A 132,624-nucleotide genomic window follows, 5' to 3' on the forward strand; every position below is an offset into this window, starting at 1 on the left:
CTCAGGGGCTGGAGAGATGGCATTTAGGCACTTGCCTGTGAAGCCTAAGGACCCAGGTTCAGTTGTTCTCCAGCACCCGTGTAAGCCAGATGCGCAAGGTGGTACCATGCATCTGGAGTTCGTTTGCAGTGGCTGGGACCCTCGCATGCCCATTCTCTTCCTCCTCTCTCTGTCTGCTTCTTTCTCTACTGCTCAAATAAATAAATATATTTTTTAAAAAAAATCTAGGGGGCTGGAGAGATGGCTTAGTGGCTAAGGTGCTTGCCTGCAAAGCCAGAGAACCCAGGTTCGATTCTCTAGGACCTACGTAAGCCAGATTCACAAGGTGGCACATGCGTCTGAATTCATTTATGCACCCATTCTCTCTGTCTCTCCCTCTTCCCCCCTCTCTCTCAAGTAAATTGATAAAAATAAAAGAAGATAAATAAAGAAAAAAAAAGATCTAGGGCCAGAGAGCTGGCTTAGCCGTTAAGGCGCTTGCCTGCAAAACCAAAGGCATGTATCAGGGCGCCTGGCAGAAGTCCACCCTTGACGGGTGTGTACACACAGAGGACGCGGGCTGTATGTCGGCATAGAGCATGAACTATGTACAGGCATAGGAAATGGATCTTGTTCTCGTGACAGACACTTTGTTCTCTTCATTTAACAGGAGAACGGTAAACTAGATGGCTGTTCCTAAGTCCTTTTGTCGCCCTAGCCTGTATTCTGACCAGCTCCATGTTAAACCTTGTCCCTTGGGCCAGTGCTCTCCCTCTCCCGGGCACGGGCGTTGAACCCGGGGAGGCCACCAGCCTGTTCCGTATGCTGTGCACTGGCTGAGCCGCCTGCGCTCCTCGCGCTCACCCCGCGCTGGGGCGGCGGGCTCCGCTCATTTCTACTCCCAAGCTCGCCGCTGCGCTGCTGCTGCCCCCGTCAGGTGGCCCCCGGTACTGCGCCGCGCTGCTCACGGTCAGAGACCCAGACCTGTGGAATTCTAGAGAGAAAATCCTTTCGCATTTGGTTGCTGAATATAGAACTTAAGTTAAACCATTTTTTTTTTTTAATTTGGCATTCTAAACCACGTTAAACGAATGTGTGTCTATCATTTTACTTTATATGCTAAGAACTTGATTTGGTGAGATGCTCTCTTCTGTGGTCAGCAAATTTCAAAGTATAGTCTGAGAATCCCTGTGAGCCCATGGGACCTTTTTTTTTTTTCTTAAGTTCAAAATTTTTTAATTTTTTAAATTTATTTGAGAGAGAGGAAGAGAGAGAGAGAGAGAATATGGGCAGTGGGCAAGCCGGGGACTTCAGCCCCTGCAGATGAACTTCAGAGGCATGTGACATCTTGTGCATCTGGCGTGATGTCGGTGCTGGGGAACTGAATTCAGTTTGTTAGGTTTTGCAAGCAAGTGTCTTAACTGCTGAGCCATCTCTCCAGCCTGCTGTGGGGCCTTTTAGGGGTCAATGAAGTCCTTCTTCCTCCAAGTACACACTTGTGTGAGGTCATATTTTCTTCATTTAAGACAATGTATCACAGTAGTTTGAGTGTAGAGACAGATATAAGAATGTATTTCTGGGGCTGAGGAAATGGTTTAGTGGTTAAGGCATTTGCCTGTGAAGCCCAAGGACCCCAGTTCAAATTCCCCAGGACCCACGTAAGTCATAGGCACAAGAGGCACATGTGTGTGGAGTTAGTTTGCACGGAGGCATGCCCATTCTCTCTTTCTCTTTGCCTCTTCCTCTCTCTCAAATAAATAAACAAATAATTTTTAAGAACTTTTAGAAAAGAATGTATTCCTGCTAGGCGTGTTCGTCTTTCATTCCAGCACTCGGGAGGCAGAGGTAGGAGGATCACTGAGAGTTCGAGGCCACCCTGAGACTACATAGTGAATTCCAGGTCAGCCTGAGCTAGTGTGAGACCCTACCTTGAAAAAGCAAACAAACAAATAAAAATTCTTACATTGTACTCAGTATGCAACTTATGCAACTTTTCATTAGTTTACTAACAGGTTTTCTTGTTTCTTGTGGTTAAGCCTTTCCAAGAGAGAACACGAAGTGTAATTCTGAATAGGCAGGAGGACAGACTCCATACAGTGTGGTGGGCTGGGGCGGCTGGGGTAGGATTTCAGGCATCTATATAGATGGTATTCTGGAAGAAAACGGAACAGCTAGGCTGCTGGTCATTGACGCTCATTGTTGGTTATGGATGTGTGGGTGGTTAAATAGTGCAACGAGCGGGTAAGCTGCCATTGTCGAAGCTAATCATTAGTTATGGATTATGGGCAGTTCCAAACAGTGGTCTCTGGAAATTTACATGTTTATTTTTTCTTTGGCCTGGACATTTCCAAATAAAACAGTGAAGAAGACAGACTAGACTGATATCTAAGATGTTTAACAACATACTTTTAAAATTTATATCAGATACACCTAGAAGTCTAAGTGCATTTAAAAAGCATGTTAATGGCTAGAGAGATGGCTCAGCGGTTAAGGCACTTGCCTGCAAAGCCTAACGACCAAGGTTTGACTCCTCAGAACCCACATAAGCCAGGCGCACAAGGGGATGCAGTTGCACGTGCCTGGAGTTCGATTGCAGTGGCTGGAGGCCCTGGCATGGGTCATGCCAGCTTTCACGCTCTCTCTTGTTCTCCAGCCCTGCACAGTTTCACTCTAGTCCAGGCTGACCTGGAATTCACTCTGTATTCTCAGGCTTCGAACTCACGGCAATCCTTCTACCTCTGCCTCCCAAGTGCTGGGATTAAAGGCGTAGGCCACCATGCCCAGCTTTTGTTTACATTTTTGAGGGGAAATGAACATGTTATTTTTTTTTTAATTTATTTTTGTGTATTGATTAGAGAGTGACAGAGAGAGAGAGAAAGAGGCAGAGAGAGAGAATGGGTGAGCCAGGCCTCCAGCCCCTGCAAACGAACTCCAGACACGCGCGCCCCCTTGTGCATCTGGCTAACGTGGGTCCTGGGGAATCTAGCCTCAAACCGGGGTCCTTAGGCTTCACAGGCAAGTGCTTAACCACTAGGCCATCTCTCCAGCCCAAACATGTTAGCTAGATGCACAAGGGGACACATGCATCTGCAGTTCATTTGCAGGGGCTGGAGGCCCTGGTATGCCCATTCTCTCTCTCTCTGCCACTCTCAAAATAAATAAATAAATAACAATTAAAAAACAATATTGGGCAGGAGAAGTTGCTTAGTGGTTAAAGCACTTGACTGCAAAGCCAAAAGACCAAGGTTTGATTGCCCAATACCCACTTAAAGCTAGATGAACAAGGTGGCACATGAGTCTGGAGTTCATTTGCAGTGACTGAAGGCCCTAGTGCACCCATCCATTCCCTCTCTTTCTCTCTATCTCTTTCTCCCTCTCAAAATAAAAATAAAAAAAAGTTTAAGAATAAGCAATGTATCAAAGGTTCATTACAATTCTTACACAATGTTAATATTTTTTTACAGGTGCAAAAGTATACAAAGCTTCACCAGCCCCAAACCACGCAGAGCAAACATGAGTGACATTTCACAGAAGACGGAGGTAGGTCTCCAAGCTGGGGGCTGGGGTGGGGGAGGGAGAGGGGCTTATAGACTTGTTGAAGGGATCATTTGATTGAAAATCATGTTTGGGCTGGTCTTCGTCATTTTTCATTGGGATCCTGGAAGGCGTGTGTAAATTTGTGAATGGTAGTGACATGGATATGAAGTAACCCTAGCATCTTGAGTAGAATTTTAAATATCTTGGTAACTCTTCAAAATTACCCTTTCAGTATTTTTTTTTTTTTTTAGTTAAAAAATGAGGTTTCACCTAGCTGCAGAGGAGGAAGCGCTAGTTCGCCCCAGGTGAGGGTTCTTTTGCAGCTGCGGTGACATCTCTGTAAGCGTTACATTGTCTCCAGGTTCTTGGCTTTAGTTACTGAGCCTTATGCAACCTCATTTGCTGCCACTGCAAAATGACAACTGTGACAAAACCTTAGGTGGCCCGTAACACATGGCAGATTGTAAAATACCGGCCCGAGCGCCACAGATTACCACGCCCGTGTGGTTATCACTGGGAGAAAGGGTGTGCTGTCCTGGCACTAAGGTTTTATTTCCTAAAACTTTGAGATACCAACTTCTGAAAAAGATGAAAATAATTGCATTACTGGTTTTAGGAGAGGGGAAAATCTTTTCTCCAGTCCTCTTCCAGATGAATTCCCCTGCTGTAGGGAGCTCATTGCTGGCGGGAAGTTCCTCTCGAAGTCTGTCCGGCGTGAGGAGTCAGTCTCGTACAAGGTCATCGGTGGGAAGAACATTCACCCCGTGCACCTACCTCAGCCTCGCAGGGGAGGAAATGGGCCTTCGCTTGGCTCAGACTAGGCGTGGAAAACAGCCAGATATGTTTAAAGTCTAATCTCCCACTTTGTTTCCAACGTCATATAATTCCTGAAATCAATAAATAGCATTTAAGCAAGAGAGGTTAATTTGAATCTTTAGTAACAGAATGAGAACATCCAATAAGAAGCTTATTTTTCAAATATATAATATTTATTTTATTAATAATTATTTAAAATATATCATTTTTGCTAGGCATGGTGGTGCATGCCTTTAATCCCAAGCATTTGGAAGGCAGAGGTAGGAGGATTGCTGTGAGTTTGAGGTCACCCTGAGACTAGAGTGAATTCCAGGTCAGCCATCAGACTGAGTTAGAGCAAGACCCCACCTTGAAAAACAAAAACCAAAACACAAATTTTGCCGGGCATGGTGGTTCATGCCTTTATTCCCAGCACTTGGGAGACAGAGGCAGAAGGGTCACCATGAGTTTGAGGCCAGCCTGGGCTACTGAGAGAGTTCCAGGTCTGTCAGGACACTAGAATGAGACCCTATCTCAAAATCCCAATATATCTATCTTTTCCTTTATCTCCTAGAACAAAGAACTTTGGAGATGGGTTGTTTTGCTTAGAGCTCAGTATTTGACTTTTCTCTTTCACTGCCCCACAGCTTTAGTGGATGGCTACTAACAAAATGGGACTTCTCTTTTAAAGAATTTTACTAGTAAAGGTTCTACTCTCAGTTTCTGTAATTTCATGTTCTAATTCTTTTAGAGTATGTCTACTCAGGTTGTGATGGTCCAGATAGAGGTTTCAAAGTTATTTCTATTTTCTGTTTCAGTAAGTATTTCTATGTGTCATATTCTTATCTTTGCCTAATTTCTTCCCTCCATTTCCTTCTGTTTTCGTCTAATGAAGATTCTGCTTTCTTCATCTAAACCTGTCCCCAAGTCCTATGTGCCCAGACTTGGCAAGGGCGATGTGAAGGATAAGTTTGAAGCCATGCAGAAGGCCAGGGAAGAGAGGAATCAAAGGAGAACTAGAGACGAAAAGCAACGAAGAAAAGAACAATTTATTAGAGAGAGAGAATGGAACAGGAGAAAGCAGGAGGTTGTTTATTTTATTTCATTCCTGTGCAAATGTCTTGTTTCTATGTTTTTAACTCAATCTTCACACTAACCTCTCATGTAAACTGTAATTACAACACCTCTGCATTTTTTTTGTTTATTTTATTTATTTATTTGAGAGCAACAGACAGAGAGAGAAAGAGACAGAAGGAGAGAGAGAGAGAGAAAGAATGGGCGCGCCAGGGCCTCCAACCACTGCAAACAAACTCCAGACACGTACGCACCCTTGTGCATCTGACTAACGTGGGACCTGGGGAACCGAGCCTCGAACCGGGGTCCTTAGGCTTCACAGGCAAGCGCTTAACCACTAAGCCATCTCTCCAGCCCCACCTCTGCATTTGTAAGTGCATTTCAACTTGGCACAGACAACACTCTCCCGGGCCTGCACTTTTACTTCCACTGTTTCAGTTATCTGCAGTGAGCCGTGGTCCAAATATAGTAGACAGAAAATTCCTGAGCTGGAGAGATGGCTTAGCAGTGAAGGCGCTTACCTGTGAAGCCTAAGGACCCATGCTTTCGTCTCCAGATCCCATGTAAGCCAGATGCACAAAGGTGAGGCAAGCACAAGGTTTCACATGCCAACGAGGTGGTGCAAGCATCTGGAGTTTGATGTCAGTGGCTAAGTCCCTGGCACACCAATTCCCTCTCTCTCTAAATTAAAAAAAGAAGAGAAAGAGAAGAAAAGAAAAAAAGAACCCAAGTTCAATTTCTCAGAACCCATGTAAGCCACATGGTCATGGAGACATATGTGTCTGGAGTTCATTTGCAGTGGCTAGAGGCCCTGGTGCACCCATTTTCTTTTTCTCTATCTCTCAAATAGAAAATTCCTGAAATAAACAGTTCATACATTTTAAATAAATGTTATTAATATATGTATATATGTTTGCTTGTTTTTGTTTTTCTGAGGTGGGGCCTCACTCTAGCCCAGGCTGACCTGGAACTCACTCTGTAGCTCTAGGCTGGCCTCAAACTCACAGCAATTCTCCTACCTCTGCTCCAGAGTGCTGAGATTAAAGGTGTGAACCACCATGCCTGGCCATTTTAAAAAATATTTTATTCATTTATTTGAGAGAGAGAGATAACGACGCAGACAGAAAGAGAGAATGGGCATTCCAGGGCCTCTATCCACTGCAAACAAACTCCAGACACATGTATCACCTTGTGCAGCTAGCTTATATGGGTACTGGGGAATTGAACCTGGGTCCTTAGGTTTCATAGGCAAGCACCTTAACCACTAAGCCATCTCTCAAACCTTACAATATACTTTTATAACTGCTCTATTTTCTATTCATATTTATTGTTCTTAGTCTCTTTCTGTGCTTAATTATTAGAGGTTTATTAACGGGTGACAAAAGATGTTGCTGGGTGTGGTGGTGCACGCCTTCAGTCCCAGCACTTGGGGGGCAGAAGCAGGAGGATCATTGTGAGTTCCAGGCTAGTCTAGGACTACATAGCAGATTCAGGTCAGCCTGGGCTAGAGCAAGATCCTACCTCAAACAAACAAACAAACAAGCAGCATCTGCAGGGCTTGGCACCATCTGTGGCCTTAGTGGTACCACCTGAGGCTAAGGGGAACTGTTGTAATATGGTTTAGTCTAACTGGGTGACATGAGCTCATGCTAATTTATCTAACCACCTAGATTAAAGAAATGCTTGCTTCTGATGAGGAGGATGAGCAATCTTCTGCAGTAGAAAAGGCCTATGTCCCAAAGCTGACAGGTAAGACGCTTGAGGATGGATAGTGAATGAAATTCCCAGAGAAAGAAACATAACAAACTAGCACATATTTTTCTTCTGTATATTTTATTTAATTTATTATTATTTATTTATTTGAGAGAGAGAAAGGGGAGAAGAGAATGGGTGCGCCAGGGCATCCATCCACTGCAAACAAACTCCAGACACGTGTGTATCTGTGTATCTTGTGCATCTGGCTTACGTGGGTCCTGGGGAATCAAACTGGGATCCTGTGGTTTTGCAGGCATAGGCCTTAACCACTAAGCCATCGTTCCTGCCCCGTATTTTTCATCTTTAGGGACTGTTAAAGGTAAATTTGCTGAAATGGAGAAACAAAGACAAGAAGAGCAAAGGAAGAGAACAGAGGAGGAACGAAAACGCAGAATTGAGCAGGATTTGTTAGAAAAGAGGAAAATACAGCGTGAATTAGCAAAAAGAGCTGAGCAGGTACACACTAAATATTAACTTGGTGTTTGCTTCTGAAACTAAATGTACAAATGAAAACTAATCAATATGTTGCTTAATTAAAATATTTAATGAAATGTAAACCTATTAATAAACGCTAACCTAAAAAAATTAAATAGAAAAAAATATTTTAAGGAAAAAAAAACAAAAACATTTGGGCTGGAGAGACGGCTTGACGAACTTGCCTGTGAAGCCTAAGAACCCATGTCTGAGTCTCCAGGTTCCATGTAAGCCAGACTCCGTGTCACACATGTGCACAAGGAGGCAAACTGGAGTTCATTTGCAGCAGCTGAAGGCCCTCATGTACCCATTCTTTTTTTCTCTGCCTCTTTTTCTCTCTCTCAAATAATTTATTTATTTATTATTATTTTATTTTATTTTATTTTATTTTATTTTATTTTATTTTTGGTTTTCCAAGGTAGGGTCTCACTGTAGCCCAGGCTGACCTGGAATTCACTGTGTAGTCTCAGGGTGGTTTTGAACTCACGACAGTCCTCCTACCTCTGCCTCCTGAGTGCTGGGATTAAAGGCGTGCGCCACCACGCCTGGCTTTATTTATTATTTTTTTAATAACATCTTCCATGATTGTAAACAATATCCCATGGTAATACCCTCCCTCCCCCAACTTTCTCCTTTGAAACTCCATTCTCCATCATACCCCCTCCCCATCTCAATCAGTCTCTCTTTTAATTTTGATGTCATGATCTTTTCCTCCTCTTGTGATGGTCTTGTGCAGGTAGTGTCAGGCACTGTGAGGTCATGGATATCCAGGCCTTTTTGTGTCTTGAGGGAGCATGTTGTATGGAGTCCTACTCTTCCTTTGGCTCTTACATTCTTTCCACCACCTCTTCCGCATTAGACTCTGAGCCTTGGAAGGTGTGATACAGATATTGCAGTACTGAGCACTGCGGTCATTTCTTTCATCACCATGATACCTTCTGAGTCATCCCAAGGTCACTGTCAACTGAAAAGAAGAATCTCTACCAAAAGTGAGAATAGCATTAATATAAGGGTATGAACATTAAGAGAAGTGCTTACTGGGCAGTTTGATAAACATAGTATATACATTTAGCCAGACAGCAACAAATGTTATACCCTTAGGGCTCATGACTACCCCTGTTTTAAATTTTCAGTATCAGGGAAATATTCCCTCCCATGGAGCAGGCCTACAGTCCAATTAGAGGGCATTTGATTTTCCCCACAACAGACGTGCCACTATTGCACCTGTTGGCTCATTTGGCCTGGCTGGCCAAATATAAGGCTTGCAGTGTCCACTGTTGAGGATCTTCACTGGTGATTTTTCTCTCTCCCATTGAACTGCATGCAGAATGGCTTCTTCCAGCTTTCTGTCAGCTGGCCTACATGGAGGAGGTTATCAGCTCAGTTCTAGCAGGATTTCTCAGTGGCCTTGCAGCCCAAGTATGTGGAGTCTTCAGCAATAGGGTCTTACCATCTATTCCTGGTGGGAAACCAAGGGCCTCGGCAGTGGCCTATAATGTTTTGAGGGCATCAGAGGCCTCCCTGGCCAACAACTTCCCAAATGGAAGGTATCCCATCCCTAGCACTGAAAATTTTCTAGTAACAATCTATAGCTCCTGAATGTTCCATTGTCCAAAAAAGTAGGTTTCCATATGATTTATTTATATCCTCTTAGATTTTTTCTAATTAATTAATTTATTTATTTGAGAGTGACAGACAGAGAAAGAGGCAGAGAGAGAGAGATAGAGAATGGGTGCGCTAGGGCCTCCAGCCACTGCAAACGAACTCTAAACGCATGCGCCCCTTTGAGCATCTGGCTAACGTGGGTCCTGAGGAGTCGAGCCTCAAACCAGGGTCCTTAGGCTTCATAGGCAAGCACTTAACCGCTAAGCCATCTCTCCAGCCCTCCTCTTAGATTTTGATTAGCCCTCCCTCCACCTTTCTTTTACTCAATCTCTTACCCTGACCTCACTTGGGCCTTTTCACCCCCATTAATCTATTCTTCTACTTACATATATACAATACCATCGTATTAAGTACCCTCCTCCCTTCCTTTCTCTTCCTTTTATATCTCTTTTCTATCTTACTGGCCTTTGCTAATGAGTTTTCTTCCTACTAACACAGAAGTCCAATCATCTATAGCTAGGATCCACATATGAGAGAGAACATGCAACATTTGGTTTTTTGGGCTTGGGTTACCTCACTTAGTGTAATCCTTTCCAGATCCACCCATTTTTCTGCAAATTTCGTAACTTCATTTTTCTTTACCACTGAATAGAACTCCATTGGATAAATGTGCCACATCTTCATTATCCACTCATCAGTTGAGGGACATCTAGGCTGGTTCCATTTCCCAGCTATTGTGAATTGAGCAGCAGTAAATGTGGTCGAGCAAGTATCTCTAAGGTAGTGAGATGAGTCCTTAGGATATATTCCTAGGAGTGGTATAGTTGGGTCATATGGTAGATCTATTTTTAGCTGTCTCAGGAACCTCCACACTGATTTCCACAATGGCTGGACCAGATTGCATTCCCATCAACAGTGTAGAAGGGTTCCTCTTTTTCCACATCCTCGCCAGCATTTATGATCATTTGTTTTCATGATGGTGGCCAATCTGACAGGAGTGAGATGCATTAGTCTGCATTTCCCTGATGACTAGGGATACAGAACAATGTTTTAGATGCTTACATGCCCTCTGTATTTCTTCTTTTGAGAATTCTCCATTTAGTTCCATAGCCCATTTTTTAATTGGGTTGTTTAATTTCTTATTATTTAATTTTTCGAGTTCTTTGTATATCCCAGATATTAATCCTCCATCAGATGTATAGCTGGCAAAGATTTTCTCCCATTCTGTAGGTTGCCTTTTTGCTCTATTCACAGTGTCCTTTGCCATGCAAAAGCTTTGTAATTTCATGACGTGCCAGCAGTTAATCTGTGGATTTTTGCCTGAGTAATTGGGGTTATATTCAGAAAGTCTTTGCCAAGACCAATATTGTTGCAGTCTGGTTCGCATTGCTGGTAGAAATCACCCAACCAAGAGCAGCTTCTGGGAAAAAGAGGTTTATTTGGCTTACAGGCTCGAGGGGAAGCTCCACGATGGCAGGGGAAAACGATGGCATGAGCAGAGGGTGGACATCACCCGCTGGCCAACATAAGATGGACCACAGCAACAGGAGGGTGTGCCAAACACTGGCATGGGGAAACTGGCTATAAAGCCCATAAGCCCGCCCCCAACAATACACTCCCTCCAGGAGGCATTAATTCCCAAATCTCCATCAGCTGGGGAGCTAGCATTCAGAACACCTAAGTTTATGGGGGACACCTGAATCAAACCACCACAAATATGTTGAAGGGTTTCCCCTACTTTTTCCTCTAGCAGCTTCAGAGTTTCAGGTCTGATGTTAAGGTCTTTAATCCATTTGGACTTAATTCTTTTTTTTTAATTTTTATTAGCATTTTCCATGATTATAAAAAAAATCCCATGGTAATTCCCTCCCTCCCCCTGGACTTAATTCTTGTGCATGGAGAGATAGAAGGAATTGGAATTGCCATTGGAATTTTGATGGGGATTGCATTAAATGTGTAGATTGGTAATTTTGGTAAGATTGCCATTTCACAATATTGATGATTCTGATCGAAGAACAAGGGATGTCTTTGCATATCCTAGTGTCTTCTGCAATTTCTTGCTTGAGTGCTTTAAAGTTTTCATTGTAGAGATCCTTTACTTCCTTGGTTAGGTTTATTCCAAGGTATTTTATTATTATTTTTTTTTTGATGCATCTGTGAGTAGGAATAATTCTCTGATTTCATCCTCTATGTGTTTGTTGTTAGCATAGAGGAAGGCTACTGATTTCTGTGTGTTTATTTTATATCCTGCTACATGGCTATAGGTGTTTATCAGCTCTAGCAGTTTGCTGGTAGAGTCTTTAGGGTCCTTTATGGATAGAGTCATATGCAAATAATGATAACTTGATCTCTTCCTTTCCAATTTGTATCCCTTTTCGAACTCAGAGTGATCCTCCTACCTCTGCCTCCCAAGTGCTGGGATTAAAGGTGCGCGCCACCACACCTGGCTCTCTCAAATAAATTTTAAAAATACTTAAAAATATTCAATGTCAGAGCCAGGCAGAGGTAGGAGGGTCACCATGAGTGTGAGGCCACCCTGAGACTCCATAGTGAATTCTAGGTCAGCCTGGGCTAGAACGAGACCCCTACCTTGAAAAACAAAACAAACAAACAAAAAAACATACATACACACACACACACACACACACACACACACACACACATATATACTATAAATGAACTACAAATGAACTACAAATGAACTCCAGATGCATGCATCACCTTGTGCCTCCGATTTTCATGGGTACTGAGGAATTGAACCTGGGTCCTTAGGCTTTGCAGGCAAGCTCCTTAACTGCTAAGCCATCTTTCCAACCCTGTGACATGATTTTTGTTATATGTGATCTTGTCATTTTGTCCATATTATCTATACTGTCCGTCCACACGTCAACTTTTTCTTGGCATGGTTGAGAAGTGCCCGCTTAGCAGGTAAGCACTTTAATCACTGAGCCATCTTCCCAGCCCAGGAATTCTGTGGAGCCACCCTGGAGTGATGCTCTGCTAAGGTCATGCAAAGTGCCTTGCGTCTGCTGTGGGTGTACAGTGCTAACGAGGAGAAAGCATGCTCCTTATGTGCATGCCCAGCAACACATTAACTGAGTCTGCAGATAACCTCTCCCATGACACAGGCGATATGCCAAGCTGACTATTACAAAAAATGAGGCCGGGCATGGTGGTGCACGCCTTGAGTCCCAGCACTCGAGAGGCAGAGATAGGAGGATTGCTGTGAGTTCAAGGCCACCCTGAGACTCCATAGTGAAACCCAGGACAGCCTGAGCTAGCATGAGACCCTATCTCAAAAAACCAAAGAAAAAAGAAAGAATGAGAATTTTCTATATCTTGTTACTCTCCATCCCCTTACCTGAAGAAAGGTTCATTGTACTTCACCATGCTTTTGTAAGTCAGGAAAGACAACTGCTCATTTCAGTGAAATTTTTAAAAATTTATTTCTAAGCCGGGCGTGGTGGCACACGCCTTTAATCCCAGAACTTGGGATGCAGAGGTAGGCGGATCGCTATGAGTTCAAGGCCACCCAGAGACTACATAGTTAATTCCAGGTCAGCCTGGACCAGAGTGAGACCCTACCTCGAAAAACCAAAATTAAAAAGTTATTTTTTTTATTGACAACTTCTATAATTGTAGACAATAACCCATGGTAATTCCCTCCCTCCCCCCATTTTCCCCTTTGCAACTCTGCTCTCCATCATACCCTTTCCCCCTCTCAATCAGTCTCTTTTATTTTGATGTCATGATATTTTCTTCCTATTATGATGGTCTTGTGTAGGAAATGTCAGGCACTTGCAGTGAAATTTTTATAAGGAAACAAAACTATAAAGTGAGAATTACTATAAATGGTCAAATCTATAATGATGCACTTATAAATACCTAAGCTTGTAGACACATCAGCAACATAATAATGTTATAAATTATAAAGTAAGGGGCCGGGCGTGGTGGTGCACGCCTTTAATCCCAGCACTCGGAAGGCAGAGGTAGGAGGATCGCCGTGAGTTCAAGGCCACCCTGAGACTCCATAGTGAATTCCAGGTCAGCCTGAGCTAGAGTGAGACCCTACCTCGAAAAACCAAATAAACAAGTAATAAAGTAGGGGAATAAACCACTTCACGTCGAGAGGATCATGGAGTATGGACACAGGCTGAAGTCTCTTGTAGCAGTGACTGTTTCCTAGACTGACTGGATATGTTAGGCAGTGCTTTCTCATAGGAAACTACGTGAGTGTTGAAGCAGTAAGTGTGAGTATAATCAAAACAGGATTCTCAGAGACAAATGGAAATAAAATATAGCCATAAAAAAGAACCAGTCTTGGGCTGGAGAGATTATTTAGCGGTTAAGCACTTGCCTGTCAAGCCTAAGGACCCCGGTTGGAGGCTCGATTCCCCAGGACCCACATTAGCCAGATGCACAAGGGGCACACGCATCTGGAGGTCCTTTGCAGTGGCTAGAGGCCCTGGTGTGCCCATTCTGTATCTATCTCTCTGTCTCTTTCTCTCTCTGCCTGTCACTCTCAAATAAATAAAATTAAAAAAAAAAAAAAAAAAAGAACCAGTCTTAATAGCCAGGTGTGGTGGTGCACACTTTCATCCCAGCACTTGGGAGGCAGAGGTAGGGGGATCACTGTGACTTCGAGGCCACCCTGCGACTACGCAGTGAATTCCTGGTCAGCCTGAGCTAGAGTGAAACCCTGAGACCCAACCTTGAAAAACTAAAAATAACAACAACAAAAAATAACCAGTCTTTTACATATTTCAAATACTTGCTACGTGTCAGGGTGCCGCAGGTTCCTGGTTTATGAAGTTCTAGGCTATTAAAGTGAGAATATGTAGGCAGGGCAATGTATTCACAGTAATTTCATCTTGTAAATATGTAAAGCCTAATTGAAATTCAAGTTGAATATAATGTAATCTATCCTTGAATATAAGGAATACATAAATACGTGTTTTTTGCTTTTTTTTTTTTTTTTTTTGAGGGTAGGGTCTCACTCTAGCCCAGGCTGACCTGGAATTCATTATGTATTCTCAGGGTGGCCTTGAACTCATGGGGATCATCCTACCTCTGCCTTCGAAGTGCTGGGATTAAAGGCGTGCACCACCACACCCAGGCTTTTTATCACATTTTTTTGGAAGAAATTTTAATGTATGTCTACACAACCCATTTATACAAATACATATGTGTAATGCTGTGGAAGGCATTTCTGAGTTGGGATTGGTTGAAGTGAACATTAAGACAAGTACCAGTGCTGAAATTCTAGGATATTATAAAGAATTTAAAAATGGGTATAGCAGCTGGCCGTGGTGGTACACACCTTTAATTCCAGCACTTGGGAGACAGAAGTGGGAGGGTCACTGTGAGTTCGAGGCCACCTTGAGAGTACATAGGGGATTCCAGGTCAGCCTGGACTAGAGTGAGAACCTACCTCAAAAAACCTAAAAAACAAAAACAAAAACAAATCCAATACAGCCTGTGGGGAAATCTTTTTGGGTTTTGTTTTTGAGGCAGAGTATCACTGTAGTCCCAAGCTGGCCTTGAACTCATGCTGATCCTGCTACTTCAGCCTCTAAGGTACTGGAATTAAAGACATGTGTCACCATGCCTGGCTTCTGTGGGAAATCTTGCTGTGGTATTATCTGGTCATCTTGGAGGATACACTGATGAGCAAAATTCATATTCATCAACTTAGGAAAAGAGAACCTAATGGTGGAAGAAAGGTATCTTTAAAAGAGAGGGAGTGCAGAAGACATTTTTTTAAAAAGGAAGTTTCCTGGCATGGTGGCACAACTTAATCCCAGCACTCAGGAGGCAGAGCTAGAGTGAGACCAGACCTTGAAAAAACAATTGTTTCATGAGAACTCACAGGTCAAGTTCCTGATTGACTAAGGTGGGCTTCATCTTAACTTGTCCTTATTTTAAGGTTTTTTTTTTTGTTGTTCATTTATTTATTTATTTATTTGAGAGCAACAGACACAGAGAAAGAGGCAGATAGAGAGAGAGAGAGAGAGAATGGGCGCGCCAGGGCTTCCAGCCACTGCAAAGGAACTCCAGATGCGTGTGTCCTCTTGTGCATCTGGCTAACGTGGGTCCTGGGGAATTGAGCCTCGGCACTTAACTGCTAAGCCATCTCTCCAGCCTATTTTAAGTTAATTTTAAAATTTATTTATTTGAGAGAGAATGGGCATGCCAGGGCCTCTAGCCACTGCAAACAAACTCCAGACACTTGCACCACCTTGTGCATTTGGTTTTATGTGGGTTCCCGGGAATCAAACTAGTGTCCTCATGCTTTGCAGGCAAGTGCCTTAACCACTGAATCATCTCTATAGCCCTTAAGATTTTTTAATATGCTGTTCCCTAGATATTTATGTTGGTATTAAAATGCAAAACAATATAAAATTTGATCTCCATTTCAAAGGTCATTTGAGCTGGGTGTGGTGGCACACGCCTTTAATCCCAGGACTCGGAAGGCAGAGGTAGGAGGAGTGCCATGAGTTTGAGCCCACCCTGAGACTCCACAGTGAATTCCAGGTCAGCCTGGGCTGCAGTGAGATCCTACCTTGAAAAATAATAATAACAATAATAATAATAATAATAAATGAAAGGTCATTTGGCTAATTTATAGCATTTTAAAATATCTCAAAATTACAAGGTTAGAATCTTACCAGAAGTACAACTAAATTACTTTTCAGTTGTTTGTTTAAAAGCACCAAAATAGAAATCCAATGTAATGTAATGTTATGAAATTCTCATTCAATAGATTGAGGACATAAACAATACGGGAACTGAATCCACATCAGAGGTAAACAGACATTTCCTGTAATGAAATAGTCACTCAAAATTATTTGATTCACAAGTTATCTTATCTATGAAAACATTAAAAGGTCTTTATTTCACTTTATAAATATAACAGTAACCAAAAGACAAGAACATTTTTGTAAAAGCAAGATCATACTTTTGTACTTTCAAACACTATTGCTTAGTGTTTTAAAATCAAAGTATGTTTTTGTTTTTAACGTCAGATTAGGATATAGGCCTCACTGCTGTCGGCTTGGGAGATTCCACTAAGACTCATTCTTGAACTAACACTTGAGGCTGCTGAGTGCTAACATCTTAATTCACTTTCCTTTTCATTATTTATCTCCTCAGAGTTCTGGAGAGCTTGTGTTTTAGCTTTTACATTCTAGTGTAGAGAAGAAATACCAAACAGCAATAAAAATTTAGCCTTGCGTGGTGGCGCACACCTTTAATCCCAGCACTTGGGAGGCAGAGATAGGAGGATCGCTGAGAGTTCGAGGCCACCCTGAGACTCTATAGTGAAGTCCAGGTTAGCCTGGTCTAGAGTGAGACCCTACCTCGGAAAACAAGAAACAAAACAACAACAACATTAGCCTTTTTTAAATATAACAAAGGAAAACCATTTAAGCAATTTGATGGTGTACCTAAAACTACAACTTCATAAACTGAAAATACAATTATTTTAGAGGCATGTGTTAAATTTTGTAATTTCTTTTCATATGACAATAAATTGTGTAGTAAAACTAATTAAAAATCAATTGATAATGTTTTTCTTAATAAATATTAGTTTTATTAAGAAGTGCTGAAAACCTTGGACAGGAAAATGAAATCACAGAAAAACTGTACTTTCAAGTTGAAGCTATCCACCATCAAATTGATTTAGAGTGCACTCATGCACATTGCCCTTTGGGGAATTAGTGTACAGGTAGCTAAATTCAATCAATGTTCGTGTAGTTTTGTTACGTAGTCAGTAACATTGCCTCCATCTTCCAAATCAAATACTTCTCAAACCTGTCACCAATGGACTTCAGTAAATTAACTAACGAAGCACAGTGAATTCAGAGAGATATGGAACAGTGAAGTGATTCATTAAAAAGCACAAGTTCTCTGCTCTTTACCAATTATGGAGGTCAAGCACCCTAAACGTAACTCTGTTAAGAAGGTATATGCTAATTACCTATCTTATTAAACAGGAAGGAGATGATTCATTACTGATAACAGTAGTACCTGTCAAATCATACAAAGCATCTGGAAAGATGAAAAAGAATGTTGAGGATCTAGAGAAAAAACGAGAAGAAAATGAAAATGAAAGGATTAACTGTGAAGGAGACAAAAGGGTAAGATATGATGAACCATGAGGACCCCTCAAGGAAGCAGAGTGCCTTTCCCTGGTCATGGTAACTGTCTTTCAAAGAACAAATCTAAACAGTTTAGCGGGGCATGGTGGCGCATGTCTTTAGTCCCAGCAGTCGGGAGGCAGAGGTAGGAGCATCGCCATCACCGTGAGTTCGGGGCCAGCCTGAGACTGCCTAGTGACTTCCAGGTCAGCCTGGACTAGAGTGCGACCCTACCTCGAAAAACCCATCCACCAACCAGACGAACAACAACAGCCAAAACCAGTTTGGTCAACGCTGTTTCACTTTGTGACTGGCAGGCTTGTTTTCGTAGGATGATGACATGGAAAGTGAAGCCAAAGGAGAATCCTTCTTTCCTGGGAAGCTGAGGTTAACCTTTGAAGAGCTGGACCGGCGGAGGCTGGCGGAGCGCGAGCGGCTCGCTCGCGAGGAGGCGCGGCGGCGGCTGCAGGCGGAGAAGCGCGCTTTCGAGGCGGCGCGCGGGCGGGCGGTAAGCGCGGGCTGCGGCGGGCTGCGCAGGCAAGCGCCTTAACCGCGGGGGTTACCATCACTCGTTCAAGGTGATCTTTCTGTAAATGTACCTGACTTTTTTTTTTTTTTTTTTTCCCCTGAGGTAGGATCTCGCTGTAGCCTGGGCTGACCTGAAATTCACTGTGTGGTTTCAGGGTGCCCTCGAGCTCCCAGTGATCCTCCTACCTGTGCTGAGATGAAAAGCGTGAGGATTGCGTGAGTTCGAGGCCACCCCGAGGCCACATAGTTCATTCCAGGTCAGTAAGCCAAAAAACAAAAAAATAAAAAAATAAAAGCATGTGCCACCACGCCCACCTCTCTTTTGTGTTTTGAGTTGAACTCTAATGTAGCCTAGGCAAATGGTTGACCACTGAGGCACACTCTAACCCCAAAAGGTCTGGTTTTGAAACCATACGTTATTCCGTACATCCAATTTACCTGTATAGTAACGGTGGCACATGGTTTTTTTTTTTTTAATATTTTATTTATTTATTTGAGAGCGACAGACACAGAGAGAAAGACAGATAGAGGGAGAGAGAGAGAATGGGCGCGCCAGGGCTTCCAGCCTCTGCAAACGAACTCCAGACGCGTGCGCCCCCTTGTGCATCTGGCTAACGTGGGACCTGGGGAACTGAGCCTCGAACCAGGTCCTTAGGCTTCACAGGCAAGCGCTTAACCGCTAAGCCATCTCTCCAGTCCGGCACATGGTTTTGAGGGGAAGTTTCATCATGGAAGGAGAGGAATGAGAGGCAGCTGGGCGTTAGCAGGGAGGAAGCAGCCGCAGCGAGCTAGCTATGAGCGCACAAGGGGCTGGGTTCGTAAACCTCAAGGCCCGCTCTCAGTGACACACCTCCCCCATCAAGGTCCCACCGTAGTCACAAACAAACACATGAAGCTGTGCGTCCCATTGGCGTTTAAACCACCACATGCATTGTCTTCAAATTTTCATGTTGGGGCACTATATCCAATATGCTTTAATTGTTTTCAGTATTTTATTTATTTTATTTTCTAAAATGTATTTATTTGAGAGCGACAGACACAGAAAGACAGTTAGAGGGAGAGAGAGAGAATGGGCGCGCCAGGGCTTCCAGCCTCTGCAAACGAACTCCAGACGTGTGCACCCCCTTGTGCATCTGGCTAACGTGGGACCAGGGGAACCGAGCCTCGAACCGGGGTCCTTAGGCTTCACAGGCAAGCGCTTAACCGCTAAGCCATCTCTCCAGCCCTTGTTTTATTTTTTTTGAGGCAGGGTCTCACTCTAGTCCAGGCTGACCTGGAATTCACTATGTAGTCTCAGGGTGGCCTCAAATTTACTGAGATCCTCCCACCTCTGCCTCCCAAGTGCTGGGATTAAAGGCGTGTGCCACCGCACCCGGCACAGTATTTTATTTTTATGTATTTGTCAGAGAAAGAGTCAGGGAGAGAGAATATGGGCGTGCCAGGGTCTCCAGCCACTGCAAATGAACTCCAGATACGTGCACCCCCTTGTGCGTCTGGCTAATGTGGGTCCTGGGAAATCGAACCTGGGTCCTTTGGCTTTGCATGCAAATGCCTTAACTGCTAAGCCATGCCTCCAGCCCTAAATTTTTTATTTATACATAAACATGCAAAAATTACTTAGTGAATTTAGTTTCCCTGAATATTAGTTCAGCAGTGTATTATTTTATTTTATTTTGGTTTTTCAACGTATAAGAATTTAAAAACAGTTTTTTAAAATTTATTTATTTGCACATATGTGTGTGCATGTATGGGTGCAGCAGAGTCTCTCTGTTGCTGCTGAAAATAAATGCCCATCCAGGTTTAGGTGGATGGCTGGGGAACTGACCCATGGCCAGCATGCTTTGTAAGTAGAGCCTTTACACACTGAGCAATCTCCCCAGACCTCTTAACAAAAGAATATGGGGCTGGAGGGATGGATTAGCAGTTAAGGCGTTTGTCTGCAAAACCAAAGGACCCAGGTTCAATTCCCCAGGACCCATCTTAGCAGATGCACAATGGGCGCAAGCATCTGGAGTTTGTTTGCAAAAGGCTGGCACACCCATTCTCTCTCTCTCTCTCCCTGTCTGTCAAATAAATACATTTAAAAAAAAAAGAAGAAGAAGAAGGGATTTTGCCAGGCGTGGTGGCATACACCTTCAATCCCAGAACTTGGGAGTCAGAAGTAGGAGCGTCATGACTTCGAGGCCACCCTGACACTGCATAGTGAATTGCAGGTCAGCCTGGGCTAGAGTGAGACCCTACCTCGAAAAACCAAAACAGAAAGAAATGAAAGTAAGGGATTTTGAGTAAGCATACAGAGCGCTCGTGTGTTCGGAGAGCAGCCAGCTCTGCCCCGGTCGCGGAGCCCTTCGAGGCCCGGTGCTCGGAGCTCGCAGAGCGTCTCTTTGACCAGGTCGGCGGCGAACGCGCGGAGCCCGGCGCCGAGAGCGTTGGTCGCGAGCACCGCCCTGGGAAGCTGAAGCTCAGTTTTGAGGAGATGGAACGGCAGAGAAGAGAGGAGGAGAAAAGGAGAGCAGAAGAGGAGGCCAGACGGAGAATCGAAGACGAGAAGAAGGCGTTTGCCGAGGCGAGGCGAAGCATGGTGAGGGGCCCCGCCTGGGCGAGCCCCCTGCTGCGCTGGTGGAGGCCTGCGGGACGCCCCGTTGGCCCAGGCGGCCTCAAGCTCAGGGTCCCCGAGGCTGACCTGGGGCTCGGGGTCTTCTGCCTCCAGCCCGCGGTGGGCGCCGCCGCCGCAGGTCCCGGGTTGCTGGGCACGCCCTCTACCAGCTGAGCCAAACCCTCAGCCCGGGTCCCCCGTGGCATCGCAGTTGTAGAAATGTGCTTCAAGCTAGCGTGGAGGTTTCCATTAAAATGTGCACGTCTTTAATCCCAGCACTCGGGAGGCGGAGGTAGGAGGATCGCCGTGAGTTCAAGCACACCCTGAGACTACAGAGTGAATTCCAGGCCAGCCTGAGCTAGAGCAAACACAAAACGAAACAAAACAACAAAAATAATAATCGTAAAAATAAATAAATAAACAAATAATCAAAAATGCCATGCCTGGTATAGGGAACTGAATATTGTCTTTCTCCTGTGGGATTTTTCCAGAACTGACAGTCTAAGAAATGGATTTTTTTTTTCTTTTTTCTTTTTCTTTATTTTTCGAGGTAGGGTCTTACTCTGGCCCAGGCTGACCTGGGATTAACCATGTAGTTTCAAGGTGGCCTTGAACTCACAGCAATCCTCCTACCTCTGCCTCCCGAGTGCTGGGATTAAAGGTGTGCACCACCATGCCTGGCTAAAAAATGGAATTTTATCCACATACTCTCCCCTACTTTCTGTTCTCTCTTCTCTTTCCCTGCCTTCTATTTCATCTCACTTCACTTTCTTTCATTCAGTAATTTTCAGTTTTCATCCCCACCAGTGTGTGTGTGTGTGTGTGTGTGTGTGTATGTATGTATGTACGTATGTATGTATGTATGTATATTTTTTTTTGAGGGGGAGGGTTTCGAGGTAGGGTCTCACTCTGGTCCAGGCTGACCTGGAATTAACTCTGTAGTGTATTTATTTATTTGACAGAGAAAAGGGGGGAGAGAATGGGCACACCAGTGCTTCCAGCCACTGCAAACAAACGCCAGATGTGTGCATCTCCTTATGCATCTGGCTAATGTGGGTCCTGGGGAATCGAACTGGGTCCTTCACCTTAACTGCTAAGCCATCCCTCCAGCCCAACATGTAGTTATTTGATAAACTATTTTCAAACACACACACACACAGCATCCCCTTCTTGCAGCATTGTAATTGGCTTTAGTGATACAATAGCCTAGCTTTTAAATTTTTTATTAGTTTTCTTTTTTGAGGTAGGGTCTCACTTTATCCCAGGCTGACTATGAAGTCTCATGGTGGTTTTGAACTCATGAGTATCCACCTACCTCTGCATGGCTTTAATATTTATTTATTTGAGAGAAAGGGAGAATGACAGGCTGGAGATATGGCTTAGCTTAGGTGTTTGCCTGCTAAGCCAAAGGATCCTGGTTCGATTCTCTAGGACCCATGTAAGCCAGATGTACAAGGGGGCACATAGTCTGGAGTTCGTTTGCGCTGACTGGAGGCCCTGACGAGCCCATTCTCTCTCTCTCCCCCTTTCTCAAATAAGAATAAATAAATAAATAAATAAATAAATAAATAAAAATATTATCTTAAAAGAAAGAGAAGAGGCAGATAGATAGAGAGACTGGGCATGCTATGGCCTCTAGCCACTGCTAGTAAACTCCAGATGCATGTGCTGCCTTGTGCATCTGGCTTTTTGTGGGTGCTGGGGAATTAACTCTGGTCCTGAGGCTTTGCAGATACATCCCTCAACAGCTGAGCCGTCTCCCAGCCCCCTCCCACCCTCGTTGAGATTAGAGTTAGATCTTGTCGAGGGTGACCTGGCATTCACTGTGCAGTCTTTGGCTGGCCCAGTGCATTCTCAAATAAATAAATAATAAATAAATATTTTGTTTACTTATTTGAAAGAGAATGGGTGTGCCAGAGCCTCCAGCCACCGGAAATGAACTCAAGACACATGCACCACTTGGTGCATCTGGTTTTATGTGGGTACTGGGGTATTGAATGCAGGCTGGCTGACTTTGCAAGCAAGTGCCCCTAACCACTGAGCAATTTCTCCAGCCCCATACTTTTGTTGTAATTTTTTTTTTTTTTATGAGTGAAGTGACAGCAAGAGGAGGTCGGGGGATTAGCACACCAGGGCCTCCAGCCACTGCAACCAAACTCCAGATGCGTGCATTGTCTTGTGTGCACGGGTGACCTTATGCATTTTTGTCACCTTGTGTATCTGGCTTATGTGGGACCTGGAAAGTCTAACATGGGTCCTTAGTCTTTGCAGACAAATGCCCTAACTACTAAGCAATCTCTCCAGCCCTTTTATTTAAAATTTTTTAATCATTTTATTTATTTACTAGATACAGAGGGACAGAGGGAGAGAGAATGGATATGCATGGGCCTTTCTAGCCACTGCAAACAAACTCCAGATGCATGTGCCATGATGTGCATCTGGCTAACTTGGGACCTGGAGAATCAAATCTGGGTCCTTACTTAGGCTTCACAGGCAAGTGCTTTAACCACTAAGTCATCTCTCTAGCCCCCTTTAATTTTTTTGATTTTTCCTGGTAGGGTCTAATTCTAGCCCAGGCTGACTGGAATTCACTAGTCTCAGTGTGGCCTTAAACTCATGGCGATCCTCCTACCTCTGCCTCACTAGTGCTGGGATTAAAGACGTGTGCCACCACACCGGCTTTTGTTTGCTTTTGAGGTAGGATCTCACTTTAGCTCAGGCCCATCTGGAACTCACTCTGTAGTCCCAAGCTGTTATCAAAGGGGTGGGCTGATACCTGGCTCACCCCTTGATTTTTAGTTTCATGTGAAACTGTTAAAGAAATCCTAGTTTCCCCTCTAACCCCTGAAATATTACTTTTTTCTTTAAAATTATTTTTATTATTGACAACTTCCATAATTATAGACAATAAACCATGATAATTACACCCTCCCCAATTTTCCCTTCACAACTCCATTCTCCATCATAGCCCCTTTTTGGTTTTTTTGAGGTAGGGTTTCACTCTAGATCAGGCTGACCTGAAATTCACTATGTCATCTCAGGCTGGCCTTGAACTCATGTTGACCCATCCTCTTACCTCTGCCTCCCAAGTGCTGGGATTAAAGTCATATGCCACCATGCCCAGCAAAATATGACCTTTTTAGTGTATAACTCGATGTGTAATTCTGTGTAATTATTTTAAATAGGCATTAGATGATGACTCCCCAGAAATTTACAAAACCATCTCTCAAGAATCTCTTACACCTGGAAAACTGGAAATTAATTTTGAAGAGTTATTAAAACAAAAAATGGAAGAAGAAAGACGACGAACAGAGGAGGAACGGAAGCATAAACTGGAAATGGAGAAGCAAGAATTTGAACAACTGAGACAAGAAATGGGAGAGGTAAGGGTTCAAAGATACCCATGTGTAGACCATTCTACTTTGTAGTAACCTTATAAACATTACTAGCTACAAAAAGGATATTCAACATATGAGGCATGTACTTAATATAGACTTCCAGGTGTGTCCAACCCTGGCCCAGAATAGCTATGAGTACAATCCAACACAAAATCGTAAATTTAAAACATTGAGCTTTGGGGAAGGGGGTTAGTGACTCAACTGCACAGATGATATAGTTTTCCAGTGTCAAAAGGTTAGCCAGGCGTGGTGGTGCACACCTTTTATCCCAGCGCTTGGGAGGCGGAGGTAGGAGGATCCGCTGTGAGTTTGAGGCCACCTTGAGACTTCATAGTGGATTCCAGGTCAGCCGGGGTTAGTGTGAGACCCTACCTCAAAAAACCAAACCAAACCAAACCAAACCAAACCAAACAAAAGGCTATACACGCTTGGAGGCTTTAGCAGTTCTGTGTACTTGAGTATAATTTTTTGTTTGTTTGTTAGTTTTCAAGGTAGTCTCACTCCAGCCCAGGCAAGTGGAGGCACTCTCAAATTCACAGCGATCCTACCTCTACCTCCCGAGTGCCGGGATTAGAAGCATGTGCCACCATGCTGGGCATTGACTAAGTTTTTTAAAATTTTATTACTTTATTTGCAAGGGGAGAGAGAGGGAGAGAGAGAGGGAAAGAGAAGACAGAGAATGGGCACTCTAGGGCCTCCAGAAAACAAAGATGCATGTGCCCCTTGTGCATCTGGCTTATGTGGGTCCTGGGGAATCAAATCTGGGTCCTTTGGCTTCGCAGGCAAATGCCTTAACCACTAAGCTATTTCTCCAGCCTTAAATCTTTTTTCTTTCTTTCTTTTTCAAGGTAGGGTCTCACTCTGGCACAGGCTGACTTGGAATTCACTATGGAGCCTCAGGCTGGCCTAGAACTCACAGTGGTCCTCCTACCTCTGCCTCCCGACTGCTGGGATTAGTGTGTGTACCACCACGCCCAGCTTAAACCTTTTTTTGTTGGTTTATTTTTATTTATTTATTTGAGAGTGACAGAGAGAGAAAGAAAGAGAGAAAGAGACAGAGAGGGAGGAAGAGAGAGAATGGGAGCACCAGGGCCTCCAGCCACTGCAAACTCCAGATGCATGTGCCACCTTGTGCATCTGAGTTACGTGGGTCCTGGGCAATCAAGCCTTGAACCGGGGTCCTTAGGCTTCACAGGCAAGCACTAAACCACTAAGCCATTTCTCCAGTCCCTCAAACCTTCTTTTTGGATAGCTTAAAAATTATCTGTAACTTCAGAAGTGACTATTACCATAGTTCCTCAACACTGCATGTGATACATAATTGTAACTGCTGTCCTGCGGTTTATGTACTTAACATTCATTCATCCATTCACACCAGTTTGGTAGGGTGTTATTTGGGTGCTAAGCCCACAGCACTACACAACACCCCTGACCTCCTCGGCAGAGATTTTAGTCAGTCATGCAGTTTTGATGCTGTGACGTATCTTAGCGTGTCTCTGTTGTGTTAAATTAGCTCAGATACGTTGAAAGGCTGTCCAGACCCACTCGTGGGCCGCTGGTGCACCCGCAGGCCGCCGTGTTCGGAAGAGTGGGGCTACGTGACCCTGCGGTCGCCGTCCTGTGTCCCCAGTCACAGCGGGTGCAGCAGGGAGGGCCGTGGACCGCAGCCCCGGCCCGGCCACCCGCGTCTTGAAGGCCTGCAGATCTACGGTGTAGCGCGGACAGGGCTGGGGCGGCTCTGTAACCAGGGCAGTGGTGACCGCAGCTCTGGGCCAACAGAGCCTTCGCCAGTTTGCTGGGGACCTAGTGGGGTCCTCTGAACTCACTGAACACTACATTCGCCATAGACGGAGATGGTAGGTTACCAAGTTTTACATCCTTGCGCCGGGCTGTGGCTCAGCTGGTCCTGAGAATGGGGCGAGTGTGCACATTTGTATCTGAATATTCCAAATCTAGCCTTCCCTCTCTCATCCCCAAATACTAACATTTATTTAATGAGGATAGCTTGTCCATAACAACTCATCTCTATGGGAACAAGTCCATACAGGATGGTTTTATTTGTGGCTTCAGGCTGGGTATCCTGGAGGATACCTCCAAAGATGAGAGAATGACTGTAACTTGCTGGAGATTATATATATATATTTTAGGTTTTTTTTTGGGGGGGGGGTTGAGGGTCTCACTCTAGCCCAGGCTGACTGGAATTCACTATGTACTCTTAGGGTGGCCTTGAACTCACAGCAGTCCTCCTACCTCTGCCTCCGGAGTGCTGGGATTAAAGGCGTGAACCACCATGCCTAGCTTTTTTTTTTTTTTTTTTTAAAGGAAGAGGAAGAAAGTGAAACCTTTGGATTGAGCAGAGAATATGAAGAATTAATAAAGCTTAAAAGGAGTGGCTCTATTCAAGCTAAACATCTAAAGAGCAAGTTTGAAAAAATTGGACAGTTGTCTGAACAAGAAATACAGAAAAAGATAGAAGAGGAGCGAGCAAAAAGGAGAGCAACTGACCTTGAACTTAAAGAGCGAGAAGCAGAACACTTCCATGAGGTACAGCTTCTGTTTGTGTTTGTTTACTGCACACGTAGAGTACAACAGAAACCACAATGCATGCTTACAGGGCATATGCCAATCTGGAAACTAAATAGCAAGACTAAGGTTCTTAAATAGTTCAATGAAACCTCTTCACTCAGGCTGTTTCAAAATGACCTTCACCGGTGTTAGAGCCTGTAGGAACCAGATGATTCCATCTAAGCACAAACTTCAAAATGCCAGCATGCTTTAATCAGCAGAACCAGTGTGGTTGATGAGAACTGAGCTGACATCACCCATCCTTTACTAGTTTATAATCTGCTTGGCCATAGCAGTGCTTTGGAGCAAGAGCATTTGACAGAATCTGGCATGAATCGGACACACTTTCTATGCACAATGAGATCACCGTGGGCCTTGGCTGTCCCTTCAGAACAGTTTCTCTATCCATGCATGAATAGTTTAATTGGCATCTGAGGTTCCCCCACCCCTGCTAGAACTGGCATTCTTCTAAAAACATATTATCAAATATCCAGCTAGCACATAGGTATGGGAGCATAGGATGAGGACAAACGACGCAGCGCAGGCAGCCGTGACTGCAGTGCAGCACAGGCAAGGTGAAGATGGTGACCTGAGGGATTGACACATGGGCCCATCACACATCTTTACGGCAGACAGCGCTGAAACTACATGGCATATGTACATTAAAATTTCACTCCAGGGGGTGGGGCGATGGCTCAGTGGCTAACGGCAGCTGCTTGCAAGGCCTGCCGGCCAGGGCCTTAATTCTCCAGTACTCACATTAACCCACATGCAGTTGGCACAAGCACCTGGTGTTCATTTGACCTGGTGTCACAAGCACACGAGAAGTACGTAAGCTTCTTGTACTCCAGGAGCTCCTCTGCATACGGGGACCAGGTAAGCTTCCACCCTTGCTCCTACGGCCCTGAGCCTCCATCGAAGGGAAGGCTTGGAACAGAGTGAGGAGTGAGATCAGATCTAGACATCGGTAAGAAGGTTGTTGGCTGAGTTGCTCTGAGGACACCCACGTGAGCGGGCCAGAGATGACTGTTACAGTATTAGGTCCAGAAGACTCGGCACGTGAGACCAGGAAAGGGTCCAGCGGGTTGAGGAGGCTGCACGTTAACTTGCAGGTTCAGCATCCAGTTTACTGTCCCTTGACACCGCCACCTGCTAACCTTGACATACAGAGCCTTCTTTCAAGTCCTCAACGTCTTCACTTAGCATGCTATTTACACCCTCTCCCACACAGCCTGCCTCCTTCCGCCAGCCCAGACCCGGCATGCTGAAGCAGGCCAGCTGTGGTTGCACATGCGTATAATCCCAGGATTTGGGAGGCAGAGGTAGGAGGATCACTGTGAGTTTGAGGCCACCCTGAGGCTATATAGCTTTAGCTAGAGTGAGACCCTACCTTGGAAAAAAAAAAAGTTTAGCTAACAGAGAATGCACATCTTTAGTCCCAGCATTTAGGAGGCCACCCAGAGATTAAATAGTGAATTCCAGGTCAGCCTGTGCTACAGCGACGCCCTCCCTGAAAAACAAAAGCAAGGTTTACCTCTATTGGCCTGTGGAAATAACTTTCAACATTCATGGTCACAATAAATACTTTTCCTTTGTATAATACGCCTAGATGTAAAGTGAGTAAGGTAAGAGGCATTCTAGATAGAGCAGACAACAGAAATCACACTAACTCGTGGTAAAGATTCGTAGAAAGGCTAGGCTCACAAAATGGGAGATAGGTTGCAAAGTGGTGGCTGGTTGTCAAAGGGACTTCTTAACCTTACATGGAGAGTAACATCAGTAAAACATTGTTCAAAGTTCTAGGATAGAGAAACCCTGTTTATTAGAGCATTCTGGGACCATGACAGGAAGTGGAAGACAGGAATAAAGGTGGGGCAAGGGCTAGGTGGTAGAGGATGTCCTGCTTCTCCTGGTTCCACCCTCTGGGGCGGCATTACAGGAATGCACAACCACATTTGGGAAGACCTCTTAGCAAAACCAGGTAAAAAAGTTTTTTTTTTTTTTTTGAGGTAGGGTCTCATTCTGGCTAAGGCTGACCTGGAATTCACTATGTAGTCTCAGGGTGGCCTAGAACTCTCTGTGTACCTCCCAAGTGCTGGGATTAAAGGTGTGCGCCACCACGGCCAGCTTTAAAAAGGTTGTTTTTGAGTTTACAATATTACAATAGGTGTGCACCCATGTGGTTGACGTGATGGGTCTTGCTCAAGTCACTATCCTTAAAATTTTTTTAAAATCTTTTAAGATAGAGGGAATTGGCACACCAGGGCCTTAGCCACTGCAATTGAACCTGACACTTGCGGGCATGTGGGACCTTGCACTTGACTTACCTGTGTACCTCTCTGGCTTACATGGGACCTGTAGAGATTGAACCCGGGTTCTTAGGCTCTGCAGGCAAGCGTTTTAGCCACTGAGCCTTCTCTCCACCCTACTTTTGAGTTACTAAGCCTGGACCTCACCAATTTGGCTAGACTGGTTGGCCAACAAGCAGCAATTCTTACCCACTTTTTTTTTAAGGCAGTGTCTTACTCTAGCTCAGGCTGACCTGGGATTCATTATGTAGTCTCAGAGTGGCCTCAAACTCACAGCAATCCTACCTCTGCTTCCTGAGAGCTGGGATTAAAGGCATGCCTTTAATCTGTAGCCACTGCAAACGAACTCCATCAGATGTATGTGCATCTGGCATATGAGTCCTGGGGAATTGAACCTGGGTTATGCCTGTGCATTAACTGCATAAGCCATCTCTCCAGCACATGAACAGTATTTTTTGATACCACAAACTGCCACTGCAAATGAACTACCCCTTGTGCATCTGGCTAATGTGGGATCTGGGGAATCGAGCCTCGAACCAGGGTCCTTAGGCTTCACAGGTAAGCACTTAACCGGCAAGCCATCTCTCCAGCCCTCCTGTAATTATTTCCATGACTACCAATTCTTAGCTTTACATTAGGCACACCCCCATATTCCAGATCTCTCTCCATTTCATGCTCTTTCCTGCCATTTTGATCAAACTTTGGATGGTTTTACAGGTGAACAAGGAAAATTACGGAGGGAGAAATAAGAGACTAGGTATTACATCTCTCACATAGCAGGGTGTGTGGATTCTAGTGACATGGTGAACCTTGTTCTCATGAGGGAGCCTCCTTATAGATAACTTTCTGAGCTAGGGGACAGCAGACACCTGCGTGGTTACAGGATGGCTCAAACATGCAAATTGGGCCGGAGAGATGGCTTAGTGGCTAAGTCCTTGCTTGTGAAGCCTAAGGACCCCGGTTCGAGGTTTGATTTCCCAGGTCCCACGTTAGCCAGATGCACAAGGGGGCACAAGCATCTGGAGTTCCTTTGCAGTGGCTGGAGGCCCTGGCGCGTCCATTCTCTCTCTGTTGCACTCAAATAAATAAAAATATTTTTAAAAAATTAAAAAAACAAAAACATGCAAACCAAGCATGTTAGCTCTTTGTGCCTGAAAATAACTGAATCAATCATGCGTGTAAGTTCTTGATTTTTATAAAGCAAGCAACTATTATTGTTCACTTTCTGGAAGGAGGATGACGTTGACGTGAAGCCTGCACAGAAAAGCGAAGCCCCATTCACTCGAAAAGCGAACATGAAAGCCAGGTTTGAGCAGATGGCCAAGGCAAGGGAGGAGGAAGAGCAAAGAAGAATTGAGGAACAGAAGCTACTAAGAATGCAATTTGAACAAAAAGAAATTGATGCAGCACTCCAAAAGGTACCAGGGCTTATAGTCTTCTAAAGACCTATATTCTTATTTTTACCCACTATTAGTGCAACAGTGCTGCATGCTATTATAAATGCTCACCTGCATGCACTTATTTTAATACAGAAGAGAGAAGAGGAGGAAGAGGAGGAGGAAGGCAGCACCATGAATGGTTCCAGTATTGATGATGAAGAGCAGAGCAGATCGGGAGCTCCATGGTTCAGAAAACCTCTGAAAAACACCTCCGTGGTAGACAGCGAGCCCGTCAGATTCACCGTCAGAGTCACAGGAGAACCCAAACCAGAAGTCACATGGTGGTTTGAAGGAGAGCGACTTCAGGATGGGGAGGACTACCAGTACATTGAGCGAGGAGAAACCTACTGCCTGTACTTACCAGAAACATTCCCGGAAGATGGAGGCGAGTACATGTGCAAAGCCGTCAACAGTAAGGGCTCCGCGGCCAGCACCTGCATTCTTACCATTGAAAGTAAGAACCAGTTGGCTTAAATCTTTTTACTAAAATGCTTTTTCCTTAGGAGGAAAAAAAAAACCTTCTTCTTCTTCTCTTTTTTAGCTGATGACTACTAGGCTCTCTACTCCTCCCTCGGAACTTTCTCTCTGCAGCTTTCTGACTGCAGCCATCTCTTCTGTGGTGGTTCCAAGCAGGAGACGGGAGGTGCTGCCATGCTGACCGCTTGATTCCTTTCCCTGAGTCTCCAGCATACAAGCTCACCTCGGAAAGCCTGCTTTCCAAACGACCACCATGTTTGTCACCACTTTGTGCAAAAGCAGTCAAAGCATATTCAACAGGGATGGGAAATTTCATTATTCTATCAGAACCTAAAACACGGGGTGTAGTTCCTATGTTTATAGCAATTATGCTTAAAGCCTATTATTATTTTGCATGAAAGTAACTTAGGAGCTTTCACATCTGAATTAATTGTGACAACAAAATTGGAACCACTTTAGAGGCCATTCCCTTTATTTGCACAGAAGGGTGGCTGTCAGTGTGAGCTTTCTGAAGCAGACACACGGACGGGAAGAGGACCACCTTCCACAGGAAAGGAGATGCACAGAAAACCACAAAAACCAAAGCAGGCCTTTTTTGAAACTGCCAGGCAAATTCTGATAGAACCCAGCTTGCACAGTGTTCTGAGTGTGATGAATAGTTAATGTTATTTTTCAAATGTAAGTAGTGTAGAATCAGATTTACAGAGCAATTTTATGCTGTAACCCTGCCTGAACAAATTATATTTTAATGAGAAAATTGTGTTAATATTTCAGTCAGGAAAAAATGTTTTGAATACAACTGAAGGTTGAGCTCTAAGGAAAAACCGACAAGACCTTCCTTCAACTGAAAAGTCTAGCTTTTAAAAGTTTGTAAATAATTAGCTATCATGTTCTGTTATTGAGTTGTTTTATACTTAATTTCCTGGAAGACAAATTTATTTTACAATGTAAACCCATAATAAAGTTACTTATGTATCAAAGAAAAAAAATGTAGTCAAATGTTTACCCTTATTAGAATAAAAAGACAAAAAGACACAAAGCACTCTTCTAATGTTCATCAGTGTACATTTATTTTTTTATTAAGACCATAATAAATACAAAATTACAGCAATCATGTACCCTTTTACATACAATGTGAATAAAACAAACTCTAAACCACAGTTTGTAAAGTATTCAATTTACCTCAAGTCCAAGCTGCATCTCCCTAAGACACTGTTCCCATCACAGTAGCCATTTTAAGCCAATCTTCTGTTTACACACGGGTAGTTTCTGTAGAGAACACTTTTCTCAGGACGAAAATGCATCGAGCATGCATAAGAAAATATATTTATATATCTGCATATACATTTAAGAGTTTCTTTAGGGGTATTAATGAAGAAAATAAAGCCCTGGAACTTATTTGCTTCTTTAAGAAAAACACCAATTAAAAAAATTCCTCAAAGATTATATTGTAAAAGTCAAGCGACTGATTAAACAAAAAAGTAGGGTTATTTTCAGTCAAAATTATCTGTTAAGTATTATTAAATGCATCTTAAAAGTGAGGCAGAATTTGCAGAAAAATAAGCATGAGACATCCTCAATGATTAAACTCAGTGCTACAGTATTATTCTAGACAACACATAACTACTTCTAGGAACAACTGACTCTACCGACAAACTTCTCAAACAAATGAAATTTTACCGTTTTAATATATTTCTACTTCCTTCAGAAGTTACTTGGCTACTCCTATCCAAACCCATTCTAGGGAATTAACTACCAAGACATTTGTTTAAGAATGTATACTTTACAATGTTAATAAACAACTAATATCAAACCACTACTTTTAGTATTAAAATAATTTTCATTAAAAAAAACTTTACTCATTTCTGAAACATCAACTCAAAGAATTCTAAATACCACCACTATGAGGTCCTCTCTCTCTCTCTTTCACACACACACACACACACACACATTCACACTACCCTATACATTTCTGTTTAAGTGTTAAGTCAGTTCAAGTCCAAACTGAACTATGCAGTTTTTCTACCAGTCCTAACATCCACCACATTCAAATCATCTGGCTCACCTTCTCTGCTTTCCATTTACTTCAAGTTAAAGGACTAGTGCCATTTAAAAAAATGCTTCAAACAAACAAGCAAACAAAAAAACTGGTGAAGACTTACAATAATGAATTAAGTTCTCCTGAGATAAACATTGCCCCAAAATCTATTAGCATTCATCTCTATTTTCTTTTACAAAAATGCAAACTACAGCTAACCAAAACTTGACAGGCTCTAGAAGTTGAAAGAGCCCCTTAATATCATTAATTTTAACATACCTATCTATCAACACATACACATAAATGTGGTGCAGTAACTGTAAAACGTAAGAGATTTAACAGTTCATGGAACATTTAAGATAACTGAATAGCAATTTAAAATGAAAATTGATCAAAAGCAGGTACATTACACCCTACATCATATATGTATGGGAATACATTTCATATTTCTCAATTATGATTTGCCAATTTTACCTTCTACATTGAGCCCTTCTACGGTCCATGCTCATCGGCTCACCAATGGCATACACTCAAAGCACTCCTCTTTATGGGTAACTACCTCAGGACCTGATCTTATGAGCTAGGATTTGGTGCTTGCAGCATCTTCAGCACTGTGTGTGAAAATGAAGGCAGTATTTTTGAATGTTTATTTTTGTTGCAGAGATAAGCAGGAGTTTCAAAAAGGATCAGCACATTTCAGAAACTGAATAAGCAAAACTGATATGATGCTGCTTTCAGACATCCATCTCAACTCAGGATATGTACCAGTTAAAACCATCTACATAAGAACACACAAACATCTTAAACTGGCAAAACTAAAATCAAATGCAGCGTCAGTTATTAAAATATTAAAAATCAGAAATTCTTGGTTGCTACAGGTTATGAAAGGTTACTTGCTATATACAGTTAACATTTCACTGATGTACATGCCTCTTATCAATACATACTGCCATTATTCCTTGTTTTTCCTTGTTCAGCATTTAACAGTAATGAAAACAGAACTGTCTAAGAAAAAAAAAATAATAAAACTGACTCACTGTTCTTGCTGAAGTACTACAGTTAAATAAGAAAGAAATAAAGGGGAAAAAAACCCACAGGCCTGGAGGGTAAAGAAAATGTTGTCAATTACATAAACAGACTATGAAGGCTGTTGAAGGTTCTGATCAAATGATTTCCTTAATCTACAAACTATGTAACTGTTCTTTCTTAACTGCAACACTTCTGTATATTAGGGAAAAATATGAAAAGATTTGGATTTTTTTTCAGTTACAGCAGCAATCTATTCATTATTTTGATTTACTAAAAATAAATAAATAAAAATTAAAATGAAAACCATTACCCAGAAATTTAACAGCTGCTTGAACAACTTAACAGCCTTTCCACTAAATGATAGCATAAATAACAAAGTACATTTTGGGAAAGCAGTAGCAGATTGCTTTTGAGTACACAACCACAGAAACCTCACAGGGACAACATTAATGTACTGAAATATGTATTTATATATATGTCCTTAGGCTGTGCTTACCTGTTGCTTTTTGCAGCAGAACCTAAGGTGGAAGGTCTGGGAAGGCACTGTGAAGTATAAATAATTGCACTGTTTGCAATTAATAAAGATTTTAAACTTTAAATGAATCAAAATCAACAGCCTCCAATTTGTGAGTTATGATACTGATTCCAACTGAACTATTTCTTCAGTTTAATTAATAAATGTACCACTTTCCTAAAAGGTCATCCAACTCTAACAGTATCATGCAAAATACTGAAAACTGAAACTGTTCATGTCAATATCCTACTCTTAAAGATAATAGGCAACTAACTAACTCCTAACTATTAAAGTTCAAAGTAGAACTACATATCCAGATCTAATAAGGGAAAGGGAGTCACTCTAAGTTACATAAAACAATCAAAAAACATTTCAAAACATCTACAATGAACTGTACTGCTATTTTCTGGCCTCAACATTTATTTCCTTTAAATATAGTCAGAACAAATGGTGCTCCCCACCGATGACAGAACTATCATTTATGATATGGCGTTGTTTTACATTGCTTATAATTTGCAAACTGAAAACCACTTGTCTTAACTCATTTCAATTTTTATATGAGATATGCATATTTCACACTGAAAACAGTATTTTAGGAGCACCAGTGAGAAGTAAAACTATTATATTTGCTTAGTGACTTTCTTTAGCTATAGCTAAAGCACAGCAAAAATACTTACCCATCAAGCCCACTTAAAAAAATACAGAACTATGTATTATTCTATGTTAAGAAGCAGTTATGGTTTCCAAGATATTAGCACTGTATTCCAACATAATATTCACACAAAATATGGCATTTACATTATGTGGAACATTGACAAAAAGATACTGTTGCAGTTCATCAATTTGTCACTGTGATGTACTTACAGTGCAATGCTCCTTGAAGGAACACAATCAAGGGTGACACACAGCACAGTCCTCCTCACCCCTACAGAGCTAGTTCTATACTGGCTGGATCAAACCTGCACTTCAACAGACAATGGCAAGACAGACTGTATTTGCATGTAGTCTAAGATATTAATATGCAAAGAGCCAACAAATATGCAGAGTCAAACAATGGATTTCAACAAAATATCAGAATTTCAGCATGAGTGTTAAAGAGTAATAAAATGATTTCAAGTACACAAAATTAACTTGATTCAATGACTGGACTTGTGCATTTACAAAACAAACTTATCTATACTGCAAAAAGGAAAAAAAAAAGAAAGAAAGAAAGAAAAAGAAAAAGGCTTGAACATTTCCATACCCCAAATGTTTCAATGGCAGATGCAATGTAGCTATACTTTTTGCAAACTATTTACTTTTCTATCCTAGATTTAGAAAGAAACATACTAATGTTATATACATTGAAAGAGTTGCTTTACATGAAAAATATTTTTCTTATTAAACTACTCAAAGTCACTGTTTGCAAACTGTTTAAAATTAGTTATGCTGAAACAGTCTTGGAAATCAAGAATTATCATATTAAGAACAGAAAGGTTAACTGTTATAGCAGCAATACAGGTCTGAAATAGTGGTCATGTATAAAAGGAAATTTCACTGTTAATGCAATGGAAGTATGCTAAAAAAATCACTGTAAACACATGCAGCTTCTAATTAGACAGAAGGGGGAAAAATGAAGATATCAGGATTACTTGTGCTGAAATAGCCAAATACAATAAATGGAAAAGATCCTCCAATCTACCACTATACTGCAAGGGGAAAACATGCCAGTGTTTAAATGCTCCACTCATGGGGAAAGCTTAGATACTTGTGTATATGTATATCAATTAATCACTGCTAAGAAATTACAAAACCTTTACCCACATATCCACTTACCGACACAGGAGGTTTCATATCATTTATTGTAAAGCACAAAACAGGCATTTTAAAAGTGAAAGTATACATTGAAAAAGTACATTTATATCACAAAGCATTGACCACATAATAGTTGCAAATACATTTGCTGGAATGTGTACATCTACACTAAATACTAAAAACAAACCAATTTTCATTTCTACACAGAAATATTAACCTCCTATCAGTAGTGATAGATATTTTGTACATTTTCAAAAAAAAAGAAAAAAAAAAGAAAAAAACACTACTTTAAACCAAAAACAAAATTAAGATCTTCATCAAGTCGTCTGCATCCATATATTTAACAAAGGTTTTTTCCCCCACACAATGAAGCAAATACTGTATTGTCCACTTCTTATTATTGGCCCTGTGCAGAAGAAATACATAAGAGATACACAAAAAGTTAAAGAAAATCCTTGCAATGAAGCTAATTCAGGAGTGAATCCCTTAAGAAAGAAAAACTGGTTAATATAAATGGTGGTGGCTTCTTGCATGATTTGCAAATCCCTGGGGGGAAGAAAATTTATTTTAAAATCAACGGCATTGTAGAAATACTCAGCACTCAGATGCCAGAAAGCAGTAATGAGAAACAAGACAACCCGAACACACCACAGTATTTCTTTTAGTTATACTTTGGCAAATAAAAACTAAAAAGGTAAGCATACTCCCATAAAGACAAATAACCATGCAGAAAACATGACTGGAATGAAAACTAACAAATTAGCAAAGGTATTCTACCTGAGGTGCTGGAGGGTGCTGTGGCATTCCCTGGGGACTTGTCTGGGCATAGTAGGCGGCTTGTTGTCTATAGTACTCAGCCCAGGCTGCGCTATAATCCGGCTGGCCACCTGGGGGAGCCCCAGCAGGAGCAGGAACAGCTTGACCTGTGAGGAAACAGAATTCTGTTCATATGGAGCCACAAACAAAAGCCGAGGAAGAAGCTGGGCATGGTGGCTCACACTTTTTTAAGTCCAACTCTCAGGAAGCTAGGTAAAAGGATCACTGTGAGTTCAAGGATAGCCTAAGACTACATAGTGAATTCCAGGTCAGCCTGGACTAGACTTAGCTCAACAACCAACAGCCCCCCACCCCCGAACCCCACAAAAATAAATAAAATAAAAATCCTGCAGAACTTCACGTCTAGAGTTAGGAGAGGTGGTTTAAGTTCAGGATCTATCTCAGTACCACACAAAGGCAGAGGCAGGAGGGCGCATCCACGCTTACTCTGCCTGCCTCCTTCTCTCTCCAACAAATCTAAAAAAACTAATGGAGCAGACATATAGGAAGTGTTTTTTTTTTAGTTTTTCTGAAAGTAGTTCATCATAGCTTAAAAGTGGTCACATGATAAAAGCAACTGAGTGAATAAAATGTTAAAAACTTAAGATTTATGGCTAATAATCTTAGAAAGGCATGAAAAAAGTTTTGTGAAAATCACAAAAATTTAAAATAGAAAATCCTAATATTTTATACTTGCCCAAATATAAGTATTTACCCAAGTACTAGGGCATTAAATCAGTCTTATAAACTGAAAGCAAATGTGGTTAAAAGAACTTTTCTCTTCAAGTATACACTTATTCCAGAGACAAATAATGCGACAAGCTAGAGTCAGGCACACATATACTAATTAGACTCTGTGTTCCCTAAGAAGACCCAAATCTCGAATCTCAGTTGTTAGTGTTTTAACTTTCAGTATCTAAGAGACCTGTTTCACCCTTCCAATGTAATGGACAAGTGAGATTAGTTTTGTCCACTTTTGGCCCACATCTGTCTCTTTCCATTTTTTGCCCTTTAATGACTTTTTTTTTTATGACTTATTTTCTTGCTTATTTTAAAATATCTCCTTTAAAAAAATTTTCTTTTTCCCTTGCACGAGAGCGAGGGAGAGAATGACCAGAGCATGCCAGGGGCTCTTGATGCAACAAACAGAACTCCAAATTCATATGCCACTCTTTGCATCTGGACTTATGTGGGTACTGAGGAACGGAGCCCAGACTGTCAGGCTTTGTATACAAGCAACTTTAACCACTGAGCCATCTCTCCAGCCTGTTTTATTTTTTTAATATTTTATTTATTTATTTGAGAGACGGAAAGTGGCAGAGTGAGAGAGAATGGGCTCGCCAGGGCTTCCAGCCACTGCAAACGAACTCCAGATGCATGTGCCACCTTGTGCATCTGGCTTACGTGGGTCCTGGGGACCCAAACTGAGGTCCTTTAGCTTTGCAGGCTCTAGCACCTTAACCGCTAAGCCATCTCTCCCGCCACAGCCTGTTTTTCTAACCTGCTTATTTTGTAGCAAAACCTGGAACACAACCCAATTTTTGTTCAGTGCCCTAAAATTTAACCATATCCCACTTAGGTTATGTGGTAGTTTGAATAGATGGCCCTCAATATATTCAGTGTTTTTTATTACTTTGTATTTTGCATCTGCAGCTACCTGGCTGGAGGCGGTGTTACTGAGCAGATCTTAAAGTGTGGTGGTGGGTATGAGATTCTAATCTAAAAATATGCAAGTGTGCCTAGCTGGAGTTTCTGAACCTGAAGCTGTTTGCTGCTACAGGTTAGTAATATATGACAAAAAATGCCATGCCAATGAGAATATTCCTAGCTTTAATTAATAACACAGACATAACGTACATTTGTTTTATGACCCCAACTTTAAGCATTACTTGGAGTTACAAGGCTTTAGCATATCTGAAAGTCCAGTGGTTTTAAAATACATTCTTGGGCTGGAGAGATGGTTCAGTGGTTAAGGCACTTGCCTGTGAAGCCAGACGCACAAAATGGCACATGCATCCGCAGTTCATTTGCGGTGGCTGGAGGCCGTGGTGTGCCCAATCTCTATCTGCATCTTCCTCACTCTCTCAAAATAAGTAAATAAACAAAAATAAAACGCACTCTCCAATATTTACAAAGTATTTTGGTTTCAGCATAACCCTATTTAAAATCTGCAGCATACCCATTTTTTTGTAGTACTCTTCCCAAGCCTTTGTGTAGTCCACCTGTCCAGCTGGAGCTGCGTTCGGCTGATCTCCTGGTTCAAAAACAAAGCAACAAAGTCAGGCCTTAAACAAGGCAATTTGACCTTTAGCTTCCGTCCCTCAAGTGTGTGCTGACTCAGCAATGGCTTTCCTAGTGCCAGACACAGGATGATGGGGACACAGAGGTAGTGGACAAAAAAATTAGTTATGAAGAACATGCAAGTAAATGCACATGGGGGGGGGGGGTCCTCACAATTTCTGTAAAGTTTTGAAGTCATGACTAACTTTGAGGCAATATGGAATTGCAGAGTCACGTGTAGGGGCACACAGTGTTAATCCCAGCACCCAGGAGGTACAATAATCTGTATAGACACAACAAACTAAACAGGATGCGGTAAAAAAAAAAAATACCCAAAACAAACAAACAAAAAAAGCTGTTTCTTAAGACACGTGTGGTACAGCACACCTTTAATCCCAGCAATTGGGAGGAGGCAGATGTAGAAGGATCACTGGATTAGAGGCCAACCTGAGAGTAAAAAGTGAATTCTAGGTCAGCCTGGGCTAGAGTGAGACCCCACCCTACCTCCAAAAAAAAAGGGGGGAGGGCAATAATAGCTTGATGAAGAACAAAACAGTGGCACAGTCTCAGTTTAATGTCCCAGAGAAAAATGGTGACATCACAGATACCAGAATGACCAAGTGATCAGGATTAATATTGCATTGGCATAGCATCACTTCTACTAGGTGGCCCATATCAGCACCCCCAGCTTGTCAGCAGGGTAAGGGAGAAATGCTTGAACCTGGTGTCTGAGACTAAACTGAGAGGCTTAGCAAAATACCAAAAACAGGCCATGCCAGGCATGGTAGTGCACGTCCTTAACCTCAACACCCGGGAGGCACAGACCAGAAGATCGCGGAGTTTGAGGTCACCCTGACAAGGACAGGCCAACCTGGGCTAGAAGGAGACCCTACCTCAAAATAAACAAACTAAATTAATAAAAATATTGGACAGAAGGCTAGAGGGATGGTTTACCAGTTAAGGCGTTTGCCTGCAAAGCCAAGGATCCAAGTTCTATTCACCAGGACCCACATTAGCCAGATGCACAAGATGCCACATATGTCTGGAGTTTGTGTGCAGTGGCTGGAGGCCCTGGTGTGCCCCTTCTCTCCCTCCCTCCTTCATTCTGTTAAACAAACAAACAAACAAACAAATAAATAAATAAAGATAGAAGCCCACAACCATGTTTGGGATGTCTCATTCCAGGTTAGCCTGAGCTAGAGTGAGACCTTACCTGGAAAAACCAACAAGAAAGGAAAAGAGAGTAAAAGGTACGAGTATGGGTGTCCCAAGCCTGCTGCTGTTGCAAACGTCATACACACACATCACTTTGAACATCTGCCTTTATATGGGTGTTGGGGACTCAAACTCAAGCTCTCAGGCTTTGTAAGGAAGTACTTTTAGCTGCTGGGCCACCTTATTAGCCCAAACATCATCATCATTTTTTTTAAAAATTTATTTATTTATTTGAGAGCGACAGACACAGAGAGAAAGACAGATAGAGGGAGAGAGAGAATGGGCGCGCCAGGGCTTCCAGCCTCTGCAAACGAATTCCAGACACGTGCGCCCCTTGTGCATCTGGCTAACGTGGGACCTGGGGAACTGAGCCTCGAACCGGCTCCTTAGGCTTCACAGGCAAGCACTTAACCGCTAAGCCATCTCTCCAGCCCAATCATCATCATTTTTTTTTAATTTCTCTGTTTGTTTATTTATTTATTTACTTATTTATTTATTTGAGAGTGACAGACACAGAGAGAAAGACAGATGGAGAGAGAGAATGGGCGCGCCAGGGCTTCCAGCCTCTGCAAACGAACTCCAGACGCGTGCGTCCCCTTGTGCATCTGGCTAACGTGGGACCTGGGGAACTGAGCCTCGAACCAGGGTCCATAGGCTTCACAGGTGAGCGCTTAACCGTTAAGCCATCTCTCCAGCCCATCATCATCATTTTTTAGAAAGAGAGAGAGAACAGACATTCCAGGGCCTTCAGCCACTGTGAAACAAATTACAAATGTGTGTACAACCTTGTGCATCTGGCTTACGTGGGTCCTTTGGCTTTGTAGGCAAATGCCTCAACCATTAAGCCATCTCTCTAGCCCCCAGACATCATCATCATCATCATTATTATTTTGGGTTTTAGAGGTAGGGTCTTGCTCTAGCTCAGGCTGACCGGGAATTCACTATGTAATCTCAGGGTGGCCTTGAACTCATGGCAATTCTCCTACCTCTGCCTCCCGAGTGCTGGGATTAAAGGTGTGCCATCATGCCTGGCTGCTTTTTTGATTTTATTTCATTTTTGAGGTAGGGTTTTCACTCTAGCCCAGGCTGACCTGGAATTCACTATGTTGTCTCACAGTGGCCTCAAACTCAGTGATCCTCCTTCCTCTGCCGTCAAGTGCTGGGATTAAATGCATAAGCCACTATGCCTGACCCCAGACATTATTATAATTATTATTTTTTTCTCAAGGCAGGGTCTCACATTAGTCCAGGCTGACCTGTGATTCACTATGTAGTCTCAGGGTGGCCTTGAACTCACAAGCAAATCCTCCTACCTCTGCTTCCCGAGTGCTGGGATTAAAGGCATGCGCCACGCTGACATTAGTTTTAAGTAGAATTTGTTTTCTGTAGTTGTAGCTGGATGTTACAAATCTGTGCCTGGGGATCTAGAGCTCAATGGGATGCTTGCCTAGTGTGTACAATCCACAGTTCAGTCCCCAGGATTAAAAAAGAAATTTCAACGATTATACAGCAATATACTTCATATATAATTTCAAATACCAAAGAAAGGGTAGTTACCGTAGTTACCTTGTCCATTTGTTTGGGTTGTCGCTGGTGCCCCTGAGGGAGCTGCAGGTGGGGGCTGTGCTTGCTGTTGGTAATAGTGAGCATAATAAGCAGCCCAGGCTGCTGAATTTGGATCTGTTCCTGCCTTAGCTACAAGGAAAAAACACAAGTTCAAAACTGTACACCCCCTACTGGCTCCAATACACACTTAAAAAAAATAGAGAAAGATACCAACAATGAATAGTAAACAAAAGGCTTCAAATTTTCCTAATACTTTGATTCTTATCCCTTGTCTTTTAATACAGAAATCAGTATTTCCTAGAATAGAAAAGTATGTAGTGAAACTATATGAATACTCTTTTAGCTTCAAATTCAATGCTGTATCTGAAAACCCTACAGTGCTTTTTCCTGTTTTTATTTATTTGCAAGCAGAGATAGAAGAGGGGCAGAGGAAGAGAAAATATGGGCGTGCCAGGGCCTTGAGGTGCTGCCAACTAACTCAAGATGCACAAGCCACTATGCTTTTCACTTCACATGGACACTGGGGAATTGAACCCAGGTCGTCAGTCTTTGCAGGGAAGCGTCTCAACTGCTGATGCATCTCTCCAGCCCCCTTTGTGTTCTCTAAAGCTGTTTAGCTGTACAAACAATAGTTTCATATCAGCTATGGGCAAATTTGTACAAGAAACAGGATTTGTGATGCTGGGCATGGTGGCGCACGCCTTTAATCCCAGCACTCGGGAGGCAGAGGTAGGAGGATCGTTGTGAGTTCGAGGTCAGTCTGAGACTCCATAGTGAATTCCAGGTCAGCCTGGGCTAGAGTGAGACCCTACCTCAGAAACAACCACCATCCAAAAAACAAAACATACAAACAAAAAACAGAAATGAGATTTGGCATATCACATTTCACAGTAGTCACATTTAAAAATGTTTTTACTTTGCCGGGCGTGGTGGCGCATGCCTTTAATCCCAGCACACAGGAGGCAGAGGTAGGATTGCCATGAGTTCAAGGCCACCCTGAGATGACAGAGTTAATTCCAGGTCAGCCTGGACCAGAGTGAGACTCTACCTCGAAAAACCAAAACAAAAAAAAAGTTTTTACTTTGGAAGGGAGGCAGGAAGGGGATGATAAAAGGCAGGTCTCTTGTCACTGCAAAAAATTCCAGATACATGCACTACTTTGTGCACCTGGCTTTATATGGCTGCTGGGGAACTGAATTTGGACCAGAAGTCCTGGCAAACAAGCACTCTCCTGGCGTACCGCCAACGTGCTAGATTACAGGTATGCACCACAATCCCCTCTTGCCAACACCTTCAATGGTATTTTATTTATTTATTTATTCATTTGAGAGCAACAGACACAGAGACATAGAGAGAAAGATAGAGGGAGAGAGAGAGAATGGGCGCGCCAGGACTTCCAGCCTCTGCAAACGAACTCCAGACGTGTGCGCCCCCTTGTGCATCTGGCTAACGTGGGACCTGGGGAACCGAGCCTCGAACCGGGGTCCTTAGGCTTCACAGGCAAGCGCTTAACCGCTAAGCCATCTCTCCAGCCCTCAATGGTATTTTTTATAGTCCAGCCTCATTTCTTCCTGTGAGTCATCTCTTTGCACTCAAGGACCACAACAAGCTGCTGTTCAGAACATGCTGATTCGCTTCCTCTAAATCAGTCCATCTTCAAATCATTCCTTTTGTATGTGTAAGTAGCTTCAGATCTTTGTCAGAAACCAAGTCTGTTCTCTTATTGATTCTGTCCTTTTATGATCTGTTCAGAAGATCACTATGGAATCTTCATTCCAAAAAGAAATTCTCAGAAGCTTGTAAGTCAGTGACTTATTTTTTGGGGGGGGGGGGAGAGGTGATACAATTTAAGGTGGAATTAGGCTATTCCCCAAACTAACTTTTCTCAATTGTTCAAGGCATTATTTTTTTACATTGCTTTTTTTTTTTGTTATTTTATTGTTTTTGAGATAGGGTCTTGATCTAGTCCAGGCTGACCTAGAATTCACTATGGAGTCCCAGGGCAGCCTTGAACTCACTCAGGGTGATTCTTCTACCACTGCCTAGCTTTTTATTTTTAAAGTTTAAACAGACTGTTCAATTAAGAGAAAAAAGCACAGAGCACTCCCACTGTGTGCAGGTGGTAGAGAGCCCACATGGGAGTAGAATTCCCCACGTCTTAGTGCAGATGGCCGATGAAGCAGGTTTACCAGAGAGGGAGATAAATCCAGATTATGCATCTGCCTTAGGCTTTATAGGCCATACCTGCTAAGCCATGACTCTAGCCCTAAACTGTTTATTTTTATGCCTGAACATCATCTGTTTATTAGTGTCACGAGGCTCAGCAGATAAAATATTAGAAATACTTTATAACACACATACCTCTCACAGGTATAGGTATCAAGTATTTACTGATAACCTAGTATTAACACAGTATCAATTTGTTTTTAGTTGTTTTTAAGATAACAGACTCAGGGGATTAAAAAACTTGACATTCAGCCAGGCATGGTGGTGCACACCTTTAATCCCAGTACTCAGGAGGCAGAGGTAGGAGGATCGCCATGAATTCAATGCCATCGTGGGACTACAGAGTTAATTCCAGTTAATTCCAGCCTGGACCAGAGAGAGACCCAATCTTGGAAAACCAAAACAAACAACAAACTTGACAATCTACAAATGTTAGAGGACCAAGCTACTGAGTTTTGAAGTGTATTTTTTTTTCAAGGCAAGGCTTTGCTCTAGCCTAGGCTAACCTGGAATTCACTATGAACTCTCAGGTTAGCCTCTAACTCATGGTGATCCTCCTAACTCTGCCTGGGATTAAAGGCATGCACCACCATACCTGGCTGAAGTGCATTTTTAAAAAATGTAATTTAATTAATTAATTTATTTGACACACACAGAGAGAGAGAGAGAGAGAGTGTGTGTGTGGGGCCGCACACCAGGGCCTCCTACCATTGCAAATGAACTCCAGATGAATGCACCCCCGTGTGCATCTGATTAATGTGGGTCCTGGGGAATTGAACCTGGGTCCTTTGGCTTTGCAGGCAAGTGCTTTAAGGGCTAAGCCATCTCCCAACCCCTGTGAAGCCCATTTTTTGACAAAAACATAAATCTTAAAAAAAAGAAAAAAAAATCAAAGAGAGGGGCTGGAGGGACGGCCCAATGCACTTGCTTGTGAAGCCTAAGGACCCTGGTTTGAGGCTCAATTCCCCAGGACCCTCATGTGCACAAGGTGGCACATGTATCCAGAATTTGTTTGCAGTGGTTGGAGGCCCCGGTGCTCCCATTCTTTCACTCTTTTCTGTCTGTTGCTCTCAAATAAATAACTAAAGGAAAAAAAATTGAAGAGAACGGAGACTATTATATCTAGTCCTCAAGAGTCATTACTCTTTTAGTCCATCTGAGCTGGGCCACCTAACTGTCACCTTTCAGCCAAATGGGTCATTTACTGCTAAAAGCAATGCTGTACACCATGTCCACTGAACAGGTCTTGTAGTGGTGACTCAGTATTTCAAGTGGGAAAGCATTAGAACACAAATACCATCCTCACATCCATCCCCACAGCTCCTTGTCACCGAGGTGACCATTAGCCTACTCACACCTTTCATTCCCCTTTTAATGGCGTCACCCCACTCAGCTGGCATGAGGGAGGCAGCCTCTCGTTCCTCCATAAACACTGGGCGCTAACTGCGTGCTGCGGCTTCTGTACCACACTGCACTACAGCCCTACGCTGCGGAGCGCGCTCTGCTACGAGACAGCCGCCCACAAGACCACTCAAGTCACTCTGCAGTGAGGACATCTGGAGTCACCTGGTGACTGAACAAGGTTCCCATGAAACTGACATGTTTGATATTACAGGGCCATATTAAAACACCAAAAATATTTAATAAAACATATGCATTTAAACTCATTACTCTGGCTTTTGACAAAAAGAAATACACATCAGTTGGGCATGGTGGCACATACCTTTGATCCCAGCATTTGGGTGGCAGAGGCAGAAAGACTGTTGAGTTCGAGGCCAATGAGACTACCACGGTGAATTCCAGGTCAGCCTGAGCTAAGGCAAAACCCTAACTTGGGGAAAAAAAAAAAAAAGTACACCTTTAATCCCACCACTCAGGAGGCAGAGATAGGAGGATTGCCATGAGTTCAAGGCTCACCTGAGACTATATAGTGTGAATTTCAAGTCAGCGTGAGCCAGAGTGAGATCGTACCTCAAAATAAAAAAAAATCCAAACTTGCTGGGCATGGTGTGGCACATACCTTTAACCCAAGCATTCAGGAGGCTAAGGCATGAGAATCTCCTGTGAATCTGAGGCCAGCCCAGAGCTACAAAGTGAGTTACTGGTCAACATTGGCTCAAATATCTTAAAATAAGCCCCCCCCGCACATACCTAAATGGAGAGTTACAGTATGTACCTATTAATATTAACACCTGAGTTTTACTAACATCAAGTTGTGTTTTCCAGGAATAAAAGACTAATTTGTATCATATTTGAGAGCTTGCAAATAAAACATAAAAAAACCATTCCTTTTGGTTGTTTTGGGTTTTTCGAGGTAGAGTCTTGCTCTAGCTCAGGTTGTCCTGGAATTCAAATTCAATTCAGTCTCAGGGTGATCGCAAACTATCCTCCCACCTCTGCTTACCATGTGCTGGGATTAAAGAAGTGTGCCTTCACACCAGGCTAATATTTTTATTTATTTGAAAGAGAGAGAATGTGTGTGACCGTTTACAGTCATTCTTTTTATAGGCAGTCACAACACCATGTACATGTCACAGCACTGGTATCTAAAGCCCAAGACACTGGGCTTCCGGGAGTGCTTGGCTTTTAGCACTCTGCTGCGTCAATGGAAAAGCAGCGAAGCCAGGCAGGGTGGTACACTCCAAAGGGAGACAGGAGAAAAGCACACTTTCAATTTAATTAGTACATTTTGTTTGTTTTGAGAGAACGAGACTCAAAAGCAAAGAGAGCACCAGGCCTCATATTGGCACATTTTCACTTCTCTAATTGGATTGTAACTACTGCCAAGTCTACTAAGAATGAAAAATCTCCTGCATCTCCTGAGAATGAGATTTTTTTTTTTTTTTTACAGGTAGTTTCACGCTAGCCCAGGCTGGCCTCAGGTTCATGGTGCTCCTCTAACCTCTGCCTCTCAAGTGCTAGGATTGAAGGTATGTACCACCATGCATGCCTAAGAGTAAATTTTCAAATAAGAGGCCAGCTGAGCTACAGGCTAAAACCCTGCCTTGAAATTGTACAAAACAGAGAAAAAAGGTTCCTAAGAGCAGACTTCTTCAGCTTTATAGTGGGTGGAAAAGAGCTGGAAGCAAGTACACAGACCAGGGTGCCGGGAAAGAACAGGACCAGCAGTGATGCACGTCTCACCTGGGTCGGGAGGAGCCTGCTGCTGCCAGTGCGGGTACGCGTTGCCCCAGCCCTGGGGGGCGTATGGAGCTGGTGGACCACTGGAAAGCAAGCCGACAAATGCCGTCACCAAAAGAAAAAGCCGGGATCTTCAAAAAAGCCCAAAACCAAATGTAGTACTTACTGAGGAGCTGGGCCAGGGGGTCCTGGATTATAAGGTGCAGGATTATATGGTCCCATTGGAGTTCCAGGCCCAGGAGGCCCAGGAGGCCCATGGGGGCCTGGGACACCATGGGGCCCATGGGGTACAGGTGGCCCTAAAGGATTTACTGGGCCCTGCAAAAACCAAGAGAACATACCAAAATCAGAGAGAAACCTAAAGTATGTGATGCATTAGCGACTCAAAAGGTTAAATCTCCCATTTCTGCTTTTATGTCTGAAGTATCAATTCTTAACTTGCTTTCATTAACTGGCAATGATTACTTTAAGTCTGTCCTACTGAGATATGTCAAATAATCTCCCATTTCTGATCTTATGTCGGAAGCATAATATTTTTTTCTCTTGGTTTTTCAAGACAGTCTCATTCCAGCCCAGGTGGATCTGGAATTCATGACGTAGTCTCAGGGTGGCCTCATGGTGATCTTCCCTCTGACCCCTGAGTGCAGGGATTAAAGGAGCGCCACCACGCCGGCTCTGGACTTATTTTCTTTAGGTTCCACCCTAGCCAGACAGTATTCTTACTCCGTTTATAATTCTTACATTTGGTATCCTTTGTTACCTTGCTGAAAGCTATCAGGTCCTTCCCTTTAGTTATCTCTGCATACACTCTGTATCTCTACCCTCCTAACATTAGACCATAATCTCAATATATTCCCCAATGCTGTAAACTATCTGGAAGACAAACCTGCCATTTAACATTTGATTCTCTCTCAACTACAAAGTCTGCTTCATACCCTTTCTACATCTGTCCTAGGAACCTCATTTAACCCACCATCTCTTTTATTGATGCTTTTCTCCTTTCACCTGTCATAGTAACTTTCTAATCAGCATGAACATTACCCTTGCAGTCAATCCTACGCATCACAGAAATTCATTATCCTTTTGACGCATCATAACCAATGTTTAGGTCATTTTGTTTGCCATCCCATCTTGCATAGACCACTACATGTTAACTCACCTAAAACATTCCTTTCTGACAGATAACACCAAGTAATGTAACATTTTGGATAAAATTCTTACAGTATATACTTGATGTCCACTTTTTCTCACGACACAGGAAACTAAGTGTCGTAACCTTTCAAATTCCTTCCATTCATTAACCCATCCGGACGTCTACAATTGCTGTCATCCCTCACTTTATTATCTATGATCCATCCTTTACACATAAACCAGAAAGAAAATTCTATAGGGCTATATGCCAGGAACTCTGAAATAAAACAAATAAAAAACATCCTCTTTAATCCCCCAAATTCTACAAAGCAGGCAGCTTAACATTCCTCTTACAGGAGGAAAGTGAGGTACTGAAGAAAACCATTTCTCCAAGGCCAATCCCAGCAAGTGTCAGTCCTAATGCGGTGCCTACCCTCCTCTCCAGTATGTCATGTAGCCCGGCTGGCCTTCAACTCAGAGTATTATCTTGAGCTTCTAATTCTCCTGCCTTCGTCACCGCCAGAGCAATGGGATTAGAGGCTCCTACCCTGATGCTCTCATTTATGTGGTGTGGGGCTTTTCATTTTTTGCTTTGCTAACAATTTGTCATTATTGCGATAATAAACTTTCTATGAAAATTACACTTGTATACACTACAGAACTTACAGTGTCTGTGTACATTACTACATGTCTTTTTAAATAGTCTCAAACGTTTCATCAACCCTCAAAACATGAAAGATAATCTTCCTAAGAACATCTGATTATAATTTAAGATGCGCCTTCACATTACAGTCCATGTTAACTTTTCATTGCAAAGAAAACCCAGCAATGGGCTGCAGAGAGAGATGGCTTATTGGTTAAGGCATCTGCCTACAAAGCCTAAGGACCCAGAGGTTTGATTCCCCAGAACCCACGTAAGCCAGCTGCACAAAGTGGCACATGTGCCTGGAGGCCCTGGTATGCCCAACTCTCTTTCTCCTTCTACCTGCCTCTCCCCTCTCCCTAAATAAATAAAATAATTTTAAAAAGAATCCAGCAAAACACTACTATTGTTGTGTGGTATGTGTAGACATAGTCTGCATTTTATTTTTATTTTATTTTCTTTGGTTTTTCGAGTTAGGGTCTCACTCTGGCTCAGGCTGACCTGGAATTCACTATGTAGTCTCAGGGTGGACTCGAGCTCTCGGCGATCCTCCTACCTCTGCCTCCCGAGTGCTGGGATTAAAGGTGTGCGCCACCACGCCCGGCTTTAGTCTGCATTTTAAATCCCTGGTGACTGGGAACTAGTCCAAAAGCTAGAACATGACTCACCAGGTTGAGTATATAGGCACAGTTAAGACCTTGATAAATACCGAATTCCTGTAATTTCTTTCTCCAACTGGCTAGGTTCCACAACCTTCCACTTTCTCTTATCTATGCACACCTAAATCTAAGGTTGTTCTTCTAAAGACCTGTAACTGCAGTTACACATATTACTGGACATCTTTATTATGTATTTTGTATGTGTTGGGAGCTCAAAACCAGTAATTTCAAACTAGAAATTCTAATTATACATTTTTTCTTTCTTTTTTTTTTTTGGGGGGGGGGGTTCAAGGTAGGGTTTCACTCTAGTCCAGGCTGACCTGGAATGAACTATGTAGCCTCAGAGTGGCCTCAAACTCAGGTGGATCCTCCTACCTCTGCCTCTGGAATACTGGGCGTGCGCCACCATGCTCAGCTTCTTTCTTTCATTTTAAAATTTTATTTATTTACTTCTTTGAGATAGGGGGGGGGACAGAGAGACAAAGACAGAATAGGTGCACAAGGGCCTCTAGCCCCTGAAAATGAACTCCAGATGCATGCACCACCCTATGCATCACACTTACGTGAGTACTAGGTAACTGAACCTGGGTCTTTAGGCTTTGCTGGCACATGGCTTAACCACTAAGCCATCTCTCCGGCCCAATTATACATCTTCTTATGGTTCATTTGAATACCTTCTATAATAGGGTGCATCTTACAAATTAGAAGTTTAAAGCACACTGATGAGGTGGGGAGATGACCCACCAGTTAAAAGCACTTGCTTGCAAAACCTGTCAGCCTGGATTCGGGTTTGATTCCCCAGTACTCCTATGAAGCCAGATGCACAAATTGGTGTATGCATCTGGAATTTGTTTGCAGTGGCAAGAGGCACTGGTATGCCCATTTTTTCTTGCAAATAAGTAAATAAAATTATAAAAAAGGCTTAAAATAGACTTACCCCTATTTTTTCTTCTATGAGTTGCCGAGCATAGTCTATTTGCTGTGGAGTGCCACGGATTGTAAATAACTTCATATTCGGGTCTGCATTGGGGGGAGGGTTCCTCTGAAGTTCTATTCTCGCACCAGATTGCTGACTTATGCTTTTAATGGTCTCACCTCCTGAGATAAAAAGATATTAATTTCCCTGATGGCTCCAAGGATATAAGAGGTGCAATTCAAAAGAAAATGATCACAATTCAAGTTGGCCATTACAATCAAGTGTGAGCCAGGCACGGTAGTGCACACCTTTAATCCCAGCTCTCGGGAGACATAGGTAGGAGGACTGCTGAGAGTTCCTAGCTGCCATGAGACTACATAGTAAATTCCAGGTCAGCCTAAGGGTAGACTGAGACCCTACCTTGAAAAAACAAACAAACAAATCAAGTTTGACCAGCATCTTGATTGACAACCAGTGACTTGTTTGGCTAATCCACCTATTATCTTTTAGAATCAAACTGAGTAAGCCATGCAAAACACCATTAAAATTTACTTAAATTTATATATCTTAAAATTTTTGCTTGACCATGTGTGTAATGTGGTGCATGCCCCTGTGGGTGCCAAGCTCCATTGTTCTTCCATATGGTCCTATCCAGGGTCTCCTTTTACTAATTGTGGAGTTTGGCCCCTGGGATTCTCACTGCCCTTGGGAACTAGGTTGAAAGTTGTGAGAGTGCCCATGTGTAGCTGTCTTACATGGGATCTGGAGTCAAGGCTCGCAAGCTTGCTCAGGAAGAACATTAACTACTTTGCCATCCATCTCTCTAGCCTAAATTTATGAACACATCTTATATGGATTACATTACAACTTAGAAAACCATCTGGTTTAAATTGTTTTGATAAGCAACATTAAAAATGTCATGGGCTGGAGTGATGGCTTAGCGGTTAAGTGCTTGTCTTTGAAGCCTAAGGACCTTGGTTCGAGGCTCTATTCCCCAGGACCCACATTAGCCAGATGCACAAGGGGGCGCACACATCTGGAGTTTATTAGCAGTGGCTGGAAGCCCTGGCGTGCCCATTCTCTCTCTCTCACCCTCAAATTAATAAAAATCAACAGCAAAAAAATTTAAACATTAATACCAGGAAAAAGTAAAACTATGAAGTAACACCTAAACCATCATTTTGAATCAAAAGGCTTTTTTGTTTTTTCAGGTAGAGTCTCACTCTAGGCTTAGGCAGATCTGGAATTCACTATTGAGTCTCAGGGTGGCCTTGAAATCAGGGTGATCCTCCTACCTCTGCCTCCCAAGTGGTGGGATTAAAGGTGTCGCGGCTCAAAAAAGTTTTTATACTTTATCAGTGAAGGAGAGAGGGGGAATTCCAGGGTCTTTAGCTGCTGCAAATCAACTCCAGACACATGCACCAACTTGAGCATCTGGTTTATATGGGGGTTCTGGGGAGTCAAACCTGGGTCCTAGGCTGCGCATGCAAATGTCTTAACCACTAAGCCATCTCTCTAGCCCCAATGCACTTAAAAAAATAGTAAATTGCAAGGAGAGAAAGAATATGGCTGCAACAGGGCCCTGAGCCACTGCAAACTCCAGATGCATGTGCAACCTTGTACATCTGGCTTTATGTGGGTACTGGAGAAATCAAACCCAGGTCATCAGGTTTTATAGGCAAGTGCCTTAGCCACTTTTCAGTTACCTAGGTCCTTAATGCACTCTTGACTACTTTTCTTTAGAAGCCAAAAAAATTCAAATCCCTATTTAAGTATACATGAATACAACTTTTTATTTTTTATTTTTATTTTATTTTAATTTTTTTGTGTTTTCAACATAGGGTTTCACTCTAGCCAAGGCTGACCTGGAACACACTATGGAGTCTCAGGGTGGCCTTGAACTCACGACAATCCTCTTACCTCTGCCTCCCGAGTGCTGGGATTAAAAGCATGTGCCACTATGCCAGCCTATTTTTTATTTTTTGAGGTAGGGTCTCGCTCTAGTCCAAGCTGACCTGGAATTCACTATGCAGTCTCAGGGTGGCCTCGAACTGTTGGCGATCTCCCTACCTCTGCCTCCCAAGTGCTGGGATTAAAGGCACACACCACATACCCTTGACTTAAAAATACTTTTTAAAAAAATAAGTGAAGTGGGCAGAAGAGATGGCTTAGTGGTTGAGGTGCTTCCTTGCAAAGCCAAAAGACCTCGGTTCAATTCCCCAGAACCCATGTAAGCCAGATGCACTGGGTGGTGCATGCATCTCGAGCTTTTTTGCAGTGGTTGGAGGCCGTTGGTGCACCTATTCTCTCTCTCTCTCTGCCTCATTCTGTGGGATTAAAGGTGTGAGCTAACACACCCGACTAATACAACTTATTTTAGTTGCCACAGAAGAACTCTTACTTCCATAGGGAATTGCAGGTAAGCCTGGGCTAGAGTGAAACCCTACTTCAAAAAAGCCAAAAAACAAACAAAGAACTCATACTTAAATATAACCAATGAAAAATCACTACTACTGTTCACAGCAGAGTATCTAGAATAGTTAAGTAATATGTTAAAGAACTTAAAATGTATTGCCTTTTCCTATTATTAATCCAGTTTTCCCAGTTGGCACAATGAAATTAAACTCCTGTAGTCCACCAGGTGGTCCCATGTTCCAGTTGCCTTGCCCTCTACCTCTTCCTCTACCACCAGGTCCAGGACCACCAGGATTACCAGCCTAAGGAGGGAATAAACAAGGGGAAAAAAATGAGCATGAAAATACATGCATTTTTCCTGCCACAAAATGCTTACATTAAAGCAACTTAAACTTTCTGGCCAATAATTACTATAAAGTAGACCCTAACAAGTTGGGGGGGGGGGATTCAGATCTGATGAAATAAAACGCTTCTCTAATGAAAAAGAAATGAAATGTTCATGCTGTCGCGAACCTGCACACTGCGGAGAAGGTCTGTTATGATCTCTGCGGCGTGCTGGCACCTGTCTGGAGGCCCCGTCACTTGCGCTATTCTATCAGGTGTTGTTCCATCATCTTCGAAACACAGAGCAAAGCACAAGTAGTTACTAAGCACATAAAAACTAATAACTACCCGTGCTTAAACCAAACTTATGCTTACCTGGCTTAAACTGAATTCGAACACCAGCATCATTTTGTATTTTTTTAATCATCTCTCCATTTCTTCCTATTACAATGCCCACAGCAAATCTTGGAATTGGGACCTTATGCAAATATAAGACAAAGTATTAAAAAGGCCTTTCTCAAAAATTAATCCATATAAAAAATCAGTGCAGCAAATACAGCACTATGTTTAGTGAGATAGAAGATATTCCATGCTATAGAGAATAAGAAAAACAGGGACACGGGCTGAAGAAGGCCCTCCACCGGGCAACACGGCAAACCCTACTCATTAGCGTGCAGGCACCTCTGCCCAGTGTCTCACTTACATCTATGCCTTCATTTCCTCCTATTCTTGAACCATATTCATTTCGAACTTCTCTGAAACCTCCTTGATCTCGAATTAACTCCAAAACCATCTCCTTGGCTTGCTAAAGTAGAAAGAGTTATCCAATTTAGAAAGCATGCCTCAAAACATCTTAAATATTTATACATATTTGACCAAATCCACCCAAACCTTTTACAAAGGATAAAGTAAAATTTACTTGAACTTTGTACGGGTCGCCTGTAATCCTAAGAGGTTTATCAGCACCAGTGTTCTGTGGGCCATCTTGAATCATAACCATTTTAACCCCGGCTCGTTCCTGTAAAATCATACAAGCACACATATCAGCAAAAGTAGGAAAAGTAGCTTCTGAAGACTTAGAATCATTTTATAATACAACAATACCTGAAGTTGTTTGATAGTCTCTCCCCCCTTTCCAATAACTAATCCTGCCTTGCTGGCTGGAATCATGATTTCTTGAACGGCATTTCCGGGTCCATCACCGTGATGGAAGCCAGGCGCTGGTCTTCCCTTTTCCACAATCTGGTCCAATAACCGTTTTGCTGATCTGTTAACAAATACGTCTTCCAATAAAATGTGTACCATAGCCAATTACACAAATATAGAAATAAAAAATATCTAAGTAATTTTATCCTAATTCAGAATTAGGTACCTTAAACTTTATTTGAGAAAGAGGCAGATAGAGAATGGGCATGCCAGGGCCTCCAGCCATTGCCAACAAACTCCAGATGCGTGCATCACCTTGTTCATTTGGGTTGTATGGGTCCTAGGGAAGTAATGCTGGATCCTGTGGCTTGGCAGGCAAATGCCTTAACTGCTGAGCCATGTTGCCAGCCCACAAATTTTTGACCTATACAATTTTTTTGTTGTTTTGAAGTACAGTCTCACTATAGTCAAGGCTGACCTTGAACTCAGGACAATCCTCCTACCTCTGCCTCCTGAGTGCTGGGATTACCTAAAGGAGGTGTGTGCCACCACGCTCGGCTACCTATACAGTTTAATTTTGGGGGAGAGCCCAACACTTCACAAGAACCTCTAATGTTTATGTTACCCCAGAATTGATGTGATTCCTCTATGATCCTCCTACCTCTCTGCCTCCTGAGTGCTGGGATTATAAGCGTGCACCACTATGCATGGCTTAGTTACTTTTCTTTATTGTTGGTGATGGAACCCAAGGCACTGGACATGCAGGGCACATGGTCTATCACTGGCCTATGCTTTCAACCCTATTTATATAGAGAGACAATTCCTCTTGAACATGCTTCCTATGTTCTTGCTTCTACCACCCAAGAGCTGAGATTTCTGGCTTGTTTCCATGTCCAAGTCCAACTTACATTTCTAAACATCTTGCTCATTCATGTGTAGCGTATTTTCATTAAACTATAACATATGTCAAACAATAAATAGATCACTTAAGTGCTTTCAAAGCAAGGGATGAATGAATATGCATGTAAAAGAGATTATTATACTATATAAAATAGATGTGGAGATGTAGATGTACACACACCTGTAATGCCAGCAACTGCAGGGAGGAGGCAAGAGAATCAAGAATTTGAGACCAGCCTAAGATAAGCAGTAGAGACTAAACAAAACACAAATTCAAGCTGGGCATGTTTCATAACTTTAATTGCAGTACTGGCTGTGGTAGGAGTATTGGTGTGAGTTAAAGATCAGCATGGGCTAGAGTAAGACTGCTTAAAACAACCAACCTGGGCTAGAGAGATGGCTTAGTATTTAAGGCATTCTGCCTGCAAAGCCAAAGGACCCAGATTTGAACCCCCAGGACCCATGTAAGGCAGAGGCACAAGGAGCACATGCCTCTGGAGTTCGTTTGCAGTGGTTACAGGTCCTGGTGTGCCCACTCTCTATTTGTCTGTCTCTCTCTCTGTCTGCTTGCAAATAAATAAAAATTAAAAACCAATGTACCACCCCCAAAACACATTGCAAAAATCTATACAACAAAACAGATATGCAGAGTCACACTAGTGCAGAACATGTGAACTAGGGCCTCATGTGGAGGGCTTGTAAAAGTATCTTGGGAAATGCTACTGAGAAACAGGAAGTGCACAGGATTTGATTTAAGTACATACTTGACTGGAATGCTCGAAGACTAGAATGAAGGCCTATGGGACTAGAACAGTTAAAACTGATGGAAAATGCACACGATTTGGAAAGATGACTTGAGCCACAAGGGATTGATTTGTATTTTAAAATACTAAGGATACACTATTAGAAGAATAGATTTTCCTGACATGAGGGTAATAAAATGAAGAATAAAATGAAGATATGAGCTGGGCATGCCTTTAACCCCAGCACTCAGGAGGCAGAGGTAGGAGGATTACTATGAGTTTGAGGCCATTCCGAGACTACACAGTGAATTCCAGGTAAGCTAGACTAAAGGGAGAACCTACTTTGAAAAACCAAGATAAATAAAAACAGTGAATATAAACAAAACTCATGACAGAAAAATCTATTAAGTTAACATTTAACAGACTAAGCCATCCATCAAGCATGAATAGGAACAGTAAGTGAGAATACAAATTCAGAATATTTATACCGTAAGAGGTCAGGATAGGAAGATGTAACAACCTACCCTTTGAAAGCGGCATTATAGTATGCATCTTCAAACTAATAAGGCTGGAATCTTCTAGGGGTGAAGTCTAGTGTGACAGCAGAAGAAAGAACTGCAACACAACACTGACAATGAAGCTTGACTGGTACAAGTTTGAGAGAAAAAGCAGACAATGTGGCAAGTACAGACATCATTTTGAAGCCATTTTGTTGGACAGATAAACGTTTGGTTAAAAGGTTTTTTTTTTTTTTTTTAAAAAAGACAGGGAGATTTCTATACGCTTTGAAATTTCATCAAGAAAAAAAAACAACATCAATACTCAGAAAAGTCAAATTAGTTATAAGGCTAATGTCCTAACCAAAGAGGAAGGGCAGGCCACAGGCAGACACACACAAAGCACAGGAAGATAAAAAAGTTCAAGTTCTCAGTAAACAAGCTCCAGTGCGAAGAAGGGGCTACTCGCTGATGATTTTTGAGTTGCACATATGACACAGTACCCAAGAGCCTTAGAGAGAAGAGAATGGAGGAAATAGAAAAATCCTTAACCCTAACGCTGAGTTTTGGGTGATACCATTCAACATAGTTGTGCATTTCTCGAGTTGTTTAAAAAATATTTGACAGAGAATGAGAGAGGGAGGGAGAGAGAGACAATAGGCGGGCCAGGGCCTCCAGCCACTGCAGACAAACTCCAGATGCATGTACCCCCTTGTGCTAATGTGGGAATTGAACCTGGGTCCTTTTGGCTTTGCAGACAACCACCTTAACAGCTAAGCCATCCCTCCAGGTCAGGTGCAATAGGAATAGGTACAAATTAGTTTTCCAAGGTAGGGTATCAGTCTAGTCCAGGCTAACCTGGAATTTACTCTGTATACTCAGGGTGGCCCCGAATTCACATCAATTCTCCTACCTCTCCCTCCCTAGTGTTGGGATTAAAGGCGTGCGCCACCACACCTGGCTCAAAGTTTTTTCTGTTGATGGGAGAAAAGGATTAATTTTGGATTACAGTCTCAAGGGTTGTTTCATGATGGAAGGGAAATCATGTCATGAGCAGAGAGTGGACATAACTTCTGGCATAGATGGAAAACAGCAACAAGGGACTGAGCCTCCAGGCACTGCAAACGAATTCCAGATGTATAACGCCCCCTTGTACATCTGGTTTGCATGGCTTCTGGGGAACTGAACCAAGGTCCTTTGGCTTTGCAGGCAAGTGCCTTAACCACTATGACATATCTCCAGCCCATAAACAGCATTTTAAAATGTCCATTTTCTACTTTTATGGTTCAGGAGCCCCATGAAGACCTCTGATCAAGATAGAGCTTTAAGGGTTATAAAGAGGACTGCTCCACTCTTGAGTCCTGGCAGCTCATGCCCCCCCACCATAAAAACTTCCATCTTTGCCTCAGAGTGGTCTCCACGATCCTTGGTCACTCCTCAACCTTCCATCTGGTGCTCGTGACTTGGAGAAGGCTCCCGCTTGTTCTCTTGGGTGGCCAGACATCCTTTTTCCCAGACCGGACCACCGAGCTGCCATTCGACCCTCTGAAGGCTTCGTACCATCTCTCTGATGTAGGATCTCACACTCACCACAATTTGGCCTCACTGTTCTTCCCTTCCCAGTAAGTGTCCCTCTCTCAGGTTGGCCTGTCTCAGGGCTCACCTCTCCTTGTAGAAGCCGTGCCAGCACACCAGGCTACACCCCTTGGCCACTAGCCCCCAGCCCCAGGTCTCCAGAATCATGCACTCTAGTCACCCACCTGGGGTCCTGCTCTCTGGTCTACCGCAACCCAAGGGTCACCTTTTGGTTTGGTTGCACCATCTCAGGGCACACCCTCCCTCCCGAGCTCTCACCTTCCACTGCCAGCAGTTTTTGCCATTGGGGGCAGAGGTGCCCTCCTTGCCCACTAACAGGATAAAAAGCTGACAGTTGTGACCTGTATGGCCTCTGCTCAAGTGGGAGATGCTGGCCCCTTCCCCCTAAGGGGCCAGGGGGTCATACTGGTATTCCGTGTAAACCCAGTTTAAACTCTGGTTTATTTTTCTCTCATCCTTGTTTTGCTTTTTCCCTGTCTCCTCAAGAACTTAAAAGCCTCTATGACTCGTGGAGGACATCTTTCTCTGCAACTCTGCTTGGCCACCACATCCATAAGCTGGTCAATGGGTCCAAATGACCTGAAAATGATGCTTTTGATTTCCAAATTCTCACTGATTTAAAAAGAAATTTGCCAATGTACAGGCAAATGGTCTGAAATACCCTATTTCTCCCTCGGTATGCAAGGCCTTCTCTCTGCTCTACCTGCCATTCTCACGAGGCCCTTCTAGCCAAGGTCTCAGGAATATGGGCTCACTCAACCCCTCCCCCATACTCATCCTCACCCTCTGCTTTCCACCCTGAGCCAGAGAGGACATCACCCCAACAACTCCCCCGGCTCCTCCAGTTCCCTCAGCCTCTTCTGACACTCCACCTGGTAACAAGGTTAGATTTTAATCTCTGGAGTTGCAAATAGAATAGGTATTTAAAATGGCATGCACCACTTCTGAATAAATGCAATATACAAAGGGAAAAGGTTGTTTAGAGGCCATATGAAAAGAGCGCTTGAAATATTTGTGTATGTGAATATGTACGTGGCTCACAGTCCTAACGTTGAAGAATTGTTTCTGCTCTGAGCAGTGCCATTTCATTGTGGAGATGTTTTCCAACAAGCCCACTATACTAGGTGGGATAGCCAATTCTTACTGTTAAGTGTGCCCCCCAGAAAGAACACTAAAAGTAATTAAGATCATAGACCAAAACAAACAAACAAACAAACAAACAAACAAACAAAAAAAAAAAAACCCGCAAGATTCTCCTACTCTTCTTTCTTTCAAGGTAGGGTCTCACTCTAGCCCAGGCTGACCTGGAATTCACTATGTAGTCTCAGGAAGGCCTCAAACTCACTGTGATCCTCCTACCTCTGCCTCCCGAGTGCTGGGATTTGAGGTGTGCCCCACCATGCCCAGCTCTTTTCATTTAAATTTTTTTTGGGATCTCCTACTCTTTTTATTTATTTATTTATTTGAGAGCAACAGACACAGAGAGAAAGACAGAGGGAGAGAGAGAGAGAATGGGTGCGCCAGGGCTTCCAGCCTCTGCAAACGAACTCCAGATGTGTGCGACCCCTTGTGCATCTGGCTAACGTGGGACCTGGGGAACCGAGCCTCGAACTGGGGTCCTTAGGCTTCACAGGCAAGCGCTTAACCGCTAAGCCATCTCTCCAGCCCAAGGGATCTCCTAATCTTAAAGAGCTGTAAAATGGCAGTATGGGAAAGCAGTCATTATTATAAACATGAGCGAAGATCAAAACTCTCCCTGGAATTTAGGAGGAAAGGCTCTTTCTTAGCTTCCCTGCCTTGCAGAGCCAGGGAACTGCAAGCACAGGGAATCTCGGGATCCTGGCCCCAGCATGATGATGAATGAATGCCAACTCGCTATGGGGACTTCTTATTAGAAATTGTGTAACTGTTTTCATTTACTTATCTTTCTATGCTTCTATGGAACTAACAGACAGCAGCCTCAAGATTTAAGTTTAAATTTGATACTAAATGTCAAACCTGATCTACTCTTTCTTTAAAAAAGTTCTTTTCTGGTTTTTCAATGAAGGGTCTCACTCTGGCCCAGGCTGACCTGGAATTCACTGTGGAGTCTCAGGGCAGCCTCAAACTCAAGGCAGTCCTCCTACCTCTGCCTCCCAAGGGCTGGGATCAAAGGCGTGCGCCACCACTGGCCTATAAAAAAAGTTCTTTCAAAAGACCTTTTGAGGGAATAAAAAGGTCATATTATGAGTGTCATGGTAACAATATAAAAGTTTTTTTTTTTGTTGTTTGTTTTCCAAGGTAGGGTCTCACTCTAGCTCAGGCTGACCTGGAATTCACTATGTAGTCTTAGGGTGGCCTCGAACTCACGGCGATCCTCCTACCTCTGCCTCCCGAGTGCTGGGATTAAAGGCGTGCGCCACCACGCCCGGCTAATATAAAAGTTTTTGTTGGGAGCCAGGCGTGGTGGCGCACGCCTTTGATCCCAGCCTTTGGGAGGCAGAGGTAGGAAGACTGCCTTGAGCTCGAGGGCCGCCTGAGACTCCACAGTGAATTCCAGGTCAGCCTGGGTTACAGTGAGACTCTACCTCCAAAAACCAAAAACTTTTTGTTGGTAGTTATGATAAAACTTTAAAATTCACTCATTAATATATATTCCCTCCTAAGGTTATCATTCCTAAAACCCCGAAAAATAACTATTTCATGGTGAACCATAAGCAAAATTCTAAGCAAAGTTATGCTGTGATTTAAGAAGTAATTTCTCAATTCCTCCAATAATCCGTCTCAGTATGTTAAATTTATGTCATTACTGAACAATTTTACCACAGTACTACAGGCAGAATTACAGAGCTGGTGCTCGTTTACGAAGCCGCCGTCGGGCAGACATTGGAAGCTGCAGTAACAAGCGGCTCTGGGCCGCGCCCTCTTTCCACGAGACTGCCTCCTGTCTTACCAGATCATGAAAGTTTAACCCAGCTCCTCTATTCTTTGCGTATGTATATAACTAAAGTAATTTCAAAAACTGATTTAGAGATTAATGGACATCATATTTAGCTTTTAAAAGTGCTAAATCTTCTCAAAATGTATGTATTGTAGGAGGATCACTGTGACTTCGAGACCTCCCTGAGACTCCACAGTGAATTCCAGGTCAGCCTGAGCTAGAGTGAGACCCTACCTTGAAAAACCAAAAAATTCCTACAAATTTAAAATTCTGTCAGCAGCTAACTCTTTTGATCAGTTTGCTCTCTGAAGCCTCATGTGTCTTAAATATGCAAACTTTACTTTTGGTTAATACCAGATTTTTCTAGTTATCAGAATACTATAGATTTGTTTTATACAAAGTCTATGATGTTTGCTATCAATAAACAGGTATCAACATGCCTGGCTAAAATTCTGTAATTGTAAGATGGTTCTTGTCTTGTTCATGCTGGTTTTGCTAGATGAATATTAGATGTTATAATCTAAGTCTTATAAAATCCACTGTATACAAACAATGTTAATATAGTTTGTCTAAGCCTCATGTAGTAGTCATAAATAACTATAAATAATTGTTTAGTTGAGCCTTAAAATTGTTCAATGGTAAAAAGTACTTATTTAAGAAATTACTTTGTGGGCAGGAGAGATGGCTTAGCAGTTAAGAGTTTGCCTGTGAAGCCTAAGGACCCTAGTTCGAGGCTCGATTCCCCAGGACCCATGTTAGTCAGATGCACAAGGGGGCGCATGCATCTGGAGTTCGTCTGCAGTGGCTGGAGGCCCTGGCGCGCCCATTCTCTCTCTCTCTATCTGCCTTTCTCACTGTCTGTCGCTCTCAAGTAAATAAATGAAAAATGAACAAAAAAATTACTTTGTCTGTCATATTGCCTCTAATGTAACTCAACAATAACCAAGTTTCATTCTTTTTTTGTTTGTTTGTTTTTTTGTTTTTTGAGGTAGGGTCTCACTCAAGCCCAGGCTGACCTGGAACTCCCTATGGAGTTTCAGGGTGGCCTCAAACTCACAGCAATCCTTCTACCTCTGCCTCCTGAATGCTGGGATTAAAGGCGTGCACCACCATGCCCAGCCAAGTTTCATGCTTGAGCTATGTATAACCAGTCTCAGTCAAGGTTTCACTTAATTGTCTCATTTCTGGTATCGTATGTTCATTGCTTAAAGAGATAGTGATACTTAAAACATGTTTCCTGCCCTAAAAAAATAATCTTGAATTGCTGTTCTGCTTCCAGTGTGAGGATAGCTGGTACTTACATTGGTATACAGACTAACCAAAGTTGTTTTCAAACACAGATGTTAAGTTTTGATACTGTTTTGGTTTTCTTCCTGGCATACAATTTCTAGATGAAATCAACTGACTTGAAGTTACTGATAAAAATAATCAGTAAAAATATTGTTTTCAGGGCTGGGGAGATGGCTTAGCGGTGAAGCACTTGCCTATGAAGCCTAAGGACCCGGTTCAAGGCATGATTCCCCAACACCCACGTTAGCCAGATGCACAAGGGGGCGCACGCATCTGGAGTACATTTGCAGTGGCTGGAAGCCCTGGTGTACCCTCTCTCTCCCCCCTCTGCCTCTTTCTCTGTCTGTCACTCTTAAATAAAGAAAGAAAAAAACACCCCAATGGGTGCTCTCAAACTCTCTTGTGTTCCTACTCTCCCCAAATAACCCTCTGCTCTTCTCTCTTGCCCTAAACCCTTTATCTCTCGCCTCTAAATACTCATCCTCCCTTTATGCCTGATATTTTGACAAGAGTAACAAGCTTCTTTATTCTCCCTTCTGTCTTCTCATGGGGTGCATAGAGCCCATCTCCCTCACCTCTGTAACAGGTGTCTGCCCAAAAGGCCAGTTTTTGACAGTTATGGACATCAAATAGGCTCACGGCAAGCTCCAGGCAGATCTGCGTGACCTAACCTTCTCCACCACCCCCGGATGTCCATCTGTAATTCTTCTTTTGCCCTCCTCAATCAACTCAATCTTACCAATCACACTGCCTGCTTCCTGGGCACTTCCCTTGAGCGACCCTCTTTCCTGTAGTCCCGGTTTAGTGTCACCTCTGCTTCAGACACACACTGCTTCTGGGGTCCTCTCTCCAAGATTCCCAGCCCACTCTCTCTTCCGAACCACCTTGAATGCTGACATAAGGACATCTCTCAGTGCTGGTTGGGAGCTCTCAGGAATAACTATTGTGACAAACCACATCTTACCTAAGGGAATTTATTTCTGGTGTGACTCCATGCTGCATACTTTCATCTCTTCGAGAACACACTCAGACCCTGCACCCCAGTCACTTTGGTTCCTCACCTCACCACGTACACAGAGGGAGAGCAGGCAGTCCTTCTTCCTAAGCAGGCTCATCATTTCAAAACAGCTGTCTACTTGCCTGTGATGGTAGGAGTAAGCCTGGCAGCCTCTACAGCTGCCACAGGAGGCCTGAGCCACAGCTTAGTCTCCTATGAAGGCTATCTACAGAACTAAGTACTACAATTTGGGGATCCACTGAGAGCAACTTACTTTTCTGGCCTCAGTCGTGCTATAGAACCACTGAGCCCTCGACCTCTTGACAGCAGGCAAAGGAGGGGTCTGCCTTTTTGTGACTGAGGAATGCTGTATCTAGACTATTCTTGCTACTTGCTCTGGCTCCTTGCCTTCTAAGGTGCATCCAAAATCAGGTGAACTAATTCACCAAAAATTCAACCAAATTTACTGACCTGTCCCTCCTCTATCTACCAGCCTTTAGCCATGGAGTAACCATCTTCTCATCACCTGCCCAGAAGGGACACCCACGGACCACATTATCCAGCCTCCCCTGTAAGAGCTCGTCACCCCCTATGGTCAGCATGAAGACACTACAGAAGAAAAACCAAGGTCCCCTGTCATTAACAAAAGGCTGGAATGTTAGGTCAAGATGGGCTTCCCCAAATTGAGTCACCAAAGACATACCAGGAAGTGTATCATCCACATTCTTCAAGGAACCACCTAGCCATCCATTATTGCTTCCTTGCCAAATAATGGCCCCAGGTCTAGGTCCCCCCCCCCCATCTCCCAGGTCACCTCGTTACTGGTCTGGTGTCACACCCTGGCTATCTTAGATCTCCCCTAAAGAAACCTTTATTTATTTATTTATTTATTTGAGAACGACAGACACAGAGAGAAAGACAGATAGAGGGAGGGAGAGAGAGAGAATGGGCGCGCCAGGGCCTCCAGCCTCTGCAAACGAACTCCAGACGCGTGTGCCCCCTTGTGCATCTGGCTAACGTGGGACCTGGGGAACGGAGCCTCGAACCGGGGTCCTTAGGCTTCACAGGCAAGCACTTAACTGCTAAGCCATCTCTCCAGCCCAAGAAACCTTTCTTTTACCTCCCCCTTTCTCACCTTCCCCAAGTGAAGAGCTCCATTAAAGCCCACAATCTGTAATCCCAAATGGACTACTCCGCTAGAGTCAGTCCTGGCTGCTCATGCCCCCCCCCATAAAACCTTCCATCTTTGCCTCAAAAAAGGGGGGGGGGACTGTAGAGATGGCTTAGAGGTTAAGAGCTTGCCTGTGAAGCCTAAGGACCCCAGTTCAAGGCTCCATTCCCCAGGACCCATGTTAGCCAGATGCATAAGGGAGCACAGGCATTTGGAAGACAATGGTATAGAATTAAAGAAAAAAGTTCAGAGCCTTCCCACTATCAGTCTCAGTGGATTTAAGATTTTCATACTTACTGGACAGATTCAGGAGTTCCCGTTAACATACAAGACCTTTCTGGAAGGCCACCACTATCTACAATTAAGTAAAAAAAAAAAAAAAAAATTGAAGTCAAGAAAAGATTCAAATTTAAAAAAAAAAAAAAACACAAGAAAAGAAGCTACCAAGACACTATCATTACCAGGAGCTATCTGTATCTTGCAGCCAGACTCCTGTTGTATGCGTGAGATCTGCTCTCCGCCTCTGCCAATTACTAGGTAAAGAAACAAAAAAAAAATTATTTGCCAAAGGTTTCTTTTAAATATGCATGGATTGAGTTTTAAAAACTTTAAATAATCCAGTTACTTACTAAATCCAACCATTCCATCTGGGACTTTGTATTCTTCTGTCATTACAGATCTGCTAAGAAGTAACAGAAACTTCAAAAAAAGTAGTTTGTGCATACATGAAAGTTTTTGCCTTAGTTTCTTTAAAATGTGACAAATTCTCCACCTTTCAAAATACAAATTGACCCCCGCGCACAGAAAATAATCATTATGTCATCTTGGCAGGAGGAAAATAATCCACATGTACAAGAACACATGCAGACATGCGTATACCATACTCCACAATCACATGGTTGGTTATACACCCAGCTCAATTGCAAAGTACTTAAAAAGAAAAGTTTTGGGCTGGAGACAAGCCTTAGCAGTTAAGGAGCTCGCCAGCAAAAACAAAGGACCTTAATCTCATTCCCCAGTACCCACGTAAGCCAGGTGCACAAGGTGGCGCATGCATCTCGAGTTAATTTGTATGCAGTGGCTGGAAGCCCTGGTGCACCCATTCCCTCTCTCTCTCTTTCTCTCCCTCAAATAAATAAACATTTTTAAAAAGTAGTTTTGACAATACCTTTGCTGCTGATGCATTGGTGGCAACTGAGATCCAAAAGCTACCAAAAAAAAAAAAAAAATTCACAGTTTGCTTAACAGCACAATCACATCACATACATTTTAAGCAGACTCTGAAATCAGCACTGGCAGTAGTATTAAAAAAAAGTCAAGGGGCAAATATGCTAGTAGCAACGGCATGCAACAGTAATGTTTTCTGCATGAGATACAGCGCATAGAGTAGCTAGCACTGGGAAGATGTCTCTGCAGTGAAAGGCACTTGCTTACAACACCTTCAGGCTTGAGTTCAATTATTCCCAAGCCACCTACATAAACCAGATGAAAACAAAACAAAAGACACATGCATATGGCATTCTTTTACAATGGCAAGAGGCCCTACCACCTCACACACACACATTAAGTAATATAAAAAGTAACTGTCACTAAGCTGTGTGAGGTGGCGCATGCCTTTAATCCCAGCACTAGGGAGGCAGTTAGAGGGATTGCCATGAGTTCAAGGTCACTCTGAGACTATATAGTAAATTCTAGGTCAGCCTGGGCTACAGCAAGACCCTACCTCGAAAAACCAAAAAAAAAAAAAAAAAAAACTGAGGTAGGGACTCCTAGCCCAGGTGAACCAGGAATTCACTATCTGCTGGGCACACAACACGCCTGGTTGAGAAATATTATTTAAAAAGAAAAAAAGGGTTGGAGAAATGTCTTAGCAGTTAAGGTATTTGCCTGAGAAGCCAAAGGATCCCAGTTTGATTCTCCAGAACCCATTTAATTCAGATGTACAAGGGGGCACATGCATCTGGAGTTCATTTGCAGGGCTGGAGGCCCTGGCATGCCCATTTTTTCTCTCTCTCTCTACTGCCTTCTCTCTTAAATAAATAAATTATATGTGTGTGTGTGTGTGTGTGTGTGTGTGTTTTAAAAAGCATGTTTTCACAAGGAAATTCAGGCTAGACATCCTAGAACATCAACTAATTTCCAAAACGGAATCAAAAACCTTAGTTTGGGTTGGGCAGATGATTTAATGGTTAAGGTATTTGCCTGCAAAGCCAAAGGACCCAGTTTTGATTCCCCAAGACCCACGTAAGCCAGATGCACAAGGTGGCACATGCTTCTAGAGTTAAATTTACAATGGCTAGAGGCCCTAACATGCCCATTCTATCTCTCAAAACAAAACAAAACAAAAACAAACTCAGCTCAAGATACTTACAGTCATTTTGAGGAGCAACTTTCTTAGCATCTGGTTGATCTGCAAAATTAAGTGCCATTTAATTTTTTTTTTTTGCCAGTAAAGTTCAAAGCTCCCCTTCCGTAAGCAAGAATACCAATATGAATTTTTAATCATTTGAACCAAAACTTCCCAGAACTCAACCTAGACCCAATAGTCTAAAGAGAAAACTATTCTTTCATTCTCTTCATGTTCAAACTATGAAGACATCAACAAACCTTTTTGGTTTTATCAAAATCACAGCACACAACTTTAGTTCATGTTAAACATTTCAGAATGATCTAAGGCAAAGTATTTAGGTTCATTAAAGACAAGATATCACATGCTAAAAGCTAATGATGCTTCCATTGTAAAGCAAAGGTTGGAAAAGTAGTATCAAAAATCTAAAAATCTGACATCAAAAGGTTAAGCGTATCTGACAGTGACCACAGACATACCAAAAAAGGGGAGGTGGTACATTACAAGGCAGTCTCAATGTAAACTACTTAATTATTCCCAAACAAAACATTTCACCATATAAAACTTCAGCGAAAACCTGAGAGCAACACGCCGACCTCAGTAAGTCCATTTTGTTACCCAGATGACTACCTCAGAACAAACAAGGATAGCTAGAAGCGCTTTATCCCCCCCTTTCAAAGTGAAATGATTGAACAGACTTTTGTGCAGCAAAAATTCAGACACACAATCCAGAGTTGTGTCCATTTAAGAATGCACTGGTTTATTTCACGTTTACATACTAACACAGGTAATAAATAAAAACTCCTGCCTTTAAAAGGAGAGGGCATTCCCTCCCAGTGTGTTGTACTGCTCGGATTTGTCCAAGAGCCATCTACATATAAAATAAAAAGAATACATTACATATGACATCTGAAGCATCATTAGCTCATGTTTTTTTTTGTATATTAAAAACCTCACTATAAATATGAAGATACATATAAAAGGAAACCAAGTAGTCGTGGTCAAGGATACAAGTACATTCTATATGTTCTATGAGGATCTTCCTGTTTAAAAAAAAAAAAAAAGATCAGGGCTGAAGAGATGGCTTAGTGGTTAAGGCACATGCCTGCAAAGCCAAGGGACCCAGGTTCAATTCCCCAGAACCCACATAAGCCAGATGCACAAGGTGATGTATGCATCTGGAGTTCATATGCATTGGCCGAAGGCCCGTGCGTGCCCATTCCCCCCCCAAATAAGTAAAAACAAAGAAAAAAAAACAGAGCACTATAAATCCACATTTTAGATTAAAACCTTAAATACAAAATAATAAACATAAAAATGAGACAACCTGCAACAAAACAAACCTTAATCTTAAAAATAAATCTGAAATATAGTAGAGCACATAGATTCATTCACGTATGAGAAAAACCAGTAGTGTTTCCTAAACTTATTTCAGTATTAAAACAAGTCTGTTCAAACTCAAATATGGCACAATCCTAAAACGGGCCAGAAAGATGGCTTAGCAGTTTAAACTGCTTGCTTTTAAGACAAAACTTTTGGGCCACAGAGATGGCTTAGTGGTTAAGGCATTTGCCTGTGAAGCCAAGGAGCCAGGTTCAATTTTCCAGGATCCACATAAGGCAGATGCACAAGGGGCACATGTGTCTGAAGTTCGTTTGCAGAGACTAGAGGCCTTGGTGTGTCCATTCTCTCTCTCTCTCTTTTATCTCTCTCTGCTTACAAATAAAAAAATAAAATTTATCAAATAAAAAAGAATGTTTAAAAACAGGACTTTCTGCTGACTCAAGTTTTACCTACCTTATCTGGCAAGAGACTAATATAAAACCTTATAAAAGTAGCATTTCAGCAAATAACTCTGAACAACTCTGAACATCACTTAAAGCAAATGCTGTAAAAGTTAAATTTCTAGTCAGAACTTACCTCCATCTTCTAAAGGTCTTTTCTGTCCCCCATAACCATAGTCATTTGAGTTCAAGGAGGTACCAGCATCACCCCCAATCTTTGCTGCAATCTTAAAAAGAAAACTAACATCAACTTTTACATACTATCAATACTAAGTTCCCTCATTTACTTCCTAATAGACATGCAAATGACACTTTTTTTGGTTTTTCAAGGCAGGGTATCACTCTGACCCAGGCTGAACTAACTCATAGTGATCCTCCTCCCTCTGCCTCCTGAGTGCTAGGAATAAAGGCGTGCCTCCACCACCACCACCACCTATAAATTAAAAAGAAAAGCAGCAGCAGCAGCTGGGCGTGGTGGGTGGTGCACATTCCGGGAGGCAGAGGGAGTTAGATTATCATGAGTTCAAGACAACCCTGGGACTAGTAAATTCCAGGTCAGCCTGAGCTAGAGTGAAACCCTACCTCAAAAAACAAAACAAAAAAATTTGAGGGCACAGATAGAATGGGCCCGGAACCCAAGTCCTTAGGCTTTGCAAGCAAATGTGTAACACTAGACCAATTTCTCCGGCCCAATATTTTAAAAGTGTCACTTGAGCTGCGCACACATGCAGTGGTCAGTGGTACGTGGCTTTAGGGAGGCAGAGGTAGAAGGATTGCACTGAGTTTGAGGCTAGCCTTGTGCTACAGGGAAACCTTACCTCAGAAAAATATATTTTTTTTGGAGGGCTGGAAAGATTACTTAATGGTTAAGCCACTTGCCTGTGAAGCCTAAGAGGCCAGGTTCAATTCTCCAGTACCTACAGTCAGATGCACAAGGTGGCACATGTGGTTGGAGTTCATTTGTGGTGTCTAGAAGCCCTGGCATGCCCTATGTGCCTCCTCTTCTCTCTCTCAAATAAATAAAATGTATATATTTTTAAAAATTTGGAAGCTGGGTGAATTTAAAAGGAAATATAAAGGGGCTGGAGAGAAGGCTTAGCGGTTAAGCGCTTGCCTATGAAGCCTAAGGACCCCGGTTCGAGGCTCGGTTCCCCAGGTCCCACGTTAGCCAGATGCACAAGGGGGCGCACCGCGTCTGGAGTTCGTTTGCAGAGGCTGGAAGCCCTGGCGCGCCCATTCTCTCTCTCTCCCTCTATCTGTCTTTCTCTCTGTGTCTGTCGCTCTCAAATAAATAAATAAATATTTTAAAAAAAAAAAAAAGGAAATATAAAAGGTTAATTAGCAATTGTTCATCATTCATTCATATATATATATATATATATATATATATATATAGGCTTAAGGTAGGGTCTCACTCTAGCCCAGGCTGGCCTGTTCCCCCATGTCCCGCTTGATTTTATGTATTTTATTTTTTGGGTTTTCAAGTTAGGGTCTCACTCTAATTAAGGCTAACCTGGAATTCACTATGGAGTCTCAGGGTGGCCTCAAACTCATGGCAATCGTCCTACCTCTGCTTCCCAAGTACTGGCAAAGGCATGCACTACCACTACAGAATATTTTGGAAAAAAAAATATATATATATAAATTGTTTTTGCAAGGTTAAGGTCTCGCTCTAGCCTAGGCTGATCTGGAATTTACTATGTAGTCTCAGGATGGCCTTGAACTCACAGCGGGTGCGGGTGATCCTCCTACCTCTGCCTCCCAAGTGCTGGGAATAAAGGCATGTGTGCCACCATGCCCAGCTCTTGATTTTATATTTTTTCATTAGGTGACTCTCAAAAGACAAATACCTAGGTGCCAAAAAATGTCTATTTATTTCCTCATCTTCAGTCAACCTATGTTTCTTTTAGTTTTTAGGGTAGTGCTGTAAAATCTAATTCTACTGCTTTCTAGAACTGTGTCCTTGGCAAATTTTCTTAAGCATTCTGAACCTCAATTACCAGAGGTGCACAATACGAATATACTTTCTATATCTACCTAGTAAAATGGCTGTAAAAAATCAATGAATTAACAAAATATATGCCTAATATGTACTACAACCTCAGAAGACTGCTAATTATGATCAGATCAGCACATTACATTTAATGTAATTCTAAAGCAAAGTCCACAGCACGGCAAATTAAACAGATTTTTATTCAGCTCCATCAAAGATAGTTGCATTCTATTCATGAAAAATGTGCCTGGCACCCGGCTTGGTGAAGCCTGTAATCCCAGCAAGTGGAAGATGCAGTGTCAAAACCAAGGGTTTACGTTCATCCTTAGGCTGTAATATATAATGTATTTTATACTGAAAACATTACTACTGAAGTCGTTTCAGATACCTGTTAATGAATACAAAATATCTACTATGGGGCAAGGCCCTGATGTAGTCAACTGCCATCAACAATGAAGGCTTGTTACCTACCCAAGGCTTGTTAGTATTCAAATCTAGCTATATCTTTTCTCATCTCATTTCCCACTCAATACTATGTTCTGACTGACTTTATTGAGTTCTTTTAACGAAAAAGAACTTGGGCTAGAGGGATGGCTTAGCGGCTAAGACACTTGCCTGCAAAGCCAAAGGACCCAGGTTCGATTCCCCAGAACCCACGTAAGCTAGATGCACAAGCAGGCCCACTCATCTGGAGTTCGTTTGCAGTGGCTGGAGGCCCTGGCGAGCCCATTCTCTCCTCTCCCTCTCTGTCATATAAATAAACTTCAAACTTTGATATTTGACTATTTCTTTCCTGCAGTGTACTAATTTTCACTCTTCATTGCCTTGCAAGAAAGAGAAAGGTACAGGTTAGGCATCCTTCCTGGTATATGCACAGTACCCAGTTCACAGAAATGATGTGATTGTTTGTACATGTGGACAGGTGTCCATATTCTCTTCTTAATCAAAGCATTAACCTGGGTATCTGTTTATTTGCATTTGAGTCCATGACTAACTCATACCTTCTTAGAGAAAAAGCACACACACACACACACAAGAATACAAATCACATATTTTCGTAAGTTTTTGTCAATGACATAAATGATTTTTCAACTGCTATAATGTGTATGTTCAGAAGTTTTGTGGGGAAATAATACAGCGGTATTACGAAGTTGTAAGCTTTTGTTAACTACCCTCCTAACACTATGGGTTATAACTAAGTCCATGGACATTTTTCTAACTACACTAGCAAGGTAAGGGTGGTGATTCATTACTACAGAACTGGTAAATTTTACTTTAATTTTCTTGGATATTTTCGAGGTAGGGTCTCACTCCGGCCCTGGCTGACCAGGAACTCACAGTGATCTTCCTTCCTCAGCCTCCCGCACACTGGGATTAAAGGCGTGCGCCACCACACCCGGCTTGACTATTTATTTGGTTAGTAATCCTTCAGTCATGGAGAGGTTAACGGGGCAGACTCCTAAAAGACAGCCCAAACTTCTAATTGCCATTCACTGGAAACTAGAATGCCTGCTTTACTCCAACAGCGTGTCCGAGAGAGAGTTCACGTTAGCTTCCACACAAGCCTCCATTTCTGAGTGGCAAGCAGACCGAGGGGTATTTCACGTGAACAGCAGCCCTCAGGAGGACGCAGGCCGGCGGGGCCCTACCACGCACCGCCCAAGTGACACAAAGGGGTCGGGCCGGCTCACGTCTGCGATCGGAGGGCCCGGTTCAAAGCCAAGCCCCGGGCATCATGGGCCCGAGGCCATTTTGGAGGGGAGACAGAGACACACACACACACACACACACGCCTGAAGAACTGGAGGACGGACACTCAACTCCCTCCCGGGAGCGGCTGCTCTGTCCACGACCCTGCCGGTGGCGCGGAAGGAGCGCACGCGCGCGGCCATCTCCCATGATGGAGCCCGCCTGCGGCCGCACGGTCCCCGCACGCGCGCAGGCCACGGCGGAGCAGCTGCGCGCGTGGGCGCTCCTGCCGGGCCCCACGCGGGGATGCCGCGTCTCCTCACGCACTCGCTCACGCACACTCACACGCTCACGCACACACTCACGCAGGGCTTCCTCGGGCGGCGCACACACACGCCCGGGGGCTCGCGGGGAAGCGGCCGCGCGCTCCACGCTTACCTGCCGGGCTCTCTGCAGCGCGTCTTTGAAAGCATCGTTCACTCCGCCGCCGCCGCCACCGCCGCCACCACCACCAGCCGAGCCAGAGGAAGGCGGAGGCACCGTCGAGTAGTCGGCCATGGCCACGCTACAGTCACCGCTAGCGCTTCTTCCCCGAGACCTCCTCCCAGCTAACCGCTAAGAAAGGAAGAAGATGGCGGCCGTCGGGGTTCTATCACATTCTTGCGCGACTATCGTGCCGTAAAGGGGCGGAGACTGACACCGGGAAGTCTCGCGAGGGTTCCGAGGGTAACGGGCCACCGAGTAAGCTGCCGGCGCCGGGGAGGAGGGGGGGGGGGGCAGTATCGCGAGACCTGGCGGGGATCCCGCGAGAGTGCGGTTTGTCTCGGCGCCTCCCGTCCGCCGCGCTCGTGCGCGCGTGCGTTGTCAAGGGGTGAGGTCGGGGTATTGTTCCTTTCGCGCCTGCTGGTCGGCGCCTGCGGGCTTGGGCTGCGGGCAGAGCAGGAGAGAAAGAAAGTCATTTCCTTACCCGTCCCCGCCTCGTGGAGCTGGCCCGGGCCGAGCGGGTCTTGAGTGTCCGTGGGGAAGGGCTTGACCCGGACGCGCGTGACCGCCACGCAGCCGTGTGCGAGCTGCGCGGCGACGCTCGGGAAACGTCGGCCTCGCGGAGCCGCGTGCGGGCCTGGCTGCGCGGCGGCGCGGGCCGGGGTGAGTCGGGCGGCCCGGCCCGGCGTGCGCACCCTGAGTGCTCGCAGAACCCCAGGCCGCCCGGCGAGGGGACCCCGCCTGTCCCCCCCCAGGGGCGGGGTGTGGGAGCCAGGCTTGCGGTCCTTGGGGTGCTGCTCTCCTCCGCCCGGTGCTCCGTCCTCGGGTCACACAGCTCACACTTCAGTATATCAGTGTTAACAAAGAGGGAGGCGAAATGGACGTAGGACATGCTTTTCTCGCTCTTTCTTTCCTTTTTTATTTTTTTGGGTTTTCGAGGTAGGGTCTCACTCTAGCTCAGGCTGACCTGGAATTCACAATGTTGTCTCAGGGTGGCCTCGAACTCACGGCTATCCTCCTACCTCTGCCTCCCGAGTGCTGGGGTGAAAGGCGTGCGCCACCACGCCGGGTAAGGCATGCTTTTCTTAATGTTAGTGTTGCAGGGTTTGAGAGAAATGTACGCTGTCGGCGCCCTGAAAGAACTGCACTTGCTCAACACCAAAGGCCAGCCAGTTAGTGCGCTTTTCTTCCGGGCAGCTTTCACCATCTTGCCCACGATCTCTGAATTTCTATGGAAATTGTAGGATGTATTAGACTACAGACTTAATCATAGCAGTTTGTAAGAAAACTGTAAAACCCGTGTTGCTTTTTTTTTGGAGGAGTGGGGGTAGAGAATGGCATGCCAAAGCCTCCAGCAGCTTGCACCACCTCGTGCATCTGGCTTATGTGGGTTCTGGGAAATTGAACGTGGGTCCTTAACCACTAAGCCATCTCTCCAGTCCCTGCTTTGCGTTGCTAAAAATTTTCAGATGTGTTTTGAGAAAGCCTGTCCAGCAAATAGCACTTACTAGTCAGTATTTTATTTTATTAGTTAGACTCGTGTACCAGTTAAATCTTAGTAATTTACCCAAGTATTACTTACCATGCCCCATGTTTTATTTCATATATGCCATAGTTGGGGTTTTCTCCAAATAACTGAAAATAAAGACTTCCCCTCTAGTTTTTTTTTTTTTTTTGGTGGTGATTTTTTTAGGTAAGGTCTCCAGCCAGGCTGTGTAGCCAGGACTGGTTTTGAATTTATGACAATCCTACTTCAGCCTCCTGAATACTCCTGAGTACTGGAATGAAAGGCTTGAGTCACCATGCCTAACTTCAAATTTGGGTATTCCAAATGAGAACCAGTGAAGTCAGTCTAGACTGGGACTTCCCGCATCAGTACTAGTGGCACATTGGACCACTAATAATCGCTCGGTTTACTGCACTCCATGCGTCCCGGTATATGCAGCCTTGACTTTGGCTTCCAGCCGCACATGCCAGTCGCACCTCTCCCACCTGTCACCTGTTGTGATAAACAGAAAATACCTTCAGATAGTGCACGCACTCCTTGAAGGACAGAGTGACTCTTCATTGAGAGTCGTTGGGTAGTCTGGGTCAGGAAGACCTTGTTGCCCGTGTATGTTCTCATTTCTCTTCACTCCCACTACCCTAGTCTGTTACTATCTCTTCACTTCTGCCAGTTTCTCTCTACAGTTGACTGAAAAAAAAGGAAGAAGTTTTATACAGACATATAAGTTAGATGCATATTGTATTATATATACACGCATACATTATATAGAGTTTAAAAGTAACAAGCACCAATGTATCCACGCTACAGGAACATCCTTCCAAGGAATGGGCCATTATCACGCTACTCCCCACCCCACACATAAAAAAGGTTGGCCTCAGACAGAGTGGGGAGTAGTTGTGTACTGGGGAGGCAGAGGTAGGATTGCGTTGAGTTTGAGGCTACCCTGAGACTACATAGTGAATTCTGTCAGACTGGGCCAGACAGAGACCCTGCCTTGAAAAACAAAACAAACAACAAAAAAAATTTTCAGTTCGGGTCTCAACTCTATGCCAGGATGACCTGGAATTCACTATTCACTCTGTAGTCTCCTACCTCTGCCTCCCAAGTGCTGGGATTAAAGGTGTGTACCACCACACCTGGCTTCAAATTCCTTTTGTAGTTGAAGATTACCTTGAACTCCTGATCTTGCTTCTTCCCAAGTGTTGGGATTTCAAGCAGTTTAGGTGTTTGTTGAGTGAGTAAATACTGGGGGCAGGAATGGAACAAACCTTTACAAGTTAGTTAGTTAGTTAGTTTGTTTTTCTCACTCTGATCCAGGCTGACCTGGAATTAACTATGTAGCCTCTCCCTCCAGACATAAAATGCCCTGGATATCCATGACCTCATAGTGCCTGACACTACCTACTCAAGACCATCATAAGAGGAGGAAAAGAGCATGACATCAAAATAAAAGAGAGACTGATTGAGATGGGGAGGGGTTATGATGGAGAATGGAATTTCAAAGGGAAAGTGGGGGGAGGGAGGGTATTACCATGGGATATTTTTTATAATCATGGAAAATGTTAATAAAAATCGAGAAAAAAAAAAACTAAGTATTTTCAGGGTGGCCTTGAACTCAGGGCAATCCTACCTCTCAACCACACAGTGTTCATATATGCCCTGTCTTGTCATTTTCTTTCTTTTCTTGTTTGTATATATATATTTTTGAGATAGGGTATCACTCTAGCCCAGGCTGACCTGTAATTCACTATGTAGTCTCAGGCTGGCCTCAAACTCACAGTAATCCTCCTACCTCTGCCCTCCTAGTGCTAGTTATTTATTTATTTTTAGTATTTATTTCAGAGAGAGGGCATGCCAAGGCCTCCAGCCACTGCAAACGAATTCCAGATGCGTGTGCCACGATGTGCATTTGGCTTACGTGGGTCCTGGGGGATTGAACCTGGATCATTTGGCTTTGCAGGCGAGTGCCTTAACCGCTAAGCCATCCAGCCCATATTTACTTATATTGTTTTTTCTTAGTCAGGGTCTGACTGTAGTCCCAGATTGGCCCTGAACTCACTGTGATCCTATCTGTTTCCTGAGTCCTGGAACTAAAGCCCTGTGCCACCACTCCAGCTTCAAGTAGTTTTGATTAAAATATATATATATACATCAACTGAATTGTGGAGAAATGATAGCCAGTTACTTTGTAAAGCTAGATACCTGTGAGATCTATGTTCACATGCCTTTTGTTTTTTTAATGAGGTAGGGTCTTACACTAGCTCAGGCTGACCTGGAATTCACTATGTGGTCTCAGGGTGGCCTCAAACTCTCAGGGATCCTCCTACCTCAGTTTCCCAAGTGCTGGGATTAAAGGTGTGAACCACCATGCCTGGCCAAATTGTGTTTTATAGTCCACTCTTGATAACTATTGGAAGACAAAATATTTTCCAGAGAACTCATTAATTAAAGATGGGTGGGTATGAGATATAAGACTCACTTAGGGCTAACAGTTGCTTTTAGTAGAATTGTCTTCTCTGCTGAGGTTTCCATGTCTGTTTACAGCAGTGATCTCTTGGGAATTTACCTTCTGATTATGTTCTGTTTTGTTGCTTCAAATCATTTGTCTTGTTTCATTTATTTTAATTTTTATTTATTTATTTATTTGACAGAGAAAGGGAGGGGGAGAGAGAAAGAATGGGTGGGTCAGGGCCTCCAGTCACTGCAAATGGACTCTAGACACATGTGCCCCCCCATTGTGCAGCTGGCCATCAAGGATCCTGGAGTATTGAACCGGGGTCCTTTGGCTTGGCAAGCAAATGCCTTTTTAAAAATGAAGTTGAGCTGGGTGTGGTGGCCTGCACCTTTAATCCCAGGGCCTGGGAGGCAGAGATAGGAGGAATGCTTTGTGTTCGAGGCCAGCCTGAGACTGCAAAGTGAATTCCAGGTCAGTCTGGGCTTGGGTAAAACCGTACCTCAAAAAAAGAGGGCGGGAGGACTAGAGAGATGGCTTAGTGGTGGTTAAGGCGCTTGCCTGCAAAGCTTAAGGACCCAGGTCTAATTCCCCAGTATCCACATAAGCTAGATGCACAAGAGGAGTTTGCAGTGGCTTAAGGCCCTGGTGCACCCATTCTCTCTATCTGCCTTGCTCTCTCAACTAACTAAACAAAATGAAATAAAGAACCCCCCCCCAAAAAAAATGTTTGAAAAGGCATGTACTTGGGAAGAACAAGGAGTAGAACTTTTTACACAAAGTATCTGAAACTTACTTTTTTTAATTGTTTTTTTGAGGTAGGGTCTCACTCTAGCCCAGCCTGATTAAGGCTGGCCTCGAACTCACGGCAATCCTCCTGTCTCTGCTTCCCAAGTGCTGGGATTAAAGACATGTGCCACCACGCCTGCCTAAAGTTAACTATATATATTTTGAGACAGGGTCTCATTGGAACTTTCAACAATCCTGCTGGGCTATAGAGTGAGAACCTGTTTCCAAGCACACAAAACGCCTTTGCTGCTTAACTATGTCCTTTAATATGACTAATGATTAAAAGACCATAATTGCAATCTTTAAATGGTCCAGTCTTAAGGACAGGCACTCTCTAACATGATGTCTGCCATGTAGCAGGTTTCATTCATTTGTTCAATACCATAAAAATTGTGCTAGGTGGGGCTGGAGAGATGGCTTAGCGGTTAAGCGCTTGCCTGTGAAGCCTAAGGACCCCGGTTCAAGGCTTGATTCCCCAGGACCCACGTTAGCCAGATGCACAAAGGGGCACACACATCTGGAGTTCGTTTGCAGTGGCTGGAGGCCCTGGCGCGCCTATTCTCTGCCGCCTCATAACCCTAGCCTGTATCTGGCCTTCGTCTAGGTTATTCAAACTAGAAGTCTTGACATCTTAACATTCTGTCCCAAATACCTCTTGTTGGGTTAACTTGCTCACCATGTGTTCCATTTGGATCTCTTTGAGACCTTCCTTTTCTTTACTCTTTGAGTCACTTCACTCATTCTCAACTTCTGTTTTATTTTCTCCACTCCAATATATAGCTATTAGTCAGTTCAACTAGACTTTTCCATGTAATTGACGTTGTTAGTTATTTTGACTATTTTGTGGGGAGTGGTTTCGAGAGGTAGGGTCTTGCTCTAGCCCAGGCTGACCTGGAATTCACTGTATAGTCTCAGGCTGCCGTGAACTTGCAGCAGTCCTCCTACCTCAGCCTCCCAAGTGCTGGGATTAAAAACCTGGCAAAGAGAGAAAGAAAGAATGAGCCTACAGGACCTCTAGCCACTGCAAACAAACTCCAGGTGTGTGGTGGTTTGATTCAGGTTTCCCCCCATAAACTTAGGTGTTCTCAATGGTAGGTTCCCAGCTGATGGGGATTTGGGAAGTAACACCTCTTGGAGGTAGTGTATTTTAGGGGGGAGGCTTGTGGTTATTATAGCCAGTTTCCCCTTGCCAGAGCTTGGCACACACTCTTGTCCACCTGATGCTTTTGTCCACCCGATGTTGGCAAGGAGGTGGTGTCCACCCTCTGCTTATGCTGTTGTTTTTCCTGCCACCATGGAGCTTCTTGAGTCTATAAGCCAAAATAAACCCTTTTTTTCCACAAGCTGCTCTTGGTCAGGTGATTTTTGCCAGCAACGCGAACATGACTGCAATAAGTTGTATGTGCCACCTTGTGCATCTGGCTTTAAGTGGGTACTGGGGAATCAAACTCGGGTCATTAGGCTTTACAGGCAGCAACTTAACCACTGACGATCTTTCCATCTCCAACCCTTTTTTGGGTTCTGTTCTTTGGTAACCTAAACCTTATTATCAAAGGAGATGGTGGTATTCACTGCATACATTTTGGCCAGAAGTAGTAAAAGGCCTTTTTAGTGGTTCACATATAGAATATTCAAGTTCAGAGCTGCCCTAAGGCCAGTTTAGTAGCTCAGCATTTCATCTCCTCTCTAGTTTAGTGTGTTGGCTTAGCTCCTTTGTAACTACTTAATAGTTGCCACAGTTCCAGATGTTACGCACTGTTAAGTGAAAGAAGAAGCTCTTTAATCCCTGCCCATCAGATAGCCTTATAGCAAAGCTGAGCTGAGTCCCAGGCTTTTTTTTTTTTTTTTAATAAGGATAATAATGCTTTGCAATAATTAAGATTCCTCTGCTAGGGTAAGAGAGTCTAGTCATAGTTACTATTTCTGCAACATCTGTGAATTGTCACATTCCATCCTTGAAATCATTTTAAATAATCTTCATTCTGTTACTTTCCTTTAATCATATATATATATATATATATATATATATATATATATCTTTTTTTTTTTTTTTTTTCCAAGGTAAGTTTTCACTCTAGCTCAGGCTGATCTGGAATTCACTATATTGTCTCAGGGCAGCCTTGAACTTATGGCGATCCTCCTACCTCTTAACTCCCAAGTGCTGGGATTAAAGGCCTGTGCCACCCAGCCAAGCTAATTCTGTGATTTTATATTTTTATTTATTTATTTATTTGACACAGAAAGAGGGTGAGAGAGAGAGAGATTGAGAAAATGGGCAGGTCAGGGCCTTCAGACATTGCAAACAAACTTCAGACACATGCACCCCCTTGTGCATCTGGCTAACGTGGGTCCTGGGAAATTGAACAAGGGTCTTTTGACTTTACAGGCCAATGCCTTAACCGCTAAACCATCCCTCCAGCCCCTAATCCTATGATTTTAAAGAGCACTTCTATTTCCAGTTCTAGTCTTCTGTCTGAATTACTTTTATAAATACCTGCTTGCTAGACATTATCATACCCCCCTCACTGTATGTGTGTATGTAGCCCTAAGTATAAAACCCAGTGTGGTGTGCATGGTACATAAGCGCTGTATCGCTGAGCTATACACACAGCCCCTCTATGTATTTTGGGGGTCCTTTTAATTTTTACTTATTTGAGAGAGAGAAATAAGCAGGGGCAGGGGAAGATAGAGAACGGACATGTCAGACCCTTCAGCCACTGCCAACGAACTCCAGACACATGCACCACCTTGTGCATCTGGCTTACCTGGGTCCTGGGGAGTTGAACCTAGGTTAGATTTGGCTTTGCGGGCAAGTGTCTTAACCACTGAGCCACCTCTCCAGTCCCCCCCCCATGTATTTTAAAAAAATGTTTATTTGCCCATATGTGTATGTGTATAGGTAAGTTCACCAGGGTCTAACGCCACAGCAAACAAATGCCTGTCTGGCTTTTTGCATAGGTGGCTAGAGAATTGAACCCAGGCTAGCAGGCTTTGCAAGCCAGCGCCTTTAACTGCTAAGTGGTCTCCTCAGACCCCTCTTTATGTATCTTAAAACATAATATTTCCTGTAAAAATTCCCTAACCTGCACACTTGTACTTCTCTTTCTAGTTGAATAAATAGCAGTTATTTTCTGAGTTTGCTAAAGATGAAAATTCTTGGTGTCATTGACTTCTCTTATGTTCCGTATCTGACTCAACAGGAAAATTTTATTGATTTTATCTTTAAAGCGTATACAGAAATTGATCACTTCCTCCGTCTCCATTGCTGCATCATGGTCCCAATCACCTGAACTTATTATAGTGCTTTTTTTGCTGCTGCTGTTTTAATTTAATTTATTTTTGTTGATAACGTCCATAATTACAGGCAAAAAAAATCATGGTAATTCCCTCCTCTCCCACATTACCCTTCACAACTCCACTCTCCATCATATCCCCTCTCCTCTCAGTCTCTCTTTTATTTTGATTTCATGATCTTTTCCTCCTATTATGATGGTCTTGTGTAGGTAGTGTCAGGCACTGTGAGGTCATGGATATCCAGGCCATTTTGTGTCTTGAGGAATATATTGTTAGGAGTCCTGCCCTTCCTTTGGCTCTTTCTTTCTGCCATCTCTTCCGCAATGGACCCTGAGCCTTGGAAGGTGAGATATAGATATTGCAGTGCTGAGCACTCCTCTGTCTACCATGATGCTTTCTGGGTCATCCCAAGGTCACTGCCATCTGAAAAGAGAAGGTTCTCTAACCAAAGGTGAGAGTAGCATTAATATATGGGTATGAAAATTAAGAGAAGTGCATACTGGACAGTTTGGTGAGCGTAGTATATACATTTAGCCAGACACCAGCAGATGTTATACCCCTAGGGCTCATGACTACCCCTGTTGTAGTCTTTCATTATTAGGGATGTATTCCCTTCCATGGAGTGGGCCTCAAGTCCAATTAAAGGGTGGTTGGTTTCCCCCATAACAGATGTGCCACTATTGCACCTATTGGCTCATGTGGCCTGGCCAGCCAAATTTAAGGCTTGCAGTGTCCACTATTGAGTATCTCCACTGGTGATTTCTCTGTCTCCCATTGAACTTCATGCAGTATAGCTTTTTCCAGCTTTCTGTCAGCTGGTCTACATGGAGGAAGTTTTCAGCTCAGCTCCAGCAAGATTTCTCAGTGAATTTGCAGTTCAAGTATGTGGAGTCTTCAGCAATAGGGTCTTACCGTCTATTCCTGGTGGGAAACAAAGGACCTCAGCAATGGCTTGTAATGTTTTGAAGGCATCAGAGGCCTCCCTGGCCAACAACTTCCCAACTGGAAGGTATCCCATCCCTGGCACTGAAAATTTTCTAGTAACAATCTATGGCTTCTGAGTATTCCATTGTCCAAAAAATTAGGATTCCATATGATTTATTTATATCCTCTTAGATCTTGATTAGCCCTCCCTCCACATTTTCTTTACTCAATCTCTTGCCCTGACCTCACTTAGGCCTTTTCACCCTCATTAATCTGTCCTACTTACATATATACAATAGCATCCTATTAAGTCTTCCTTCCTCCTCTCCTCCTTCTCTTTCCCCCTCTCTCTTTCCTTCTCTCTCTCTCTCTCTTTTTTTTTTTTTTTTTTTTTAGGTAGGTTTCACTCTAACCCAGGCTGACTTGGAATTCACTATGTAGTCTCAGGGTGGCCTTGAACTCATGGTAATTTTCCTACCTCTGTCTCCCAAGTCCTGGATTAAAGTTGTGAGCCACCATATCTGGTATACAATGCATCTATTCTTGCTCTGAACCCTTTTTCTTTTCTGTGACATCCCCTAAGAAATTATGTATGTTTTTACAGATCTCATCTCTACATTGTCCTCCTCTTCTGTTGCCCATTTCCTGTATCCCTGCCTTATAACAATGCTGTCTTTTCCATCAGGAGAGGTATTTGAAATACATAAACTATCATCCCATTTCATTTCATTTCATTTCATTTCCTTCTTACTGTTCACATCACAGCATTCTGGCTTTTGCTTTTTTACTGTATTATTTTTTTGGCTTTTGCTTTTATTAGTCATAGCAGTTTTGTAGATTTGTTGTAAGATTAAATGAGGTTATATGTGTTAAGTTTTAGAATAAAGCTTACATATTAAAAAAAAGGTTTGCACATTAATAACTAATAAAAATTCTTACCATAGTGCTGGAGAGATGGCTTAGCAGTGAAAGTGCCTGCCTGTAAAGCCTAAGGACGCCAGTTCGAGGCTCAATTCCCCAGGACCCACATTAGCCAGATGCACAAGGGGGCACACGCGTCTGGAGTTCTTTTGCAGTGGCTGGTGGCCCTGGCGTGCTCATTCTCTCTATCTGCCTCTTTCTCTCTGTGTCTGTCTGTTGCTCTCAAATAAATAAATAAAATAAAAAATTTTAAAAATGCTTACCACCAGGCGTGGTGGCACACACCTTTAATCCCAGCATTCGGGAGGCAGAGGTAGGAGGATTGCCATCAGTTCAAGGCCACCCTGAGACGACACAGTGAATTCCAGGTCAGCCTGGACTAGTGTGAGACCCTACTTCGAAAAACCAAAAATAAATAAATAAAGATAAAAATGCTTACCATGCTTAACTGTTACTGCTGAAGCCAAAATCATGTGACTCCTGTGTTCCTTTCCTACCCTTGACGCTTCCATATTTTTGGTGGAATACTCTTGTTCTGGAACACCAGTGTTTACCAGGGCTCTTTTCTGTTCCAACTAACAGAATCTCTGCTAGAAGGCCTGAAGACAGGTGGTTTGCAGAGGCAGAACTGTCAGGAGTTTGCAGTTTGCCTCTTGTGCTAAGTCTCTTGCAGGACTGTAAGAGAGTGAGTGCTGAGTTCTCTTCATCTCCCAACAGGAAGGCAATGCGAGGCTTTCTGCGGGGTCCTCCAGAGATTTTCTTGAACATCTCACTAGGCAAAACAATGTCTTGTGTCTGTTCCTACATGGACAACTGGCCAAAGGAAGGATGATGGCTATGATTGATTTAAAGTAGCCATGAATAATTCTCGGAGACCAGGGTAAGCTTCTGCCATCCTTGAGTTCATATTTCTGGAGAAAATTGGATACTCAGAATGAAGGTAGGATGCCTCGTTCACCTGGTGACCTCCGGTGAGTCTGTCTGCACTGTCCTTGAGGAGTGAAGCTAGGACCAGCTGTGCGTGCTAGCCAGCGCTCTCCCCTCAGCTTTCATTGTCTTGTCGTCTTTGTTGTTTTTGTGAGGTCGGGCTTTGCTGTAGCCCAGGCAGACCTGGAATTCACTGTGTAGCCTCAGGATGGCAATCCTCCTACCTCTGCCTCCCAAGTGCTGGGATTAAAGGCATGTATGTGCTACCACACCTGGCTTGTCTTGTCTTAAAGATATTTTTATTTGTTTTTATGTGTGTGCACAGGGTCTCTTGCCACTGCAAATAAATGCCAGACACATGCATCACTTTTTGAAGCTACCTTTAGGTGGGTATTGGGGATTTGAACCTGGGTTAGGAGGCTTTACAAGCAAATGCCTTTACCTGCTGAACTATCATCCCAGCCCCTCTGTCTTGTCTTGATATGATCTTTAATTGGGTTTTTCCAAAAATCACACTTTACCATACCAGTTGTGTTGCAATCCTTTCTAAATCTTTGTCTTGGGCTGGAGAGATGGCTTAGTGGTTAACGCACTTGCCTGCAAAGCCTAAAGACCCAGGTTTGATTCCCCAATACCCATATCAGTCAGATACACAAGGTGGAGCATGTGTCTGGAGTTTGTTTGCAGTGTCTAGAGGCCCTGGTGTGCCCATTCTCTCTATCTTGTTCTTTCTTGCTCGCTCGCTTGCTCGCTCTCAAATAAATAAAGAAATCTTTGGGGCTGGAGAGATTGCTTAGTGGTTAGGCACTTGCCTGTGAAGCCTAAGGACCCCAGTTTGAGGAGGCTCAATTCCCAAGGACCCACATAAGCCAGATGCACAAGGTGGTGCATGCATCTGGAGTTCATTTGCAGTGGCTGGAGGCCCTGGCACACCCACTCTCTCTCTCTCTCTCTGTCTGCCTCCCTCTCTCTCTCTCTCTGCCTGTCACTCTCAAGTAATAATAAATAATAATAATAGCCAGGCATGTGGCGCATGCCTTTAATCCCAACACTTGGGAGGCAGAGGTAGGAGGATTGCCTTAAATTCAAGGCCACCCTGAGACTACAGAGTGCTAAATTCCAGGGGAAAAACAAACAACAAAAAACATTTTTTTGTTGTTTGTTTTTCCAGGTAGGGTCTCTAACTCTGGCTGACCTGGAATTCACTCTGTAGTCTCAGGGTGGCCTCAAACTCACCGCAATCCTCCTACTTCTGCCTCCCAAGTGCTGGGATTAAAGGTGTGTGTCACCACACCTAGCTTTAAAAACAAAAAAACAACTATTTTGTAGACATCTTCGTCCATGCACAATTCAACTGCCTATCTTTGTGCTAGGTCTGGGGGAGTGAAAAATTAAATATAGCTTGCTATGTATGGTCTTACATTGTAGTTATGGGGGTTAGCCAGAGAACCAAGTTGTTACTATTCAGTAGTACTGAGACGTGCAGCCAAGCAGTACTAGTTTTCAAACAGAAGGAGCCTAGGTGAAGGGGTTAACAGAGCCATAAGTGAGGTTGTAATGGAGCTTGATTTTCCCTTCAAACATTTGTTCTTGGGATCTGTGCCTGGATTAGTCACAACTGCACACACCTCTGTCCAGCCCAGAACCCAGCATCTGACACCCTTCTGCATGTGCTTATCTGGCTGGTTGGCAAGTTGTACAGAATCTGCCTCCTGTTCCCTGTGTCTCCCTGTCACAGGCATCTTGTCTGTTCTCTGGTAGAAAGGATGGCTGGGGGGAGGGAAGGGGGGAGTTCTCTTGGAGATTACAGCCCACTGAAAAAAGACGAACAGTTATGAGTGACCATGACGTCTAAACACAGGGCAGCCTGAGTCTCTGAGCGGAAGGTAAGCAAGGTGCAGGGTTGCTGGAATGGAGAAGAGGAACACACTTGCATGCACAGCCATGACAAATGTCATCAAAGACATGATGTCTGAGCGGGTGCTTTAGTACTGCTGCTCCTCAGACAAGTGACTTAACTAGTCACTTATGGGATTGTTAGTAGTGGCATGTCATGATACTGTGGATCCTAGTTTTTTGCCAATTATATTTTTGTGAATTTGCCTACTTACTAGAATGTATCTTATTCACAAATCAGTGCTCAAGGTGACTCGAGGCCCTCTGAGAACGTGTATGCAAGCTACCAATGTACATCTTTGGAAGCATCTGAGGTTGAAGGAGGTAAAACTCTGCTTTCTTGTTTCACCCTTTGGCTGTCAACAGATTTTTCACAGTCTATTTAGTGCCACTTTTATTTATTTATTTTTTAACTTTGTGCTTTTCTTGTGACCTCACTATTTAAAGTACTCTCCAAGCACCGCTGTGAAGTGTGCTGCGTCATATTCCTAAGTGCAAGAAGGCTGTGATATGTCTTCTGGAGAAAACATGTGCTAGCTCAGGCCTGAGTTATAGCTGTTGATAATGTTCATAGAGTTAATAGTGCCAGCAAATCAACATCGTAAAATAAGATGCCTTAAGTAGAAATACATACAAAAAAGAGACCGTGTGTTGGCTGGTTGCTTGATGAAAATGTGACCAGAGGCTGGCATAATGGACAATAATCAGAATTTGCTAATTCGGCATCCTCTACAGTTTTATAGCATATAAATAATGAGAATTGACTACTGTCAAGGTGAACTTAATTTGGGGAAGCAACCAAAGTCAGTTATGGTGAGGACTGATGAGGTAGATGAGAAGGGTCAAACTGAGTGTTTCTCAGAGTTTCATACCACATGCACTACTTTTGATGAATGGCTCAGTTTATACCCAAAGTGTTCTATCACAGCTCCTGTGGCAAGCATGTCCAAGTTGAGAATAAATCTGTGAATTTTATTTTTACCACTGGCCAAGCAAAAGCATACCAATATTTATTTTCTGAAAGCTTATAATATAAACTATAGTTTAAAACATTCTACCAAGTGCAATAACATTTTATTGTGTTTATTGCTTCTCCCTCCATAAAGAATAGTTTATATGGGCTGGAGAGATGACTTAGCGGTTAAGGCACATGCCTGTGAAGCCTGAGGACCTCAGTTCGATTCTTAGGTCCCAAGTAAGACAGATGCACATGGTGGCACATGCGTCTGGACTTCATTTGCAGTAGCTAGAGGCCCTGGTGTGCCATTCTCACTCTCTCTCTCTCTCTCCTTCTCTCTGTCTCAAGTAAATAAAAATAAAATCTTAAAAAAAAAAAGCCAGGCATGGTGGCACACACCTTTAATCCCAGTACTCGTAGGCAGAGGTAGGAGGATTGCCATGAATTCAAGGCCACCTTGAGACTCCATAGTGAATTCCAAGTCAGCCTGGGCTAGAGTGAGACCCTACCTTGAAAAACAAAACCAACAACAACAAAAAATTTTTAAAAAAGAATGATTTATATATAGTAGGGGACTAGCAAACATTTACTATTAAGGGTCAGACAGTGAATATTTCAACTACTCACTTTTCCACTATGTGGTGAAGAAAACATAGGCAATAAGTATTATTTTATATGTCTGTAGTATAAATTTCCTGAGGTCCAGAGACTGTGCCTTAGTACTTCATATGTTCATGACACATACTACAGTTTAATACAGTGTTGCTTTCACATACTGATTTAGTCTAAATCATAAAATCACTGTGGCTTAAATGCATTAAAGCTTATCCATTGAAGATACAATTATTTTAGAGACCATTTTTTATTTATTTGAGAGAGAGATAGAGACAGAGAGAAAGAGGAAGACACAGATAAAGTGAGCATGGGCAAACCAGGGTCTCCTGCTACCCAAATGAATTCCCGAGGTCTGTGCTACTTGGTGGATCTGGTTTTACATGGGTACTGGAAAATCAAACCCTGGCCTGTCAGGCCTTGCAAGCAAGCGCCTTTAACCACTGAGCCATTGCTCCAGCCCCTAGATGCCATATACATACATGTACATACATATGTACATTCTAAGTATGTATGTATATAAAATATATCTAGCCAGGCATGGTGGTTCACACCTTTAATCCCAGCACTTGGGTGGCAGAGGTAGGAGGATCGCCATGAGTTTGAGGCCACCCTGAGATGGCATAGTAGATTCCAGGTCATCCTGAGCTAGAGTGAGATCCTACCTTGAATCCCCCCCGCTGAAAAAAGTATCTGTTTATCCCTAGATACCATGTCCTTTCTTTTTTATTTATTTATTTATTTGAGAGAGAGAAACATGCAAATAGAGAGAGAGAGAGAGAGAGAATGGGCTCACCAGGGCCTCCAGCCACTGTAAATGAACTCCAGATACTTGTACCTCCTTGAGCATCTGGCTTACATGGGTCCTGGGGAATTGAATCTGGGTCCATTGGTTTTGTAGGCAAGCCCCTGAACTGCTAAGCCATCTCCCCAGCCTCCATATTCTTTTTAAATCAAATCTATAAATATGTTTCTTTAGGCAAATACTATAGGATAGGTTGGCTCATGTGGTGGTTTGTTCAGGTGTCCCCCATAAGCTCAGGTGTTCTGAATGCTAGGTTCCTAGCTGATGGAGATTTGGGAATTAATGCCTCCTGGAGGTGGTGTATTGTTGGGGATGGGTTTATAGGTGTGATAGCCAGTTTTCCCTTGCCAGTGCTTGGCACACTCTCCTATCCCTATTGTTCACTTGATGTTGGCCAGGGGGTGATGTCCACCCTCTGCTCATGCCATCATTTTCCCTGCTGTCATGGAGGGTCCCTTCTAGTCTATAAGTCAAAATAAACCTCTTTTTCCCCACAAGCTGCTCTTGGTTGGTTGATTTTTACCAGCAATGTGAACCTAACTGCAACAGCAGCTTATCTCCTTTTTTTTTTTTTTTTTGAGGTAGGCTTTTTCTCAAGCCCAGGCTGACCTGGAATTTACTATGTAGTCTCAGGGTGGCCTGGAACTCAGGGTAGTCTTACTCTGCCTCCCGACTGCTAAGATGATTAAAGGCAGGCACCACTACACCTGACTCTCTTGGTTTTATTTATTTATTTTTTTTAACATTTATTTGTTTATTTATTTGTAAGCAAAGAGAGAGAGAATGGGCGCACCATAACCTCGTGATGCTGCAAACAAACTCCAGATGCATGCACCACTTTGTGCATCTGCCTTTATGTGCTACTGGGCAACTGAACCTAGGCCATCAGACTTTGCAAGCAAGCACCTTAACAGCTGAGCCTTCTCTCCAGCCCGTCTTGTCTGTTTTTTTTTTTCAATGTAGGGTCTCACTCTACCCCAGTCTGACCTGGAATTCACTATGTCCTGTCAGGGTGGCCTTAAACTCGCCGTGATCCTCTTACCTCCACCTCCTGAGTGCTGGGATTAAAGGCATGTGCCACCACACCTGGTATCCTCTTGTCTGTTTTTTAAAATAAATAAATTCTAATACTTATTTTTGGTGACTGTCAATAGGTCTTTGAATCATGGCTACATCTCCTTTGTAGCAGTAGTTGAATTATGCCTTTATGGATATGACATTAAAAATAATTTGTAATTGGGCTAGAGAGATGGCTTAGCAGTTAAGTGCTTGCCTGTGAAGCCTAAGGACCTTGGTTCAAGGCTCGATACCCCAGGACCCACGTTAGCCTGATGCACAAGGTGGCACACGCCTCTGGAATTCGTTTGCATTGGCTGGAAGCCGTGGTGCACCCATTCTCTCTATCTGTGCCTCTTTCTCTCTCTGTCTGTCACTCTCAAATAAATAAAAGTACCAAAAAATTTTAAAAAATAACTTGTAATTATAATTTGATATACTAATTTAATTAAAATAAACCATTTTACAGTTGTAGACAAAATTAGAGAACTAAACAAACTTACTAGATAATCAGTTTGCTGAAGTCTTGGCTGAAAGCCCAGCAATTCTGTGAGACAGCATAGCATCTCACCTTTTATTGCTCACAGTGTTTGTCTTAGGAGCTGGAGTTTTCACTTTGTTCACAGTGACAGAAAAGACTGCTTTCTTTCCTAAGATGCCTTCTCTGTCTGTGTGTGAGGAAAACTGTAGAAAAGAAGTGAAAAGCATCCACACTCACTGCCGCCGTGTTCTACTGAGCACTATGGAAGTTCATGTCACCTGAGCATATGCAGTAGATGGAGCTGTTTAATTCTTTAAACAGAATGACCTTTAATCCTTGAATCCTTCTTGTTGATGAAGTGTGGAATACTTTTTCAATATAAATGAACTCCCTTAAGTGTGCATGTAAGATTACATGTATGTGTGATGTACTTGACTTCATAGGCTGAGATGTCTGAGAAAGTGGATCATTAGCACTGGCAAGTAGAAAGAATCCCTAGGTTTTGCTGTCTAAAGACAACTGAGGTTGTTAAGTTCTCTGCATTGAGATGTCATATATGTGTAAAATCACACTTTTAAAGATTTTAAACATTCATTCTGAAAAAGAATGAAAAGTACCTTGTCCATAATCTGTCTATTGATTCTATGTTACAATTTTTTGAATAATATTTTGAATTTACTGGGTTCATTAAAATATTATAATGAGTTTTACACGTTTCTTTTTACGTTTTTTGTTTCTTTTTGGTTTTTCCAGAGTTTCACACTAGTCCAGGCTGACCTGGAATTCACTATGGAGTCTCAGGGTGGCCTCAAACTCACGGCGATCCTCCTACCTCTGCCTCCCAAATGCTGGGATTAAAGGTGTGCACCACCGTGCACGGCTTACTGTTTTTTTTTTTTTTTTGTTTTTTTTTTTGAGGTAGGGTCTTGGTGTAGCCCAGGCTGATCTGGATCTCAGGCTGCCTCAAATTCACAGTGATCCTCCTACCCCTGCCTCGCAGTGCTGGGATTAAAGGCATGTGCCGCCATGCCCAGCTGTTCTTTTTACTTCTTTTGTTTGTTTGTTTGTTTTTTGGTTTTTCGAGGTAATGTTTCACTCTATCCCTGGCTGACCCGGAATTCACTACGTAGTCTCAGGGCGGCCTTGAACTCATGGCTATCCTCCTACTCTGCCTCCCGAGTGCTGGGATTAAAGGCCTGCGCCACCATGCCCGGCTCTTTTTACTTCTTAAAAAGTATATAACCTAGAAATATTTGACAGGCATGACTTGCATTTCCAGTTGGCTTTATGTTTCTGTTAACAGCACTGCCTTTGTTATGTGGTCTTTTAGCATGAAATATAGTCACATAGCAATTTATCAAGGCCTGTTTAAAACAATCTAGAAATTCCATAGTTGTTACCTGTTTGTTTATATGCATCTATGTTTGTGTGGGGGGGTGCCAGTGTGCCAATGTCTGTTGCTACTGCTATTGAAAGGCTGTCGACTTTATGTGCGTGACTGGGGAATTAAACCCAGGCCAGCAGACATTTGCCTTTAACTACTGAACCATTTCCCCAGGCCCTAGAAGAATGCTTTGTTTAAATGATTCCAAGATGCTAGGAAATATTAGCTACTGCTCTGTGTACAAAATGCTAGTGAAGTATATTAGCTAGTGCCTGTTTACAAGTTCCTTATAAACTTTTCTGTAACTTCCTGTAAAAGAGCAATCAAGAAGGATTAGTTGGGCTGGAGAGATGGCTTAGTGGTTAAGCGCTTGCCTGTGACGCCTAAGGACCCCGGTTCGAGGCTCGGTTCCCCAGGTCCCACGTTAGCCAGATGCACAAGGGGGCGCACGCATCTGGAGTTCGTTTGCAGAGGCTGGAAGCCCTGGCGCGCCCATTCTCTCTCTCTCCCTCTATCTGTCTGTCACTCTCAAATAAATAAATAAAAAAAAAAAAAAAAAATTAAAAAAAAAAAAAAAAAAAAAAAGAAGGATTAGTTGTTGACTGGGAATTTTAGTTGGATACATCTTTTTTTAAAAAAAATTTTTTTTTGTTTATTTTAATCTATTTGAGAGCGACAGAGAGAGAGAGAGAATGGGCGTGCCAGGGCCTCCAGCCACTGCAAATGAACTCCAGACCCATGTGCCCCCTGTGCATCTGGCTAACGTGGGTCCTGGGCAATAGAGCCTTGAACCGGGGTCCTTAGGCTTCACAGGCAAGTGCTTAACCACTAAGCCATCTCTCCAGCCCTAGTTGGATACATCTTAATATTCTAGTTTCAATGAATTAGTTCTGTACTCCCCAAAAGAATTTCTTTGAAAAAATTTTTTAGGTATGAAATATTTCTGGTGCCTTAGTAACTACTAGTTTTTAAATATATATTTTTTTGTTTATTTTTATTTATTTATTTGGGAGCAACAGAGAAAGAGGCAGGGAGAAAGAAAGAACAGACGCGCCAGGGCCTCCAGCCACTGCAAACAAACTCCATACACATACACCCCCTTGTGCATCTGGCAAACGTGGGTCCTGGGGAACCGAGCCTCAAACCGGAGTCCTTAGGCTTCACAGGCAAGCGCTTAACAGCTGCCATCTCTCCAGCTTGTAACTACTAGTTTTTATAAACGTCTTAAGGCAATTTTATTTTTATCTTTTGGGTGTGTGTGGTGTGTGGATTGTGTATGCCCACATCCATGTAAAGGACAGAGAACATTAGAGGAACCTTCCTGTTCACCTGCCTGTTTACTTGAGATGGAATCTTTCATTTAACCTCAGTGCTGCCATTGTCACTTTTTTTTTTTTTTTTCCCCAGGTAGGGTCTCACTGTAGCCCAGGCTGACCTGGAATTCACTAAGTAAGTAGTCTTAGGGTGGCCTCAAGCTCACAGTGATCCTCCTACCTCTGCCTCCTGAGTGCTGGGATAAAAGGTGTGCGCCACCATGCCCGCAGGCTTCCATTGCCACTATTTTTGTCAGCAAGCTCCAGATTCTGGAGTGTCTGTCTTCCACAAGACGGGGTTAGAGGTGGGCGTGCCCATTCCTAGCTGCTTACAGTCCCGGGCCCTCATGCTTGCACAGCAGTCACTGTTAACCACCAAGCCTTCTCTCTCACTCTGTATCTTATTTCTCAAGGCATTGACTTAAAGTTTTTAAGATTTCATTTAAAATCTTCTTTGAGACCATTAGGTCACTAAAATTAAATGTGTGTTCTATTATGTAAGGAAAGGACTATAAAGCACGCCACATGGTGTCACATTTTGAAAAGAGGCTTAGATGAGGCAGACAGTGGGGAGCAGAGGGTTATGTCCAGTAAGTTATGTTGACCTCAGCTTGATGTCATTTGCAGAAAGTTTTTAATATTTGTATGTGGGGTATGTATGTGCTCCAGGGCCTCTTTTCACTGTGAATACCACAAGATGCTTGTGCCACTTTTTGCATCGGGCTTACATGGTCATGTGGGGAACTGAACAGGGGTTGTAGGCTTTGGAAGCAAGTTTTATGAATTACCGAGCTATCTTCCCAGCTCTTGTTTGGCATTACTAATAAGTATTTTCAGATGCTTAGAAATATCAGTAGAAGGTTTTTTGCAAAAAAATGACTCATTTTAAAATAAATTGTTACTTAATATTTGAAAGACAAAATTATTGAATAGAACTGGCATCTTTCCCCCCCTACTACTGGAGGTTGATTTTAGGGCCTCTTCCTAGGCCATGAAAGACCAGCTGTCAGATATAGTAAGTAACACCAAGAACCTTTGGCACACTAACCGTTATGTGTCTTTGCCAGCATCCTAAGGCAAGCCTTCCTGACCCCAGTGTTGCAATCTAACCTTTGCTTTTTGTTTTGTTTTGTTTTTCCAGGTAGGGTTTCACTCTAGCCCAGGCTTACCTGGAGTTCACTATGTAGTCTCAGGCTGGCCTTGCACTCAGTGATCCTCCTACCTCTGCCTCCCTAGTGCATGCACCACCATTCCGGCTTTTAACCAGTTTTTTTTTATTTTTTATTTATTATGTACAGAGCTTATTCTGTGATCTTTTGCCTCACGGCCTTTTATTCCTGAGTCAAACTGCAAGTCCTTCCCCTTCCTCTCTTTCTTTCAGAATCTCAGTTTTCAAGACCTTGTTTCTTTCCCAGGGTCTCACACATGCTAAGCACATATTTTCCCACTGAGCTGCACTCTAAGAGCTCACATTTTTTTTTTCCTGAAGCTCTTTCCATACCATACTGAGTAGACTACCCAAGGGGAGAATATGAATATATATATACACACACATACACACACACACACACACACACATGATATTTCACTTTAAAAAAATTTTTTTTGTTTATTTTTACTTATTTGAGAGCAACAGAGAGAGAGAGAAAGAGGCAGATAGAGAGAGAGAGAATGGGCGCACCAGGGCCTCCAGCCACTGCAAACGAACTCCAGACGCGTGCACCCCCTTGTGCATCTGGCTAACGTGGGTCCTGGAGAATCAAGCCTCGAACCATGGTCCTCAGGTTTCACAGGCAAGTGTTTAACCACTAAGCCATCTCTCCAGCCCAATATTTCACTTTTTGAAAACCCTTTTCATGCTGGGTGTGGTGGTGCATGTCTTTAATCCCAGCACTCAGGAGGCAGAGGTAGGAGGATCACTGTGGGTTCAAGGCCACCTGAGACTACATAGTGAATTCCAGGTCAGCCTGGGCTAGAATGAAATCTTACCTCAAGAAAAAAGAAAAAAAAAAGTCTTTGTGTGTGTGTTTGTTAGGTTTTTTATTTGTTTGTTTGTTTTGGTTTGGTTTTGGCTTTGGTTTTCTGAGCTAGGGTCTCACTCTAGCTCAGGCTAACCCGTAATTCACTATGAAGTCTTAGGATGGCTTTGAACAGTGATCCTCCTACCTCTGCCTTCCAAGTGCTGGGATTAAAAGAAGCATGTACCACCATACCTGGTCTCTCATTCTTTTAAGAATATGTTATATGTTATTTATTTGAGAGAGAGAATGGGCATGCCAGGGCCTCTAGCCACGGCAAACAAACTCAGTGCATGTGTCAACTTGTGCATCTGGCCTACGTGGGTACTGGGGAATTGAACCTGAGTTCTTAGGCTTCACAGGCAAGTGCCTTAACCATTAAGCAATCTTTTCAGCTCCATTTTCTCTTTCTTTTTGGAAATCTATAAGGTAGATTAACCATTTTATACATAAGGAATTTCTCTCTTTCTTTTTTTTTTTTCAAGGTAGGGTCTCACTTTAGCCCAGGCTGACCTGGAATTCATTTTGTAGTCTCAGAGTGGCCTTGAAGTCATGGTGATTCTCCTATCTCTGCCTCTGAGTGCTGGGAGTAAAGGCGTGTACAACATGTCCAGCTAGATAAGGAATTTTGTACTTAGCGGAGTATGTGACTTCTAGAACTCAGCTAGCCAAGCAAAGAATAAGGACCCAAATCCTTTAATTCTAAGTTTTGTGCTCTCCCTGTGTGTTAAGCAACATTTGTTTGGTCTAATTGTTCATTCTTTATCAGACATGGATTTAACTGTTAGCTGTAGAGTTGAAAAGATGTTTGGATTTGTATGAGGGGGTAAATGAAAAGGTGAGAGTAAATATGCTTCGTCTTGATACAGTCATGCCTCTCTCATCGACAGGGGATAAGTTCCGTAGTGACCTCATCTTGTGAGAATGTCAGAGTGTGTCCACACCAAGTAAAAGGCTGTGCTGTTACCAGGAGGCAGGCTCTTAGAGAGCTGCTGTCACCTGGGCAGGGTGTCCACTGAAGCACCCTTGCTGTGTGGCTTAAATGCAATAGAATGAAAGAAGCCATTAAGGACTCCTTATCAGTCCATTTGCTCTTCTGAACACATTATAATTTGAAAAGTATGATACTCAGAGTTACTTTTTTACTTCTAGTCAAAAATACTTGTCCAGGGCTGGAGAGATGGCTTAGTGGTTAAGCGCTTGCCTGTGAAGCCTAAGGACCCTGGTTTGAGGTTTGATTCCCCAGGACCCACGTTAGCCAGATGCACAGGGGGGCGCACGTGTCTGGAGTTTGTTTGCAGTGGCTAGAGGCCCTGGCGTGCCCATTCTCTCTCTCTCCACTCTTAAATGAATAAATAAAAATGAACAAAAAATATTAAAAAAAAATACTTTTCCACCTCAGTACAGACATCTTAGTATAGCTTTTGAAGCAGAACTGACCATGAGAACCTTTCTTGATGATCCTCCATTGTTCTGAGTAACATAATTTTATTTCCTCTAATGCACTTGAAGCTACCTGAAACTGCCTCATTTTTTCTCATTTTTCTTTTTAATATTTATTTGAGAGAGAGAGAAAGGAGGAAAAAGAGAGAGAATGGGCATGCCAGGGCCTCCAGCCACTGCAAACGAACTCCAGATACATGTGCCACCTTGTGCATCTGGCTTACATGGGACCTGGGGAATTGAACTGGGGTCTTTTGGCTTTGCAGGCGAGCGCCTTAACCACTAAGCCATCTTCTCCAGCCCCTCATTTCTTTCTTATCTTTCCCCGTGGGAATCTGAGTTGGGTAAGAGCAAAGCTGTTGTGTGTGTAGCGTATGTGAAGCAGCCTGGCACCTAGGGCATTCAGTGTATTTGCTGACACACTGAGGACCAGGAATGGGCTCCGGCACCAGCCACTTCCCTTTCTTCCTTCCTTTCTGTGGTGCTGCAACCTGCACCTAGGAACATCTTTTGAAACAATTTGTGTAGTACCAGTCAAGTGTTATACAATGGTCATTCGAGTATTTAGTTCCGAATATGGTCTGTTCTACTGCAGTTGCCTAAAGAAGACAACTCATAGGAAGAAGGATTTCAAAACTGATGTGATTTTAGATAGATAAGGCTTATATCACAAAGACACTTCTCTTAAGTCCATGCCTTATATGTCTAAATGGGGTAAAAAATAAATCTCTTAGAGGCTGGAGATGTAACTCAGCTAATGGAGTACTTGCCTAAGATGTACAGGGGCCTAGGTTCATAAAATTGTTTTTCTCTTTCTTTGTTTTTGTTTTTCAAGGTAGGGTCTCACTCTAGCTCAGGCTGACTTGGAATTCACTATGCAATCTCAAGGTGGCCTTGAACTCATGGCAATCCTCCTACTTCTGCCTCCCAAGTGCTGAAATTAAAGGCATGCACCACCATACCTGGTTTAAAATTGGTTATTTTTAAACTTTTTAGTATATTTTTATTTTTATTTATTTATTTGAAAGAGAGAAAGAGGCAGATATATATACAGAATGGGTGTGCCAGAGCCTCCAGCTGCTACAAATGAACACCAGATTCATGTGCCACCTGTGTGCCTGGCTTACATGGGTCCTGGGCAATTGAACCAGGGTCCTTTGGCTTTGTAGGCAAGTGCCTTAACCACTAAGCCATCGTTGCAGTCCAAAATTGCCAATTTTGTTTTTCAAGGTACAGTCTCACACTAGCTCAGGCTGTCCTGAAATTCACTATGTAGTCTCAGGGTGGCCTCAAACTCTCAGAGATCCTTCTACCTCTCCTCCCAAGTGCTGGGGTTAAAGGTATGCACCACCATGCCTGGCTCCAAAATTAGTAATTTTTATTCCAGGACTAGGAATATAGTTCAGTGGTACAGTGCTTGCCTAGAATCACCTGGTCCCTAGGTTCAGTCTCTAACCCAACAATCTTCTTTTACCCCAAAATAAAGTTGTAGTTATGACCATGACAAAGTTTACAAGTGTTTTAACCATTATGAAAGCCTGAAACCTTTCTACAGATCTGCAAGTCAAAGCAGTATTTGCTGTCCAGACATCCATGGTCATGAGGCTTAAGAAAAGATATACTTATTATTTGATGGCCAGTTGTTTGATTTTATGGAATTATTTAGATACCCCCCAAATCAGACAAATATTAGAATAGACACAGCCCAATGTTATTAATTTTTAAAAACATTTTGTTTATCTATTTATTTATTTGAGTGAGAGTGGGGGAGAGAATGGGAAGAGTGCCAGGGTCTGCAGCCATTGCAAATGAACTGCAGACACATGCGTGGCCATGTGCATCTGGCTTACATAGGATATGGAGAATTGAAACTGAGTCCTTAAGCTTCGCAGGCAAATACCTTAACTGCTGAGCCATCTCTCTGCAGCCCCAATGTTGTTAATTTTTATGCTAATACTGGAACTATTCTATTTAAGTATTGTTAAGAGATGTTAAGAGAGATGGCTCAGGCGTTTGCCTGAAAAGCCAGAGGATCCCAGTTTGACTCTCCAGGACCCATGTAAGCCAGATGCATAAGGGGGTGCATGCATCTGGAGTTCGTTTGCAGTGACTAGAGGCCCTGGTGTACCCATTCTTTCCCTCCCTCCCTCTCTCTCTCTCTCTCTCTCTCTCTCTCTCTCTGCCTCTTTCTCTCTCTCAAATAAATACATAAATAAATAAACATATATTTAAAAAAAAAGAATATTATAGCAGCTGAACATGGTGGCACATGCCTGTAATCCCAGTACTGATGAGGGTCATGAGGTGAAGGCCAGCTTGGGCTATAAGACAGACTCTATTTCAAAAAGAAAACAGTGATGGAGAGATGGCTTAGTGGTTAAGGTACTTGCTGGCAAAACCAAAGGAGCCAGATTCACTTCCCTAGTTCTCATGTAAAGCTAGATGCATAAAGTGGTGTGTGTATATCTGGAGTTCCTTTGCAGTGGCCAGAGGTCCTGGCATGCCCATTCATTCCTTCTCTCTATCTTTTTTTCTTTTGTTTTTTTGAAATAGGGTCTCACTCTAGCCCAGGCTGATCTGGAATTCACTATGTAGTCTCAGGGTGGCCTTGAACTCACAGCAGTACTTCCTAGTGCTGGGATTAAAGGAGTGAACCACCACTCCTGGCTTCTCTCTTTTTAAATATTTTATTTATTATTTGAGAAAGAAAGAACAGGCAGATAGAATGTTCTCTCTCCTTCTCAAATAAATAAAGCTGGGAGAGAATGGACATCTGGCTTACGTTGGGATCTGGAGAGTCTAACCTGGGTCCTTTGCTATGCAGGCAAGCACCTTAACCACTGAGCATCTCTCCAGCTCATCCCTCTAGATACCTTTAAGTGACTCAGTATGACTGAGCTGGGTGAAGCATTAACGGAAATCAAGGCTGGCAAGATTTTCTGGCTCCATATTAGCTAGCATTAGCTGGGCACAGGGTAGTCCCAACCTCTCAGGAGGCTGAGATGAAATGATCACTTGACCTAAGGAGGTTTTTTTTCTTTTCTTTTCCTTTCTTCTTCTTCTTTTTTTGTAGTTTTTCCAGGTAGGTTCTTGCTCCAACCTGACCTGGAATTCACTATGTAGTCTCATGGTGGCCTCAAACTCACACTCCTACCTCTGCCTCTGAGTGGTGGAATTAAAGGCGTGCGCCACCACGCCCGGCTAAAACAAACAAACAAAACATTTTTATTGACAACTTCCACTATTAGTGTTTCTTCTAGTTTGATGTCATCCTTTTTTCCTCCTGTTAGGCAGGTCTTGTGTAAGTAGTGTCAGCCGCAGTGAGGCCATGGGTATCTAGGTCACTTTGTGTCTAGAGGACAGTAGTGTGAGCACTCCTTCCTTTCCTTTGGTTCTTAGATTCTTTCTGCCCCTGCTCCACAACACTCCCCGCAGACTTGATATTTTAACCTGGCACGGGCTGTGAAGTCTGGCTCCAGAACCCGGGCTTTTGTCACCGCACTGTCAGTCTTTCTTGTTGCCTTGTTGTTCTTATTTTTTTGTGGCCCAAACCCAGGGTAAGCAAGCATTCTATCACTGGGCTACACCTTTATTTTTTGTTTTTGTAGCTTGGCATTAGGGCCTCTGCATGTAGCTCAGGCTTTCTGAGAACTCACTGTGTAGGCCAGGCTGGCCACAAACTTTTTTTTTTTGTTTGTTTTTTGAGGAACGGTCTCATTCTAGCCCAGGCTGACCTGGAATTCACTATGGAGTCTCAGGGTGGCCTCGAACTCATGGCGGTCCTCTTACCTCTCCCGAGTGCTAGGACTAAAGATGTGTGCCACCATGCCCGGCTATACTTTTTAAAAAATTTTTCTTTAAAAAATTTATTTTTATTTGAGAGCAATAGATAGAGGCAGAGAGAAAGAGAATGGGTGCGCCAGGGCCTCCAGCCACTGCAAATGAACTCCAGATGCACATGCTGCCTTGTGCATCTGGCTTACGTGGGTCCTGGGGAATGGAGCCTCGAACTGGGGTCCATAGGCTTCACCAGCAAGCACTTACACTAAGCCATCTCTCCAGGCAAGACATTCTTATATTTGATGCTAAACATTCAGCTACCTACAGCACTATGAAGATGATATTTTCTTTATTTTGGGGTGAGAACTACTGGGAAATGGGGTCATCATTTTCTAATAAACAGATCATTATGTGAGAAACTTCTGAACTAAATATGCCCCTCTTGAGAATTAAATATTGGTAGAAAAAGGATCTAACAGTACATCAGTAAAGTGTTAAGTCATTTCTTTACAAGTACTTAGGAGATAGTCTGAATTTATTTATTTGGAGACAGGGTCTCTGTGTAGCCCAGGCTGGCATCACCTTTGTTAGTCTCTTGCTTCAGCTTTCTGAGTGCTTGGATTTCAGGCCTGTTCCACCATACCTGGCTCAGATGACCTAAGATTTTATTTATTTACTTATTTATTTATTATATATATTTATATATATTTACATATATATTTATTTAGAGGCAGGGTATTAATCTAGCCCAAGCTGACCTGGAACTCACTTTATAAATCCCAGGCTGATTTATTTATTTATTTATTTGTGGGTTTTGAGGTAGTATCTTGCTGTAAGCCAGGCTGACCTGGAATTCACTTTGTAGTCTCAGAGTGGCCTTGTTGAACTCATGTGATTCTGCTACCTCTGCCTCCCCAGTGCTGGGATTAAAGGTATGGGACACCAAGTTTGTTGTTGGTAGCTTTGATCAACAAAATAATAAATGCTTTTTTGTTGTTGTTGTTGTTGTTTTTTCAAGGTAGGGTCTTGCTCTAGCCCAGGCTGACCAGGAATTTGCTATGTAGTCTTAGGGTGGCCTCGAACTTACGGTGATCCACTTACCTCTGCCTCCCAAGTGCTGGGATTAAAGGTGTGTGCCACCATGCCCAACTTAATGAACGCATTTTTATGTAGTTGAAAAAAGGCATGTGTTTAAAATAAATTGTAATTCACCATCTGTTAAAGAATAACTTTTTGTTTTATTTTGTTTTGATTTTTCGAAGTAGGGTCTCACTCTAGCCCAGGCTGATTTGGAATTCACTCTGTAGTCTCGGGGTGTCCTCGAATGCACACGTGGCACTTTTTTTCAGTAGTATTGGAAATGGCTTGCCAGGTGTGGTGGTACACGCCTTTAATCCTAGCACTAGGGAGACAGAGGTAGAAGGATGGCTGTGAGTCTGAGGCCAGCTTGGGACTATATAGTGAATTCCAGGTCAGCCTGGTATTAGAGCAAGACCCTACTTCAAAAAACCAAAAAGGGCTTAGTGGCTAAAGCACTTGCCTGTGAAGCCTAAGGACCCATGTTTGAGTCTCTAGGTACCAAGTAAGCCACATGCACATGGTGGTATATGCATATAGAGTTTGTTTGCAGTGACTGGAGGCCCTGGCATGCCCATTCTCTCTCCCTCCACTCCCCCTCTCCGTCTCTCATAAATAAATCAAAAAAAGTTTTTAAAAAAGAAGTGGGGTGGGAGTGTAGCTCAGCTCAGTGGAGGTAAAGCCCTGGGTTTTATTTCCCCAGCCCTTACCTAAGCATTAAACAACAATAATTAAAAAAACAAAACAAATGATTTTTTTGGAAAAAAATATAGAAAATAATGGGAATAGAAGTAGCATGTAAGGAAAAAATCATATAGGACATAATTTGTTTATGACACATTGAAAATTTTTCTTATACTTAAAATATGTTATATAAGAAAAGCATCAAATGGTATGTATATGATGTGATTTAAACTGTTCATTAAAAAAAAAAAAAATTGCAGGGTGTGGTGGTGCATGCCTTTAATCCCAGTGTTCGGGAGGCAGAGGTAGGAGGATTGTTTGAGGCCGCCCTGACACTACATAGTGAATTTCAGGTCAGCCTGAGCTAGAGTGAGAGCCTACCTTGAAAAACCAAAACCAAAACCAACCAAACAAACAAAAACCACAAAATTTCACCAGATAATCGTAAATATTTTTAAAGGATTAGAAGGAAACATATTAATATTTAATACTGGATTCCCTAAAATGATATGCTAGGGAGATGTTTTTTTCCCTGTGCTTGGAGAAATCTTTATCAATGAGTATATTTAAAATTGGGGAAGTGTGTTTTAACAAGTAGTTCTTACATGACTGCCTTTTAAGTTTTTATTTTATTTTATTCTTTTATTTGAGAGAGGCAGAGAGGGAGAATGGGCATGCCAGGGCCTCCAGACATGTTCCAGACATGTGTGCTACCTTGTGCGCTAGGTTACGTGGGTCCTGTGGAATTGCACTGAGGTCCTTTAGGCTTTGTAGGCAACCACCTTAACCGACAAGCCATCTTTCTAGTTCATGACTGACTTTTAAAATAGCACATACCAATGGATGAGCATGTTGTAATCTGATCCTCTCCCCTAACTACTGCAATGTAAAATACCAACCCTGGAGGCCGGAGGTCTCATTCTGTACAAATACATGATATTTTATGAAAACTATTAACTATTACCAAAAATAAAAACAATATCTAGTTCAAGTCGTTACTTAAAATTCTATTTGTCTTTTATTAATTTTAAAATAGTGCTTTTACATATTTTTTAAAATTTATTATTATTTGAGAGAGGGAGAAAGAGGCAGATAGAGATTGAGAAAGAGAGAATGGGCACGCCAATCAGTGGTGCCAGTCAGGGCCTCCAGCCACTGCAAACAAACTCCAGACACATGTTCTACCTGGTGCATCTGGCTAAAGTGGGTTCTGGGGAATTGAGCGTAGGTCCTTTGGCTTCTCAGGCAAATGCCTTAACCACTAAGCCATTTCTCCAGCCCCAATAGTGCTTTTTTTTTTTAAGAATTTTTTTTTGTTAATTTTTATTTATTTATTTGAGAGCTACAGAGAGAGAGAGAAAGAGGCAGACAGAGAGAATGGACTGCCAGGGCCTCCAGACTTGCGCCCCCTTGTGCATCTGGCTAATGTGGGTCCTGGGGAATTGAGCCTCGCACTGGGATCCTTAGGTTTCATAGGCAAGTGCTTAACCGCTAAGCCATCTCCCCAGCCCCCGATAGTTTTTAATTTTATGGCAGCCCTTTTACAATGTAGAATTTGATGTATTGGGTTTCTTGCCTTTCTGATTGATTGCTAGACCTCTAGAATTTGGAGAATGATACAATTTATTTAAAATTTCAATTTATACAACCCATGTGTCACTATTAGTATTTTACAATTAGGTGACTTGAGATTGAAATTAAAATACCTAAACTAAGTTCGAGGCACTTTTCCTTGTGTAATAACTTGGTAGCGCGTGAGCCCAGGCTCTTAATGGCTGTAATGATTTGTGTTAATTTTCCATTCATGGGGTAGATAATGTGCAGTTGACAGTCTGTTGAAGGACTGGTTTGTTAAACCAGTTTGGCCTCTTAAGTAGTAAGGGAAATGAATAGTTAATCGTGGAGGAGGAGAAAACAGCTCAGTACTTTGACTAGAGGCCGCTGGGAAAGTGACGTCCTGTAGCAATAGCTGTTCTAGAAAGTGCGGAGACACGTAGTGAAAATGGGAGGATCCAGGAGGAGGCCGGCTCCCGGGTAGTGTATATTTATCTGTAAGTGAGCTGCCGGGCAAGGATTAAATACCGACTCCTGCCTGCTGCTGGGCCACGGGACACAGCTGAGCTGAATTGCTGATTTAACTTTCAAATCCCCAGCTGGGTTTATTTGTCTCAGAATCGCTGTGTTGCTAAGACCGGGGACGCTGTTTTCTTTTCACAAAGGGCGATCTAAGTTCATTTCAAGGCATCCGACATGGGGAAAGACTATTACAGCATTCTGGGAATTGAAAAGGGAGCTTCCGAGGAAGATATTAAGAAGGCTTACCGAAAGCAAGCCCTCAAATTCCACCCGGACAAGAACAAGTCTCCCCAGGCAGAAGAAAAATTTAAAGAGGTCGCGGAAGCTTACGAAGTCCTGAGCGACCCGAAGAAGAGGGAGATCTATGACCAGTTCGGGGAAGAAGGTAAGGGCTCCGTGTGTCCTGAGCCTTTGGCTCTATTCCTCCTCTCTGTCCTCTGCTGCTGGCCGTGGGAGCAGACCCTCAGACAGCAACAGTAAAAAGACAACAGGTTAAAAATGGAATTCCATCCCTGCCTCTTTGAATGAGTGATGCGTAGCTATGAATGAAATGTTCTTTTTTTTGTCTCTTGGGGGGGGGCATGTTGCGCTGTGCTTGTTTTAACCTTTAGATTTAGGATGCTAGCCTTGTATGTTTCAAAAGGAGCCATAAATTCTCATATCTCTGAATGAGTTGTTTAAAAGTCTTATGCAACCTGTTTTGTTTTTAATGAAATTTTCTGCCAGATATCAAGTCCTTAGTTATTTAAAATCTTTAGGTTGGCAGTTCAAATTCTGGGTAGCGTTACATCTTATTCTCAACAACAGAAACAAGCTGTTTTGTCTTTGGAGCAAAGCTGGCCGAGCCAGTGCCGGCCACCGGCCGTCTGAGAAGCAGAGGCCCAGGCATTTAGCTGCCGGCTGCTTTTGGCATTCTGCCTGGAGAGGAAAGAATTTTCCTGATGTCATGAAATACCAGAACAAGTTTTTTAGCTTAATTGTAAACAGTAGTTGTGTGCCAAGAGAACAAGATCTCAAAAATACAGTTTTTGACCTAAAATGGCCACCTGATTAGCACAATTACTGGTTTTCTTTTGGGTGACTGTTCCTTGTGAAAAATGTTACCATCAAGGTGTGGATGCAAGTATGACAACTTCCTTTTCCCTCCTTGCCACACTTTCAGTTTTTGCTCTGTGAAACCAGAAATTAGTGAACAGAGTAAATGGGGGTCATTTGAAAGTCTTTTTTTATCATTCTGATTTTTAAGCCAGGTTTGTCATCATCGCCATATAAATGTAGTCATAAAATCCGAGTTTTAAATGGCTAATTAACCCCAGCAGCAACCCTTTAATTATAAATTTGAAGATTTTCAAAATTTAAGATTAGGACTAAAGTACTTTTTCCATTAGTTTTTCTCCCCAGTGCCCTTAAATGATTATACTATGGAAACAGTTTTTTTTATCCCTTTGTTAATTGCATTTAAACATCAGTTTTTCCTAATTAAAAATACAGCCTTCAAATGAAGTCGAGCAATGACCACATTGAATTAAGCAAGTTAAGGGAGACTGTAGGTGACTGGGTGCCTAGCTTCCTCCCCCTTGTGCCTTCTTACTTTGTGGCCCGAGTAGCCAGACGCTGAGGCTGAGGCTGCGGTTTGGGGTGAGGGTCTGCGCAGCCGTTCTTAGAGTGCCTGCTGCAGACAGAGCGGAGTGGGCATCAGTCCTGTGTGTCCCCTGTGCTCAAGCTACTCAAAGTGCCAAGGGCTGGTTCATCCCAAAGCTCAGCAGGATTTTGAGACACTGCCAGTAATCTACTGCCATTGCAGAAAGTTATTTTGTAATTTTGTAAAGAAATCCATAAACTTGGAGTGGCACTGTAACTTTCCATGAAAAGGCAGCTATCACACTGATTTCAATGTAAGGTATTTGGCCCCATCTCATTGATTGCTCAGGCATGTCTCTGTTGTGACTAAGCTATACAATCAGGTTTGCTAAGGGTATTTATTTTCAGAATTTTCATGTCACCAAATGGCACATTTTTAATAATTATACTGCTCTGCTTTCCCTCTAGTTTGACTTTTTAAAAAAAGTAATCATTACTAGTGATTGAATTTTTTAAAGAACTGCATCAGCATAATTTATATGCCCTGAGTCTTTTATTGTTGTTCTTAACTCAGATAAATGACACAAGCAATAAAAATAGTGAGGAGAGGTTTGTTTTTAAGCATTAAAATCGGGTATGCAGAAATGGTCTATAATAGTTATAGATTACTTAAAAGTACAGTGGGATGGAAGTGAATTTTTTAAATAATAATTCTTCCTTCATGGAAAAGTGGTCTACTTATTTTTCCTTTATTCAGAATGTTTCAATTCTTTTACCTCCCCCACCTCCCTTAGCGGTTGGGAGGTGTAGCTCAGTGATACAGCACTTTCCAAGCACGTGGGAGGCCCTGGTTTCAATCTCCAGCACCTTCCCCCAGATTCTCCTGCAGGTACTCTTTGTGAGGGTGAGGAAAAGCACATTGTCTCTTTGCTTTTCATCACTGTGTCTGCGCTGCCATCCAGATCCCATAGGGTTCTCCAGCAGTAAGGAACGCTGAGCTGTAGTGCTGTGGAGGTACTATTACCTTACCTGATAGAGCCCCCAGACATTGTTACTCTCTAGAGTTGGGAGAGCAGAGAAAAATGATGAGCTGAGAAGTATATGAGATGATGCTAAACTTGTACATTTATGAACTGAGAATCAATTTGGTTTGTTCATGCTTGAAAATCTCTTATATCTGAAATTTAAAATGCTTTGGCTGGGTGTGGTGACGCACACCTTTAATCCCAGCTCTCAGGTGGTCCAGGTAGGAAGATTGCTGTGAGCTCGAGGCCATTCTGAGTCTACACAGTAAATTCCAGGTCAGCCTGAGCTAGAGCAAGAAACTACCTTGAAAAACCAAAAAACAATAAATAAAGAATAAAATAAAATGCTTTGCTTGGGGGCTGGAGAGATGGCTCAGCGGTTAAAGGTGTTTGCTTGCAAAGCCTAAGACCCACATAAAGCCAAATGCACAATGTGGCACATGTGTTTGGAGTTCTTTGCAGTAGTTGGAGGCCCTGGGGCTCCCCTACTCATATTTACTTTTTCTGTCTGCCTGCTTCTTTCTCTCCATCTCTCTCAAATAAATAAATAAAATACATAGAATGCTTTGCTTAAAAACAAGTTGGACAAAAATATAGAAATGGTTGGGCTAGAGAGATGGCTTAGTGGTTAAAGAGTTTGCCTGCAAAGCCAAAGGACCCAGGTTTGATTCCCCAGAACCCACGTAAGACAGATGCACAAGATGGCGCATGTGTTTGGAGTTTGTTTGCAGTGGCTGGAGGCCCTGGTGCACCCATTCTCTTTATTGGCCTCCTCTTCTTTCTCTTTCAAATAAATATTTAAAAAATACAGATGGTTTAAGCTTAATATAGGATCCAGTTCTCTTCCTAGGAATTGGTAAAAGAAGCAAAACCATGTTCTCACACAAAGAAAGACCTGTGCCTGGGTATTCCGAACAGCAGCTCTGCACCACAGAGGAGCGGGTGGATATACAGAAAGCACACACATCGCTGAGATCCTCTAGCAATCAAAAGGACCGAGCTAATGAGACATGCTGCGGCCTGGTTGAACCACAAAAATATGCCAAATGAAATAGCTGCAGATAGAACACTGCGTGTTATGTAATTCCATTTATATGACATGCTAGAAAAGGCAGATTTAAAAGAGACAGACAGAACTCGCTTGCCTGGTGCTGGAGGCAGGAACAGGGATGAGCTACAAATAGGAGCACGAGAACTCTCTTGAAGGATGGCTGCTCCACACGTTGATGACAACTGAACTGTATACTTACATGGTAGCTTTACAGCATGTAATCTTTTTTTACATTTTTTAAGATAAATTTTTTATTCATTTCACAACAGGAGAGAGATGGGTGCACCAGGGCCTTCCAGCTACTAAAACAAATTTGAGACTCATGCGCCACCTTGTGCATCTGGCTTATGTGGGTCCTGGGGAATTGAACCAAAGTCCTTTGGCTTTGCAGGCAAACGCCTTAACCGTTAAGCCATCTCTCCAGCCCATCTTTTTTTTTTTTTTTTTTTTTAGGCAGGATCTCCCTATAGCTAAGGCTGACCTGGAATTACAACTTCTCCTATAGCCTTGAATTCACAATGATCCTCCTACCTTAGCCTTCCATGTGCTGAGATTAAAACTGTGAGCTACCACACCTGGCTGTAATTTATTTTGGTTGGGTGGGGATATTTTTATTTATATGTATGTGTTTTGGTATGCCAAAGTCCTTGCCGCTGCAAATGAACTCTAGACACTTGTACTTCTTTTTATCTCTGGCTTTTGTAGGTGAGTACTGGGGAATTGAACCCAGGCCATCAGGCTTTGCAAGCAAGCACTTTTTTTTCCAAATTTTTATTAACAACTTCCATGATTATGAAAAATATCCCAGGGTAATACCCTCCCTTCCCCCACTTTTCCCTTTGAAACTCCATTCTCCATCATACCCCCTCCCCCTCTCAATCAGTCTCTTTTATTTTGATGTCGTGATGTTTTTGTCCTCTTAGGATGGTCTTGTGTAGGTAGTGTCAGGCACTGTGATGTCATGGATATCCAGGCCATTTTGTGTCTGGGGGGAGCACGTTGTAAGGAGTCCTACCCTTCCTTTGGCTCTTACATTCTTTCCACCACCTCTTCTGCATTAGGCCCTGAGCCTTGGAAGGTGTGATAGAGATATTGCAGTACTGAGCACTGCAGTCATTTCTTTCCATCACCATGATACCTTCTGAGTCATCCCAAGGTCACTGTCATCTGAAAAGTGAAGATTCTCTACCAAAACTGAGAGTAGCATTAATATAAGGGTATGAACATTAAGAGAAGTGCTCATGGAACAGTTTGATAAGCATAGTATATACATTTAGCCAGACAGCAGCAGATGTTATACTCCTAGGGCTCATGACTACCCCTGTTTTAAGTTTTCATTATCAGGGATGTATTCCCTCCCATGAAGTGGGCCTCCAGTCCAATTGGAGGGCAGTTGGTTTCCACCATGACAGATGTGCCACTATTGCACCTGTTGGCTCATTTGGCCTGGCTGGCTAAATATAAGGCTTGCAGTGTCCACTGTTGAGAATCTTCACTGGTGGTATCTCTTTCTCCCATTGAATTGCATGAAGAATGGCTTCTTCCAGCTTTCTGTCAGCTGGTCTATATGGAGGAGGTTATCAGCTCAGTCCCATAGGATTTCTCAGTGGCCAGCAAGCACTTTTTTTTTTTTTTTTTAATTTGAGAGAGACAGACAAAGAGAGAAAGACAGATAGAGGGAGAGAGAGAGAATGGGCGCGCCAGGGCTTCCACCCTCTGCAAACGAACTCCAGATGCGTGCACCCCCTTGTGCATCTGGCTAACGTGGGACCTGGGGAACCGAGCCTCGAACCGGGGTCCTTAGGCTTCACAGGCAAGCGCTTAACCGCTAAGCCATCTCTCCAGCCCCAGCAAGCACTTTTAACTGCTAAGTCATCTCCCCATCTTTTTTTGTAAAATAAAGTTATTTCTACAAACTAGAACCATTTGACAACAAAAACCATGCAGCTACATAATTTTTAAAATTTTTTGTTGACAACTTCTATACTTACAATAAACCATGATATTTACTTCTCCTCCCCCATTTCCCTCTTCACAACTCCACTCTCCATATCCCTTCCATCTCTCCATTAGTCTCTTTTATTTTGATGTAATTTTCTTTTTCTCCTATTATGAGGGTTTGTGAAGGTATTTCTAGGCACTGTGAGGTCATGGATATCCAGACCATTTTATGCCTGGAGGGAGCACTTTGTAAGGAGTCCTACCCTTCCTTTGGCTCTTATATTCTTTCCACCACCTCTTCTGCAATGGATCCTGAGCCTTGGAGGGTGTGGTAGAGATATTTCAGTGCTGGATACTCCTCTATCCCTTCTTCTCAACATTATGTTGCCTTTTGGGTCATCCCAGTGGTCACCGCCATCTGAAAAGAAAAACTTCTCTAGCCATAAGTGAGAGTAGCATTAGTATATGAATATGAACATCAAGTGTAGTGCTTTCAGGGCAGTTTGGTGAGAGGAATATATACATTTAGCCAGACAAGAGCAGGCTTTGTGCCCCTAAGGCTCATGATCTGCCCTGCCATAGGCTTTTGATTAGGTTTTCATTACCAGGCATGTATTCCCTCCCATAGAGGCCCATAGAGTGGGTCTTCGGTCCAATTACAGTGAAGTTGGTTTCCCCCAGAGAAGTCATGCCACTATTGCACCAGTTCGGTCATTTGGCCTGTCTGGCCAAACTTGAAGCTTCCAGTGCCCACTGTTTTCACTGCTGATGACTTCTGTCTTCCACTGGGCTACATGCAGTACAACAGCTACATAAATTTAAAATTGGATTTTGAGGGCTTGAGAGATGGCTTCATGGTAAAGGTGCTTGCTTGAGCAGCCTAGGAACCTGGGTTCGATTCCCTAGTACTCACACAAGTGAGATGCAAAATGGCACATGTGTCTGGACTTCATTTGCAGTGGCTAGAGGCCTTGATGCACCAATGTTTTCTCTCTCTCTGACTCTTTCTCTCTCCCTCTCTCAAATAAATTACATTAGGCTGGAGGGATGGCTTAGCCTTTAAGGCATTTGCAAAGCCAAAGGACCCAGGTTTGATTCCCCAGAACCCATGTTAAATCAGATACACAAGGCGACTTATGTATCTGGAGTTCATTTGCAGTGTCTTGGAGCCCTGGCATGCCCATTCTCTCTCTCTTTCTCCCTGTCTTTCTCTCTGTTAAATAAATAAATAAAAATAAAAAAATTAAAAAAATAAAATTGGATTCTGTTCCGAGAGTTGTAGATTTGGTTCTGTATGGTTCAGTGGATGTGAATAGAAAAGTTTGTATTAAGATTCAAGAACATTTCCCAACAACACATATTTAGAGTATTTTATTCTGGTTTCCTAACATTTCTTTTTTTATTCCTTATTTTTATAATTGTTTACTGTTTGTGTAATAATTTCCTTCACATGCTGAAAGGTAGCTCTTATGTGATCAAACTTGAATTTCGTCTGTCAATCTTATCTTTCTACTAGCTTGCTTTCATTCCTTAACTTATATATTTAATTAGCTAGACATCCTTGATTATTATATGTTTAAAGATACGTAAGTTAATTGGATTTTATGAATTATAACTGTTCAAAAGATCTCACTATCGTTTAACTTTCTTAACTCTTGCTAAAAACTTGGATTTTTACATAGTAGATCTTTTACATAGTAAGAATTAAAAGTACTAACATTTTTTTTCTTTACAGTAGTACAATTCTTCAGTATTTCTGTTTTGGGTGAATTTTTAGTTAACTTACTAGTGGAAAGCATGGCTATGGATAGTATACCAAAACGTATTTGCTGCTGCATACTGAGTTTTTGTTTTGGTTTGTTTTGTTTTGGTTTTTCAAGGTAGGGTCTCGATCTAGCCCAGGCTGGCCTGGAATTCACTATGGAGTCTCAGGGTGGCCTTGAACTCACAGTGAGCCTCCTACCTCTGCCTCCCAAGTGCTGGGATTAAAGGTGTGCGCCATCACGCCCAGCTTGTTTTTTTTTTTTGTTGTTGTTGTTTGTTTGTTTGTTTTTGTTTGTTTTTTTGAAGTAGGGTCTCTCTCTAGCCCAGGCTGACCTGAATTCACTATTGTCTCAGGGTGGCCTCGAACTCATGGCAATCCTCCTACCTCTGCTTCTCAAGTCCTGGGATTACAGGTGTGTGCCACCACGCCCTGTGTTAAGACTTTTTGGATAGCAGAAGGAATCCAGTTGCACATGGACATTTTTCACTAGGAGTTGCAGTATTCATGATGATAGACTAACTATATGGTTGATAACATGCTAGTTATAATTGGGGTGCTAGGGATTTTGATGGGATTTTCTCAACATTAAAGTAGCTTTGTTCTTTATCTGAGCTGCATAGTTGACTGATGTCTAGGAACACTTTAGAGCTCTTGTTAGTATTGATAAGTAAGTCCCTGCAGTCAGCTGCATGTGAACTTTCTCACACACTGTAGTACTGACTGGATTACCATTTTTGGGAGAGAAGAAAGAAGTTTTAGGGGAAAGCCAAACCTATGATGTCATAACTAAAAATGTTATTCTTTGTTTCCATGTATCTGTTATGGGTCCCAAAGCATTCACATTTTAGTCTTGTAAAGGGTTAGAATAGATAAGCTCAGTTTAATTAGCTGATTAATTTTTATACTTGCCAGGTGTGGTGGTTCACACCTTTAGTCACAGCACTCAGGAGGCAGAGGTAGGAGGATCACTGTGAGTTTGAGGCCAGCCTGAGACTACATAGTGAATTCCATGTCAGCCTGCACTAAAGAGACCCTACCTCAAAAACAAAAACAAATTACGCTTTATGAAGTCTGTGGGATAAAGAATGAAAATAAAATGATTTTAATCATTTATTCATTTGGTCATCATCATGGTCATCACCTTGAGTTATAACCCTATTCTGTTATTTAAGAAAGTCTATCATTGACTTTCTCACCTTTGGATATAAATTGTGCTAACAATGCTTGGATGAGCTGTGTGTTGAAGTGATTGTCCTGCTTGCACTGTCATTCAGATTCTTAGGAATTTCCCTAGCTGCTATTTGGATGTATCATTTTGATAGTTTTCAGATGATTACCTCTCTTTTGTTGTCTCTTCAGATTTCTGTTTGTGAGTAACGATAAAAATTCAGATACCAGCTGAGACTGTTAGATAGTATAGAATAATAGAAACTACCTAAGAAATGTGCAAAACCCTGTAGAATTTTTAAACGAGTAAACCGTGTGTGTGTGGGGGGGGATTGAGAGAGAGGGAGGGATGGAGGGAGGGAGGGAGGAAGAAAGAGACACTGTTGATTTATCTTCTAGATAAATTGGGTTCTTCACATTTATGTATTTATTTTGAGGTAGGGTCTCACTCTAGTCCAGGCTGACCTGGAACTCACTCTGTAGTACCAGGATGCTTTCAAACTCACAGCAATCCTACCACCAATTCTGTGATTAAAGGTGTGCACCACCATGCTCAGCCCTGTGCATCTGGTTACATGGCTTCTGGAGAACCAAACCTGGGTCCTTAGGCTTTGTCCCAAATGCTGGGATTAAAGGCATGTGCCACCACATCTGGCCCACAATCACACTTCTGACCATTAATAGGTTATGACCTAACTTGGTAAGGCACATTCAGGGTGGTGTGGCCGCCGTCACGGAAAGCTAGCTGACAGGAGGTAGAGCTTCTCTCTAATCTTGCTTCTCTCTTCGCCTAGGCTTGAAAGGAGGAGCAGGAGGTACTGATGGACAGGGAGGGACCTTCCGGTACACTTTCCATGGCGACCCTCATGCCACATTCGCAGCATTTTTCGGAGGTGCCAACCCCTTTGAGATCTTCTTTGGAAGACGGATGGGTGGTGGTCGAGACTCTGAAGAAATGGAAATAGATGGAGACCCCTTTAGTGCCTTTGGATTCAGCATGAACGGGTATCCAAGAGACAGGAATTCCGTAGGACCATCCCGTCTCAAGCAAGACCCTCCAGTGATTCATGAACTTAGAGTGTCGCTTGAAGAAGTATTTAGTGGTTGTACCAAACGGATGAAGATTTCTCGAAAAAGATTGAACCCTGATGGAAGGAGTTACAGATCTGAGGACAAAATTCTCACCATTGAAATTAAAAAAGGATGGAAAGAAGGCACCAAAATTACTTTTCCAAGGGAAGGAGATGAAACACCAAATAGCATCCCAGCAGACATTGTTTTTATTATTAAAGACAAAGATCACCCCAAATTTAAAAGAGATGGATCAAATATAATTTATACAGCTAAAATTAATTTACGGGAGGTAAGTTACTAACATGTGGATTCTGGAACTAAACAGATGTATGCCCTTGCTTCCTTGCAGGGGGTTATCTAAATAATAGCTCACATTTTAGTGTTTACCACACTTTATTTCTATTATTCCTCATAACTGAGGAAGTACTACTTTTTTTTGTTTTTTTTGAGGTAGGGTCTCACTCTAGTCCAGGCTGACCTGGAATTCACTCTGGAGTCTCAGGGTGGCCTTGAACTCATGGCAATCCTCCTACCTCAGCCTTCCGAGTGCTGGAATTAAAGGCGTGCGCCACCAAGCCCCATGTCGGAAGTATAAGTTTAGTTCTTACATTAACATTTGGATGTCAGTTTTTTGTTTTTCAAGGTAGGGTCTTGTAGTCCAGGCTGACCTGGAATTAGTCTCAGGCTGGCCTCAGATGCATAGTGGTCCTCCTACCTCAGCTTCTGAGTGCTGGGATTAAAGGTGTGCACCACCACGCCAGTGGGGGCGGGGGGGGGGGGACAAAGGAGTGTGGGGATGGAGAATGGGTGTTCCAGGACTCCAGCCTCTACAAGCAAACTCCAGACGCATGTGCTGCTGTGCATCTGGCTTTATGTGGGTGCTGGGGAATCAAAGTTGGGTTGTTATGCTTTACGGGAAGTACCCTAACAGCTGAGCCATCTCTCCAGCCCTGGATGTCAGATTTTTTTTTTAAGCTTTTAAAATTAATTTCCATGATCATAAACAATTTCATGGCAATGCCCTCCCTTACCCCCACTTTCTCCTTTGAAACTCCATTCTCCATAATATCCCTTCCCCCTCTCAGTCAGCCTCCTTTATTTTTATGTCACAATCTTTTATTATGGTGGTCTTGTGTAGATAGTGTCAGGTACTGTGAGGTCATGGATATTCAGGCCACTTTGTGTCTGGAGGAGCACGTTGTAAGGAGTCCTGCCCTTCCTTCGGCTCTTACATTCTTTCCACCACCTCTTCTGCAATAGGCCCTGAGTCTTGGGAAGTGTGATAGAGATATTGCAGTGCTAAGCATTCCTGTCACTTCCTCCCAGCACCATGATGCCTTCTGAGTCATCCCAAGGTCACTGCCATCTGAAAAGAGAAGCTTCTCTACCAAAAGTGAGAGTAGCATTAATATAAGGGTATGAACATTTTAAGAGAAGTGCTTACTAGACACTTTGATAAGCATAGTATATACATTTAGCCAGACAGCAGCAGATGTCACACCCCTAGGGCTCATGACTACCCCTGTTTTAAGTTTTCAGTATCAGGGATGTATTCCCTCCCATAGAGTGGGCCTCCAGTCCAATTGGAGGGCAGTTGGTTTCCACCATGACAGACGTGCCACTATTGCACCCGTTGGCTCATTTGGCCTGGCTGGCAAAATTTAAGACTTGCAGTGTGCATTGTTGAGTATTTTCACTGGTGATTTCTCTCTCTCCCATTGAACTGCATGAAGAATGGCTTCTTCCAGCTTTCTGTCAGGTGGTCTACATGGAGGAGCTTATCAGTTCAGTTCCAGCAGGATTTCTCAGTGGCCTTGCAGCCCAAGTATGTGGAGTCTTCAGCAGTAGAGTCTTACCATCTATTCCTGGTGGGAAACCAAGGGCCTCAGCAATGGGTTATAATGTTTTGGGGGTATCAGGGACCTCCCTGGCCAACAACTCACTGGAAGGTATCCCATCCCTGGCACTGAAAATTTTCTAGTAACAATCTATGGCTCCTGAATGTTCCATTGTCCAAAAAAGTAGGATTCCATATGATTTTATTTATATCCTCTTAAGAGATTTTGATTAGCCCTCTGTCCACCTTCCCTTTACTCAATCTTTTCCCCTGACCTGGGCCTTTTCACCCCCATTAATCTGTTCTACTTACATATATACAATACCATCCTATTAAGTACCCCCTCCCTTCCTTTCTCTTCCCTTCAGATCTCTTTTCTAGCTTACTGGCCTTTGCTACTGAGTTTTCTTCTTACTTACACAGAAGTCCAGTCATCTGTAGCTAGGACTGGATGTCAGTTTTTTTTTTTTTTTTTTTTTTGTTTGTTTGTTTTTCCTGAGGTAGGGTCTCACTCTAGCCCAGGCTGACCTGGAATTCACTATGTAGTCTCAGGGTGGCCTTGAACTCTCAGTGATCCTCCTACCTCTGCTTCCCAAGTGCTGGGATTAAAGGCGTGCACCACCACGCCTAGCTCCTGGCTTGTGGATGTCAGTTTTAATTGCAGGCTTCATTAGGTATTATGAGCCTAATATTGGTTTACCTGTTTTTACAGTTGTGGGTCATGTGGGTCTGCACTGACCTCATTGCTTTAGCCCATTTATATGATTGGTTCTAAAGTTACTAATGTGAAGTAATATTTGTATGACAAGTCTTAAAATAGATAGCAAATTATACCTGCATAACAGTAACATGTGATAGTACTGCTTTGCCATAATTATTGAGTTCTTATTTGTACTGCTTTTTAAATTTAATTGTAACCCATGAGGTCATGTCAGTTTTCTATGTAAAATTCCTGTGCCTGGCTTTATGTGGGTCCTGGGCAGGCTGTGCAAGCAAGCACCTTTAATAGCTGAGCCATCTCCTCGGCCCCCGCATAAAGCTCCTAAATGACCCTATAAACCCTGAACCATAGTCCAAGCTTTAGGTTAAGTTAAAAGGTAGACATCTGACTTCTACCTCAGAATGCATTTGTTGTTATCGCGTTTGACTGTCCTTGTCTTAGCTTTGCTTTGAAGCACTGTCAGCTTGCCCCAAATCCTGCTGCAGGGCCAGTGCTTGCTAGTCCATGCAACCTGTCTTCCTGGAAGATAGGCCCAAGAGCTGATGTGCCCTTCTGCAAAGACCTCGGCCATGGCACTGTGCCCATGCTCTGTTTGTGTGCATATTTCAGAGACCCTTGTGCATTCCTGGTGGTGAGGTCTAGATTCATTCTCTGTATGGGCCAGCATGAATTGTATGGCATCTAGCTCAGTAAACGGGGGTTTAGAGAAGTAGGGCTTCTATTTTGCTCCTCCTGGCTCTGTATTTTTCCCTTTCTTTCTTTTTTATTTGTTTATTTTTATTTATTTATTTGAGAGTGACAGACAAAGAGGCAGAGAGAGAGAGATTGAGAATGGGCACACCAGGGCCTCCAGCTGCAGCAAAGAACTCCAGATGCAAGCGCCCCCTTGTACATCTGACTTACGAGGGTCCTTGGGAGGTGAGCCTCGAACTGGGGTCCTTAGGCTTCACAAACAAGCACTTACCTGCTAAGCCATCTCTCCAGCCCTCCTTTTCCCTTTCTTGATTCTGCAGTTGAGATGGTGATAGCAGCCCTGCGCACTGTTGACTTCATGGCTGCGTGGAAGAGTCTATCTTCCTTTCCACTCTCATTGCCTTCCCTTTTCTCCTGTCTTTTATTAAATTTTTTTTCTTTAGTTGCAAGCTGAGATGGACAGAGAGAAGAGAGACAGAGAATGGGTGTACCAGGGCCTCTAACACTGCATACCAACCCCAGATGTGTGTGCCACTTTGTGCATCTGCCTTTATGTGGGTACTGGGGACTGAACCTGGGTCCTTTGGCTTTATAGGCACCCTAATCAGCAAGCCATCTCTCTAGCCCTCTTCCCTGTCTTTTTAACATCTAGCATATGCATGAGATTTTCTAATGAAAAAATACTTTACAACTATTACAATTTTTTTTTAAATTAGCATCTTACCTTAATATTATCATTTCTTGTTAGGTAATCTGTACTTAGGCTACATGTTGGAGCTTTTTAACTTTATTTTTGGTCGATTTTAGGCACTGTGTGGCTGTTCACTTAATGTCCCAACAATGGATGGAAGGAACATCCCGATGTCAGTCAATGATATTGTGAAACCCGGAATGAGGAGAAGGATCATTGGATACGGGCTGCCGTTTCCAAAAAATCCTGAGCAGCGTGGTGATCTTCTAATAGAGTTTGACGTGTCCTTCCCAGACACAATATCTGCAGCATCCAAAGACATTCTCAGGAAGCACCTTCCTGCCTCATAGAACGAGAAGGGCTTTGTTACCCTATTTTGATAAGACACTGACGATATAAAAGGACTGGTTTTTCACTGATGCAGAGGTGAATTCTGTGTAAAGATGTGCACATTCTTTTGAAGGGTCATTCAGTTGCATGCGTAGAGACGGGTCAACTACACCGGCACACGGGATTTTTACAGTTAGGGATGAGGAGAGAGCCACTTCACTGCACTTCATCTCATTTCTTCCAGGTCAGAAGGCTTTAGCATCTCGCTTCCAAGTAACAGTTGGTTTTGTGGAGTCAGTTACTATATTTCTAGTAAAGTACTAGGTCATCCCAGTACTTTATTGCTTATATCTTTAAATGATCAGTGTAGTGGCTTCCTTAATAGGAATTAGAATTCTTTACACATATATGTGAAAGAGGAGAGCAAGCGAAGGCATTTGGCAACGGTAAGTAGGTGTGAGCCCCTTCTGAACACTGCTTTGGGTTGCGTGTAACACAGCGTGCTGAGTGCGCGCCTCACTCTGACTCGGGAAACAGCCGCAGCTGGTCTTAGAAACACGGTTGTGATGTCCTTTGAGCAGACGTCGTCTTCACCAAGAGAGAATGGCAACTTCTCTCCTGTGGAAATCCCAACAGCCTGGCTTACTGATATCTTAGAAATAGACCATTTTTAAAACACCATACGTAATATTATGTGAGTTGACTATATATATCTTGAATGTAAATTATAGGCTCATTTTCTTGTTTGTTAGTTTATAATAATTTGTTTAATAGTAAATGTGGTTTTAGAGAAAACACTGTTACGGAATTAATTTTCCAATTACACAGTCATGTATAACTTATGCATAATATGCTATATGTATCTTAAATAATTTCCCTAAAAACAATGAACTACCACTATGGTATTAAACCAAAATATGGGGAAAAAAACACTAACTGCTGCTTTATGGATATATTGCTACTACCTGTTATGCACATAAATATTTTACTTTTTCATAAATATATATAGAGAAATTGCACTTCTTAGGTGTTTTAATTTTTTAAATATATTTACATTTCAAAATGTGTTTTGTCTTCTGTTTTATAATTATAAAATGAAATCATTATAAAAATATATTTTACTTATTTATGGGAGGGAGAGAGAGAGAAGAGAGAGTGGGTGTGCTTGCACCACCTTGTACATCTGGCTTACATAGGTTCTGGGGAGTCAGGCCTGGGTTCTTAGGCTTATAGGTGAGCACCTTAACCGCTAAGCCATTTCCCCAGCCCTGAAATAGGTTTTTTGGTAAAAGTTTTAGAATGAATAATATATATAAATATGCATACATAAAATAAATAGTATACTTGGTCCCATAACCTTTTTAGTAGCATATGAATTTTTATTTATTTATTTATTTGAGAGAGGCAGAGAGAGAGAGAGAAAAAAATGGGTGTGCCAGGGCCTTCAGCCGCTGCAAAGGAACTCCAGAAGCATGCACCACTTTGTGCATCTGGCTTTCATGGGTCCTGGGGAACTGAACCTGGGTCCTTTGGCTTTGCAGGCTAGCTCCTTAACTGCTGAGCCATCCCTCCAGCCCATCTTCTTTTTTTTTAATACTCATTTTTTTGTTTTGTTTTTTTGAGGTAGGGTCTCACTCTAGCCCAGGCTGACCTGGAATTCACTGTGTTGTCTCAGGGTGGCCTCGAACTTTCAGCGATCCTCCTACCTCTGCCTCCCTGAGTGCTGGGATTAAAGGTGTGGGCCACAGTGCTGGGCCACTTTAAATAATTTTAAATCCTCTTTTAAAACAGATTTTCGTTTTCCCAGGTAGGGTTTCACTTTAGCCCAGACTGACCTGGAAATCACCATGTAGTCTGAGGATGGCCTTGATGTCATGGCGATCCTTCTACCTTTGTTCCCCAAATGCTGGGATTAAAAATGTGCACCACAGCTGGGCGTGTGGCGCACGCCTTTAATCCCAGCACTCGGGAGGCAGAGGTAGGAGGATTGCCATGAGTTCAAGGCCACCCTGAGATGACAGAGCTAATTCCAGGTCAGCCTGGACCAGAGTGAGACCCTACCTTGAAAAACCAAAAAAAAAAAAAAAAAAAAAAAAAAAAAAGTGCACCACCATGCCTGACTTAAAACAGATTTTTTAAAAAATACTGATTCACATGCAAAGAAGGATATAAAAAGAAGAGAGGCAGAATAGGTAAGCCAGGGCTTCTAGCCAATGCAAACAAATTCCACATACCTGTGCCATGTTGTGCATCTGACTTTTATGTGGGTACCAGGGAATTGAACCCCATTCATTAGGCTTTGTAAGCAAGTGCCTTAACCTCAGAGCCATCTTTCCATATCCACTTTTGATCTGAAGGATCCTGGATATTCCATATCAATGGAGTCAAACAACACATGGCTTTTGTTGTACTTTCACTTACCATGATGTTTGCACCACTTTTTACATTTTGCCATCTGTCAATACTTCATTCCTTCCCATGTAATCTGCTAAATTCATTCACTGTGTAGTCTCAGATGACCGCAAACTCATGATGATCCTTCTACCTCTGCCTCCCAAGTACTGGGATTAAAGGCGTGCACCATCATGCCTAGCTTGGATTATTATTTTTTTTTAATATTTATTTGAGAGAAAGAGTGAATATGGGCAATCCTGCCACTACAAACAAACTCCAAATGCATATGCCATTTTATGCATCTGGCTTTGGGGAGGCACTGGGGAGTTGAACTTGGGCCATAAGGCTTTGAAAGCAATGCCTTTAACTGCTGAGCTATCTCTTCAGCCATGGATTATTTTTTTACCCAGTGGCCTTTAAGAATAATGCTGCAAGGAGATTTGTGTGTAAGTTCTGTGTAGGCATAGCTTAACAACTCTGAATTAGAGCCTTAGAATAAAATTGTTGGAAATAACTATATGCTTTGGTTGCCAATGGAAATGGGGAAAAAAGCCAGAGAATTAAATGAATCATATTAATATTTCTATCCAATTTATACATTATATTTTTATAACTTTGTTTCTTTGAATAAGTTAAAATGCTCCTAGGGTCTGATCCAACATCATGGGGGTAAAAAATGCTCTAGGGACATGTGAACATCATGGAAATTTTCTTTCAAGTTTAAAGAGCCAGTGCTGGAGAGCATCAATCAGATGTAGCCCAGGTTGGCCTTGAACTGGTGGCAATATTGCCTCAGACCCCTGAGTACTAAGTCTATACAGACTTGCCCCAGCACACTGGCTTAGACCCACAAGTATTCACAATCTTGAGTAAAAATTTTCTCTCATGTAAAATAAAGGATTTATAGATGAACAGTATGATTAACTTTCCATTAAATATGTACGTGTGCTTAAGTATATAATTATTAGTAAATTTAATTTACAGAGCTAGTGGAACTAGCTTTGCCTAGTATACTCAAGGCCCTGGATTTCATCCCACATCACCAGAAACATCAAGTGAATAAACATACAAGCTAAACAAATTTAAGTAACGATACAAAAATATTTTAGAGGAAGCTGATGATACCTTAGCATGTAATGCGTCCTTTTTCTTCTATTTTTTTTTTTTTTCAAGGTAGGGTCTCACTCTGGTCCACGCTGACCTGGAATTCACTATGCAGTCTCAGGGTGGCCTCGCACTCACGGCGATCCTCCTACCTCTGCCTCCCAAGTGCTGGGATTAAAGGTGTGAGCCACTGTGCCAGGCTCCCCTTCCCCCCTTTTTTTAGAGAGAGAGCAAAGCCAAAGGACTCAGGTTCAATTCCATAGTTCCCACATAAGCCAGTTGCACAAGGTGGCACATGCATCTAGATACAGTTCATTTGCAGTGGCTGAAGGCCCTGGCTTGCCAATTCTTTCTCTCTTTCAAATAAATAAAAATTAAATTAAAAAAAAATCAGGCCGGGCGTGGTGGCGCACGCCTTTAATCCCAGCACTCGGGAGGCAGAGGTAGGAGGATCGCCATGAGTTCAAGGCCACCCTGAGACTCCATAGTGAATTCCAGGTCAGTCTGGGCCAGAGTGAGACCCTACCTCGAAAAACCAAAAAAAAAAAAAAAAAAAAAAAAAAAAAAAAAAAAAAAAATCAGGATGTTTCTAAACAAGTTCCACATGTGTGCCGTCAGCAGCCTCCCTCTTTTGTGTTTTATATAGCTGTTCCCCACGTCTAGTCAGCTGGCTCTGGCCTGACAGCATCTGGGTTTTTGACCTCTGCTTCAGCTCATCATACTGGCCTATTATTAGCTTCTCTTGGAAGCAAAGAGCTGGAAATGCGTCTGCTTGTTTATTTTTAGGGGACTATCATTGGAATAGTAATGATGGATAAAATGAAATTAATATATGTGATAGGACTCAGTAAATGGCCTTGAAGTAGCTCTTCTCATATTTCAAGAACTGTTAACCTTATAGTGTCAAGGATAAAGAATCATTCTTAATATCTACAATTTTTTCTTTTTTTGAGGAAGGTCTCACACTAGTCAAACCCATGACGATCCTCCTACCTCAGCCTTCCCAGCGCTTGGATTAAAGGCATATGTCTGGCTCAATAATGTATAATGTACTGACTGTAGGTCTGTTATATGTGTGTATCTATAATCACACACGCACACACACTTTCCCATTATGGAGAAATGTAGGAAGAAAACTGGCTCCTCATTTAATAGCTTCATCTACATAAGCTTTATTGGTATAAACATATCAACATCTTCAACTTTTCAGTGATGTTTTACAAAATACAGCTTTCAGAGCTAGAAAAAACTTCGGTGATGGTAATTTCTAGGCGTAAGGTTAGTTAGGCCAGACGCCCAGCCCCTTGCCGGTGTTCTAGAGTTTAGGAGGCAATCTGGACAGCTCTTGTCTCTGCTTTTAGTGCCTTTGTTACCACTCTGCCTTTGAAGTCCCTGCTACCAAATTTCCGAGACTGAGTCAATAATATAATAATCTGTGTAATTTAGCTTTTTTTTGTTTGTTTGTTTTACGTTAGGGTCTCACTCTAGCCCAGGCTGACCTGGAATTCAGTAAGTAGTCTCAGGGTGGCCTCAAACTCTCGGCAGTTCTACTACTGTCTCCTGAGTGCTGGGATTAAACGTGTGTGCTAATTTAGCATATTTGCCTCAAATATTTTGAAACATTTACACCAATGTAGAATATAAAATTATAACTTACATGTACCCTCCCTTCATTAATTAAAAAAATTACTCCAGCCGGGCATGGTGGTGCTCACCTTTAATCCCAGCACTGGGGAGGCAGAGGTAGGAGGATCCCTTTGAGTTTGAGGCCACCCTGAGACTACATAGTGAATTCCAGGTCAGCCTGGACCAGAGTGAGATCCTACCTCAAAAAACCAAAATAAACAAATAATAAAAATAATTTACTCCAATGTTACTTTCAAAATATTATAAGCTTGCAATCTAAGCTTTTTTGTGGAGGCATTGGGTTCTTATTTATTTGTTTATTTTGGTTTTTTGAGGTAGGGTCTCACTCTAGCCCAGGCTGACCTGGAATTCATTGTGTAGTCTCAAGATGGCCTCAAATTCATAGTGATCCTCCTCCTACTTCTGCCTCCTGAGTGCCGGGATTAAAGGCATGTGCCACTACTCTGGCCTTTATTTATTTATTTAAATATTTTTATTTATTTGCAAGCAAAGAGGAAGAGTATGGGTGGCTCAGGGCATCTTGCTGGGATTAAAGGTGTGCACCACCACAGTGGCTACAAAGGTAGATTAATATAACACAAACTTTACAGAACATATCCTGTCTGTATCAAGGTCAGCTAACAGAAGTAATGTGACTCCCAATATATTGACTTTTTCAGAATGGGACTATGACATTATTTATTTCCAGCTCAAATATTGAGATGTGTTATATTTATTTTCCCTTATTTTTCAAGTTTTTTTTTCTTCAAAGTAGGATCTCGCTATAGCCCAGGCTGACCTGGAATTCATTATGTAGTCTCAGGCTGGCCTTGAACTCATACCAATCCTACTATCTTGGCCTCCCCGGGGCTGAGATTAAAGATGTGAGACACTGTGCCCTGATATTTTTCAGTTTTGAACAATAACGTACTTTACTAATGTGATGTGTTAGCTGGGCATGGTGTTTCACACCCTTAATGCCAGCACTGAGGAGGCTGAGGTGGAGGACTGCCACCAAAGTTCCTGGCCAGCCTGGGCTAGCGTGAGACCTTGCCTCATACGCCTGTCCCAAAATAAATGACATGCTTAGCCATTTAGGACAACAGCCGTTGATCAGGAATCTGAGTTTGTGTTGTGAAATATAATATATATATACATATATATGTATATGTATATATTTTTTAATTAATTAATTAATATATTTTTTGTATTTTTCAAGTAGAGCTTCACTCTAGCCCAGGCTTGACTTGAACTCACACTGATCTTCCTACCTCTGCCTCCTAAGTGCTGGGATTAAAGATATGTTCCACACTTGGCCCTTTTAGTTACTATCTATCTATCTATCTATCTATCTATCTATCTATCTATCTATCTATCTATTTTTTTGAGGTAGGGTCTCACTCTAGCCCAGGCTGACCTGGAATTCACTATGTAGTCTCAGGGTGGCCTCAAACTCTTAACATTCTTCTTACCTCTGCCTCCCAAGTGCTGGGATTAAAGACATGTGCCATCACACCCAGCTTTGGCCTTTTTATTTTATTTTAAAAATATTTTATTTATTTGCAAGAGAGAGAGAGAGAGAGAGAGAGAGAGAGAGAGAGAGAGAGAGAGAGAGAGAGAGAGGCAGATAGAGGAAGAGAATGGGCATGCCAGGGCCTTAGCTACTGCAAACAAACTCCAGATGTATGTGCCACCTTATGCATCTGGCTTATATGGGTACTGGGGAATCGAATCTTGGTCCTTTGGCTTTGCAGGCAAGCTTCTTAACCACTAAGCCATCTCTCTAGCCTGTGAAATTTTATATATACATGAGTGTGGATGCATGCCAGGGCCTCTTGCCAGTGCAAACAAATGTGCTACTTGGTAGGCTCTAGGGAGCCCACGCAAACTAGCAGGGTTTGCAAGCAAGTACATTTAACCACTGAGCAATCTCCCAGCCCTGCAGTGTTTAAAACTTTACCAACTCCAATAAATATTAAATGTTTTAATTCTTTTTGTTTTTGCTATTATCCTTTTTTTTTTTTTGTCTTATGCTGTATAACTCAGGCTGGCCTTGAACTCCTGATCCTTCTGCCTCTGCTTCCTGAGGTACAGGCATGTGCTCCCACAGCTGGATGTTCATTTTATTTAAAAAAAAATATTTTTATTTATTTGAGACAGAAGGTGGGGGCAGGAAGAGATAGAGAGCACCAGGGCCTCCAGCCTCTGCAAACAAACTCCAGATGCATGTGCCACCATGTGCATCTGGCTTATGTGGGTCCTGGGGAATTGAACCTGGGTCCTTTGGCTTTGCAGGCAAGTATCTTTATATCCAGCTCTGTTAATTAATTCTAGTATTCAGTAGTGCTACAGATGGTCTCATGCACATACTAGACAAGCTCTACAACTGAGCTACCTCAGCAGGCTCTGAAAATATCTTTTTTTTTTTTTTTTTTTTTGTTTTTTCAAGGTAGGGTTTCACTCTTCCCATGCTGACTGGGAATTTACTATGGAGTCCCAGGGTGGCCTCAAACTCATGGTGATCCTCCTACTTCTGCCTCCCGAGTGCTGGGATTAAAGGCATGCGCCACCATGCCTGGCTTCTAAATTAATATTTTTTATGTATTTGGAAGCAGAGAGGAGAGAGAGTATTTGGATGTGCTGGGCTTCTTGCTGCTGCAAACAAACTCCAGACGCATGTACCATTTTGTGCATCTGGCATGAATGCAGGCTTTGTAGCCAAGAGTAACAGGCTATAGCAGTGTCTTAGATGTCCAGTAGTTATGGCATCTAGGTTTAGAGGAGTGCACGCTGATGTTTGTACCACAGAGGTCTCTAGTAAGAGGTCTCAGAGCGCTTCTTCCATGTCAAACAATGCATACATACAAAGAGCAGCATTCTGAGGGTGGTTCTTAAAACTTTTTTTTTTTTTAAACTTTTTACTGGTAAGAATACACTTTACCCTGTAATCATATTGCTTCACTGAGCCAGGGGTCATGGTGCTTGAAATCTTAGCACCTGGAAGGATGAAGCAGGAGAATCATGAGTTTAGGGTCAGCCTTGCCCTGGGAGGCACAGAGAGATCTGTCAAAAACAAATCCACCTCAAAGAGAAACACCAAGAAAAGCATTTGTCTGAGTTCTGTTTTCATATTATTTCCTAATTTTATGGTCTGTTGCAGTCAGGTTCGCATTGCTGGCAGAAATCACCCAACTAAGAGCAGGTTTTTGGGGAAAAAAAAAAAGTTTATTTTGGCTTACAGAGTCAAGGGGAAGCTCCATAAAGGCAGGGGAAACAATGGCATGAGCAGAGGGTGGACATCACCCCCTGACCAATATAAGGTGGACAGCAACAGGAGATTGTGCCAAACACTGGCTTGGGGAAACTGGCTATAACACCCAGAAGCCTGCCCCCAACAATACACTCCCCCCAGGAGGTGTTAATTCCCAAATCTCCAGCTGGGAGCCTAGCATTCAGAACACTTAAGTTTATGGGGGACACCTGAGTCAAACGACCACGTGGTCATTATCAGTGACCACAGATAAAATGCAGGGAAAGGATGCTTTCCAAACTCTGTTTGGTGGTTTTCATTTGCAAGCATTCAACAATAGCCCGCATTTTAGGAGACAGGCTGTAGTATTTATGTGTTGGAATTCCGAAGCCATTAGATAAGTGCCCTCTTTATTAATGCTATTTCAGTACAAAGTGTACTTCTGGGATAGAAATAAATGGGCCACATACTTATATCTCAGAGGCAATGAGTGAAGAATGGCTTTGATTACTATTGCTATAAGAAACGAAGTTTTGGAGTTGGAGATGTGTTGGTGCATGTTTGTAATCTCAGCACATGAGAGGCTGAGGCAGGGATTGTGAGTTCAAGGCCAGCCTGGGCTACATACTGAGACCCTGACACAAACAGGCAGGCAGACAGCTAGGTAAGACAGATGACAAAAAAGAAAGAGCGTGGTGGCACCCACCTTTAATCCCAGCACTCGGGGAGGCAGAGGTCATGAGTTCAGGGCCACCCTGAGACTCCATAGTGAATTCCAGGTCAGCCTGGGCTAAAGCAAGACCCTACCTCAAAAAAATTTAAATTTATAGAAGGTACCAGGTATCTTATACAGAGTGGGCCTCCCTCTGTCTTTCTGGGACACCCGGAGTGGGCTGTGACCCAGCAGCTGTCCACGCCCATGCCTGTCCTCCGGGATTATCTAGGAATTATTTGGGCCCAGTCTTTGCCGGCATCTTTTCTATTTAATAACAGAATACATCATTCCATTAATAATGGCATTGAAAACATGAATGTACCAGGCATGGTGGTGCATGCCTTTAATCCCAGCACTGGGGAGCCAGAGGTAGGAGGATCACCATGAGTTCGAGGCTACCCTGAGACTACATAGTGAATTCCAGGACAGCCTGGACTAGAGTGAAACCCTACCTCAAAACAAAACAAAACAAAACAACAACAACAACAAAAAAACAGAAACGTTTCAGCATTAAGATCTGATTAACTACACATTGTTCAATTCAGGGAGAAAATTCCTGGTTGCATCAGCACTTGGGGCCCCAAATATTCCTTCTCTACCGGAACCCACGTGTCAATCAAGTCAGGGCTGCCTTCCAAAGGGAACAAACAAGCCCCCACTTTGAGTGATACTGCTATCAGCCTCGGAAAACTGACAGTTTTAAACAGGAAAGCAACTCATCAGCCTTCGATTGACTCAGGGTCCCTGTCCAGGTCTGGCAGACGGCAGGAGAAATGAGAAACGCAGCGATCCTCCTACCACTGCCTCCCGAGTGCTGGGATCAAAGGCCTGCACCACCACGTCCAGCCTATTTAATTTAATTTTTAACAGATTATATTTTTATCCCCGCTCTTTTTTCTTTCTTTTTAAAAGTTATTTTTATTTTTGTTTGTGTGTGAGAGAGAGAAAGAGAGGAAAAAGTGGGCATGCCAGGGCCACTAGCTGCTGCAAACTCCAGATGCATGTGCCACTTGTGCAGCTGGCTTATGCGGGTCCTGGGGTATGGAACCTAGGTTCTTTGGCTTTGCAGGTTAGCACCCTCACCGCTAAGCCATCTCTCCAACACCCCCCATTGTTTTGCGCCGCCTAGTGGGCATGCGCGACCTTGCACTTGTGCCGCCTTTGTACTTCGGGATTAGGTGGGATCTGGAGAGAGATGGAATCTGGGTCCTTAGCCTTTTCAGGCAAGCACCTTAACAGCTAAGCCATTCCTCCAGCCCTCTCCTGGCACCCGCCTTTTAAAAGGAATTGCGATCTTGGTAAGAAGAGAGTATCCTAACGGCAGGACCATAGAGTGTCTTCCCCTATTACCCACGTGTTTCCTTGCGATGGAGTATGTGAGGTGCAGGGTTGCACAGGTCACTCCTCAGCTATGTGCGCCCACACCCAGCTGTTTTCGTGGGCACTGGCGAATTGGACTCAGTCCCTTTGCTGCTGCAAGCGCTCTTACTGGCCGAGCCACCTCCTAGCCTGTCAGTGTTGTTGCTTAACTGAGGAAAATGGTGCTGAGTTGCTAAATGTCTCGGGCACAAGCTCAGAGAGCAAACCGGTTTTCTCACTGCTGATCTGGCACGCTGCATTAGCCACATTATGGGTTATTATTCATTATTAAAATAAGTTCAAGCCCAGTATGGTGGCGCATGCCTTTAAATCCCAGCTCTTGGGAGGCAGGTGTAGGAGGATTGCTGTGAGTTTGAGGCCACCCTGAGACTACGTAGTGAATTCCAGGTCAGCCTGAGATAGAGTGAGACCCTACCTCAAAAAAAAAAAAAAAAAAAAAAAAAAACAAAAACAAATTTACTTATTATTTATTAGAGAGTGAGACAGAGAGACAGAATGAGAATGGCCACACCAGGACCTCTAGCTACAGCAAACGAACTCCAGATGCATGTGCACCGTGTGCATCTGGCTTATGTGGGTTCTGAGGAGTTGAACCTGGGTCTTAAGGCTTTTCAGACAAGCACCTCAACCACTAAGCCATCTCTCCAGCACTTTCTCTTTCTTTCTTTTAAAAAATATTTTATATTTTATTTATTTGAGAGAGAATGGGCATGTCAGGGCCTTCAGCCTCTGCAAACGAACTTCAGATGGCATGCATCCATTGTGCATCTGGCTTACGTGGGTCCTGGAGAATCGAAACCTGATCCTTTGGATTTGCAAGCAAACATCTTAACCACTAACCATTTCTCCAGCCCTCTTTTTTTTTGTTTCTAAGGCAGGGTCTTGCTCTAGCCCAGCCTGACCTCCTACCTCTGCCTCCAGAGTGCTGGGGTTAAAGGCATGTGCCACCATGCCCAGTTTACAGATTTTTCTTTTACTCTATAAATTCTTATATACAATCCATATAAGCTCACCTCCTAAGTGGTGGGATGACAGGCGTGCTCCAGCACATTCCATTATGGGGGGCTGGAGGTCAAACTGGGCTTCATGCATGCTGGCGCTCGACCAACTGAGCCACATCCCAGGAGCTACCATCGTTTTTCTTCGAGGCAGGGTCTCACTCTGGCCCAGGCTGACCTGGAATTCATTGTGTAGTCTCAGGGTGGTCTCAAACTCATGGCCATCCTCCTACCTCTGCCTCCTGAGAGCTGGGATTAAAGGCGTGCGCCACCACGTCTGGCCCAAATGTTTTTGAAACACATAAGTTGCAACAATTTGTCTGTAGACTGATCTGAATTAAGGCAATTAATAAAAATAATGTCAGTGGCAATGGTGCCTCTTGTTACCATATACAAAACACTTGAACACTTTCATCAATATTGCCATCATCTGTTTAACACTCCCAGTATATTTTCTCAAAGTCTGTTTAATTAAAGTTATATGGAATGATGTAACAAAAATAAAATAAAAAAAAATAAAAAAATAAAAATAATGTATCATAAAGATAGATTTGTTACTTTTCAATTAGGGTTATAAGGCGAAATACTCATTTGTTAACTAAATGTACTTTAGGACTTGATTTAATGAGCAGATAAAAATGTGGTGATTAGCATATTAATTGTTGAAATGCCCTATTATACTTTAAAATAATTGGATTGCAAGTGTTTTTAATGTTTCTCTTTATAACTAATGGTCACCATTTAAGCTAACTTTTCCTAATGTTCACTGTCTAAGGAACATTTCTCAGTCTAGGTACTTGAAATCGCATATTCTCATTAACTTCCCTGTAAGTTCAACAGGCCCCTCCTTCTTGATTGTTGATTTGTCTTCCCACCCCATCACTTTATCTCTTTTCCTGTCTCTGTATTTTCCAGCTCTACACTTTCAGTTATCCCTAACAAAAAACTTTTTGTTTTGTTTTGCTTTTGTTTTTCCAAGGCAGGGTCTCACTCTAGCTCAGGCTGACCTGGAATTCACTACGTCTCCTCAGGGTGGCCTCGAACGCTCAGTGATCCTCCTACCTCGCTCTGCCTCCCAAGTGCTGGAATTAAAGGCGTGTGCTACCGCGCCCGGCCCTAACCAAATTTATTTGAGTTTCAACTGAATTATTCCCTCTTCCGTTAGTCACGTCAGTTGCTCATTGTTGCCATGCAACTATAAAACATGCTATCTTTAGTACCTTGGAGATTGCTTATGGTTTAACAAATCCTGCGTTTATTTTCTCCCAAGTATCTGCTTACTGGATACTTCCGTGATGGGCTGTGGGAACAGAAAAGGGGTGACCAGTGTTTCTTCAGAACTTTCAATGTTGTAATCAGAGTCCATGTTTTCTGGGCTAAACAAGTTAGTAAATTTAGCTTATGATTCATTTGATAGCTACGTGTTTTCTTACAAACAAGATAACATTGCTTTTGGCAGATATATAAGAATATAAGATTATATTAATTCTAGAAGTTTAAAAAATATTTTTATTTATTTACAAGAAGAGTTTGATTCTCCAGAACCAATGTAAGCCAGATGCACAAGGGGGCACATGCATCTGAAGTTCATTTGCAGTGGCTGGAGGCCCTGGTGTGCCCATTCTTTCTCTCAAATAAATAAATAAATAAATAAAAGTTAAAATTAAAAAAATGAGAGAGTGTGAGAGAGACAATGAGCATGGAAGGAAGGGTCTCTTGCATTGCAAATAAACTCCAGATGCATGCTCCACTTTGTGCATCTGGCTTCTTATGGGTACTGGGGAACTGAGCCTGAGCTATCAGTTTTTGTAAGCAAGCATCTTTAAATGCTGAGTCATCTCTCCAGCCGTAGAATTTTTTTTCTCAATTTTTATTAACATTTTCCATGATTATAAAAAATATCCCATGGTAATATCCTCCCTCCACCCCCCCCCCCGCTTTCTCCTTTGAAATTCCATTCTCCATCATATCCTCCCCATCTCAATCATTCTACTTACATATATACAATACCAACCTATTAAGTACTCTCCTCCCTTCCTTTCTCTTCCCTTTATATCTCCTTTTTAACTTTTTGTTTTGAGTCAAGGTCTTTTGCTTTTTTGGGTCATTTGGCTGGTAGACTTTGCAAGGAAGCGCCTTTAACCACTGAGAAATCCTCCTTGCCTTTTTCCTTTTTCAACTTTTTTTAAAGGTAGGGTTTCACTCTTGAACAGGCTGACCTGGAACTCACCAGGCTGGGCTCAAACTCATGGTGATCCTTCTATATCTGCCTCCCAAACTGGGATTAAAGGCGTGTGCCACCACACTTGGCTTCAACTTTTTCTTTTCTTCTTTTTTTTCTAATGTGGGGGTCTGAGGATCTGAACTCAGGAACTCATGCTTGTAATGCTCAATCCTCTGAGACATCTTCCTAGCCCGGAAAATCAGTAACTTTTCTATATACCAATAATGAACTTACTAAGAAAGATCAGGGAAAAAAACCATTCACAGTATCTTTTTTTAAAAAAAAAATGTTTATTTTTATTTGAGAGGGACAGACAGACAGAGAGAAAGAGGCAGAGAGGAAGAGTGAGAGAATGGGCACGCTAGGGCCTCCAGCCACTGCAAACGAACTGCAGACGTGTGTGCCCCCTTGTGCATCTGGCTAACGTGGATTCTGGGGAATCGAGCCTCGAACCGGTGTCCTTAGGCTTTACAGGAAAGCACTTAACTGCAAAGCCACCCCTCCAGCCCATTCACAGTATCTTTAAAACAAAACAAAATCTCGAGCTGGGTATGGTGGCTCATGCCTGTAATATGAGCACATGGACACTGAAGTAGGAGCGCTGTAATGAGTTCAAGGCCAGTGTGGGTTACAGAGTAAGTTCCAGGTCAGCCTGGGCCAGAGTGAGACACTGCTTCAAACAAAAAACAGGGAAAGGAGAGATGGCTTAGCACTTAAGGCACTTGCCTGCAAAGCCAAAGGACCCAGGTTCAATTCAATTCCCCGGTACCCACGGTAAAGCCAGATGCACAATGTGGCACAAGTGTCTGGAGTTTGCAGTGGTTAGAGGCCCTGGCACACCCATTCTCTCTCCATCTGCCTTCTCTCAAATAAATAAATAAATATGTTATTAATAATAATAAACAGGGCTGGAGAGATGACTTAGTGGCTAAAGGCGCTTGCTTGCCAAGGTTGCTCTAGTTTGATTCCCCAGCACCACGTGAAGCCAGATGCACAAGGGGGTGCATGTAGCGGGAGTGCGGTGGGGAAAGGTCTCTTGCTTTCTCAGTTTGCAAATACATACATACATACATACATACATACATACATACATACATACATACATAAAAAGGCCTAGAGAGATGGATCTGCAGCTCAGACTTGGATTCCCCAGTACTCATGTAAAGCCAGATGCAAAAGTTGGCGCATGCATCTGGAGTTTGCAGTAGCTGGAGGCCCTGGCACGCCCATTCTCTCTATGTCTGTCTCTCTCTTTCTCAAATACTTTCTGTTCTCTGTTCCCGTTTAGCTTAGCAAATCTTCATGGTTTGAAAGATCAAGTTCAAATTGAAGTTCTCTAACTCATCAGAACACCGGGCAGGGATGTAGAGACAGCCCACTGGAACCTGTGCCACTGCCTCTCCCCTCCCTCTGGCAAACCTCCTCCTTAGCGGTTCTGGGCAAGCCTGGGCAGGTTCTTCAAGCAGACTGGTCTAGAAAGGAGGTGTCGAATGACTCCTGCTGCCTCTGGGACCCTCCCCCCCATCTTGTGAGGCAGTGGGCAGCTGAAGGAAGATGGCAGCGAGAGCGCCTTTGGCCTGGTGCTGTGGGACTACCAGGCCAGACTGGCATTTTCCCAGGTGCTTTCCTTCTGTGCCGCCTTTGGCTGGACGTTTCCCTCGTGTAAGGCCACAGCTCCTCTCAAGGTGATTTTACAGAACTCTCTTCTTGCCTCCTCAAACAAACCAT

The 132,624-nt window shown here is 42.8% G+C and overlaps 3 protein-coding genes across 12 annotated transcripts; 2 read left to right on the forward strand and 1 right to left on the reverse strand.

Annotated features, from left to right (window-relative positions):
* Positions 1-3,453: 3,453 nt before the first annotated feature.
* On the forward strand, positions 3,454-31,740 carry Nexn (nexilin F-actin binding protein). Its single transcript, XM_045138718.1, has 13 exons — positions 3,454-3,519; positions 5,207-5,398; positions 7,056-7,134; positions 7,448-7,596; positions 15,983-16,024; positions 17,214-17,357; positions 17,689-17,865; positions 20,278-20,466; positions 23,667-23,864; positions 26,202-26,423; positions 29,986-30,171; positions 30,286-30,646; positions 30,734-31,740. Exons 1-13 carry the CDS (start codon positions 3,493-3,495, stop codon positions 30,745-30,747), a joined length of 1,980 nt encoding a protein of 659 aa, XP_044994653.1. The 5' UTR covers positions 3,454-3,492; the 3' UTR covers positions 30,748-31,740.
* A 16-nt stretch (positions 31,741-31,756) lies between these two features.
* On the reverse strand, positions 31,757-73,105 carry Fubp1 (far upstream element binding protein 1). Of its 9 annotated transcripts, XR_006634301.1 has the most exons (22): positions 72,888-73,105; positions 68,904-68,994; positions 67,008-67,046; positions 65,805-65,844; positions 65,266-65,318; positions 65,098-65,169; positions 64,934-64,991; positions 54,481-54,643; positions 54,296-54,394; positions 54,080-54,181; positions 53,752-53,854; positions 53,566-53,666; positions 53,213-53,354; positions 50,659-50,819; positions 47,455-47,606; positions 47,292-47,371; positions 41,913-42,050; positions 39,040-39,114; positions 36,822-36,967; positions 35,115-35,214; positions 34,233-34,279; positions 31,757-33,318 (listed from the first exon to the last, which is right to left on the reverse strand). XR_006634301.1 is itself a non-coding variant. In XM_045138715.1 (21 exons), exons 1-21 carry the CDS (start codon positions 73,005-73,007, stop codon positions 33,288-33,290), a joined length of 2,001 nt encoding a protein of 666 aa, XP_044994650.1. In that variant the 5' UTR covers positions 73,008-73,105; the 3' UTR covers positions 31,757-33,287. The 9 variants fall into 9 exon arrangements, 8 of the variants coding, with proteins under 8 accessions (XP_044994650.1, XP_044994647.1, XP_044994649.1 ...); XM_045138715.1 differs by lacking the exon at positions 35,115-35,214 and having other exon boundaries at positions 41,922-42,050; positions 65,266-65,315; XM_045138712.1 differs by lacking the exon at positions 31,757-33,318 and having other exon boundaries at positions 34,034-35,214.
* Dnajb4 (DnaJ heat shock protein family (Hsp40) member B4) lies at positions 73,069-118,203 on the forward strand. 2 transcript variants are annotated; one of them, XM_045138717.1, is made up of 3 exons: positions 73,069-73,190; positions 112,654-113,222; positions 116,992-118,203. In XM_045138717.1, the coding sequence occupies exons 2-3, from the start codon at positions 112,788-112,790 to the stop codon at positions 117,223-117,225; spliced, it is 669 nt and encodes a 222-aa protein (XP_044994652.1). In that variant the 5' UTR covers positions 73,069-73,190; positions 112,654-112,787; the 3' UTR covers positions 117,226-118,203. The 2 variants fall into 2 exon arrangements, with proteins under 2 accessions (XP_044994652.1, XP_004653701.1); XM_004653644.2 differs by lacking the exon at positions 73,069-73,190 and adding an exon at positions 103,230-103,714.
* The last annotated feature ends 14,421 nt before the right edge of the window (positions 118,204-132,624 follow it).

The sequence above is a fragment of the Jaculus jaculus genome, chromosome 19, assembly GCF_020740685.1.
Source record: "Jaculus jaculus isolate mJacJac1 chromosome 19, mJacJac1.mat.Y.cur, whole genome shotgun sequence".
Taxonomy (NCBI): Eukaryota; Metazoa; Chordata; class Mammalia; order Rodentia; family Dipodidae; genus Jaculus; species Jaculus jaculus.

What these genes read in the sequence shown, in the direction of transcription:
- Fubp1 (XM_045138715.1), bottom strand. Translation starts at nt 73,007, where the DNA reads ATGGCCGACTACTCGACGGTGCCTCCGCCTTCCTCTGGCTCGGCTGGT. An exon ending in GGAACTCCTGAATCTGTCCA is followed by an intron (nt 54,644 to 64,933) that starts GTAAGTATGAAA and finishes ATTTGTTAACAG; the next exon opens with ATCAGCAAAACGGTTATTGG. An exon ending in GAGGAAATGAAGGCATAGAT is followed by an intron (nt 53,855 to 54,079) that starts GTAAGTGAGACA and finishes TATTTGCATAAG; the next exon opens with GTCCCAATTCCAAGATTTGC.
- Dnajb4 (XM_004653644.2), top strand. Translation starts at nt 103,504, where the DNA reads ATGGGGAAAGACTATTACAGCATTCTGGGAATTGAAAAGGGAGCTTCC. An exon ending in TGACCAGTTCGGGGAAGAAG is followed by an intron (nt 103,715 to 112,653) that starts GTAAGGGCTCCG and finishes CTCTTCGCCTAG; the next exon opens with GCTTGAAAGGAGGAGCAGGA. An exon ending in CTAAAATTAATTTACGGGAG is followed by an intron (nt 113,223 to 116,991) that starts GTAAGTTACTAA and finishes GGTCGATTTTAG; the next exon opens with GCACTGTGTGGCTGTTCACT.
- Nexn (XM_045138718.1), top strand. Translation starts at nt 3,493, where the DNA reads ATGAGTGACATTTCACAGAAGACGGAG. An exon ending in ACATTTCACAGAAGACGGAG is followed by an intron (nt 3,520 to 5,206) that starts GTAGGTCTCCAA and finishes CGTCTAATGAAG; the next exon opens with ATTCTGCTTTCTTCATCTAA. An exon ending in GGAACAGGAGAAAGCAGGAG is followed by an intron (nt 5,399 to 7,055) that starts GTTGTTTATTTT and finishes CTAACCACCTAG; the next exon opens with ATTAAAGAAATGCTTGCTTC.